This window comes from Poecilia mexicana, unplaced genomic scaffold, assembly GCF_051168715.1.
Source record: "Poecilia mexicana isolate PSO_F unplaced genomic scaffold, ASM5116871v1 scaffold_11, whole genome shotgun sequence".
NCBI lineage: Eukaryota > Metazoa > Chordata > Actinopteri > Cyprinodontiformes > Poeciliidae > Poecilia > Poecilia mexicana.
Genome location: NW_028263380.1, coordinates 13,907,005 through 14,025,690, shown reverse-complemented (window position 1 = coordinate 14,025,690; position 118,686 = coordinate 13,907,005). Strand labels below are relative to the sequence as shown.

The 118,686-nt window shown below is 40.2% G+C and overlaps 7 protein-coding genes and 1 long non-coding RNA gene across 10 annotated transcripts in view; 4 read left to right on the top strand and 4 right to left on the bottom strand.

Moving 5' to 3' along the window:
* The window catches only part of LOC106923981 (Y+L amino acid transporter 2), a 21,406-nt gene extending 4,767 nt beyond the window's left edge, over positions 1 to 16,639 (top strand). The window contains exons 4-12 of the mRNA XM_014997426.2: positions 443 to 585; positions 1,914 to 2,039; positions 2,911 to 3,055; positions 3,174 to 3,297; positions 4,249 to 4,352; positions 4,924 to 5,020; positions 5,115 to 5,264; positions 5,689 to 5,872; positions 15,083 to 16,639. Of these exons, the coding sequence (XP_014852912.1) occupies positions 443 to 585; positions 1,914 to 2,039; positions 2,911 to 3,055; positions 3,174 to 3,297; positions 4,249 to 4,352; positions 4,924 to 5,020; positions 5,115 to 5,264; positions 5,689 to 5,872; positions 15,083 to 15,177 (1,168 nt within the window). The 3' untranslated portion in view covers positions 15,178 to 16,639. The remainder of the gene's footprint in view (positions 1 to 442; positions 586 to 1,913; positions 2,040 to 2,910; positions 3,056 to 3,173; positions 3,298 to 4,248; positions 4,353 to 4,923; positions 5,021 to 5,114; positions 5,265 to 5,688; positions 5,873 to 15,082) is intronic.
* Positions 7,172 to 10,039, bottom strand: LOC148156429 (uncharacterized). Its single transcript, XM_088010250.1, has one exon. It carries the CDS (start codon positions 9,535 to 9,537, stop codon positions 7,963 to 7,965), a length of 1,575 nt encoding a protein of 524 aa, XP_087866376.1. The 5' UTR covers positions 9,538 to 10,039; the 3' UTR covers positions 7,172 to 7,962.
* A 13,674-nt stretch (positions 16,640 to 30,313) lies between the features above and the next one.
* LOC148156428 (uncharacterized) lies at positions 30,314 to 31,064 on the bottom strand. The gene is made up of 2 exons (XR_015764560.1): positions 30,873 to 31,064; positions 30,314 to 30,673 (listed from the first exon to the last, which is right to left on the bottom strand). It is a non-coding gene; the product is annotated as an uncharacterized LOC148156428 (long non-coding RNA).
* A 4,506-nt stretch (positions 31,065 to 35,570) lies between these two features.
* Positions 35,571 to 98,792, top strand: ripor2 (RHO family interacting cell polarization regulator 2). 3 transcript variants are annotated; one of them, XM_088010249.1, is made up of 23 exons: positions 35,571 to 35,928; positions 72,216 to 72,336; positions 77,427 to 77,582; positions 77,742 to 77,820; positions 77,941 to 77,964; positions 78,075 to 78,128; positions 85,051 to 85,200; positions 85,935 to 85,998; positions 86,154 to 86,197; positions 88,342 to 88,467; positions 88,570 to 88,718; positions 89,126 to 89,255; positions 89,440 to 89,586; positions 89,918 to 90,673; positions 91,598 to 91,782; positions 92,127 to 92,289; positions 92,374 to 92,506; positions 92,598 to 92,759; positions 93,992 to 94,165; positions 94,905 to 95,107; positions 95,189 to 95,272; positions 95,382 to 95,472; positions 96,111 to 98,792. In XM_088010249.1, the coding sequence occupies exons 1-23, from the start codon at positions 35,850 to 35,852 to the stop codon at positions 96,209 to 96,211; spliced, it is 3,375 nt and encodes a 1,124-aa protein (XP_087866375.1). In that variant the 5' UTR covers positions 35,571 to 35,849; the 3' UTR covers positions 96,212 to 98,792. The 3 variants fall into 3 exon arrangements, with proteins under 3 accessions (XP_087866375.1, XP_087866373.1, XP_087866374.1); XM_088010247.1 differs by lacking the exon at positions 89,440 to 89,586 and having other exon boundaries at positions 35,573 to 35,928; XM_088010248.1 differs by lacking the exons at positions 35,571 to 35,928; positions 89,440 to 89,586 and adding an exon at positions 50,453 to 51,138.
* A 617-nt stretch (positions 98,793 to 99,409) lies between these two features.
* Positions 99,410 to 102,805, bottom strand: gmnn (geminin DNA replication inhibitor). Its single transcript, XM_014968766.2, has 7 exons — positions 102,665 to 102,805; positions 102,294 to 102,359; positions 101,032 to 101,130; positions 100,803 to 100,956; positions 100,639 to 100,721; positions 100,291 to 100,401; positions 99,410 to 99,946 (listed from the first exon to the last, which is right to left on the bottom strand). Exons 2-7 carry the CDS (start codon positions 102,342 to 102,344, stop codon positions 99,794 to 99,796), a joined length of 651 nt encoding a protein of 216 aa, XP_014824252.2. The 5' UTR covers positions 102,345 to 102,359; positions 102,665 to 102,805; the 3' UTR covers positions 99,410 to 99,793.
* A 540-nt stretch (positions 102,806 to 103,345) lies between these two features.
* cunh6orf62 (chromosome unknown C6orf62 homolog) lies at positions 103,346 to 107,956 on the top strand. Its single transcript, XM_014968765.2, has 5 exons — positions 103,346 to 104,936; positions 105,492 to 105,668; positions 105,755 to 105,880; positions 106,487 to 106,621; positions 106,721 to 107,956. The coding sequence occupies exons 1-5, from the start codon at positions 104,808 to 104,810 to the stop codon at positions 106,844 to 106,846; spliced, it is 693 nt and encodes a 230-aa protein (XP_014824251.1). The 5' UTR covers positions 103,346 to 104,807; the 3' UTR covers positions 106,847 to 107,956.
* A 183-nt stretch (positions 107,957 to 108,139) lies between these two features.
* Positions 108,140 to 110,395, bottom strand: acot13 (acyl-CoA thioesterase 13). The gene is made up of 3 exons (XM_014968767.2): positions 110,236 to 110,395; positions 109,971 to 110,155; positions 108,140 to 108,500 (listed from the first exon to the last, which is right to left on the bottom strand). Exons 1-3 carry the CDS (start codon positions 110,317 to 110,319, stop codon positions 108,341 to 108,343), a joined length of 429 nt encoding a protein of 142 aa, XP_014824253.1. The 5' UTR covers positions 110,320 to 110,395; the 3' UTR covers positions 108,140 to 108,340.
* A 1,529-nt stretch (positions 110,396 to 111,924) lies between these two features.
* tdp2b (tyrosyl-DNA phosphodiesterase 2b) lies at positions 111,925 to 115,766 on the top strand. Its single transcript, XM_014968764.2, has 7 exons — positions 111,925 to 112,361; positions 112,539 to 112,660; positions 112,759 to 112,905; positions 113,126 to 113,217; positions 113,751 to 113,869; positions 114,874 to 115,044; positions 115,124 to 115,766. The coding sequence occupies exons 1-7, from the start codon at positions 112,215 to 112,217 to the stop codon at positions 115,403 to 115,405; spliced, it is 1,080 nt and encodes a 359-aa protein (XP_014824250.2). The 5' UTR covers positions 111,925 to 112,214; the 3' UTR covers positions 115,406 to 115,766.
* The last annotated feature ends 2,920 nt before the right edge of the window (positions 115,767 to 118,686 follow it).

The window sequence follows — 118,686 nt, the reverse complement described above, 5'->3', positions numbered from 1 at the left end:
ACATTCACGATCTTGATTTGGTCCACAACCTTTAGAGTTTAAAAGCTGTGATTTTTCCTTGTTGCATATGCTCTTTTCTTTCCATCACATTTTTTCCTTCCACTCAACTTTCCAACAAAATGCTGTGTACAGCGTGTTTCTGTGACTGTCCCTCCCTGTGAAGAATTTTACTGAAACCTGAACAAATACAAATTAAGGTCCATCATAAGATAATTAGATTTCTTAAATTGGGTTTTCTGTAATCAGATTTCCTTTGAAGCTAAATTTGCTGCTTATATGATCCGTAAGACACAATCATGAAAAGTAACAGAAAGCACATTTTGATTTGACTTAGACACACATTAATGTTGGTGTAGCTCATATTTTAAAACCCCGTTAGATCTAGCGACGTGCATGCTAAAAGTGTCCAACAACAGTAACTGGTCTTTCATCTCGACTGCAGACTCTGGACGTCCCTGCTGATCGTAGAGCCAGCCTCTCAGGCAGTGATAGCCTTGACCTTCTCCAACTATTTGGTCCAGCCTTTCTACCCCACCTGCTTCGCCCCGTACTACCCGGTCCGCCTCATTGCAGCTGCCATAATATGTAAGACTCTTCTCCTAAGCATGCTGCATGATTTTTGTTTTTTTTAATCTCTTGTATGTTTACCTACCTGTTTTTTTAAAGCACACATGAGGTAAGTTCAGATGGTATAGCTCACAGGTTTACACACACCACCACCAACCTTTTGGTAACTATAGTTCAAACAAGTGTACTGAAACACTTAAAGGCGGTAATTATTTGTCATACAAAATCTTTGGTGTTATGTGTGAATTCTTATTGTATGGCTATACTTGCCTGCAAGTAAGTAGGTATGGCCACTTCTGCATGGTTTGAATAAAAATAAAAAATAAGGTCTTAGAGTGGTCCTGACTTGAATCCGGTTTAGATGCTTTAAAAACACCAAAGACACCCGAAGAGTAGCTGACTAAAACAATTTTGTACTAAGAAAGCCAAAATGTCTCCACAGTAATGTAAAAGACTGACGGCCAGTCATAAAGACCATATGACTGTGGTCGTCAAGGAGACGCAGAAAGTTGTTGGGGTTAGAGGAAAATTGCTTGTTCCACATTGGCCTAAACTGTTACGGCTAGATTTTATTTTGGTTCCCCCCTCCACACATGAGATCATCGTTTTGGAAAAACTGCGTCTAGCGTTTACTCTGATTCTCTTTGATGCAAATATTTAATTGCTCTGTAATCCAGTCTCTCATAAACCTGTAGTACAATTACAGCTTTTCCAGCTATCAGCTGTTTCACTTGCTTGTGGAACTGAAAACTGTTAAGTTTACAATACACACAGTTCCTCAAACGCCGAGATCCATGCACATAAACTGCACATAGTCTTGGATTAGAGCTTCCTCTTATATGAAATGATTTCTGCAGGAGCCAGGTTCACAATTTGAACATGATTGCATCATATGTGCAGCATGAAAATGGAGGGGAACAAGCTTGAGTTTTAGAGCCTTTGGCATCTCGACATAATACCTTAATCCTGTCTTCGCTGTGAGATCATAAAGCTGTGTGTATTTACAGCTGCACTGGCGATTAACTCTTAATGCATCCTGAGTGCTAAAAGACAACAGCAGAGGCTTAGGGATGGTAAATTAAGGAGGACTTTGAAGAATGAAGACAATGCAAACACACTAGCTGATCCTTAAACCTGTTGGATTTATTTAAACAACCAGGTGTATTACCGTGACAGATCATAAGTGTCTTTAGGCAAAAGCTTCAAAAAGATCAGTGAAACCAGCTATAAACTTAAAAATGCAAATATTCTTGCAGGTTTTCAGATTTCTACTTTGAAGGATTTTGATCATACAATTTAAATGTTTAATATATCCATTTTAATTGTTTTTTTTGTTTTTTTTACAGGTTTGTTGACTGCTGTAAACTGCATGAAAGTAAAATGGGGAGCGATCCTCCAGGTCATCTCTACTGTAGCAAAGGTGCTGGCTCTCATCGTCATCATCATCGCCGGCTTGGTGAAGCTGGGTCAAGGTATCGTCCCGTTAACTCTGTCGCGTCTGCAGCAGCGCCGGTCGGTCCCAGCAGTTTGGAGTCGAGGCTCACGGAGGACGACTTGAACGCTGTTGCCTCTGTTCAGAGTCGCAGCTGGAAAGTTTTACTAGTTACTGATTAGCCTAAGAGGAGGTGGAACCAGATGGCTTAAAGCATGGGTTTTTAATACGTGCTAATCATTAATGGGTATTGATGGATTTTATGTATGAGTGAGGTGTTTGTAGTTTTGGATTTGAGTAAATTAGATTGCTTTATCACTATTCTAAACTGCAATGCGTTGACGTTAATGTTTTGGGAAGGTATGGCAAAGAGTTGCAAAATGTGAAATTAACTCGACTTTCTAAATCTCTCTTGTGAAAATAAATAAATAAAACCTACTAATCGTTGCATGTTGGGCCTCAGAGGTGAAGGCAGCATCATTTTCTAAATACAGGCATTGATTTTTAACCTCGGCTTCAGAGAACAAAGAATTTCTCACATAATTTTTCTGCATTGCTAACAAATGTGGTGCTAATAAAAATGTTGCCTTTAGAAATACAAAGATTGTTTTTTTTTCTTTCTTTTTAATGTCAAATGTTTGGATAATGTTGGCACTGCATTAATTTTGTCATAAATTATCATTTCACTTGGAGTGAAAGCCTCATTCACTTGAGTCCAACGGTTTAATCTAATCGGTTCTAAAATGATTGAAATATATTAATTTAATTTGGATGCTTTGGATTTTAATGTTAGAATTTATTGGCATTTGTTCACCAGTGCAATATCTAAATATATATATTGCATAATGACAGTGACAGTTTGAACAATTGAACATTTTTCTTTGTTTTTTTTATTGTTTTTTGTTGGGAAGGTTTTGACCAGAATTTTCAGGAGCCGTTCAAAGACTCCAAGCTGGAAATGGGCCACATGGCTTTGGCTCTTTATTCAGCTCTCTACTCCTACTCTGGCTGGGACACACTCAACTTCATCACAGAGGAGATCCAGAACCCGGAGAGGTGCGGTCTCCTGTTCTCCATGTGTTCCCGCCGTGTCCTTTACGTGAGCGCTCACTTTGAAACTAACAAAGATGCACTAAAACGTTTTTAAGCCATTTTCCCTTTACTTCCCTTGTAGGAATCTCCCTTTGTCCATTGCCATTTCCATGCCCATTGTCACAATAATCTACATCTTAACCAACGTAGCTTACTATGTGGTCATGGACGCAGACACTCTGCTCAACAGTGAAGCTGTTGCTGTGGTGAGTTTCTGTGCGGTTCTCAGAATTAAAAAGCAAAGGCGGCGATGTGGCGTTCACATGGTAACCTGTCAAACATGCTGATTTTATGAACAGGCTGATTAGCAACGGCTTGTAAATATATTCATGTCAATTGAGCCTGGGTTTTTTTTATTATTATTATTTGATGATCAAAACAAGGTGCAGAGAGAATTTTTGAAGAAAAAGCTGGAAAAAAAAAGAAGAAAAATTTGCATTTCTTCCCTCAAGAATCCATATTTAATAGAACCATTTTCTTTTAGTAAAGCATTTCTTCTTGCTACCCTTCCATGAACACCAGATTTGTGGAGCGTGACACAATTATGTACCAAAATCCTCCCAAAAAATACTTTGGTTGTCACATCAATGTGTTTGAAAATACAAGGATCTCCCTTTATGGTCATCATAGAAGCGCCTGGTTATGATCTGCACTTCCTGTCTTTGACCGTCATCATTTCCAGTCTGGTAGACGAGCACCGATGCATGCATCTGGCGATGGTGCGTCCCTTCGGTTATCTGCGACCGAGGGAGTAGAGACTGCAGCTAAAGACATTAGTGCTCTACGCAGGAGCAGCAGGGAGGTTCATGATCTGATTACAGCGCAGATGGAGGAACAATTGTTCTTAACGACCCTTGTCAGTGCCGTTTTATAATTTTTATTGCGGTCTGATGGCTTACTTATGATGCCAAGCTATGACCTGGGTCAGTGGACCGAGAATGAAGCGATTCCTTGAAAGCAAACATCTTCTGCTTCCATCTTACAACTCTTAGAAATTTAAACTTGGAGTCAGAGTAACCGAAACTAATTAATCCCGTTTTGATCTCAGCTGGTGTCGGTTTTAGTTATTAACCCAAAAATGATTCCTGTTTCGTCCCTAGGCTTTGTTACTGAATCTTTTCTGCATTAGTGATGATCTCTGTTTACTGTCCCGTCAGACATTTGCAGATGAAGTCCTGGGCTGGGCTCGATGGATGATCCCGTTCTCTGTGGCCGTTTCGTGTTACGGAGGCCTCAACTCATCCATCATTGCTGCCTCCAGGTGGGTGAAAAATGATGCCATTCGACATGGCATAAAATTATGGCGGTATCATAATTGTGTTATTTTGCATTTTCAAATTGCATAGGCGATTTGCTGCTTAATTGTTTTCTTCACCTTTTGACATGAACCGTTGCTGCCAGAGCCACCACTGTTCTGAAAGGACAATTAGGACAGACATGGAATTGACAGGAAATTACAAATTAACCTGTCACCATAATCGCTACAGTCATAGTCGGCTTTAATTGTCTTTGGAATCTGTTTTTAGATCGCAGGTGCTGAAATGTAATTCTAGCACGTACATTCATACTTGATTGCTCCACTTTTGCCACATAACACAAATAAGCTGTACTGATAAAGTTTTCATCTAATAGGATAACTGTGTCTCCACTGCTTTTAGTGGACTTGCACTGCAGGAACGAAACGATGGAAAATTTTAGAGGTTTCGAAACTGTAACCTTTCCGTAACCCTTGACTAAATCTAGCCCATTTTGAAGATTCCTCGAAGGACCGGTTTGCATTTGTTTCCTTTCTTTTTTTTTTGTCCTTTGCAACATTTGTTTTCGCCCCGCAGGTTGTTTTTTGTTGGCTCCAGAGAAGGCCACCTGCCCAACGTCCTGTGCATGATCCACATTAAACGTTACACCCCGATTCCAGCCCTGCTTTTCAATGTTGGTTTGTTTAATATTTTAGTAGCTCTCAAGCAAAACTCTGCACTCAGCCTCTGTCTGTGTCTCATGCACGTGTGTGCTTCTCTTCTTCAAGGGGATCATGTCGTTAATTTACCTCTCCGTGCCCGACGTCTTCCGGTTGATCAACTACTTCAGCTTTAATTACTGGCTGTTCATCGGCCTGTCGATAGCCAGTCAGATCTACCTTCGACTCAGGTTTCCTGATTTGCCGCGCCCCATTAAGGTAGGACACCTGTTGGCGGTCGCTTTAGCCGCGCATGTCGACATGCAACTCCCAAAACATTGGAAATACCTGCACTTGAAGGATTTGTATTTGATTTGCTTGGCAAATTTCCATTCTCACTTTTTGTCATGGTTGGTGATGGACTGAAGGTAAAATTATCAGACTGATATATCTTACCAAAGTATTGGCAGTCTTCTTTTTCTTTTTTTCTGTATTTGACAGCAAAAACCATTGTGTGCCTTATCAACATATTCATATTTTCAGGAATAACTCTGGTTAATTTTAACTTAATACTCCCATGGCAACTAAGTAACTTGGAGTAACAGAGAGTTTTTTTTTTTTTTTTTTTTTTAATAATGTCTTCCTTTTATATTTTCTTATGCATATATTAATTCATGTGTTCTTTATATATGTTTCTCCGCAGCTGTCTCTGTTCTTCCCGATAGTTTACTGCTTGTGCAGCATTTTCCTGGTGGTTGTTCCCCTTTACAGTGACACTATCAACTCTCTTGTTGGAATCGCTGTTGCTCTGTCCGGAGCTCCAGTCTACTATATTTGTGTCCATCTACCTCCCACGTCTAGACCGCCCTTCCTCCGGAAAATGCTCGGTAAGATCCTCCGTGTTGCATGGCACTGCAGTGTTGTTGTGTTTTTTTTCAGTTAAGCTTTTTTTTTCCATTAGAATAAATTATAAATGCCAAATGGTGCTTAAACGTATTTTTCATTTAGATTTTTCCATCAGCCTTAATAATGTTACAGAATCTGTAACGAATGGAGAAAAGTTGTCCAACTTTACAGTTTGGTTTGTCGTCCTCATTTTCAGTCCGAGTCTGAAAAAATGTTTTTAATTGTTCCTGAGTGCAGTTTGTAGGCCAGATTAGTGATTTCTATGGGGTTCATGAAGAAGTGGATTTATTAAGCAACAAACGTCACGTCCAAACCCAGACACATGATGTCCTTAAGGAAACCTCCTCTGATCTGGATTAACGAGATCAAACTCTCTCTGCCGAGGACCTGATCCAAACCAGATTTGCTGGCCAATCTGTCAAAGTTGCTGTTGTGTTTCTTGTTTTTTTACTTTCTCCAAGTATTTGAAGTGGTAACTGAAATACTCATTGTGTAGTATTTCCTAAAAAGCAGGTTCTTTAGATAATTATCTCCTTCCTTCTCTGCTCTGTATCTACATAGACATTTGATGTTTAACTTGCCATGGGATTCTCATGGTATGTTGACATCGCTGACAAAAAATACCACAATTTTCACCTTACTTACACAATCTCCTAAAAAGCAAAAGTACAGCATGATCTAATTGACTTTATTTCTCCTCCGATGTGAGCCTAGTCAAAACCTGACGAGTTTAGTATTATTTGAACTTCATTTTTAAATTGTAGTTAGTTGCCAGATTTACAAACAGCTGATGGTGTGCTAAGCTTATTTCAATCAATCAAATTTTATTTGTATAGCACATTTCAGCAGCAAGGCATTTCAAAGTGCTTTACATAATTAAAATAAAAACAGCATCTGACATTGAATAAACAATGAGAAAGAGAGATTTTAAGAAAAAGAAACGGTGAGAAAGAGAAATTAAAGTAAAAATAAAGAGATTTAAAAAAAATATTAACAGTGGCATTAAAAATATTAACAGAACAGAATTACTTAATTTTATGTTGTGTAATCACTTCTTTGCTCGTTGGCTTAAACAACCTCGTGTTCCTCTGAGTAACTTTCTGCAGTAAGAAGCTTTTCCTTGACTCGTTTTTCAAACAGAACAGTGTTGGGAGCTCAGACGGGACTCAGATTAGTGTTTCAAAGTTCAGTCCACTGGAAAGTCTGCATACGCTAAATAATGAAGAAGTGTGTTGGGTATTTTTCTTGAACCTATATAAAAAGACCACAGACAACGTATATGAATTTTATAGACAAAGCTTTTGCAAAAGGAGAACTTTCCGCCACGGCCTCTCCAGGCCGTTCCAGAGAATTCTGATCTGCTTTCACGTGAGCTCCTTCTTTTATTGTCAAAGAAAAACAGTCACAGGGGGCAGTCAGGAAAACAACAGAGGTCGTAAAACACCCAACCAAAACAAACCAGCAACTCAGTTCCAGGTGTGATATCTGATCTACGGTCTGAGCCCAGTTCAGCTCTAGGTCAAACTGTCAACAAAGAGGGAGGATAAACAAGAGACAAAATACGACTGCTCACAAGCAGTTAGGAGGTATTCTGGTTGATAAGAATTAAGATCTGGGAAACTCAGAGTTAACTGTCTCACATAAAGATAAACAGACAGTCGTAACCTCCAGGTCAGTTTATACACACATAAGCAAGAGAACACTTTAAACTAAAAATCACAATAATACTGATTAACATTAGACTGAATATGAACTAAAGTAATAATGATAATACCAAAAAATATCTAACATTCCCCCCTTTTTATCATTTTACTATGTGTGTAAACTTTATGCAAAAGCCAAGCATAGAAAATAAAAGAAAAGAAAAGAACCAATAAATGCAAGTTTTTTTTTTTGTTTTTTTTTCCTAAGCTAAACACAGAAAATACACAATGAATAAATGTAATATAATGAAATAAATGAAAATAAAAGAAACAGCAAAAATCAAATGCAGTTTTCTCATCACTACACCACTTGTTTCCACATTTTCGGTGCAGGAATCATTCAGCAAATGAATTCATCTGTTTATTGATTACAGAAATTCATCACTGTTCAGAAAACCATCAGAACTTGAAACATCTTCAGTTGTCTCATAAGATGCCTTTGCCAGCTGATAGTTGATAACAGTTGTGTTAACTGTTTTAAACATCATATGTCGTAGACAAGGAATAATGCAACTTGTGAAAAGACAGAACAGAACTAAAACAATCAGAACAGGTGTCACGAGCTTTAACAGCAAGGACCACCATGGTCCAGAAGTAAGCCATGAAAGCAAATCAAAAGAGGGTGAGCCGCGTGTTCCACTCTCCACATACTGTTTTAAATCTTCCAGCTCGTATAGAGCGTCAGAAATAGTTCCTCCAGTTCCTGCTTCATCTGGCACAAAAGTACAGCACGTCGGGCCAATAATTTTGCAGACCCCTCCCTGAGGGGCAGCGAGAAAGTCCAGGACAACACGGTTTTGCATAACCATGTTTCTCAGTTCAGTCAGTTCTTTCATGGTGCCATTGGCCAGCTGGTATGTGATGTTGATTAGTCGCAGTAATCCGTACCTGTTTATCTCAACGTGGTCCCGAATCTCTCCTAGACCAACCCATGGAAACAGGCTTTGCATGAATTTTTCTCCGCCGTTCCAAATCCTGAATTCCCATGGAACTCCGGTATGTGTTGTTAGGCCTCCCCATCTTTTGACCTCTGACATAACTGTTCGTTTGGAGCGGGTGTGTAGATCATTCTGTGCTTTCCTGATGAACGCAATCGGGTTGATTAGAGGTACCACAGCACACAGTCCTCCCCAATTTTTCGGCAAGAACATGTATGCTTCATTCCCGCATATGAAGTACCAGTCTGCCAACATCCGTGAGCCATAATCTCCTGGCACTATGGCGCTGCACAGTGTTGTCACTTGTCTCCTCTTTGTCTTATGCGTGATGTTGAAACTCCTCTCCTGAAGCAAGTTGTCACAGTCTGGGTTGTCCTTCCAGACTTTGCAGTGTGGAGTTGCCCTTTGACCCCTGCAAGCTGTGCAGTCGATGAAATCCTGTGTCGGTTCGCAGTAGGTGTAAACTCTGTTACACAAGTTCCAGGGCAATGTCCCTAGAACAACATGTCCATTATTATAAACACAGTTCCTCAGAGATCCTGCTTTGGCTCCTGCTAACGAAATGATCTCTGGTATTTTCCATATAGTTTGTTGAGATGACGGAAAAGGAAGTACATCGTCTGCAAGTGAACAATTTAAAGATTGAAACAGTCCTTGCACAGCCTCTCCCATCCGGAGGTCAGCTGAATAGTCCTTCTCACGTGGTCTGTCTCCCCTTAGGGGTGGGATGCGGCGCGGTCTGGTGCTTAGAACATAGAGACACATCTGTTTGTCGTCAGTAATGTTACCTGGTCGGAGACCTGAGTTGTGTATGGAAACCGGCAGCTGCGCACACACGTAGCAGTTCACAGCATGTCCCTCATAAGCGGTTCTGTTCATCAGTTTCCACCAAAGATTGGTACTGTAGTCGTGTGGGTGGAACTCAGGCTCGCTTCCTCCTCCAAACATCAAGCATACAGCAGTCACAGCGCAGTAGAAGATCCATCTGGCATATGGAGTCCCCATTGCTGCTGGGCGTGCAGAGATGTCAGAACCCCCAAACTAAAGGAGTGAGAATCTGTCGAGTTTCTTCACTGGCGTTGAGACAAACCGCCCTATTGGTCAGGAATCCCTGTGTAACCAGCCTTCCTCGCCACTCCGGATTAGGGATCCAACACTCTCTGCAGCTTGCAGTGACTGAGATGTATCCAGCTGGGTCTTTCAGCAATCTTTACAGCTGTTGGTGTGGTCATCAGCACCTGGAACGGTCCTTCCCACCGTGGACTCGCCCAGTTCTTTCGTTTGATGACCTTTATGTAGACCCAGTCACCTTGCTCGATTGGAGCGGTCTCCTGTGCAGGAAGAGAATCATAAGGCAGTAACTTTGCTCTGGACACTTCCTTCAGTTTAAGAGTCCTGATCATATAATCTGCTAATGTCTGATCTTCATCAGCTTTTTGTATTCTGGAGCAAACAGAGGCAATCTGTAAGCTCTCCCATGAATTATTTCAGAAGGTGTTTAGACCATCAGCTGTCGGGGTGATTCTCATATAAAGCTTCACTAAATCTAAACATTCTGTGGAATACCATGTGTTGGGGTATAGTTTTGCAGATAGCCTTAGCTACCATCAAAGCATCTGCATGCTTTGATGGAACTATTTCAACCCATTTAGAAAAAGCATCAATCATCATCTAACAGTATTTGTTAACTCAAAAGTACATAACAAAAAAATTTTTATGTGAGAATTTAGTAGTTATATAGTATGTAGTTACCTCACCATTTTCCTTTTCCCCCCTTTTTACACATGGCATTGCCCATGTGTCACAATCACTTAAGCTTTTATAAAGTCTTTGGGAGGATTAGTAGTTAATGCAGGTGAACTCATAGGTGTATAAAAGATATTTTAGCAGACACGTATTTCAATTGCAGGATTATATTTTGGTTTTTCTTTGTTAAACTCTAAATTAAAATTTTCAGTTAAATTCAATGAAATATTTCATAATATTTCAACACTGCAATATCAATTTTTTCAACACGTAAAGATGTTTAATTTAGTTCCAAACTAGTAAATAAAACATTTGAAAATCATTATTAGCTAAGAATCTCTAATACATTTTTTTTAATTGGTGTAATTTAGTTGCATAGCTCTATCAATTTTTTGTTTAACTTTTAATGATTATAATTTTTCTTCTTCATGGTTTCCCAACCTATGGCCCGTGGGCCCTAAGAGGATCACTGGTCCTTCTGTTAAGGACTGAGTTAACGGGTACAAAATGAACGATTGTATCTAACATTGTACCTAAAAACCTCTAAAATGTTCCTTTCTGGGTAGATTATTCCTATATGCAAACAGGATTAGTGAGCACATTCTTATATCACAGTGGTGTGTGTATAACTTATCTCGCATTTCTCCACTGTCTCACTTCTCGCTTCCCCCTCCTGCTGTTGGCGTCGCTGCAGCTGGTCCTCCCCCCGCCTCTCCTCCAGCTCCCTGTCAGTCCAACTGGCTCTGGTGTTGGATAAGTTGTCCAGACCGTCCCTTAGTGAATGTCCAGGTTGTCCACCAATGAATTTAGTTCCAGTCCAAACGTCCAGCAGGACTCCATACAGTAGTTTGCTGCATGGCAGTTCCCAGATGTCCAAGAATCAGGATCAGCGGACATCTTAGTGCCTTTAGGTGGCAGAAATCATTGTGTTCTTTTTCGCTTCTTTATCAATTGTCATTGGCTGGTGATGAAGGAGGGACATCATCTGATCTGGCAGGACAGGTTCGAGTTGAGGTCGGAGGTCAGACTCACCGCAGCAAGGCTCAGACAGAGGAAAAAGAAAGAAGCAAATAAGAATCCATTAGGGTTTGTTTGGCTTTCTGTGTCTTTTTTCTTTTTACAAACATTTCCATATAACTTTTCTCTTGTGATCGTATAGTGTTTAGCCCCTTATTACCCAACTTTTTAAGAACTCATAAATCCTTTTTTTATTCAAACACATATAAACATGAAACATGTTAAAAGCTGTAGTCTCTTTTAACCTGTACAATATTAACCTTTAAAATGTAGAATGTAAGTTTATGTTAACTTCATCTGAGTCACATCTCACCAGAGAACAATGGATTTCTCTAAATTTGTCGATCTTAGTGCTGCAGACTGTGAGGTCAGCGGGCAGCCCTCCTCTCAAAAAGGCCTAAGAGAGTCATGAGGCTGGATAATGTCCAGGTCGGTACCTTACTCTGACCTCTGACCCCTCCAGTTATACAGCCAAAGGATCATTTCACCAAGTTGGTGTTATAATCTGATTACGACACAATATATTAAACATTGTTCTCTAGGGAGAATTTTATTATTTAATTTTATTTTTCAGCTTCTCCTCCTTCAGGAAAGTCATAATTCCACTTTTAGCATACAAGGAAGTTGTTCCCATGTTTTTATTTCAGTGAGACGTCTCTCAACTAATTTTTCTTTGAAAGTGTAGGTACACTAAAAAACAAACCAAACAAACAAACAAAACAAACAAACAAAACAAACAAACAAAACAAACAAACACCAGTGTTTCCTAAAAGTAATTATTTCTGACTTGTGAGGCTTAAACCTAATTTTTAGTAACATTAAAAATTATTTTGCATGCACTGGTTTCATACCAAAATTCAATTTCTTTTATTTATTTATCTTTTACTTAAGTGTAACAAGCTGAACTTATGTCCACCATTTCATCAATTTAGTCTGGTGGTGTGACTTCTTGGGGTGTGGTAGAGTCTGATCATGCTGTGTATTTCTCCTGTTTGTGATCCCCTCACTCCACCATTCCTCTTGTTGCCCCATGCAGCATTCTTTGAAGGGCAGTTTCTTGACCAGTGGCCAGTGTTGCCACAAGTCCAACAGATATCGTTGTCCTTTGGTTTATGACTTAGGGGTCGCTGCCTAAGGTGACCTCTTCTGCCTCTGTTTCTCCCATGGCCTGTTGAGGAGCCGCGGAAAAAGACAGAGGTGTCTACTTCTCCAAAATCCTCCAGATGAAAAACTCTGATCCTGTTTTTTGATTTTTTGACTACTTTTTCTGCATGACGTGCCCACGTCATCAGCTGTGGGACTGAGGCAGCATCATATTCAACCAGGTGTTTTTTAATCCAGCCCTCAATTTCAGGGCGGAAACTAGACATTAAAGCGTTTTTTTTTTTTTAGTTGTTGTTGATATACGCTTTCAGGTCCTTCATCATAAGTGATCCCACTGTGAACTTTGAACTCCTTCTCAAATCGTAGACGAAAATCGTCCACGTCTTCTCCAATTTTTTGTTTCATCCCTGACAGATGACTATAATTTGCCTTTTTACGAAAATTTGCTCTAACTCTCTTACACAACGGGTCCCATTGTGCTTTAAAAGCATCAGAGAGAGCAGGGTTTGCTCCTTGAAGGTATGGAATTGGAGCTAAAATATTATTATCAATTGCTTTCCCTGTATAATTTCCTCTTACTTCTACCCAATCTTTTGTGTAACTTCCTCTAATGAGGGGTACAGTCGTGCTGCTGGGACTGGGGCAGACGGAGCTGCTGCAGGAGCTTGCACTCCCTGCACCTCTACAGCATTCCTTGTGCTTAGAATGATTTTATTATCTTTCGGTCTAACAAATAGGTTTTTTGCTTCTACGAATTTTTTGTCTTGAACCTTTTTAATTTGTTCTTTCCGGTCTATGGCTGCTTTTAACCATAATTTAGCACATCTCAGCTCATCCTCCTTTTTAGCCTTTATTATTCCCATTTTTCTTTCTTCACTATTCTCCAAAATTCCCACAATTGTTTGCCATTGATCAATTTTTAGCTTAGAAAATTTTTATTTATTTAAATTTAGTCCAGATTCGTTGACTCCTAGGGAGTCCTATGAACTGGAGATCTTTTCAGTAGGCCAGCAATTAAAAATACCTTGTTGTGGTATTCTCCACTTCAACTCTTATCGAGTGGGAGAATCTCGCCTTTGCATCCACAAGAGGTTTGCTGTTTAACCCCACTGTTTTTATATGAGGTAAAATATTGAGCAGTATTTAAACCTCCAATCACTCTTTCACGCACACACACATCAAAGCAGCAAACAAACAGCAATATCAGCACAATAATAATAGAACAGTAATATTAAGCTTCCTATCTACGTGAGGACTTACCCTTAAGAGGTGTCCTCTAAGTAAGGAGGCTCTCCAAGAGCCTTTCCTTTTGCCTTTAGTTGAAACTCTGTCAACTGGGACCCTTATAACTTCTTTAGTCAAGCTGGTATCTGACAAGGACTCAAACCCTTTTTTTTTTTTTTTTTTTTTTTTTTTTTTTTTTAATACAGATTTTTAGTCAAAACGCTGTTTAACAAGGATTCTTAAACCTCAGAGTTTTAGTTAAAACGCTGTTTAACAAGGATACTCAAACCCCAGAGTTTTAGTTAAAACGCTGTTTAACAAGGATTCTCCAACCCCAGAGTTTTAGTCAAAACGCTGTTTAACAAGGATTCTCCAACCCCAGAGTTTTAGTTAAAACGCTGTTTAACAAGGATTCTCCAACCCCAGAGTTTTAGTTAAAACGCTGTTTAACAAGGATTCTCCAACCCCAGAGTTTTAGTTAAAACGCTGTTTAACAAGGATACTCAAACCTCTAAAATAGTCATTATAAAATTCACCTACGTTTCTGTATTTTTCGGGTTGTCCAGTCGGATCTCGTCACTCCGCCGTTGGCAGACAAAGTCGGACATGTGTCGCTGGCCCAGCGAAGAATTTTGCTTCCTGGGTCTTTCTTTCCAGGTCCAGTTGACTCTGGCCGTGCACGGATTCAGCGCGTCTTCCTCTGCCTGTCAGCGGGCGGGGAGAGATCCGGGTCACGGCACCAATTAATGTTGGGTATTTTTCTTGAACCTATATAAAAAGACCACAGACAACGTATATGAATTTTATAGACAAAGCTTTTGCAAAAGGAGAACTTTCCGCCACGGCCTCTCCAGGCCGTTCCAGAGAATTCTGATCTGCTTTCACGTGAGCTCCTTCTTTTATTGTCAAAGAAAAACAGTCACAGGGGGCAGTCAGGAAAACAACAGAGGTCGTAAAACACCCAACCAAAACAAACCAGCAACTCAGTTCCAGGTGTGATATCTGATCTACGGTCTGAGCCCAGTTCAGCTCTAGGTCAAACTGTCAACAAAGAGGGAGGATAAACAAGAGACAAAATACGACTGCTCACAAGCAGTTAGGAGGTATTCTGGTTGATAAGAATTAAGATCTGGGAAACTCAGAGTTAACTGTCTCACATAAAGATAAACAGACAGTCGTAACCTCCAGGTCAGTTTATACACACATAAGCAAGAGAACACTTTAAACTAAAAATCACAATAATACTGATTAACATTAGACTGAATATGAACTAAAGTAATAATGATAATACCAAAAAATATCTAACAAAGTGTGTACATGTATTTATATCTCTGGAACACTCTGTCCCCGTCCTACTGCACAATTACCAGCACGCAGTGTTAGTTTAATGAAAATAAGTAGTTTGAGTTTGTCTTGATTTATTTTTCTCATGCTTTTCTTTTTTGTCCTCTCGCTGCAGATAAGATTTCCCTGTTCACCCAGAAACTGTGCTTCTGCTGCGTGGCCTCGCCCGATATTGATCTGGACAACATAGAACCAGAGAAGACAGAATGATGCAGCAACGAAGAACCCAGAGAGAAGCTCTGTCTGAATGGAGGATGATTTGGGTACACAGATGAAGAAAGCCGAGTTGTACATTACCAGGGATGAGATTAAAAAAAAAAAAAAGTAAATGAGCATGAGGGAACCTGAAGAGAGGAGCCGCACAAACTTCCTGCCCTCCTCTTCTCACATCTTTCAGCCGGCGAAGCGGCAGCAGGGTGTTTCACACATAAGCAGTTTACAGCATTTTGATTAAGAGTTTAAAGTTGTGTGTGTGTGTGCGTGTGCGTGCGTGCGTGTGTGTGTGGTAATGGCAGCAGCAGGGTGAGAGGGGAAACTCGCCGGCGCTCCTCAGATATCACAAAAACAGTTTTGCACATCTTCTATTGACTGTTCTGTGGGTTACAAATAGTTTTATTACGCATTCCTAAACCGAAGGACCAAATGCCGATTATTTTACGTTTTTTTTTTTTTTTTTTTCCAACAGTTGTTAGGTCAACATGTCCAGCTGTTTTTCACTCATTTCACATTTCATCTTTATTTAGAAAACCTTCTGCTCTAAGTAGTCTCCTCTTTGTAGGTGACCTTAACGTCCATCAGCAAGGTAGAAGTGGCTTCATTCGGCAAATTTTTGTTACAGTTGTGCCTTATTTTTGTCCTTGCCTTTTTTTCCCCACACGTGCAAACAGCTGAGGATGGAAACCTTTTCTTATATACTGTAACTGTTGCAGGATTAAATGCCCCGTTTAATGTTAAGAGGCAAACCTCAAGATCGGTCATGCTCTTTCTACTGATCCCTGCCAGCCTCAAAGGATTGTGAAACATTTAGGGCATTTAATGTTGCAGTGCTTCGTCATAGAGCTAATAAAATTCAGACTTTTGTGTTATTCAGCTGTGTGGAGTTTGAGCTGCATGTAGAAATGTGGTCCTTCTGAACTGTACGTGCCTTCCAAGTGTGGTGAAATTTTCCTCCCTGTTGTAATGTCTTGAGCACAATTGCTGAAACTTTATTGTAACGTAGCCAGATGTTCTTCTTGTCCAAAGCATTTGCTGCACCAAGCAGTCCTTAGCTTGATGAGTCGTATTTACATGAACACTTCCACAACATAAGTTAAAAACCAAGACGAATGCAGTTCATGTGCTCATTTGCTTTTGGATTCTAGTAGATGTTGAGACCAAACTATAGTGAGCTGTTTGTTTCAAAGAAAGTATCGACTGTACTATATTTAGTCCATTTCCAGCAGATATGAGCTTATATTTAACTACAGGCAGTGAATGTTGCAATATACATGAGTGTTTGCTGTTTCAGTGGATACCAAACGTTTGACATTTGTTGGGAAATAGAAGTGTTGAGTCTTTGTACCTTTCTGTGGATGTAGACCAACCAAATGCTGAAAACCGTTTAACTGTTTATTATTTCACCAGAAGGATGTATGTGCTGTGTGTTTTATTCAAATAAAGTTGAGATGATGTACGTTTTTTTTTTTTTCCGGACTTTATACTTTTTGCCACTAGAGGTCACTGTTTTTTAATCTGAGAAAATGAATGAAATGTTTTTTTTTTTTTTAAAGTTCAGCTCGATTTTTGTTTATGAAGATTACATTTTGAAAAAGCTTATTGCTTCAAAGAATGATGTGTAACAATTCAATATTTTAGGCAATGTTTAAATTATGAAATGTCTTTGAGAAAAATATTATGGGGTTTTGGGACCACACCTACCTAAATAGCTAAAATCCACAAATAGTTGAGACCCATTCTAAATAAGCTTGTCGCTGCCTATTTTAATAGTTCAAACACAAAGCGGACCTTAACATGCAGTGGAAACCATCTTGTACGCAAAAGCCAGAATTTAGTCCTGGAGTTATAGCCAGCAACAATGAAAATAAATTGCCCTTCCAGATTGGCTGCTTTGCAAATGGTGTGACATTTGGTTTTATGTCCTGTCATTTAGCTTCCGACATTTTCAAATATTTTAAATATGCCCTATGAGAAAATCTGCAAACATAAACAATTTCTACTGGGGGAAAAAATAGAAAAATACTGAAGCGCAAACATGCAGGGGTCTTCTGTATTAGCAATGCTGTTGGTGGGCAACTCTAGTAGATTTAATTATCTCATGTTCTAAATGTAATCATACTACAGGAGAAATTTGGCCCACACGCCAATTGCTATAAAAATATATCAAATATGACTTAAAGAAATGTTTACTTCCTGACTTAATTGGACCGCTGTCTCTTTAAAATCCTCTATTAAAGGATTTCTCAAATGTGTATGAAAAAAATCAAGGCAACATTCCAGGTATGTTTTTGATGAGGGAATAATATTAATGTATAGCTCATAATAAGTATAATTTACATAAGTGACACGGTGTGGATAGGTTTAAAACTAAAGAATGCATTGACAACTTTATATTGACTTTTTATCGCCTGTATTTCTTATGAGAGGTTAATAGTTCATTGTTTTACCAAATAATGGCAAAAAAAGTGTAGAAATTTGATTTAACTTTAAACCATTGTGTGGGAGATGGTGTGACAACAGCAACTCAACTAAAGTCCTCAGTTTAGTGTGGATTTCTTGAGTTCATATCTGTGTACACAGTTATTGGGTAATGGTAGTTTAATAAAACATTCTTAAATGAAACATTTTGACAGTAAATAATTGGTAACCCTTGCAGCCACCCATCCTTTCAATGAAAGGGTCAGGTGAGGAAGGGAGCCATGTCTAGTAATTTCATGTTGAAGGCCTGCTAGTACTTTGATGCATATTGACGTCTTGCATAAAAATCATGTTTGTTGCAGACTTTTGACTGAAAAGATCAGCCCTTACCTTACTGCTGTCTCAGTCGAAGTGAAGCTCTGTGTTAGTTACTGATCCAGTTACAGATCCCGACTGTCTGGTGTCACTGATCACATCAGTCCATAAAAACCTTTGAAAAACCTGTCCTCAGATGTTTCTTGGCTCATGATGTTTTACTCATCTTGTTCAGGGGTTGTCAAGTGTCATCCTTCCATATCTGGGACATGTCTCTGAACACCTGAGGAACCAGATGGTCAGTGCAGCACTTGGAGGAGATTGGGTCACTGGTGACTTCATGTTTGAATCCTCTCATGTATTTAGCACTTAAAACAACAAAACCTTTGACGGTTTTGTGATCACGTCCCAAAATCTTAGCAAATTCAAGAATGCTACATCTCTTTGAAAGGCTTTTTACGATGTTTTTGATCTTTCAAGGTTAAATCTAGATTTCTTTTTTGGCCTTTTTCCTTATTACCCAAATACATCCATCCATTTTCTGTACTCTCTTGTGCCTAGTGGGGTCGGGAGGGTTGCTGGTGCCTCTCCAGCGAATGTTTGGGCGAGAGGCTGGGTTACACCCTGGACAGGTTGCCAGTCTGTTGCAGGGCAACACAGAGACAGACAGGACAAGAAACAAACCATGCACACACACCAAAGGACAATTTAGAGAAACCAATTAACCTGACAGTCATGTTTTGGACTGTGGGAGGAAGCCGGAGAACCCGGAGAGAACCTATGCATGCAACTCCATGCAGAAAGACTCTGGGCCGGGAATCAAACCCAGGACCTTCTTGCTGCAAGTGCTACCAACTGCGCCACTGTGCAGTCCGCTAAATACACATCTGATGTTCAAATAATTGTACACAGTGTGTATTTACAATCTTATAATTCATACTGATTCATTGCAACATTTACAAATTGATGATAGGCCATTGTTAAACTGAATTTAAAGGGAGAGAGTAACAATGAACATCTACTTTAGAAAGGAACAGTAAAGCTTAGACCCGTAAAGGGTGTCTCTGTCCACCCGTCTACCTTCCAGCCTCCTCAGGTAACCGGCTCAGCCTCGCCGTCCAACCGGCTCCCCTCCTGGGAGGCTCAGCTCGGAGGCATCACGTTTCTCCTAGCTGTGCACTCTGCACTTCAGACGCTGCCTGTGGACAGGAGCCGTGATCCTCCCCAGAACCGAGGGAGTTGGGTTCCACTGGCTCATGCATAAAAGATAGAGCCAGTGGAAGGAAATGTAGCTGCTGTAGCTGTAGCTGCTCCATCCCTTCAGAAAGGCTAGCAGACAGAAGCAGAGGGGAGAAAAAGCTGTTTTTAGCTGTGAAAATCCAGGCTGATGAGGTGGTGCTTGGCACTGCAGCTTCTTTGGAGGAACTATCTGTCCTGGGGATGGGAAGGAGGAAAGGTGTGCTGTTTTTTAATGGGGTGATTAGATATTACACACTGACACCTGCTCGTCAAAATGGAGCTGTCTCGGCGTCTACACTGGATCCGAAGGCGACCCTGGAGGCCTCATGTGTGCCGCAGGAAGTTCAACCGTAAGCAGACTGACTGAATGAGCCAAACTTTACTTTTTTTACTTTAAGACAGGACAACTATTTATTGTGTTATTGGCTTCTTTGTTGTTTTTCTTTTTGTGCTCCTCTGGTTTCCTTACCTGGCCTTTGATTGCTTGCTGTGAACCAGAGAAACTTCTGGTGAAGTATTGTGTGTGAATCCATCAGGATGACTTAAAACCCCAATTCAGACTGGTGTTAAGGGTAAAATAATACCATAGTGGCAGGTATGCTAAGATTAGCAGAAAAGCAATCGAAACATTGTGATTCTGATAAATATCCCAAATAAAGAATCAGTCTGTATACTTATGATAGATTGTAGAGCTTTCACCCATTCTTTTAAAAACAGTCTAAACTCGTTCAGATTAGATGGAGAGCATCTCTGAACATCAACTTTAAATTTTCCCTGCAACAACTTCTAATTGGATTTACATCTGGACTTTAACTGGGCTGTTTTAACACACGACTATCCTTAAAAAAACAAACCACTCCATCGTATCTCTGGCTGCGTGTGTAGGGTTGTTATCCTGAAGGTGAACCTCTGCTCCAGTCTCAATTTGTAATTCTTCCTTAATTGTCTTGTATTTGCCGCCCCCACCGTGTTTCACTATGACTGGTTCTCTGATTAATTTCCTCTTTCCCGCACCAGATGCGTTTGGGTTGTTCATTTTCAGACGATGGATTGAATAGTGCTCCATAACATGTTCAAAGCTTGTTGTTTCAAAGTGTTACTGCTTCGAAGTTCTCCAGAGCTTTCTCCCTCGGCTGTCTGCTGTGTTTCATGATTTCGGATTGTTAAAAGCTTGATAAAACATATTGAGAGTCTTTTTGTGAACAGTCTTGGTTAAAGAGATCTCAGAAAAGCTTTGGATGTTTGTTCATACCAGTAAGCAAATGTTTGAGTTTTTGTTTTTGGGGGTGGGGGGGGTTGAATTGTGAGGAGAATATAGATGCCAGGTGTTTGTCTGTTCAGCATGTGAGCAACAATGTAGCTCATAAATACAAAAGTAAATGAAAACAAAACATATATGGAGTTTTCCGTTAAATAAAATGCTTATTTTAGATGGAAACACTGAGTTTCTTATTAGGCATTTGTTTTTTTCTTTTTCTGTAGAACGTCTATTTTAAAAAAAAAATGCATTCAAAGTTTGTTTACAGTTGCTTGACCACTCATTAGTTTATGATGAATTGTTGAGCTTTGTTTTGTTATAATGAAGATATTTCAGAGGAGAATATTAGGGTCTGCTCACTTTGATATCTTGTCAGATGGCAATTTTTAATTGTTGGTCATAGAAGCTGTTTCTAATCATGTGAAATAATAAGACAAGTTTTTAATTATGACATGGAACAGTATTTAATTTTCCTCTGCTACTCTTCAGAATAGGAAATACAAGAAAATATGTGGTTCCAGGAGGACAGATGTGTGCTAATATTTGGATGTCAGGAAATGAAAGAAAATAGCCACAGTCCTTAACTTAACTTAACTTAACTTAACTTAACTTAACTTAACTTAACTTGTTCACAGCTGGTCAGAGAAAAAAAAAACACTGGATGAGGACCCATTTATCTGTTCGTCACACATTAAGCAGAAAACAAATCTCCATGACAACCATTCAGTTCCAAAGAATCTCAGAAAAGTGTTTTTTTGTCCAACCATCCTTAGTTTGTAAGTGTGGAGGTTTCTAAAGCCTGCTGGGACTTTGATTACATCTCTGTGCTCCGATTAGGTGAGATTAAAATGAAAACGAAAGTCAGCATCGGCATATGAGAAATGGGATGGGGTTTTTTTTCTGGGTAATGGATTATTTACGGCGTTCCCAAAATAAGCTCTGGCTGTTTCCTCTGGTCTCACTACAAGCAACATGCATCAAGATATTCTTTGACAAATCTTTTTCCTTGGATTAGCAGAGGCATCGACCTTACACTGAAGATGCGTCATGTTTTTAAATGCTGTTTGTGAAAAGAAGATAAACTAATCCAGTCGGTCCATTAAAACTCCACAGTTCTTTTTCGGTAACATATTAGAGCCTCTTTAATCTGGACGCCATCAGCAGAGCTTTAAGGATGAAAACTCTCAGGTTATTGATTACTTCCATGTAGGGATCCTTTGATCAGCTTAGTACTGCTGATTAGTTCAGTGTTCATACATGAGTTCTTTACCACAGGATCACTATCCCCAACTCACTGTGGAGATTGAAGCTTTGTTGTATAACTTTACGTTGCATAATATGCCACCTTTATGCCATCAGATGGTATTGTGCAATAGTTTTAGATCTCCCCATATGTCACAAGTAATTTCGCATCAACTCGACTTTGCAAGCTTCTGATTGGTTGGTTTACAGCATTTGGTGGGAAAAGAGGCACACCTCTAATGCATTTCTTTTTTGTTTGACATTTTATATATATATATATATATATATATATATATATATATATATATATATATATATATATATATATATATATATATATATATATATATATATATATATATATATATATATTTATAATTGTGGACCTCTGCAAATGCAAGTATGGACCCTGTGTGAATGTGTTTTGGTGTGAAATGTGCTTTTTAATTGCTCAGAAATCTCCAGAAAGACATTCACTTGTTAAACTTACTCGCTTTCTTGTGTGCGAGAAGAACATTGAGCTATAATCAGAATGGACAGACGTTTTGATCTCATTCATACAATGCGAACATGTGACTAGAAAAATGTTACATTTGCCAACATTATTTTGAAGACTTTTGTTTTGAGGATGATAGGTGAAACTTTTGTTGTTTCTTGTAAAACTGTGTGTCCAGCAGCCACCAGCAGGGGGCCTCCACGGTCACACAATAACACCACCATACAAACACACGAGTCTTTGCTGAGCCTTTCACTCCAATCAGCAGTGTGTTTGAGACATGAAAGTGTTTTCTTCTTTCCCTGAGGATTTATTCTGTCTTCTGTCTGCTACCACACTGAGGGTACAGAGTCATTAGATGTTTTTTTGTTTCATCCAGTCATAGCACAGGCCCTCATTTGTTATCTGTCAGACTGGTGGGGTTTCTTTTATAGCAGGAAGCCGTGACGGAGGTGATAGAAATAAACCACTTTAGCAGATTGTATGATTGTGTTCCTCCTGACCTTTCTGACAACACTTTTCTCATTCTCTATTCCACCTCCCCTTCCTTTGCCTCCCCATCGCTCACCTCTGCCCTCCTCGCACTTACTTTATTGCTTCTCTTCTTTCTCATCTCTCTCCCTCTCCTTTATTCCTCCCGTCCCCTCCCCTCCTCCTGATCATCATTATCTCCCCGCTGCTCTCCTCTCCGTCTCTGCTCAGATCCGTAATGGTGGTCCACGCTCCGAACATCTTCCCACTCCATGGCAACGCGCCTCCTCACCGCCGCAGCCTCTGTTTCTGCCGATGCAGGAGGCTTTGTTGGAATGTTGAGGAAATTATACACCTTTTGTTATGTCTTTCACCCTGCCACCTTTTCTGCTTCAGTTTCTTCTTTCAGCACGTTTTTCCTTCTCCTTTTCACACCGAGGGAGATTCATTTCACAGGCATTCACGGTACATGTGAGCGAATAGTTCTGGCCCGTTTCTGCTGCGTGGGCTACTTATGAGGACAGAGAGACAGTCTAATGGAAAGAGAGCGAAAGTCATGGAGAAGTGAACAAAGGCCACATGCACTGTTCACACACGCATGCAGATGTGTCGTGGACAAAAAGCGCTGCTAATATTTTTTGCAAACTTTCCGCAGAGAGAACAAATAAAGTTGTTCTGCCTCCAAAGGTTTGCTCTTATAGCACAAAACTATTGAACTGTACTTAATTTTCTAGTCAATATTTCAGCTAATTTCATTTCACTACAGTCATAGGAGCCCAGATAGAAATTTGAAAAAGTGCAGGTGAAACTTAAGGCCTTAAAATGACTTTAAAACCAGAAAACTGCAATGAAAATACCTGCAAGAACCATTTCCAGAATATTTAGAGTTCACAGGTGGGGCACCCATCTTAAAATTAACCCACGATGAGGTTAATTTAAAACAAAGAACCAACTTAAGATCCAGAAAAAAAAAGAAAATTCTCCAGAAGTCCAAAAAGTTTTATTGCCCCCACTTTGCTGTCAATTTTACTTTAATGTTTCACAGAAATTGTAGTTTTTGACAGAAACAATCTGGGGAAGTACAGAATACTATTTTCAAATTCTGATTTACCAAGAGGAAAAAAATGTGATTCAAACTAACCAGGTCATAAGTGTAAAGGTAACTGCCTCCAAAACTCTAATAACTGGTTTTGCTCTGCTTGGAGGCTGCAGCTGTCATCAAGCCTCTGGAAAAACTGAAAATTAGCCTTCTGCGTCACCGTGGAGGGACTGTGGCTCTGTGTTCTTTGTAGATTTGTTTTTATTCAGCCACATTCACCAGGTCAAACTGGGTTTAGGCCCTGGTCTTTGACTAGGCCATTGAAAGGGCTACAATTTATTTATTTTTGTTGTTCAGCGGTGGACTTGCTGAAATACTTTCAGATTGGAAATTGATGACGGGTCATGTTCATGCAGGATTCTGTGCAGGAGAGCAAAATTCATGGTTTCATCCATTAGAGCAAGTTGTCTAGACCCCAAAGAAGCTAATTATTATTTTTCCAAAATGCTGTGTTGGTCATACACACACTGCAGTGAGATAAATGCCACAGAGATCCACTGTTGCCAGTAATCAGTCTATATTCTCAAAAGTCTGGGCCTTTGGTCAGGATTGGCTTTGACCTTTGAACTCTATCATCTTTTTCTCATGCCCAATCACAAACATTTACCTTAACTGAGGAAAGTAAAGTCTGCAGTGCTTTAGATGTTCCTCATTAAGGAGGTCTTTGGTGACCTCCTTAATGTGCCCACAGAGTAACTTTTGTTGGCCAGTGTCTCAGGATAAGAACATCGCTATTCAGTGTTTTTACAAATAATATTATTGTTCCAGATTGGCGGATGTTTGTGACTTTCCCAGTTGTTCTTGAATTTCTTTGAGACCTTTCAACCTGCTTCATGCTGTCAGACAGGTACAATTTAGGTGATTTATTATTATTTTTTTTTAATTCTCCAGCTCAGGCTGCCATGAACCCTCGGTCTGACTAGTGAAATAGAGCTTGTTATGTTTTCAGATACAGCTATATTCAATAATATGATTTTTTTTCTCCAAATTTTATATTAGCTTTTTGCATCCAGACACTTATGCTCACACGTATCTGCATTTGAGCAAGTTGCATGTAACCCTGACCTCTGGTTTCTCTTAATATTACCTGGAGCGAAGGGAATCAGTGAGGAATTGTTTTCTTGTGGCTGTTCTTGCTGTCCTGGAGCAGCGTGACCAGGGCTCAGGCTGACCTTGTCCTGAGCCCTGGTCGGTTTGTTTGTGATGACTCACAAGGCTTAGACCGGAAGGAAAGAGAGAGAGAGAGAGAGAGAGAGAGAGAGAGAGAGAGAGAGAGAGAGAGAGAGAGAGCTTATTTTCCGAAAGTTTCATTTTTAAAGAAACTAGAATATAAAACACATCATGCAGTGCCACAGTATTCACAGGCCTTGAATATATGAATATTTTGTCAGATTATAACCACAAACTCCTATTCTATTAGGGCTTTTATGTGATAGGCCAGCAAAGTGCTTCATAATGGTGAAGTGGAAGGAAAATGATACACCTATTCAACTGGTTTAACAAATAAGAATCTGATCATGGAAACATCAATATCAAAAAAATCTGAAAAATGTAGTGTGCATTAGTATTCTGCACATATGAGTGAATACTAGTGTTTTGGTATTTGCCCCTGTCTGTCAGGTCTTGCGTTGTTTTGAGTTGTGTTGATTATTTGATAGTAGTTCCATTATCATTGCGTTCCTTGGTTTTTTTTATTTTGATTAGATTCTGTTTTACATTAGTTCAGTCATTTAGTTACTTTAGTTTTATTGTATTCTTTATATCAAGTTATGTGCTACATTCATTTTTATTTTTGTTTACTCTCTCTCGCCTCCAGTGCCTCTTTCTCTCTCTCTCTCCTCACACCTCCAAGCTGTTCCTTGTCCAGTAATCAAGCTCTCCAGTATATATGCAACTTCTTCCCAGTCACTTCTTGCTGGTTTCTCACTTTAAATTCCCCATTTCAGTCTGGTGGCTTTTTTGCACCTGGTTCCTGTTTTTGTTCTTCTCTGGCTCCTTGCATTCCCCATGACTTTTATAAGTATTTTGATTGTCATTCTTATTGAACTTTAATCCTTTACTTGCTACCACTACCTCTCTACACTTGTTTCTATGTTGCTTTGCTTTATTCTACAAATAATAAAATAGCAAAACCTTGTATCCTTTTCAATCCACTTCACGATTTGGCATGAGTTTTTTTGGTTGATAACATAAAATTCTAATAACTTTGTAACTTATAAAAATATATGTGTGTATATATATATATATGTGTGTGTATATATAAAAGGCATAAATATGTTTGCAAGGTGATGTGAAACTGCAGGGATCTGAATTTTGTGCCTAAATTGCTTCCTTTTTCCTAAGTTGTCTAACACTGAACACAAGATGCAAAGTAACCCCCACCGCCTGTTACGTCAGTTTCATCGAGACATGAATAATAAGTACCTGATGAAAAGCACTGGGCTGATGGTCAAACATGAAAAGCTGGCATCCCCTTCCCAGCAGCGACTCATGAGCTCATGGTTCCCATGTCTCTGGGTTCGGACCGAGCTGCCAGTTTCTTCTTTGTGCTTCTCAGTGGAGCTCTCGGATTTTCATGGTGGCCAGGATGTGGCTTTATTGAGTGTCCATTACTCTCAGAGAGATGCCAGTTTAACATAATCGTGTGTGTGTGTGTGTGTGTGTGTGTGTGTGTGTGTGTGTGTGCGTGTGTGTGTGTGTGTGTGTGTGTGTTTGCAAGATGCTGGCTGTGAAAGCAGATCCGGCTTTTCTGATGAGAACAAACATTCAAATGCTGATGAGCCAGGAAAGAATGTGGATTTAACTCTGTGTTGCCAAGTTTCTTCTCCTAAAGTCTCTTTTTGAGGTTGTGTTTCAGGTACTTTCTTTTCTTTCACTTTCAAAACAAATGAATTTTGGGCTGAAGCATAAAAACTGCAAACCTATCTACAATTTCGATGAGCATCGTTGAGGTTAATTATTAAAGACAAATGATTTTTTAATGGCAAAATTTGCTGAAATCGCCAAAGCGCTGTCTCATACCACATTTGATAAGTGACACAATGTCAGGGGCATGTAAAGCAGGCCTGCCAGACTGTCTGGTAAGAAGGTTACAGTGTGAGAGCTTTAACATTTATTTCTTAGCTTTTAACTACACGCCCATGCAGCAGAGCCAGTGTTTCCTCATCTGCATTAAAAAGACATCAGCTTCCAGCACAGATACCAGGTTTACTCGATCTAAATAGTCAGACGTTATCATGCAGCAAGTCAAAAACAAAAGCACTGCTAGCAGGTAGAGGCAGTTTGTTGCTATTGCTTAACACATAATACTCTTCTTCAGACTTTTTAAAGCCATCTAAAAAAAAATCTTTTGTCCTTTTCTTTCCACGTTCCTTCTGGTAACTACAATATGCTGTCATAGTCAGAGATTAAACTGAAAATGGGGAAAACGGAGCAAAAAAAAAAAAGCATCCAAAATTCAGGCAGATCCCCGAGGTTCTTGAGTGTAAAGCTATTAACGTAGGAACAGATGGAGCTGAAACCGCATTTAAAACGCTGGTCTGACGTTTAGAATAATTTGCTAAATGAGAAAAATGTAGGTTTGTGCAGCATAAATCACATGTAGGTCACGTAACTGTGGCGAAACTCATTTTTATTCACCGGGGAAATGGACAGCTGTGTAGCGACTGCTGATCTCATTGTGTTTTCTCAAGTGAGTTAATACGAAGTCATGCACTCCTTTAGACATATTTAAATGTCTTTTCCCATAATGACAACGTAACTAAGGAGTGTTTCGAGTTCTGCTCTTCCTGTCCGTTATCTTTGGACGGTAAAACGGAGGTCTCTCCACTCATGATAGAATAAAACTGACCTCTTTACACAATTTCATCTGGGTGTTACAAGCAAAGCTGCAATCAGTACTTGATGTTTTTTTACACACCATTGCCCAACCTTTGCCTCTGTGTCTCCACCCGGTTTCTGAGAAACTGTGCTGTGAGAACCACCCTGCAGATCCGCTTGGCAGAATCTGTGTAAACTTTAAAGAAATACCTCCCATTTCTGTGGCTAACGCTGTCCGTTTAAAAATATGGGTTGTCTGTATTTATCTGGTTTTGAAACTTGCCTCCCCCCCTTTGTGTAACCAGCAGGTGCAAGCCGTGGATTGTAAGCGATGGGCAGCGTGGGAGAGGAAATGAGGGGCTTTTTTTAGAGCTATCGCCACCTTGCTGCCCCACCCTGCTGCAAAACTGTCTCATCTCCCTGTCAAAAATAAACCTGGATTACACTATATGCTGTATGCGCTCATTTGCCCAATATATGGTGTTATTTGACACTCGTAGCACATGAAAATGTTTTACTTGCAGACAAGCTATAACGTTTTTAAAAAAAATATTCCCATGAAAGTGAACGTTCTGAAAAGAGGATGAAACAATAAAACTAAACACCTTCTCCAAATCATAGATAAAAAGTTACCTGCTGACTACTTAGCTTAGACTGAATTATTAAGATTTTATGTGCTTTACACAAAGTAGAGCAAACTTTCAAACTGGGTGGAAAAGAATACATGATTATCATATTTTTTGCAGGTAAAATCTGATAAGTATGGCTTTCATTTGTATTCAGCCCCTTTTACTCTGATGCCAGTGCATAAAGAAGAGAGCAGAGAAGCAGTCATGAGGCCATGCTGACTCTGGAGGAGCTGCAGAGATCCACAATTCTGGTATGTTAAGACCAAAATGTAGCGTTTTGATCCACATGTAAAATGCTACCGGAAGAGTACGCTGCATCACCATGAACATCCATATTTTTAAACTGGGTGGTGGCAGCATCATGCTGTGGGGATGCTCAACTTGCAGTGCAACAGGGAAACCAGTCAGAGTTGATGGGGAAAACCAGCTAGGCTGCAAAAGACTTGACACTAGGCTAAAGGTTCACATTCACAGCCTAGTGAAAGTCCAGATCTAAATCTAATTGAGATTTTGTGACTTGAGTATGCATGTCATACTCATGACATTCCAGATACTCTCCATCCATCAGAGCTGTGGTTGTTTACAAAGAAAAACTACAGGAAGTTTTTGCCATAGATGTCCAAACATGGATTTACACTAAAAGACTTTCAACTGTAAATGCAGCAAATTTGGATCTTATAAAGCAGAAACGTTCAGATTTTTCAATTCGTGGTGGTCTATCACATAAAATCTAAAAAAGAAAACACACTGAGGCTTGTGGCTGCGACCTAACAAAAGCCCAGGAAACCGCTGTGCCGAAACGGCACTGTAGGACATATGTATAAATATGGAGTTGCGGAGACATGCCGTGGTCTACTGATTCATTCGGTTCAGTGTGTCAGCGGCGCGTTATCGCCTCCCTCCAGGTGTAGCCGGCAGGCTGGGAGCAGGGCCGCATACGTCGCTTTCGCCATCTGTGCGGTGCCAGTCTGCACAGCTGGAGAGAAGCGGCTGCATTGTTGTCATTGTCTGATGCCCTCTGTGCACTCTGAGACAGCGACGGAGCGAAAGGACAGGAGAAAATGAGCCAATTGTGAAACAAGGACAGACAAAGTACAATGGCGGCAGGGAGAGACAGGGAGAGAGCCCAGAAATAAAAGCTGGGGGGAAAGGCACTAGAAGGAGCAGTTTCTGAGGGGACTCGCAGTCGGGGGAGTTTAGTGAAATGCATCGCAGAGTCAGGACTTTCCACCATGTGAGGATGAAAAGATACCGATATGAGTACAGTAGGTATTTGCCTTTCGTTCTCTCGTAAAGTTACTCTTCATCTGCACAAATTTGCCTGATTTCAAATAACTCCCTCTGGTCTGAATGTTCTCAGACTTTACTGGTTTGTTAAAGTAGAACATCATGTGTTGTTCTTTCCAGCATCAGGCTTTATTAAAGTCTTTCTGTCTGCAGTCTGCACCGATTGATGTTTTTAGTGCAATTTTTCTCATAAAGTTGCCCGAGGAACTGATAGACATGTGCGTAGCATCGTTCTAAGTTATTCATTTAGCTGCAGAACGTTTTAGTTTGAAGTGGTCACCATCAGCAGCCTGGATCATACGTGCATCAGTGAGCATCGCAGCTAACTCTATTTGCCATGCTCTGTGCTTCCTCATTGTTACTCGGGCAACCAGTCGTCCCTTCGCAATCATCCCGTTTTTGTAATTTGTGAGGGAACACAGAGAGAATATTAAAGTTTTGTCCTCTTTCTCTGTCGTTCACATCCATCTTTTTGGAAATTGTTAAACAGGAAATGACTAATGAGGAGTATTCTAGAAATATCTGCCACGTTGAAGCAAAAGAAGACACTCTGGTCTTGTTAAATGTACTTCTCTTTTTTTTCCAACCTCTCCGTCCCCCTCCATCACACCAGCGATCTGCTGCTGCAAAACCCTGCTCACGTTCTCTGGACTTGGGCATCTATTTTCCACATGATTATTTGGATGGTCTGTGTTGCGCTTTAAGTACCCTGCATCGTTTGGACGTTCTGTTCCATGTAGCTGTAACCGGTGTATATTACTAGTGTTCTTTTACCACTAATTTAGTCTTATACAGACGGTTAACCTCGATGTATTCTGCGTTGTGTTCAGACCAAGAAGGGACTCAGACCACTGGAGTTGCTGGTTGTTGTTTAATGCAGGTTGCTGGCAGAGGCCTGCACAAATAGAAATACAGAAAGCCCTTTAGCATGCAGCTCTTCCACACACAGAAGTCGGAATTCCCCTCTCCTCAGGCAGCCTAGCGCCAACTCAGGGTACCACAGTATTGTTCCCAGAAATAAATTCACAATAATACAAAAATACAAAAATAAAAATAAAGGAAACTGAGATAATTACATAACCCAGATGTTTTGTGTACTTAATACAACCAGCTTAAACATTGTAGAACAAAAGAACCAAATACACATACCTGCACAAATAGAAATACAGAAAGCCCTTTAGCATGCAGCTCTTCCACACACAGAAGTCGGAATTCCCCTAGCAGATAAGCACATGGAGAAACCCTGTGACTAACTAATAACAATATAAGCTCTAATATTTACAACAAAATTTTCTTAACTTGTCAAAAGAAATGTATGTATTAAAACATAAACATTCACAGCTGCATGTGCTTTCAATTATTTTACAAATATCAAAAAAAACATGAACTTAACCAAGAGCAAAGAAACTTTCCTACCTCTCCTCAGGCAGCCTAGCGCCAACTGAGGGTAGTACAGTAATGTCATAGAACACTCTCTTAAAGCAACAGTACAGGTAGTAGTGTTTACCAAAATAAATAAAATAATACAATCCTTAAAATATAACACAAAAATAGGATTCTTCAGTATTAATCAGGATTTGGTGAAATTTCAAACATTATAAAAATAAATAAAAGCACATTTTCTAAACTTGTTACATAGCCATGCTTGAAACTCTCTTCTGAAGCGAGAAAGGGTGTAAGTAAACATTAGGATAATGAAATGTAATTGATTTTGTACTGAAAATAAACAGTGAACTGAAATTGCAGCACATTTCCTTTCACTTAAGCAGCAGAATGGTTTTCCAATACCCTCACACCTTCACCTTCTTATGCATTTGACTGCATGCACAGTTTGATCTCCAAGTAAGCTAGCGCCCATGGAGTCTATCGCCATGGCAGTAAGGTAAATAATTATGGCTCTCCATCCTTTAGGGCCTTACACATGGAGCACAGGTGGCAACTAACGGATGGGTAACACTTTATTTGACAGGGTGTGCATGATATTGGCATGACACAGTCATAAACACGACATAACAACTGTAGATGAAGATGAAGAAGTCCTTATGAATGTTTATGACTGTTTTCATGAAGTGTCATTCGATACAAAGACACTTAATGCAAAGTTGATCATTTTAATGGACTTTTAGTACAAGTTTTAATTAATATCTGCATTAAAAGCATCATTATTGACTGACTAATGCACAGTTGACACTTTTAATACACTTTTAATGTAATTCTGCATTAAAAGTGTGATTATTTTATTGAGTTTAAAAACAATAAACAATGTTAAAGATGATTGTTAAATCATCTTTAACAATCATAATCTCGGATACAATCCATGACCTTAACAAAGGTCGTAGAAAGTGCAATAAAAAAAAAAAAAAACGAGATGGCCATCATGGGGAAAACAATCACAGATGTGAGGTGGTTGCAAGATTTAGCACATATATAAAACTTAACTGTAAGAATGCTAAACATTTTTTATTTATTTCCCTTCTCACGGGAACAGAAGGGAAGAGGCTGCATGTCTTTGAGTTAGCGCGACACCATTAGCCTGCATGCAACAGCGCGTTGCATCTGCAGTTCTAATAACTGATATTTTAGTAAACAGTAACAGGCGTTCTGATGCATATATTCAGGGCCAGAGGAGGCACTGTGTAGGAGGCTGAAGCTGCCTATTCATTCCTGGGACACTCATCATCTGGCGGGATGCAGATGCCAAAGAGCTGCATTGTTTGACCGCATTCAAACAACGCTATTGTACCGAGCGGATCTGATTGTGCTTTTCTCTGCACTGAGAGAGAAATAAATACATGTGTATGTGCTTAGCGGGTGTCTGAACTTTTGACTGTGTTTTAGTGTCGTTGCCGTCTGACTGCGCGTCTCAGTCCGGCTGCACTTGCAAACACGGTTTTCTCTGTGCCGACAGTGTTTCCAGTCACTGAGACACAGAGGACTAAATGTTATTCAACTGTGACCTCACTGAAGTCTACCAGAAACGTTAATGGATATCATGAAAACATGAAATATGAATGATGTAATCTGTGTGGCGGTTGTACCAGTCCTGTTAATGATGTAGCTCTGGGTTTGATTGCAAGATGAGTCATGATTTAATCACCAGGACATGAGCTGGTTTTAGGAGTGAACAGATGGAAGTGGGATGAAGCTGCAGAAGACAGCAGGCTGTGCTGTGCATGTGTCATTGTGTGTGTGTGTGTGTGTGTGTGTGTGTGTGTGTGTGTGTGTGTGTGTGTGTGTGTGTTTTCTGCTAGTTTCTGTGGCATCGGGTTCATGCTGTCAGCAGGTGATGTTTTGGTGCTGTCCTTCCTTTACAGTCCAGCAGACCTTCAGCATGTGTGCGTGTTATTAAGGTTGATCGTTCCTGCAGCCCCTCTGTCCTGCATGTTTTAGGTATTTCCCTTCAGCCACACACCTGAATTGTATCTCTGGGTGATTAACAGGCTTCTGCAGCACTTGATGGTCATGCAATCATTTGAATCAGCTGTTCTGGAATAGAGGCACATCTAAAACATGCAGAGCAGGGGGGCAGTGAGGACCAGGGTTGAGAAACACTGCTCTATTCAGTTATTTGTTCTCATTTTTGTTTGCCAAATCAGTTTATTCTTTTGTGTTTGGTTGTTGTTTGCTCTAGTGCTTTGTTTATTTGTGCAATTGGACTTAGTTCCGTTAGATGAGTGTTTATCTTCCCCCCCTTGCTTTGCAGTTTCTTTGAGTTCAGCTCCGTTTGTGTTAATTAGTCTCTTTCCCTCAGCTTCCATGCTCCCATTGTATCACAGCTGTACCACATGACTTCTGATTAGTTCATCTGCTTGCTGTGTCACTTCCACCCTGGCCTCGGCATATAAGCTCAGTGGGTTTTTTTATTGTTCGTTGCTGGGTTTTTCCATTTCTCCGACTGTTACTCTACCTGTGTTCGTGTCCTGTGCCCCTCAAGCACCCGGTGGGAGTTTTGTTATCCTATTTTTCAAATTTCACAAGATCCTCCCAGGCTCCTGTGTACATTTTGGCCGAGGTTCAGCCTTACAAAACATGACACCAACTCTGCTGTGAACTCTCCACTGCTTTCTCCCTGAACTTTTATGCTGTTCATTTGACTTCATGATGCAGTTTGTTGACAGATGCAAAAAATAACTAATAAAACCTTTGAGATCTTCACAGAATGGCTGAATATGAAAATTAAACTACACATGCAGGACTCTGTCCTGGTGATCTGTTATATAAAATTATGATAAAATAGAGTAGAGCTTGTGGTTGTATTGTGACAAAGTCTAGAGGAAATCCTTTTGCGTGGCAGAGTACATCACCTGTAGCCTGTGCAAAAACACACCTTTAAATATGAACCTGGAATCAATTTATTAAAGGAGAACATATGTAAATCTGTATCTTGGTGTTGATTTCTCAGCGTATGAGGCTGTTGGAAGATTTACAATGGTGCCTGCAGGAACAAAGTTTCCCATGAAGACCATATGCATAGACAATAGGGCCGTTCCAAAAATACGTCAATTATTAGTGATATAATTAAAGGTAAACTGTGTGTTTTAAACTGGTACCCATTTGAATTACTCAGTAGCCGTTACTGCAAAAAGGTTGGACCCATGATTTACACAAACTGATATCGATAGATTTGTTTTAAAATGCTGAAGACGAGGAGTTGTGGTTTAGCTTATTTAAAACATGCAAAGCTGAAATCTGCGAAACAGTTTCCTGAGTTTGTTTCTCAAGCTTTAAACTGAACAAACCAATGTTCTCTGCCGCAACACAAATTTAAAATCCTTGAATTATTGACCAGCAGTTTCACATGAATTAGAGGAGGTAGCTTGTGCCAGCTGCTGCTGAGATTAAAATCTTTGCGATGGAATTAAAAACTAATTTAGAAAACTGTTTTGGGTGGCTGAGATGGTCGACTCCACTTTCGGTAACTAGCACTGTCTCGTCCCCTTTCTTCTCAACGTTACACACAATATTCACAATATTAGCTCTGTCCACAAGATCGTCACGTTCATTTTTGGATCTGGTCAGCATCTGACGACGGTTTTGACGTGCAGACGTTGTCTGAACTCGCTCTGCGGAAAATGAGTTTGCTGCCAGGCTTGTTCCCATGAGCTTCAGCTTTAAAGGGAAGTGACAGAGGAGGGCAGGTCTGAGGGAAATGTGATAATGAACTGACTTGAGGCCTACTTTCTATTTTGGTTTCAAATTGGTTTGTCTAAATCGGGTGAGTCGGGGAAACGGCATGGAGAGTAAAGGGAGAAAGAGACGGGTTTTGCAAAAAGGAGGAAGAGAATTCAGGGAAGCTGGGGCGATGGAAATCCTATTTCCTTCTTTACCTTTAAACTTTTCACCACACCTCTCTCCCTTTCTTTTTCACTTCCGTACCCAGTCCAATTTAAATAAACCAAAAGCCTTTTCTATATCAAACGCTCCTCTTGTGAAAGTTGGGCTATACTTGGCACTTGGACAACAATCCTGAGCGCTGCGCTGCTGGACAGGACAAGAAAATGTCCCAGGAGTTATCCAAACCTTTCCTTTTTTGTGGTTTTAGTTGCAGAGTTCAAAGGTCAAGGGGTACAAACTCTGTGACTAATAGAAGGATCTTTCTGCTAACGTTACTCGATAAATATTCTGCCTGGTTTAAATTGCTTTCTGCTCAGAGCAGGTGAGAGTGTTTACTTGCAGCCTGCGCCACTCTGGGGAAGCTTTCAGAAACGGCAGATGACGCCAGACTTTATCGGCACTGCCAAAGCCCCCTCGAAGTGGGCCAAATGAAAAAATAGAGAGAGCAGTCAGTGTTGTCCCACGAGTCCTGGTGGGCTGTGAAAGGACGGCCAGCAGAGACGCTTCACATCCAGGCTAAACTCTCACTTTCACGCCTTCTTTGCATGTTTGTGCCGGCTCAAAACATGCCATCGATTTATTCCTGTTGATCGCCAAGCGCTCGAGCTGACTCATTGTGGAGAGCTGTACAGTGGATATGGACACCCATGCACACACACACACACACACACACACACACCACTGACGCTCCTCTTACGGCACACTCTCATAAACACACACATGCGCACACTTACTCGTACAAGTGCTCTCCAAACGGCACACTCTCACTTCAGCTTTTGCACAGGATGTTATGAAATCGGCACTCTTGCTGAAACTTGGTGAAGGTCGCTGGGTGTCCTCTCTTGCATCCACCCACCCACTCTTCACCTGACACACACACACACACGCACACACACGCACACACATTGCTGTGCAGACAGCTGAAGCACGCTCAGCTCAGTCCCAGTCCTCTCCCTTCTCGTGTGAGGAGCCTGCCGGTGGATCGGAGCGAAGAGGCCCCGGGCCGGAGTCGATTCCTTCTCGCAGCCCAGACGTTTTCTCAGACGGGGAGGGATACCGATGGCCGTGACCGACATTCCAGAGGACGACCTGGATGAGATGATGCGTGAAGAAGCGGAGGATGTCTTCTATGAAGACGGTAGGCTTGCCAAAGGGTCAGCTGGGGAGTGTTGGGAAGCAAGCGTGGGTTTACTGGTGGGCAGCTGCAGCCGCTCGCGTGGTTCGCTGTGGTCACACTGGTTTGGTTTGTGACTCGGGAGTTGTTGTCCGGGTGAAGAAAAGGGCAAAAGTGATGGTTGAACGCCGACCCAGAGGGATCTCCTCGGCTGTGTAGGTGGGGTTCACTGCTACACGCTCGAATAGACTTGCCAAAATTAGAAATTCACTTTTGACAGCGAGATGAGAAATATGAGTTACTGGATGAGCTGCTGGTGGGATTTATATTAACCAATCTATGCATGAAATGAGTCTAATTATTTCTGCCGTAATGAATTCTGCTTGCTGCTTGTTTCCTGTTCCTCTTCTTAGGAGTGTTTTTTATTTAAATTAGACTTCTGTTTTTTTGTTTTTTTTGTTTTAGAAAGCAGAGAGTAGCTGTGCCCTCTGCAGTGTGGGCGTTCTTGTGTAACAGGCATTTTAAACCACAGAAAAATCTACTTTCCTTGAGAGTTTATAAGCCTTCAGAAATGCAGCATGACAAAAGGCGGTGTTTTTTAGTGATTTGATGCATGATTCCTTTAACATCAACACCACAGTTCTGCAAAAATATTCTTTCAATCAATTAACGAAGAATTCAGTGGAATAACTAGAAGATCTTTAGCGTTGTTGCATCAGAAAACCTGAACAATGTTGGTTTTGTCTTTCATTTTTCCTGCGTTGGAAACTAAAATAATGACCTTTTATGAACTATCAAAGTTCAGACATTAAAAAACAAAACAACAAAAATACATGTAGGGCATGCAGAAATGTTTTCTAATGTGTGGTTAAAACTCTATAAGGGAGACAACCGCATTTAACTTTTCTTATTTGCAGAAATAGTTTGATCTTCTGTTAGCTTTCACTGTCATGACTGACAATGTTCCCAGGGACTTTGTAATGGAAACATCCACAGCATGACAAACACTCAACCATACTTTGGAAAGTGAACATAATATGCATTTTCCACAAATTTATATTTTGTTTTTGGGTCAATCTTTGTTTCATCTGACTGGAAGTCAACACTTCCGGTTCAAGTGCTTGTAATGTGCGTTAATATACCACATGTTTATGTTTCTGATGGTAGAAAAGAAAATACTTCTAAAGTAGAGATTGATACTTTGTGCACTAGCTACTTGCAAAGTGCAGTACTGACGTAAAAGGGTTCATTAAACTAATTTAAACACATTTTACTTGCTCCTCCTTGGAGTGAATAATTCCTCCCAAATTAATATGTATTTTCATTTAAGCTCAACCACATTTAAGCGACAAGGGCTGTGCAGATGGTGCAGCATGTTTACATTTCATACAAACACAGTTTAGCTTCACATGTTTATACCTTTTATATTTAAGGTTTATTCAAAGGCTCTTAAATCTCAGATGGCCAGTTCTTGAGGATGCTCTCTGATATTGCATCACTGGATGTGATCTGCGTGACGATGCCTCCTCTGACCCAGTTTTGACTGATTTTGCTCTTTTCCTCTGCTGGTAATGTGACGTTGGCTTTGAACAGCTCAGCCAGGATGCGCTCCGCCAGATGACTCTCTGCGGCAAACCAGCCAATCACGGCACACGGATTCCTGTAAAGTTGGCCAGTGGGCATCAGAGTGTTTATTCATAGACGCATCTGAAGGTTGCAGAATGTGGATCACTTTTGTTTTCTGTTCTAATTAGCTCTCTGGATTAGCGATGGAAATTATTCAGCGTTGCTTTGCGTTTGACTAATCGGGAGTTTCATTTTTGGTGAAATGTATCACGGCTGTCCTATTTTCTTCATATAAATTAGCTGTATTATTAACGGCCAAAGCAAATCTTCTCCATCCGCTGCGGTTTTAATTGGTTGTTGGGCAACAGCAGAAGATTAGATCCAACTGTGGCCTGTTGACTGTCAAAGACCCAGAAATTTACATTTTACAGGCCTTGAAAATAACAAATTGGAAATGACGTCTTAATCTACGAGTTTATCTTATTCTGATGCATTTATTTCTGTCTTACCTTGAGATTCAGGTAAATATGCACTGCACAAACGTTAAATCCCTGCAGTTGAAACCTTTCGAAGGTTAAAATTGAAAGGTGAATATTTTCTTGCTTAGTTCTATGTATTTATTTTGAACCGAGCAAAAACATGGACGAAATTTGTATCGACAGGTACCTCTCTGCTTCATGGCATTTTAAGAGTAACTTAATAAATCCATGAGTGAAAGGAATTTTAGATCCATTATAGATTTTTAAGAAAGTAAATCAAGCATTTTGCTTTTATTTGCACAACCAAACAGCTGCATTATATAAAATGCGAATAAACAAATGAACGCAAAGCGGACAACTTCTTAGGGTATTGTAATTTCAATAAGATGATAGAAGTGGCTTTGACAGTCCTTAAATTGCAATGTTTGATCAGGATGGATGGATTCTCCATACAGTTATCAACATTCCTTGTAAAGATATGAAAAAACCCTAAAATATAATTGTATTCATTTTTATTGCAGTAGAATAGTCTCATTTTAAATAATTTAATCAGTCTGTGGTTAATTGTTTTTTGTAACCTCTCTTCTCACTCATCGACCTTACTCTAGAGGCATGTCCTTTTGTCTTTCCCATTTTGAAGAGTGATTTGGAAAACTGGGCCACTGTGATTTTCTTTATATTTATGCGCTCAACAAATGCATAATTAGACATTACTAAAAGTGAAGTGGAAATCAATGAAACGCATCAGTTCCATGTTATAGGAGTCATTACGGGTGCTAGTGATGTAAAAAAAAAAAACCCATTAAAAATCTCACTTGAGTCATTAAATGGACTCAAGCTAAAGGGTTGAACAGAGGATTTTAATGCATCTTAACCAGGCGCTTTAGTGCAAAGAAAGCATTTGAAAAGATTGCAGGAATAACCTTGTTTGGCCTTGACCTCAGAGCCACCTTCAGTAGCAGGCGTGTGTGTGTGCATGTGTGTGTGTGTGTGATATATGTTTGCTGTCACTGCTACGCTCTCAGAGACAATTGGCTGGGTAAGGCATGGTTAGCCTTGCTTGTAACACTGAGCTGAATTATGACTACCCTGACCTGAACAGGAGGGCTTCGCTTCGTCCTTTTCACTCGGTGATTCAACTCCGAAAGTGTGAATGAGCAAAACGGCGTAGTGCGCTTTTATGCAGACCGAGTAAAGCTTTTTGAGTTCAGTCTGTCAAAGCAGCGACATGAAGATGGGGTGAAGGCCACAAGCCGCGCAAATCGTTTTATCTGTATGTAGGAATGTGATTCCAGCCTGACTGTTCATTTGATCCTGGCTGCTGCTGCTTTACATCAGGTCGCTGTGTTTACCTCTGGTGGAATCCAGCTAAGCTAAACCACATCAAATCTGATTCGTGTAAGCAGGATTCAGAGCAAATTCACGTTATATTTTACTGCGAGGCGTTTCGGTCTGGACGTTTTGCTCAAATCAGACTTTAGTGTCTTGTTTGTCACGGCCAGCACAATGTGGGACATCAAATCCAGCGTGCTGGCAGCGCCGAGCAGAATAAAGCTTCCCAACTGGGAGGCTTTTATGGGGAACAAAGAGGAAGAACAAAAGTTTAAGGATGAAACAAATATTCTGCACATAAACTGGAATGTTTCTGCATTTGTAATCTGGACCAACAGACGGAAAAAAACTTTTACTACTCGAGGCATGATTCAGATAAATGTGGGCGATTGTCATTTACTCGGTACATATTTATTTATTTTCTTTTCCCCACCCTGCTGCAAGGAAAATGTTTCTTCGGGAACAGTAGTAAATTGGTACTGAAAAGTAACCAGCAACACTTCATAGTTACTTACTACGCCTTCCCCGGTTGGCACCGATGGAAGGGATCTGTAAAAATTCAACTTTTATTGCCCAAAATGGATATTTTGAAGAACACACCCTTTAAGCTGACCGCATTGTTTTTACTATTTGTGCGTTAACACGCTTCCCTTCTTACCCCGTTCGTCTCTTCCACCCTTCCCACAGGATTTCTACTGGATTTGTCCGGGACCTGAGACGATCAATGATGCAATGATGGCAATGATTATGGAAATTATTATTAATATTTATTTCAACCAATCATGACGTTTCTCCTGATGAATGCTGCAAAACCAACCAGAGACATTTGATGAAAGCTTTTGGGATGCAGAGGACAATGCAAAGATACAGAAAGGATTTTTTTTTTTGTATTATTTTCTAAATTTTGCACTGAAAATGGCTCCTAAAAGTAGCTGCTATAATGCATCTCTTATTATTTTGTATTTTCTAATAAAATATACCCCACCACCCCTCCATGAACCCTCAAGTTGCACTAAAGCCACTCAGAAACAACTTCCAAACTGCTGTCACACACAAGTTAACACAAACACAGCTCTGCTGTGTATCATACATTTATCACACATCCACACATGGTAAATATCCCCTTCAGAAACTCTGTTAAAATTACTCTATCAGTTGGTGGAAAAGTGCACAGAAGCTGCATTGAGACCAAAAATAATCACAACAGTCTCTTTAAACGCCCACTTTCTCCTCAGCGCAAACTCAGAGACTTTGAGTTCGGTCTAATTTTACGCTTGTGTGCCGAAGAACTCGAGAGTAAAGTGTCCCCGAGGAAAGAGTCAGTCAAAGGACTTTAATGACGGCGAAAAAAGCACAAAAAAAAATGGCTGAGCATGAGATCGATGGCGCCGCAGTTGAACGTGGCGTGTTGGTGTTTTGTGTCTAAATAAGCCAGTGTTTGACTAACTGGGTCAGGTCAGAAGGCATGAAGAGCTGCTTTCAGTCACGAGTGAGAAACGCTGCTGGAAACACTACTGGACTATTAAGATGCCTCGAAGCAGGATGAACTTCAGATAAAGTTCAAAGAAGCACAAAGGAAACAGATTCCACTTCAAAACGCCCCGTTTAGTTGAGAAATACAGATCGTCCTGCTGCTGCTGCTGGAACAGTTTAACCTCCTTTAATGTATCGTTCAGGGTTTAGGGTTTGAAACCCCTCTGTTGGTTTTAAAGCATTCAGTTTAGGTTTAATGATTTCGTCTTTCTCCAGGATTCCCATTTAACAAGTTTCCTTTCCCTGCTGAAGAAAAGCATCCCAACAGCATCATGCCTCCACCGCCATGTTTTGAGATGTGGATGGTGTGTTCAGGGGAATCTGGTGCTCATTTTCCTTCATGCATCTAATTTTCCATGCAGGCCAAAATGCTACATTTCAGATGCTTAAATAACCTCCAAAGACGTTTGGCTTGCTTCCGTTTCACAATCACATTAAGCAGAATTGGGGAGTAAATAGTTACATTTACTCAGTTGCATTTAATTGAGTACCTTTTTTGGGAAAAAAATGTATCTTGAGGAATATTTTTACTGCTTTTTACTCTTACTTGAGTAAAACTTCTGGATACTCGACTCACTTCGAGGAACGTCACTGAATGAACAGCAAGCTTGTTTTCAACCAAACACCCACCAAGGAAGTTTTATATTGAAAGAAATTGATTAGGAAACATGTCTCTTTTGCCTGATTTTGTTATTTTGTAATTATGAATTATTTTCACCTTTGATCTTCCACATTATATTTTGGCTTGTCTGATTATGTAATTTTAAATAATTGATGTTTTGATCAGTTACCTTGTACTTCATTAGTCTTTTTTATAACCAATGGATGGCTACTTTTTACTTTTACTTGAGTAAAAATATCTTGAAGTATTTCTACTCTTACTTGAGTTTTAGCCTCTCTTCTCACCTCTGCCATTAAGTCTCACAGTTTCCAAGCTTCACCTTTTCTTTTCGACTGTGGAGATTTTCTTTCTTCCTGTCTCCAAACCTTTTCTGAATCATTTTTGATGTTCACTTGTGACGACGTGTGCTACAAATGGTTTTCTTTGTGATCCCAGAAGCTTTTGGATCTTTAAGAAGACTCTTCCAAGTCGCTGTGTACCGATCCTCCTGGATCAGCTCAGGGTAACTTTCCGTCTAAATTGGGTAAACCTGGACTCACTTAGGTAATGTTGAAACGTTATGACGTAATAGAGTTGAAAGACGAGGCAGCAGGTTTAAGGAAATGACACGTAGCTGTGCTGGAATGAGATGCTAACATAGCTAATGGTGTAAGAAACTGGCTTAGGAAACTTTATTTATTCAGTAATATCACTTTGTATTTAATTGCTCCTTGTTGATGTCTTTTTTTGCTCCTTCCAGCCTCGTACTGATCTTCTGTCTTGTCTTTGCTGTTTTTTAAGAGCTCCAGGAGGATTCTGTGGACGGGTGTGGTTTATGTGCATAACAAACTCAGGCTAGGATGACCTGTAATTGAAAAGTTAATTGTGTGTCACATCAGCAAATAACCAATCACAAGAATGCTGGAGCCACTGTTCTGTAAGAGTTGAAAGGGACAAAATATTTATTTGACTCGACTGCGTGCAAATCAATATTTATCTTTTATATAACACTTTTTTTTTTTTCCTGCTTGACATTTCTAAACTTACACAGTTGCAAGTTGAGAAGCTGCTGTAAAGCTCTGAAGTAACTCCACACCTTAACAGAGAAACACTTTTTATGATCTCAGCTTTCAATCTCTGCTTTGCTTGAGGGCTTTTCTTTAAAGTTTGTCACCAGAAGCAGCAGAGACTTAAAGAATAAATCAGAGCATGACGAGACATGCAGGCTGCTCTTTGCCGGGCCAGATGCCAAACCTGAAGGTCTCATTTCCCACCGTTCAGGAATTCTCCTCCTATCAAGCGATCGCAGTGGAAGAGCGGCATTCCTTCAGTAATGAGGTCACAGAAGAAAGGGCATTTAAAAGCTCAAACTGACCCACTTTCATGTCGCCTGCAGACCTCGCTGGATTTCTAATTTGAGTTTGTTTGTTATGGAAACCCGATGACATCCGTCGAGCTGTGCCACTCCGATGGGATCATGTGTCATCCTTATGGCAACAGAGAGTTCATCTCACTCGCTTTAGCCTGGGGGCGTTGATTATTTCACAAACCTTTTTAAACGAGGAAGTGACCTGGTGTGCAGAGCTTGTCCGGGCAGAGAGACTTATAGATGGTCTGAATTTCACAAATCCATTTCTCCTTCAGACTCTAGTCTGTACTTGCCTTGCGGAGCGAAGGAAACAGTATCCTCCTCCGAGCCGCCAGCCAGAGCGCCGGATCAGAGTGGATCCGTGCTCTTTGGACTGGAAACCTGGGAGGTCGGCTTCATTTAAAGGATACTTTATAGCATTTATATATAAAACTGCTAGCAGCTGTAAAGGAGGTGATGTAGTGATAATGGTTTTTACCACAGATCTGAAATCACTCTCACTGTGCATTCGTGTGTGTGTGTGTGTGTGTGTGTGTGTGTGTGTGTGTGTGTGTGGGGGTGTGTGTGTGTGTGTGTGTGTGTGAGTGAGTGAGTGAGTGAGTGTGTGTGTGTGAGTGAGTGAGTGTGTGTGTGTGTGTGTGTGAGTGAGTGAGTGTGTGTGTGCTGTAATCCAAGCTGTTCTGCTCAGCGTAATGGGGACCAGATTTAGTTGAGCTTGCATGTTTGAGAGTCTCTGTGACTCGTTCACCTTCAGGAGACCTTCCAGACTTGCTTCAAGTGTATAAATCAAACACCTTGGAGTTAAGAGGCTCTCGGACGAGGAGAGGAAGAAAAGCCGAGTGAAGAAAAGCAGGTGCGTTACTCTGCAATAAACCGATCCAGTTTTACAGATGAAATGACGAGGAGCCTAATTTCAGCTCTTGCCTCTGCAAATAGGACTTATCATGAAATTTTCCACACAGGATTGACCTGATTGGTTTGTGTCATAGCAGGGAAAGCATGGTTGTAGGGATTAAAAGCTGAAAATAAAATAAGTTATTTTCAAGGGAAAGGCAACCAGTCATCAGGTCAGTAGCACTTCAACCTGTGATGCGGTTGCTTTACTGTATTTAAATTTGACCTGCAAAAGTTGAGTAAGGGGTGTTTTTAACCAAATTAAGGACTTTTTTTGTGAAATAGTGTGTTTATTTGTGTTAAGTGTTGCTCAGTGGTAAGAAATATTCATATTTCTGGGATAACTGCAATTTAGACTATTGGGCTTTCTTGTAGAGAAAACAGTTTTTTTTTTCTCTTTATCAATGAAGCAGCTTCTCCTGCGTATTCTGCAGGTTTATTATGTGATTTCTTTTCCAGTGGGTGACCTCTATATCTGTAAGCATGCCTCAATTTACTGCCAAGCTGTGGCTTCAATGTGCACCGCGACTGTAACAACCCTAGAAGAGCTCTCCCTGCAGCAGGTTCATAAATCGGTCAATTTTTATTGCTGTCTGTCAGCCTGACCTTAACTTTTATTTGGCACTTACCAAGCAGCCCCACACTCCCCTTAATGCCAAACTAAAGCCATTTTGTCAGTAGAAAAATGGTCCTAAAGCCCCTCCAGTTTGACCTTTTCATCTCCAAACTCGTATCATCTTTTATCATGAACACAGGAACACTGACAGTCCACCCACACATACACCTCCACTGTCTGGAGGCAGCTTTCATCTGTGTGTGTCCACAGCAACACAACACACACACACACATACACACACACCCCCCCCACACACACACACACACGGGCGCAGAGCATGCAGACTAATATGATGGAGATCTAGTTTGTGCGTCACTGCAGTGGGGAAAAGCTCTGACCTGAGGGGACCTACTGCAGCCAGCATCTTACTGCCCTGCTTCTCCCTCTTTCTACTTCTGACAGTTAGCTCCACTGACCTACTTTAGCCCCAACACACTCCAGCAATCATTATTTTTCTGCAGCTTTGCCTGAAAGAGGGGAGAGGGCATACAGAGAGAGAGAGAGAGAACTTGACTACTTTGCATGATGCCTTTTTAAGTACATTTTAATGGTGCAACATTCAGCAAGAAAGGTGATGCAACGGCAGAAATTTGCCTGATTGTCTTCAAATTAAAGATTGTCTTGTTTTGTTTTGTTTTTTTTTTTGGTTAACGATGCTTGCATGAAGTTTCCACCTTCTCCTAGCCTTTTCTGCTCAGATCTCTCATGGTTCCCATGGCGTTGCGCTGAGGGCAGCACAGGGTGTGTGAGGTTCACATTTAGTGGTTTGGATCTTCCTTTGCGATGAGGTAACTGTTCCCAGTAAGAAATGTGGCGGACCACCTGGAAATCTTTACAAGGCAGAAACATTTTGGAGAAGTCTGGAGATGAGATGTTTCGTCGCTGGTCACAAGTTCAAATAAATGAGCGCCGGCGTTGGTTAATGAAATGTTGTTATTCTTACCAGCATGATGTTCACGTGTAATTTAACTTTATTTCTTTAGTTATGTGTTGGTTGAATAAAAAGGCCATTGCTAGATCTAAATTACTCCCAAAACTGCCAAGTACCTCGGGACGGTGCAGACATCCGTCCATCCAGCGTCCAGCACTTTAGTCTATCAAAAACGAACATTTATTGTGTTTTTTCAGTTCTTGCCATGAGCGATTCAAGAGGATTTCAATACCAAGTTTCCCAAATGCTGTTGTGTGTAGTTAAATATTTTAAAAGCATGACAGCCTCAGTGTAGGTGTGCTTTAAAGTGAAATGCAACTGAGGATAATTTGCCTCTCCAAAAGTAATTACAGCACATTTAGCAAAAAATCACTCCTTTCCTTTCTTGCTAGCACAGTGGACAAGTGGTGAGTACCGTTACCTCACAGAAAGACGGTTCTGGCCCCAGTGAGCAGAATTAAGGTAATTTAGAAAGAGGATCACTAAATCCTCTTGTTATTAATAGAACAATAATCAAGCTAATAATCCATAAAATGTTTTAACCCAATTACATTTTTTTTCTTTTGTATTGGGGCTTGTGCAAATGTGAAAGCATTTTCACCAGTTGGTTTGTGGTAAATCTCTTTTAAAAGAAAAATGTTAAACCAATATAAACCATCTGAAAAGACTTGCCTTTTCTTTCTTTCTTTTTTTTTTTTTTTTTTTAAAAAGGTCACACTTAAAACTAAAATATGCAGAATTTTCCAAAAGCGAGGGCAGCTAAAAGTGGTGCTGGATCACTGGTCATTCATTGCCTTAAAACAAGGTTTTAGGGGGCAGATATTTTTATATTACTGAAGGCAGTTCACTAATACTTTCTGCTAGTGGCATCAGCCATTGTGTTTGGACTCTGCAGCTACAGTATACTGCCAAAAGTCAGCAGCATCTGAGCACTGGAACACACTGCAAAAAGCAAAAACTCATTTTATTTCCAGTTGCTACATGCAGGAGCATGAAGGATGTTCTTAAAATGTTGTGAGGAAACAGGGTAAAATGTCTCATTTGCTCATTTTGAGAGATTTCTGTGACTGTGTGTGTGTGTGTGTGTGTGTTGCTGTTGTTGATGTTCTCCTCTGTGTTGCCTCCGAGGCAGAGAGATTCCACCTGCTATATGCCAGCTGTCGTTAAAGTCCAAAGCAGTCAAAGCACGCAGCATGCAACTGAGTCATGTCTGTGTTTCACACTCAAAGACGTGACAGGAGATGCATGAATAAGTACATCTAGATAAAATGGTAGATAACATAAATACAGCATTGCTTTTGTTTGTTTTAGTGCAGCAAAGACAGAGCAGAGCTTTTAGTGTGTCTGACAATAAATCAGCCCGCACATCATCTGCAACCTGAGCAGAGGTGACAGCGAGCGTCTCCCTTATTTCAGTGTCACACGTTCACCATCAGCTGATCCTCTGCCCTGAAGTTGGCTTTCCTTCCTGACTCCTGCAGAAAAAAGTTTCTAAAAATAAAGTAAAATAAAAGTTCTGGATAGTGAAAAATATGCATGCAGCTGCAACACGGAATATTGAAATAAGCGGGTGAAAACGGAAATGCACATTTTTCCAGCGTAACACGAGCAATCTGCAAAAGATGCAGTCTGTAAGCAGTTGTTACTCAGCTTTATCCCTCAATAGAAAGCTCCAAAATTGAAAAACATAATATTAACTTAAAATTTCTTTAACATACAAACCTAACAGTGCAATATTAATGCATTAGTGTAGGGTTAGTGAAATTTAAAATGACAAATACTTTGAAAACATATAAAAGGAGCCCTCATTTAAAAAGTAGACTTTAAATCTGTCCAAATGTAACACACTGAAGTGACTGTAGTATGGTAGACCAAAAGTGTCACAATCCAAAAAAAGAAAAAGCTTATTTAACAACAACAACAATAATAATAATAATAATAATAATAATAATAATAAATATTAATAATCCAGATAGATTACACTTCAGCAGTCTGTCCTCTTGTTCTAAAATGTTACATTTTAATATCTTTTCATATTTTCATGCATCATCACATGCTCTGACTGCTTCAGAAAAAAGTGATTTGTATTTAAAAATTAATTCAAATCAGTCTTTTTTGCTCCAGTTTCAACTACAACATTTACTCTGATACGGACAGTCGTTTGTTGGCATGTTTCTCCCAGCGGCCCGCTTTCAATTTGCAAAACATGCAATGACAAGGCAAGTTTTACTCTTCTTAATATCAGTCTGTCTTACTTTAAGCATTTAACTCGCAATGTAGATGTCAAATGTTATTCTCGGGACATCTAACCTCAGAATAAGGTGAAATTAAACTCTAAAAAGAAGTTTAGAGTCTATGACAAACATAGTTTGTCTATGTTTGTCATAGACAAACATGTTTGTCTATGACACATGTTATTTGCCCTCAAAGTCCCTTCAAGCTATCCAACACATGTGGTGGATATAAGGGAAGTTACATTTCTGTAAGTGCAGTTAGAAATTTTGTTCATGTTCATCTTAGTTTTTTAATTCATAAATTTTCTTTGTTTAGAAACTTTATGCTCACAAACAATACCTGTTGACTCCCTTATTGAGTTATTGGTCATAGCTGAATTGTTTTCTTTTTCCACTGCTTTCTGGTTTTTCATTTCATTAAATTCAGGATTCCAGCTGTAAACAGTGTGTCCAAAGGAAAGACTGTTTCTGAAAGGTGACAAAAAAAAAATCATCTTTTCCCCTCCTGATTAGTTCAATTTGCACTGTTGTAAAGATTCAAGACGCTCCCTTTATTTGTTGTTCATCTCTTGCAGATGGTGCAAAATTGTACGATTTATTTAGCGAGTGTTCCTGCAAACATTTTCTTGAGAAAGTTAATATCATGAATCTCAATTCAGACGTGTCCACAAGAACCTGCCGCTTGTTTCTCATTGACGGACTCTGGTTAAAGATCAACCTGCAGCTGTTCTTCTTTGGTTTACTGACTGCATGTGTGCATGGTGTTCTCTCTGCAGTGTGTCTGAACATGCTGGCTCCCCCCATAAATATAGCTGCTGGTCAGTGGCTGCTGATGACAGCCATAATTACAGGATGAGCTGTCCAACAGCTGAAGAAGAGAGAAAGAGGGGGTGTGTTTGTGCAAGTGTGGATACTGGTGTTCAAACTGAAGTGCTGACAAAAAAAAAAACCTGCAGAGCTCCCGGGAGGTTTGCACTGGGGATAGAGCAAATTGGGAAACAATGGTATAAAATCTATAAAACATGTTCTCCTTGTCATTAGATCTGTTTCAGTTGGCTTGTATTTCTCTTACTAATTTCTAATCAGGTTCCTGGAGCTTTTGTACTTTTATTTTTCAATTATGAAGGTAATGCATTCTCACTTTTGCACTTTACAAACACTTTTTGGTCCCAAAGTAAAGTTAATTTTCAAACAATTTAACCGAACGCCTGAGCACCTCTGATCCTTCCTATTAAGGTTATTTCAAAGTCTCGTCTGCTCCTAATGATGGATTAAAAAGGACAAGTCATTTTCTGCTCCCGTCGCTTTGTGGAAGGGTGAGGTGAATCGGATTTGTATGGACTCAGCGGAACAACATATCCACTTATGGAGTCCAATTATGCTGGCAGGAGCACTCTGAGATGAGTCACTCCTCAAAATCCAGCTGCAGGAAGGAAATTTTTCCCTCCACCTTAAACGGCGGTACCTGTGCTTTACGCTGTTTGTGGCTTTTTAAAGATGGAGATGTTTGTCTTTTTTTAGATTCCTTTCATGTAATTTACTTTGTTTGGTCCTCACTTCCCAGGAAAAATCCCTCTGCCTGAGATAAATGGATTAAGATAAATAGAAAAAACACCTTACTGGTAAACTGTAATGCCAGATAATGAACCCACTGGGTAGGAAAAGGAGCAAAGTGCACTACTTCAGATCTATTACCTTGTTTAAGATGCACTATCCCAAATTAGATAATAAAGTTTTAGCAATAAAAAGCTAAAGTCAGAGTAGAGCATTGGTTTCCACTTCCAGATCCTCGAGGGTCTGTTACCTGAATGCTTTAAATGTGTCCCTGTACCAATTAAGCTTAAGGTTGAACCACATCAGTATTTCTTCAGTTTTTGTAGCTACATGAAAAAGACCCATTCTTTGAAATGTGGTGTTTAGAACCAGGGAAACGTCTAAAACGTGTTGGACCAGAACTGGGCATCACGGGTTTAAAGAGAACCTGTGCTGCATGTCATTTCCCTCTGAAGACACACCTAACCTAACCTCTGGGAAGTAATAGAAGTACTGAGGTTTACTAGTGTTGGTGCAACGTCTGGGGTAGATTTGTTATAATAGTCCAGCAATTTATAGCAGTTAAACGCCACAGCTGTGTATTTTTATGGCTTTCGTTCATCCACACTTCTTCACAAAGGGAGGTTGTATACAAGACTATTAGTGGAACTAGATTAGTCAAATATAAAACATCTGTTGTGCAAACACACTGATTATTAATGCTTCTGTTCTGCTGCAGAATTCAGTTACTAGGGGATTTTTTAAAAAATGTGCAAATCTAGAATTCAACTGTTTAAGTACAATTCTTTCCGCAATGATAACTGTTAGTCTGTTGGTTATAGAGCTTTAGAAAATATAACCACCTAAAATGGCAGCTGCAGGACAACAACGCTACCAGCCTCAAAATGCCCCAACACGTCAATAAAGGTTTCCAGTTTACAACAATCAGAGCAACGCAAGTCAGAACGGCATGGCCAATATTCTGGAGTCTGACCGGATCACAGAATATGCTCTGCGAGCCATTTAACGACTCTGTGATATTATGACACTTCTTCATTCTCTGGATGTGAACAAATTAAAGTCCCGAAGGGTTTTTCTCTTATTGCAAGACGTCAAAAGTCCGACTAAATCAAAGTTAAAGCTGATGAATGGAAATATGCACTAAAAAGAAATGAAGCCAAATAAATACTTGGAGCATACTGCAGCTGTGACATGACCAGTGTTGCTGATTGCTGAAATATTGCGCAGAACAATTTAGTCTGCGTTCATCTCGTGCTTATTTTACCATTCGCTAAAATTTAAACGATGATATGAAATTTCATATCATCGTTTAATATGAAATTTCATATTAAACGATGAAATTTCGTTTAATATGAAATTTTAAACGTTCAAACGTTCTTTGAACATGAACGTTTGCATGTTCAAAGAGATTTACCTGATCTCTTTGAACATGCAAACGTAAAATAAAGTGATATATTGCAAATACTGTATTAATTACCTAAAATAAAATCAGTCTGAAATTGGAAGCCTTTTTTATTTTACTACATGCATTGTTTTTATTTAAATTTTGGGCTTTAAAAAGAGCTGATTCAGTCTGATTTACATTGGATGAGAAATAACAAAAGGACAAACACGTATCATGATGTTCAACCCCCACCGCCTTCACCACATGATGGAGTCTCGGGGTTATTCTTCTCAGAGCTGAAAACCGGCTGGTCCCACCCACTCGGTAACATCTCTGGCCTCTGATTGGTCCGCCGTTGTTGAGGAGGAGCGCCTCAAACACAAACTGGAATGTGTGCGGGTCGGCTCGGTGTTTGCCGTGTGTGGACGTCTGGCTGCGGCGTCTGATTATCAGCGACGAAACGACGATAATCTACTCGCCGCTGCATGCTTCTTCTGGGGTAAAGCTTTGTGTTATTTGTTTTAAAGCTGCGCCGGAAAAAAATCCTGCAAGAAAAATCAAGCCTCAGCGCTGAAAGCGAAGACGCACTTTCTCCTGTGTTGTTTTTTTATTTTTATTTTTTTGTTATTTTTTGTTTTGTTCGTTTTTTTTTTTTTTTTGGTAACGGACGGATGGACAGGCTCAGGTAGACGGGCAGAGACGCAGTTGAGGAGCCGCTCTTACTGGTGAAGTTTTGCAGAGGTGAGTTGAAGCATCCGGGAGTGCAGATCCATGCAGAGCGTGTTGGATGAGAAGCGTCTCTGAGGATCAGAGAGGGAAATCTCTCCCCCCCCATTCTCACACACAGCTGTGGAGGGGGAAGATCTTCCATTCTCTGGGGCAATGGGTTAGTAGATCAAGGCGATGCATGAACTGGCTGATGTAAACGGACAACAGCCCGGCAGTAATTTAATTCATAATTCTGGTTTTGCAGATTGTAAATATTTAGTACTCGATCAGTTTCCTAAATCAGTGTTTTGTTTGGTTTTCTCCCCTGTTCCATCTATGAACCATTACAACTAAAAATAAGCCAAACAAAAATAATTTAACATGGATGCTTTGATCCTGAGATTCACTGATTGTGACCAATTTCCAAACAATTATGTGAAGCAATACTGATTTTAGTTAATTTAATATATATATATATATATATATATATATATATATATATATATATATATATATATATATATATATATATATATATATATATATAGTGTATGTAAATCTTATAATGCATAGCTATAGTATACCATGCTATTCTGTCACAAGCAATCATATATTTAAATTGGGACCAGAGAAGATGTCACACTGTGTGAAAGGGAGGGCAATTGGTGTTACACTTCACTTCAGCAGCATTTCGTTCAAAACATGATTAGAGTTTATTATAAATTACCTTCAACATTTTATAGTAGTGATTAGACTAGTTAGCACATTTAGCACAGCTAGCTTTGCTGAATGTAAACATCAGTCTCTGAGGGTCCCCTCCAGATTTATTCTGTCAGATTCCCAGAACGTTGCCTACATGTCCTAGTCTAACATGACCTTTGATCCAGACTTTGAAAAGGTGCAAAGGAGAGCCATTATGTTCAGCTTCCTGTTATGCAGCAGCCTGAAGGAAAAGCGAGGATGCCATTCGCTTCCATTCTTCAAGCTTCCAACACTTGGCTTATTCTAAGAAAAACTTATTCAGCTCTCCTTAGTAGAAACTTCCACACGCAAGAGTGTTGCTTTCAGAAATGGGTCATTCACTGACTGGTGTGCAACATCGTTTCTCCTTGGCGAGGCTGAAACATGAGGTCCATCCTGATGGTTTTAGGAAATTCCTTTGCCGATTTTTTTTATTTTTTTTTTGCTTGTCATGAAGGTCAAAGGTTATCATTGCCACCCACAGTGGACCTGTCGGTTAAACCAGAGTAAACAAACAAAGGATCAGGTCCATTGTCTTTAAAGTGTCCCACCAGTTCTCTATCTGCCAGGACGCCTTTTAGCTGTCAGCTGGCATTGCATTTCCAGCTGCATCTCCTTCACGGTGATCAAAGGCTTTCCCTGCATCCACAATGCTCTAACATATTCGCAGTTTTATCCAGATAACTGATCAGCATGCCGTGCAGTTTTTGTTTTCCCCCCCAGGCTGGCTGTGTAGCTTCTGGGGTAAAAGTTTTTCTTTATTTTCTTTAACTGCAGCACCAGTCTGACTTTGATATGGTTAAGTGGAAGCGCTTTGCTTCGCTGCCAGGCTGTTTGGGCCATGCCTAAGCTGAAAAAAGGGGGTTGGTGAGTGTGTGCCTTTTTTGTGCCAAGCTGAGAGAGGCTGCAGGGATGCAAGACCGGCGTCTGTTCCCACAAGCTTTCCCATCACCTTCTCTCCACTTTACCACAGCCGGCTTTTCATTCCCTGCATCTGCTGCCCTCGGTCTCAGCCCACTTTCTTTCTCTTCCTTTTCTTTTCCTCCCCGACTCTCACTTTCTTTGCCACACACATGCAAGGACAAGAGCACATGCACGCACACACACACACGCACACACACACACATGAACTCATTTCCTTTTTGTTTCCCTCCAAAGCCTCATTAAAGAAATTATGACTGTGTGGTTTGGAGGAAAATCAAATGCTCTGTCATTTTTGTTGGGTTTTCCCCTTGACTTTAAAAACAAAACAGCCGTGTTGATGCGAGCAGAGGAAACCAACAACACCTGAAAGCTAACTTTTTTTTCTCTCTCTCTCTCTCTTTCCCTTTCTCTCTCTCTCTCTCTCTCTCTCTCAGTTTCTTAAAGCTCAGGGTGATTCCTGTGGGGTTCTTGTTCTGTCAAAACTCAAACATGTCCACTTAAGACAATAGAGGATTGGTGAATCAGGCATGCCGCTGTTAGCTTGCTAACTTTAGTTTTAATTATTCTAAGCATCGCTTTTGTTTTCACTGTAAATCTACAATATCCACCAAATTGTTGAATTCAGATGTTCCACCCCCTGCCATGGCTGCAGACTGGCTTACATCCTGCTTCTTCAAGCATTTATGAGAGCGAGGTCAATGGATGCTGAGGTTCATGACTGAAAACTTTATCCAGACTCTGTAGCTACAGATCTCTGGTCTTTATGTGGACCACAGATTAGCCCAAGATCAGTGTACAGAGATCTTAGAGGAACGGGGCCCTCGACTGAAAAGCCACATTCATGCTTATCTCAACAAGAGCAATGCAAAGCGTTGATGCAGTGGTGTAACCCATGCCACCACTGGGCCTTGAAGTGAAAATCTATGCCTCTCTATCTGGAAATCCAGTTGATGGGTCTCTGTTTGGTAGTTGCTAGAGTAATTGAACCTTGTCGAGAGTAAAGTTTGGTGGATTGTCTGAACTTGAGCCCTTAGTTCCAGTGGGGACAGCTTGGGATGGTCCCTTCCTAATCCAACATGATTGTTCACCAACACACAAGGAAAAGTCCAGAAAGACATGGATGGAAAAGTTTGGTGTCCTCAATCTGTAAGTCAGGCTGTCTCATCCATCGTCATAAACATGAGGTCATACATTGACCTCCCAAAAGATTTGACTCTGTTAAAGCAGGATAGTGTGGCTACGTTTTAACCCTAAGAATTAAGAATGATTAAGAATACTCTTGGCAACACCGTGCAATTACGAACTTCTTCCATCTGTTTTTAGGATAAGAAAAGCTTCCTGGCAGCTGGTCAGCAGTGTGCAGCAGCACTGCCACTCTATGCTCTCTAATTATCATACCATTTGCTACAATCTGAAAGCAACTCTTGCTTTCAGATTGTAAAATCAAGGGTTGTGTAACTCTCAGTGCTGTAGGTGATATCCAGCATGCAAGTCTTGCTTTGTGGTTTGCCCAAACACTTGACAGAGTCTTGCTTGATTTCCATCTTCGTCACGCTTGTTTGGTTGGTAGAAAGGGGGACTGTAACGCACAGGAAGTGGCAGGTTTGGATTTGAAACGGTGGTATGTAAAATATGTGCTAGTGGCATGTTTGTACCCAGAGTCTCCATCCAGTTAGTCGGTGTTGCTGAGAAACTAAATATCACAGGCAGTAATACTGACAAGTCGCCACAGTATGCAAGACGGCCACAGGGCGGCTTTAAAATGACAGGCCAGCCGCTGGGCGATGAAACATTACTTTTGTCTATGTTTTGTTCTTTCTGCTGTCAACGATTTGGAAGACAAACATATTTTAGAGGAAGCTTTGCTACTTTTCTTTGGTTTTATCCAAATGAAAACATTTCGGTAGACTCATCCTTCAACCCCATGTGACATAAATTACTGTCTACGTTAGAGCTTGATTATAATATTGTGGACCGCTTGTTCGTCCTCTTGATGTTGCTTTTCTGTCCATGTCTGTCTTCAGTCGTGCCAGTAAGGGAAGGGAAAGGGAACATTCTTACAGCGGGAGAGTCTGCTTTGTTTCCTCGCTTTATTGATGGTGTGAACTGTTGAAATATTAACTGTTCTTGAGAATGCAGTTTACACAGGAAGCTTTTACTGTTAATATTTCACTGAGATTAGGTTTTAGGATACCTTAAACCAGTGGTCCCCAAACTTTTTCCTGTGACGGCCACATAACTTTTCCCTTCTCTGGTGGGGGGCCGGAAATTGCTAAAGGGGGGTTTCTCGATTGATTTTTACCCAGAAAGCACATGGGCAAAAACCATGAGTGAAACAGTTACTGGGACTAACTAGTATATATTCCATTGAGGGAAAGTAACTTTAACTTATTAATTACTCATATGTTAACATAAAGGCTCGTTTTGAAGTATAAGTTGCTACTTACAGGCATCGCTTCGAAGAATTCAACCTGGAATGCGGCGTTCATAACAGACACAGTGTTCATCTGCTCTACCGCTAGCAAACAACCGTACTGATTAAATAACATAAAAGTCAAGCAGTTCCCTAAAAGTCCAACAGATGGCAGCAATGCGCCATGCAAAACAAAACACCCACAGTTCACAGGACACACTTCCTGCTAAAGAGCCCCCTGGTGGTTGAAGAAAAATCCACATATAAACTGGAAAATACAATAAATGAAAAAAAAATAATAAAAATCTTAATGCTCTCTGGTATTGTTCAGGGGGCCGGACCAAATGTGGAGGCGGGCCAGATCTGGCCCGCGGGCCATAGTTTGGGGACCCCTGCCTTAAACGATTTAAACTATAAACATTTTGTTGGTGCCACTTGGTGCACAGGAATGTCAAATTTGCCTTTTGTTACGACTGAACCATGAAAAAGCAAGACTCTTAATTTGGAAAGCGGCAATGAGCTTTATTTTGAAAGCTTTGGTTCACTGGTACTCTGGAAACTCCACGTAATACATAGGATTTTATTTTGAAATGCCAAACCAACTCATATTTCCATTTCACTGGCTCAATTAAAATGGTTAAAAAAAAAAGTTAGGCTTTTATTGTGAAATGTTGGCATTAGTTCTGTTTATAATGTGGAACTTAAATTTGCAACGATCTAACCAGTCAAATATGGAGTCTTTTACTTTGAAGATCATCTGCAAAAAAATTTGTGTTAAACTTCCAGCATGATTACTTTTACCGTCGCTGGTTTAGTTCTATCTGCAAACTTTATTTTGGAAGTCTTTAATTACTCATTAAGTTAATTGCTGGTTTTGGCCCATTAGGAATTTAGATCCTTCTTTACTTTTAATAAAATTTTTGAATAGCGTGACACTTATACCAAGGAGTATCTTTGAGCTTTACACATAAGACATGGAGTCTCCGTGTTACCTGGATGATTCCTGTCTTTTCTTGGGCGAGTGTGAAGAATCTCCCTGCAAAGCAAAATCAACAAGGATGCGAAAGGTCTGAATAGACGGCCACTAGGCTGAATACTCACTTTGCGTTTCGGAATCTGACAACTCTAAAGATAAACAGGAAATCGGGACAGCCTATTTAAAAACATAGAATAAAGTTATTTTTAATGTCTGACAAGGTGCTTTCAAACTTATTTTTAGCAACAGTCTTTCAAATTGTTGCACAAGGATTTCACAAAAAAAAAACTTCCTGTGCTCGTTGATCATATGCAGATCGGACGGAGACAAACGTCCCATCAGGTCAGATAAGGTGAGTTTCTGCTTTGAGTCAGAGGTTATCTGGCCTCTGGTGCGCCTGCAGGGTCTTATCATCCTGACCTGACAGGTCCAGTCCTGCTATCACTGGATCCTCACAGGGTGTAGGAGGTGATTCTCCCTCAGTTTGGGAGTTTCTGGTGTCAAGAAGGCTGTTTGGCTGTTACCGTTGTCGGTATGTGGAGGGAAGGGTAGAGTTTGGGAGTGGACGGACGATTGGGACTGAGGAAGCTGGAAGGAATGATTTGTGGATGTGGGCGACGGTATTCTCTGGGGCCGGTCGGCAGGACGGGAAAGGAGAACGGTGATTGTGGCCACACAGGTTGTTGTGTCTGGGAATGGAAACCTAAACGCTGATTTTACCGAAACTGGCTGACAAAATTGTGCAGTCATTATCCTTAGTTAGATCCAAGATAGTTTGTTTTTTTTGTCCACCCACAATGAAATAGTCAATATTATTCTATATGATTGTTAGAAAATGTAGTTCAGTCCATGTGTGCTTCTCTAAATTACTGAAAATGTTTCTGTTTATTAAAGCTTAAAATATCCACATTTCTTCCTCTTTATGTGACTGTTTTGTGTTTTTGTGCTGTTATGCAATGTTTTGTTTTTGTAGCATTTTTTTATTCATTTATTTTTTCAATTTCGCTACTTCCTGTTTTATGAATGTTGCAACCTGGATGAACTTTCCTTACCGTAGATGTATTGAAAAGCTGCAGATAAAGGAGACTTTCTTGGAGGCTCTGCAGCCTTTTGGACTAGTGCTGATTAAGCAGAGCCCGCTCTCCAAGCTGCAAATAAGAAAAAAGAAGAAAGTATGCATTTTGTGCTTCCAGTGACATCACATCCAAGTCATTGCACTTATACACAATAAACACAGAAACCATCCGTTTGCTTGGATTTGTGGGCGTTGAATAAGTAAGAAGCAGTGCTTTATGAGGAATGATGAACAGTAGAGTTAACGTCCTGCTAGCGGGCGAATGAGAGTTTCTGAGGGACATCTACTGCTACGAGCACTTGCTCATTTCTCTCGTGGGTTTTCCATCTTTCTCGCTTTACTTTTCTGTCCCACTCCACAATTCTCACTCTCCATCCCTCTCCCTGGATCTTTCTCTATTCCCTTCCCATCTGTTTTCCTCCCTGCCTTCCCCTCCCCGCCCCGTCTCCAAACTCCTCCATAGATACAGGCGAAGAATTTATGGAAGGGAGAGTTTGAACCTATCCTCACCCTTCCTCTCGCTGTCTCCGAGCAGATCGGCACGACATTCCTTGTTTGCGCACAAATGTGAAAACGCTTTCCCCTTAATCATCAGCTCCGACTGTGCCACACAGATGAACTTGATATCATGAGTGAGCTGCGATGTTTGACGTACTGCCAGGGAGTAGCGGCTGCGTTATGGCTGCCATAAGCGTTTCGGGGTCATAAGCTCATAATCTGTTTTGGTATGTGGTGCTCTGTCTCTGCAGAGTCCAGCAGATAGAGGATTCGCTGTTGGTCCCCATCTGTGTGTCATGATCTCTTTATGTCTGCTGCTTTGTTTTTGGTGGCAGGGCGGCAGATTGGTGACACATCCAGCTGCAGCCGTCTGGATGGCTTTCCCCATGGTTGCTGGCAATAAGTGGGACATGAGCCGTCAACTTTTCTCTCTCGGCTCCAGCCTCCTGCCATCATGATGCTCGTGTAAAATAAAGTGCACGAGCGTCCTGGATGACGGATGTGTTTTCATGGCATTGTGCAATAGTAGGGTGGGGTTAGAATGGCTGTTCCTGCTGTTATTATAGTAGCTTTAAAGTTTGGGTTTCTCAACAAAATCGTCGTTATCTAAAGATGCTGATAAGAGCGCCACTACTAAACGAGCTTTGAAACCAATAAGGATATTTCTGAAGGTGTTGGAAATACCTTCAGAATAAATGTCTTTATTTCTGCACTCTTAAAATGTTGCATAAAAAAATGTGTTTTAATGGTTGACGTCCTGCTGGAAGGTGAACCTCAGTTTCAAGGTTTTTGTTGCCTCTGTATTTCACTTAATGCACCTTTTCATCAAATTTGACCAGATTTTCTGCTTTTGCTGAAGAAAATAATCCCACATCATGGGATGTTTTTTTCACAGGAATAATATATTTGCAGTAATTCACTCTATATGTCTTACAGCATATTTCTTTCAAAAATGCTTTTGTTTTCATTCTTCCATAAAGGCCAAAATTGTGGAGTGTATCATAATGTTTTGTCATCAGATTTTCCCACCTGAGCTATGGTTCTCTGCAGCTCCTCCAACGTTACTATAGGCCTCTTGGCTGATTACAATCTCCTTGTCTAACCTGTCAGTTTGGGCGTGTTGATCGGTGTCCAGTTGTGTGAAACTCTTTCCATGTTCAGATTATGGATCTCACAGCTCTGAGATGTTAACAGCTCGGTATAATCCACTTTAAATTTCTCCCTAATCCAATGTTTTTAATAATGTCTCCACAATGTTTCTGTTCTTAAACTTTTACAGAACAGCTGAGATTAAATTACTAATCAGGAGACTTTCTGGGTTTTATTTGGGGGTGTCAAAGTAAAGTGAACATATTTTTCAGATTTTTAATCTGTAAAAACTTTAGAAAACTTCATGGTGCTGTTATGTTGCTCGATTGCACACAATCCAAATGAAATACACTGAAGTTTGTGATTGTTAAAAGGGACAAAATGTGGAAACGGTTTAAGCCGTATGGCTACTTTTGCAAGATGATCAACAGTTAAAATATAACGTGTCTGGATTTTAAATTGAGGCAACGGAATGACGTGATTAGAAGAGAGATAAAGTAGGTCCCGTTTGACAAAGATTTCATTCGTTTCAGTCGTCTTGTCTCCGGTTTTCATCTGAACAGTGGGTTTGTCTCGTAGGGTGAGCAGATGTGTGGAGAGACAGATGGTAATGATATAGCATGGAAAACCTTTTACATTTTTTATCTTTATCATTATTCACTGACTCAGTTTCCTCCCTCCAGTGTAAGTTCTTTTCTTTTTTTTAATATTTAGCTTCACATTAAAAAAACAAAACAGAAAAATGCTTCCTCTGCTGGTATCAGACAGCCGCTGCACTTCTCAGGCCCCTCACTCTCAAGTGTACTTTAGTTGTTAAATGTTTAATTTCTAGTGCTTCATAAGTGGCTGTATTAGAAGAGCTTCAAGACATATTTCATGGCTCTTCTCCCTGCTGAGTCTTTGCTCCGAGCCGCCTAATGGTCTCCAGCTGAAACATGTAACAGTGAAACTGGAGTTGATGCAGAGGGGCGCAGCTGTATCCTCCAGTGGATTTCTCTGCTAGGGAGAGATGGTTTTTAGTTTTATCGCGATTTTATTTTTATTTTATTTTTTTCGGCATTCAGAAGCTTTGTAAATTGTTGTTGTGCTGTTAGGATTATGGTAATGGCTTCGTCAAGGCTACAGGAGGAATGAGCAGAACATTAATCCACCATGACCAGTTTGGAAATTACACCCAGAGTGATGATGCTGCTGCTGGGCTGTGCATCACTCCTATGAAATAAATATAACTGGAGAGCGTGAGCTTGCGGGTTGGTACGTTTGACCGAGAAACATCAGAAATGCTCAAATTGATCAGTAGGGTTTTCGTAGCTGTGCCTCGTTTTGTTGTTTAAAAGCTACGAAAACATAAAATCAGAAACATGACGTCATTTTCAAACCATCCATTTATGGATTTTTTTTTTTTTGGCTTTCACTTCATGCTCAGTTTGCTGTGAAAGCCGCCGCGATCACAGTAGCTGCTGCCAGCGAGGAGAATGTTATCTTTTACCTCTAAAAATCACAAATGAAGCCGAAACAACCGGCGCAGGCCTGTTTGCGTGGCGCCTGCATTCCGGCGCTGCAGCATAGGTGGTCATTTTTCCATCCGTCACATAAAACGAACCGAACAAAACGGCTCAGCGAGCTGGTTCTCATGCTTACCGGACGATTTACTGACGAATTCAGTAAATTAATAACGGGATCGCTGTAGATAAGGGAAAATTCATGTCCAGATGAAACAAAGTTATTGCAGCATCACATGTTGTTTAGATATTAAGTAAAGATAAGTTTTGTTTTTTTTATATATCATTTAAAGAAACAGCAGCAACATTTGCTTATAAATCTTGACCAAACTATAAGCCGACTTCTAAAATGTTACAAACACAAATTGCCTGAAATGTCATCTTCATACACAATTTAGTTTTATGTAATCTGTGAATACTTTGCAGGCTTGGGGGCGGGGAAGCAAAAGCGACTGCTTCCGTCTTAGTTTTTTGTTTGCAAAGATATCCGGACATTGCATCATTTGTTTCAGCTTTTAATTTGTGTTAGTAGAAAAAAAAAAATTATATTCACGTATCCATGTAACCCAAACCTTCCTCTGTTGCTGCTAAAGCAGGAATGTGATTTAAAGAGAAATCTCTTATTGGGTAGACGGCCTTGATGATGGTACGGGTTACAGTTCTCAAAAGGCATTACACGCTGCTCTCTGCCTCTGAAATGTCAACGACAGCTGCCTGAATGTAACTTCAGTCCAGGCACGCCTGACTTAATCCGGTCATCTGTCCATTTAAATACCACTCTGTATCCCGACCCTAATTTTTTTTTTTCCCTCTCTCTGCCCCACGAGGATCCAGATGACCTATAATTAGAACAGAGTGACTATAATCACATCTCGATGACAAGAGAGGAAGTCTGACCACTCTTACGCTCCCGACGGGGACAGGAGGAGCTTCAGAGGCCTTTGAACTGCTGGAAACGTCTCTGGAGTGGCGAGGAATACGATTTGGCTTTTGTTAGGCGATGACTGCAGAGGAGAATGTGAGAATATGCGACAGAGGTGATGAGGAGATGAAGCGGGGTTAAATCAGGACGCTGCCAGCACGCTCTTTCCTCCCTCCCCTCACCCCCCCTTCATTTTTAGAAAATTCGATTTTATCTCAGACTTCATGTGATGGAGCTGATTTCTCCTCGGACGTGCAGACGCTCACAGAAGGAAGATTGTTTTTACGACATTCCCACCGCAGCACATTCGGCTCCCCGGTTTGTGTTTAAGTAAAGCGACAGTCAGATGATTCCTCTTGTTTTTTAATTCGGTCCGGCCTGTTTTCAGCGTTGACGTGATAAAGCTCTGCTTGTTTAGGATCGCCAGGGAGGAACCAGAGATCAGAGCGGGCTATCTGGGTCAGGATTCTAGGATTATTTCTGGTCCAAGAAGATACTCACTGTAAAAAAGAAAAAAAGTAAGCTGGAGTCATTAGTTTATGTCATTAAAATCACTTTTTTTATTCATATCACAACACCTTGTTTAAAAGTCAGCCAAAGCAAAACGCCTGATTTTCAGTTTGTTGTAGAAACTTTACACTCGATCATGTTTTAGAAGGTTCTGGTCTAAAATCAGACACAAACAGACGCGTTTACATCTCATCACTCCTGTCATTCAGATTCTGCAACGCCACTTTTAAAACAACACACACCTCGTTTAATTTCCTCCTTAGCTGAATTATTGAACAAAATCAATTCTCGGTGTAAAACGTGTTTATTGTAGGAAGGACGTAAATGCCGTTCAAATCAATGTTCAGAGCTTTGTGGGAACTCGTTACCGTCACTGGGTTGGGTTTACAACACCTCTTTAACCAAGGCGACGCATTTTACACACTGATAGCTAGAGGAAGATCAGATTTCAGTGGCTGGAGTTCATAGACTCATAATCTGCCATGTTGTCACTTTTACATGGCAGACAGATGCTGGTTTGGACTCGGTATTCGAAAGGTGTGCCACAATGTATCGAATCGTAATTGTCTAGAATATTTGGTTAATGTTATGTATTTGACCAGTTGGAGGGACTGTGAGGTGCCTTTAATTCCCACAGCTGATATTTAGTGACTGTGACGCACATTATTTAATGTTTGTCAAAGAAAAAAAAAACGCTAGAAAAGGTGAGCTGCTCGTCTTTATCGTCACAGTTTCCAGCAGCAGAACGGCAGTTATGTGTCGTGTTAATATTGTGCAACCCCAAATTAGGAACCTGCTATTTGACAGGCTACCGTTAGGATTTTAAAACGTTAAGATCCTGTATAGACAGGTTTGTGTTTTATTACCATCTTTACTACCTGAAGCAAATTCATCAATCAGTCCTTTGTTATAAAATCTGTCAAGCTTTGTCTTGTCGTCCACTTAGAAACTGTGTTTTATGAGCTCTGATGTCATCATTCATTTCCGTCATTAGTAACAGTTCTTGCCAGAAAGAAAAATCACTGATTGTAAGTTGGGGGTTGTCATCCACAACCAGTCTGAAGTCTGACCGGTGGTGACGTGGATTTGAGGTTCAGTCATTTTTGCATTTCTCATGTAAAAATATGATTTGAACAATTTCTATTAATCCAGTAGGCTGAGAGTTTTTTTTTTCCTTTTAACAAATGTGACGCATTATGAATGGTTAGTATAAGTCTATTCGCAAAACCGGGTGATTTTTCATAAAGTATGAAATAAACTAGTCGGTATTGTAAAAACCAAAGACTAATTATTTTAGTTTCTTTTTTCAGTCATCTGAAATAAAACATTCTTCTCGCTGTAATTAAATTTATCGTTAACTAATGAAAAAAAGGACTTGGAACTAAAACAATTCTGCTTTCCTCACAGCTGCACTAAGCTGAGACATTGGAGCATAAGTCATTAATATTACTTCCTCGAAGGCGGGGGGAAAAACTTAATTTTGATGGATTAAGCAAATATGAAATTCACTAATCAAATCTTTAGAACCTTAAAATTAGAAATTTTATTGGGCTTTTTGCCACATTTTTCTTTTACAAAATCAAACGAGTGAAAATAATAAGTTAAAGCTTTTAGTGGCCAACATTATGAACCTTGTTATTGTAACTTTTGTATTTTTTACTCTTTTGTTTTTTGGCCAGCTGGTTTGAAACATCCTTGCTAAAGAAATATGCTGATGGTTGTCCCACAGCAACAGAATAGCGCTTCCTATACCTTTGTTACGTCATTGGCTTGTTGCAGAAACTGGAATAAGACTCGTCTGACTTCCTCTCAGTTGGGTGCATGTTCGCTGTTTGCTCGCTGTGAAAGCTGAACTCTATTATTAAAGGTGTTTCATCTTCGCTTCACACATTTTTCCCTCCACACTGTCGTCTTAAAGCATTTTCCTTCCTGTCTTTTTGCCATTTATGAGAAACCTTTCAAGAAAGGATGAATAAAAGCGCTGTCCACGGGAGGGACGCATGCTTTCACCCCGGCACTAGAACGTAGCGAGGCTCTCTGTTCTGAAAATCATTTTGCTCCGCAAAAGTAGCTCTAAATGAGCAAATCTCAAATTTGATTAAGAATCAATATCATGAGCCTTCTGCCCTGTAGGATAGTCAATTCCCATTTGCATTGCGCCTCTGTCGTCTCTTTGCTCTGGTGGTTCCCCATAAGCAGAAATGTGCTTGTGTTTCTGGATGCTCTGCAGATTTATCAGCGTCATGTGCTTTACCTGCAGGCGATCTGAATTCAAAACATGTTCTCTCCAAGACTGTATGAAGGTTAATGTGATGAAAGGAGGATTAAAGCTGAGTGACTGTTGTGGCTGTACGAGTTTGAGTCTGTATCTTGGCAATGCAGAGAATTTAAATGTGTCCAAGTGATGATTTTTCCTTATAAAAGAAGGAAAACTATCCTTATCAACTCTGCCATATGTGAAAATATGCCTGCCCTCCTTAAGTCATGAATTAACCATAAAGCTTTGGTTCAGTTTCAATATCCACACAATGTTTTCATTATTGCCTGATGTGTAGAATCAAGAAATCACTTAAAGGTAACAGGAAATGGGTTAAAAAATCTGAAACCGTTCAGTTATCGGCTTGTGACCTTCAACTTAATTGCATTTAAGTTATGCAGCAGGACAATGATCCAAAGCACAGCAGGAGCAACAGAATGTGTAGTTTTGGAGTGGCCTAGTCAAAGTATGGACTTAAATAAGTGAACCTAATTAAGATTCTGTCCTCCAATGGGACAAATAAAGATAATTCTGCAAATAAGTGTGGAATAAAGCTCCTTCAGTGCGATTCTAAAAGATTAATTGCCTGGATAGCAAAACCTGTTATTAGCCTTGGGGGTAATAACTCTGTCAATTTTGAGATGGTTGTTTTGGATAGTTTGTCTTCCCTCAGTAAAGGAAATCATAATTTGAAAACTACCTTTGTATGTAGTTGGTTATATTTCCCTGATATCGAAATTACTGTGATTCGAAACTTTTAAGTGTGACAAAAAAAGAAAAACAAACTTGTAAGGTTGGAAATACTTTTTCAAAGCGCGTGCAGGTATTGTGAGAGCGACCTCAAGGCGCTCTCCCAGGCGTCGCAGACCTTTCATTTCATGAAGCCGATCAGAGGAAATGAAAATCAGAAAGAGGCAGCGGCAGCATTGCACATTTTGGCTCTGGGCTGGTAGACGGTTTCAGCTTCTATTCAGATCCAGTTCACATAAACATGTAATTAGTTATAGCTTCACTTGTGCGCGTACCCTGGCGGCTTTTCCGTCTTCGCTGGAATGCATTATCTCATTTTGAGTGGTACCTGGATACGTATCATCGCCTCAATCACTCGGATTTGTTCGGTTGCAAACTGCTTGATTATCTCCCCCAGTGCTGCTGCTGCTGCATATTCATACTCGGCCTCTTCTCTTTTGCATAAGACCTTTAATTATCTACTCCCTGCTTTAATCTCTAATATTTTCTCACTTGTACGATCACATCATTTCATGGCAAGTGCACAAAGTTGAGGGGGAAAAAAAAAGAAAGAAAATAATTTACCATAAGCTTGTTGTGACTTTGTAGAGATTCAGCTGAGCATCTGTAAACTTTAGAATATTGCAAAAAATATACATATTTTTTTTATTTTTTGCACAAGTCAATATTTGCCACTTAAAACACCCCAGCCTTGTAACACAAGTGTGTGTGTGTCCTACTTCTCTGGAGTTGGCTCATGAGGGATGCCTTACGTAACTCACTTCATCCCATTTTGTCTGCTGTTGCCATGGTGAGTTTAATTTATACAGACGTTAAGAATTAGCCTCCTCTTGTTAACATGGGCTGTGGGCTGACGCTGTTTTTGTTTTGTTTTGGAACAGCTCACACTTTGAAATGCACACTGTGGGAATTTTTTACAGGAGTTATAATTGTGCGTTGAGCTGTGCGCAGTTGTTTGAGTTTGAATGAGGAGGGTGAACAGGGGTGGGGGGCTGTCAGCCAAATGTAAGGGTTTGTTTAGCGCGCTAACGTTCGGCGGCAGAGGAAAACGTACAATGATTAATGGGATCATTAGAGGGAATCATTTAGGAGAGCAGCAGGGTTTGTTTACATGCAGGGATTATACACAATGATACTGAAACTGAGCTGCCGCCTGTTTTGCAAATTTGCAGAACTTCTTCTATAACTCATGAGATTCATATCTCTCTGAAAGCGGAAGACTGGAAGCTTGTTTCATGTCAGAGTTTCTCTCTGAAGGAAACTTTCAGCCCAGTCTCAGGTCTTTTGCAGGTTTTCTTCCAGGATTGCTCTGTGTTTATCATCCCATCAACTCTGACCAGCTTCCATGCTGCAGCTGCCGAAAAGCAACGCCGTAGCATGATGTTGCCACAACCATCTTGTTTTATCTGCAGATTCTCCCACCCGAGCTGTGCATCTCTGCAGTTCTTCCAGAGTTACTGTGCACATCTTGGTTGCTCCTCTGATCAATGATTTCCTTTCCCAGGTTGTCAGTTTAGGTGGATGGCCATATTCTGGTCAGTTTGCAGCTTTTCCTCTTATTTTCCAGTGATGGATTGAACCTCTGATGGTCAAAGTTTGAGATATTGTTTTGTAACTTAACTTTTCTTTAAACGTCTCCACAACTTCCTCCCTGACCTTTCTGCTGTGATATTTGGTCTTTGTTAGTAATGTTCGCTAACAAATCTCTGAGGTCTTCATAGAACAGCTGGATTTATACAAACGGATGTTCTCCATTTAATGGATTTTATTTTGGGCCATCAAAATAAGGGGGTGGATACAAATAGGGTGCAATTTTTGTAACTTTTCACAAGCATCCACCACTTTGTGCTACTCTGCCATCTAAAATCTCAACACGTTCAATGAAACTTGTGGTTGTGTTTGATTTTAATATCGAACGCTCCAACGGATTGGAAAACAAAAACAACTTTTGCTCTGTGGCTCAACATCTTTTAGGAGTGTTGCCTACATGCATCGACTCTGGTGACAGAATTAAACAAGCCTCACGTGACTTGAGCAAAAAGCCCCGAGCTTGAATTTAACTGCTAAGCCAGGAACGGTGCATAAAGCTGAAAGCATTTTACAGCTGTTCATGCTAGGGTGCAAATAATCAGACAAATTATTTGAAGAGCCTGAAGTCTGCGGTTGTTTTTGTGGTGATGCATAATAGCAGAAAGTCTGCATTGCTCTCACTGTCACCCGTCAGGAAATGACACAATGTGATGCTGAGCAGGGTGATGAGGGAAATAAGGAGATGAAGAATAATTTAATAAAGTCCAAGAGGAAGAAGTGAGTCACACTGTGTCTAGGAGAATTTAGGACTAATATCTGAGTCGCCTCCATGCTTCTTAAAAAACATGAATGGAGTGTCGTTTTTATAGCCGTCTACAGAATTTAAAAACTCTGCTTGTTGTTGATTAAAGGCGATCCTGGCTACTCTGTAATTAATCAAAACACTTCAAATAAATTATGTTTATGTAGCATAACTTAGTTATAGGTGTTATTTGAAGGCACTTTACAAGAAAAACCGATCCAGATGTAAAGCGCATGCAATCCAAATATATACTAAACGCTTAACGATTAAACAGATTTATAAGATCAATGGCTTCCCATTCATCTCCTCATACCCGCAGGCTCTTTATTGACTCTAATATACTTATCCTGCATGTTCGTCACCCTCTGAGCTCAGCGTCCGCAAGTACTGACACAGCTAAGTAACGGTCAAGGGTAAGACTAATACATTACTACTTATTGGTCCTGCAACAGATTCCCTGCTCTGCGCCGCCTCTTCCCATTTACTAATTGCGTATTTGTCATATGGTGACCCCCGCCAAGTGGAGCTCAGCATACTGATCAGTTTACTGCTTAGATATAGAAAGAAAGCCTTAAAAAGCCTGAAAAGCAAATGTATATGTTGAAAGGCGGCTGCATTTAGCATTGTTGATAAACCCCAATACGGTCCATCTGGCTTTTAAAGATGAAAACAAAGTGTAAGGGTTTTTACTGACTCAAAATGAGGTAATGAGTGAAAAAAAAATCTTTATTCATCCTGAAACATTGATTAGAAATGTGGTGTTTCCTTTGGTCACAGTTTGAACGTGTAACTTTAGAAGCTTGTAGGTGATTTGGTGTATAGTCACATGATTTATCAAGTGAATGAGTCGGTCAGGAGAGCTGAATGACTCAAATTTTTTTATATTCTGCCAATAAACTAATAATAACAAGGGAATTATGAATATTAAAAGATCAAAAGTGTATAATTGGTCACAAACTAAATCCACCAGTTCCTTATTTGCAGCCTCTTGATACCAAACATTTCTCCCTGGTCCCGAGATGCAAACATTCGTTTTGTCTGCTTGTTTGCCCCTTGTATAAACTTCCTTTGCTTTTATAGATGTGGGAAATGTGCTTAAACCACAGACACAGTGAGCATATTTAAAGAACAGATGTTATCCCTGCTTCTGAGGGGAAAGATGATTATCTTTTTATAAAGTGGGCGAGTTCCTGGAAATGCACGTAGGCCAAACAAAGCCTCCACCTTACACTTAGACGCAGGTTTTTCCTGTGGAAAAAAACAAATCTTCCTCAAGTGTAAGGTGTGTGAGGAAGCATTGCTTTTTTATACATGTATATGTATATATATCCTCCCCAAAAAATAAGAAACTCAAACACATCGCGCGTACCATTTGGGAACATCAGTATTTATAAAATACCACCTTGCTTCCTATAAACACAGGAAATGGAAAGGAAACAAGGAGAGTGTTCTGAAGAGTGTCCATCATGTTCTGCTGTTAGCCAGAGAGCATTAGGTAACAAGATGAGCTATCATTTCCCACTCGCTGCTCTTATTTTAGACTGTACTGAGTCAGAAAGTCAGGGAAATAAACGCAGAGCGCAGAAAAACACTGAAATGGGCCCAAATGGTGGTTTGGGCCTGGTGTTATTGCAATATTAGGGGTTAAGCAGTTTGTGGAAAAGTATTTGCCCCCTTTACAGATTTCTGCAGTTTTTGCTTTTTCATCACACTTGAACGTGTCAGTTCATCAAAAAAAAAATAAATAAATAAATACATAAAGCTATCCAAGCTAACCTGGCCTTATGTGAAAAAAATTAATGGCTAACTTTTGGTAAGTCAGCTTTGGGTTCAGCTTAAAAACCTGGAACAGGAGTGAATCTTCCTGACCAGCCTACCAAATTACCCAGAGCTCGTAGCACAACATCTAAAGCACTGTGGACCCGAGTTAAGGTCGGTGTTTATGTTTCAACAAGAATCAAAAATGGCGTCCATTAGAGAGATCAAAGTTGAAAAACATTTGTAAATAAACCACGATATTCACCAAGACTTTTGGTTGAATATTTTGTGGACTGCAGACACTAAAGTAGAACTTTTGACAAGTATTATCTGACTTAAAAAAAAAAAAAAAAAAAAAAAGAACATCTCACTGACGTAGAAACATTGTGGTAGTGTTAAGTGTCATGGGTCGTCTTATTGTTTCAGCTTTTGGACCCTTGATGGAACCTTGAATTATACAATCAAGCAAAAAGTCCTGAAGAATGTTTGTGACCATTGAGCTCAAGAAAATATGGGTTTCCTGTAGGACAATGGTCCAAATCAGAACAGCAAGTCCAGCTTTTAATGCCTTAAAAGGGCAAAAGAATCGAGGTTTGGAGCGGTCTGGTTTTAAATCCACCATGTCTTAAATAGTCACCTCATTCACCGAGACTGAATTTCTACGAAGAAGAAGAGGTTAAGATTTCTACACAAGAGATGTTACTTTTTGTCATTGGTTTCCTCATTAATTGAAATCATTTCAATGAAATTGCAAAAGCAGAAAATCTGAAAGGGGGAAGATACTTTACTAAAAGTCCTTTGAATATGATATTGATGTGCAAAGTGTAGTTTTTAATTAATCCCTAACAAAACAGGATGTGATTGATATTAAATTTTGCACAACGGTACCGTGATAATGGTTTATCCCAAACCTTGCGACTAAAAATATCAAATTATTTGTCTGCCAAACTGAATAAAATCCACTATTGGGTAAAACTCTTCCTACAGTCATTGGTTCACAACGGTTGAACTGAAGCGTCACGGCCGCTGAGGTCCTCTGTGTTTCAGGAGATCCTGCTGCTATTATTGGCCATTGTTAGCTTTTTGTCCTACAACTTCAAATCGGCTCGTGTTTCTTTGGTGTCCAGTCTTTGTGTTTCACTCTGTCTGGCGCTCAGACTCAATGTGACGATATCAGGTGGACGGCTCAATCAGTTATAGTGCCAATAGGATGGTGTGCCAATAGTGTGTGTGTGTGTGTGTTTGCTTGCATTTGCATGATAACGCAGGCCTCACCCTGCCCCCCACATGGCTCTTGTCTGTCTTGTCTGGGACATAAAGAGAAGCAGGAGAAAGCAGGGTTTGTTTTTTCAGGCTGGGGTGATACAACCAGCCTGAAAAAAAAAATCCAGTGTTTTTCCTGCTGCCTCCATGTTTGCAAAGTTGTTTAACTGGAAACTCTGGGATGATTTATGTAGTCTGTGTCAGGACAAAGAGCTGACTCAGGATTCTTTGGTATGGTTATAGGGTCTAATCAGATTTGACGAATTTCTCTCTTTCTCTTGCTCTCTCTCTCTCTCTCTGCGACTCTTATCTCCCAGCTCTGGACTGAAATGACTCACGCAAAATGTTTGCAGCTCTCACCCCATCGACACTGGAATCATTACGTATTATTTGGTGGTTAGATTTACTCTCACTTTGTGACTTGCTGAGTTTTCTTTCTGGAGATTTAAGTGTTTTTTTTTTTTCACTCTCAATAAATCTAAACATTCGAACTGCTCTAATTTACGTCATGAACTTAAATAAACCCCCTCGTAGCACAGTTATAATGATCGTTTTGCAGATTATCTCGCCACGGTCTGGTAGTCATGTGCTTCCTCTTTCCAAAGCAAAGTGCCTTGTCGTTACGTTTGAACTGAAATATTGCTGTCATTGAACCAGGCTATCTTGGGGCACGGTTTCAAACATGTGACAGCTTTGGTCTTGCTTTACTTTCTCAGAAGCAGAAGAACCATCTGAAGCTGCTCTTATGCCTCTGCTGACGTTTAAGTTTTAAATAAAGACTGTAAAATGTCAGCATCTAGGAAAAGTATGCACAGAATATGTTTAGATTTCATTATGTTACAACAAAATTGCTGTGCAATTAGAGATGCAAACATGCATAAGAACATGGCTGCATTTTGTCTCGGCTCGTTGGAGCAGGGATGCATCTAAAAGTTTCAGGACAAGACAGTGGTGTGAAATAACACAATATAAAAATACTCAAGGGGTGTGAACACTCTTGAAAGGCTCTGCAGTCGTCATTGTTTCTGTTTCTTGGAGTTGTTTTTGTGCCCATAGCAAACCAGAGAAGTTGACCTGCTCCCATTCTGGACTTCATCTGGATTTTACAACATCCACCTGCGCAACAGTTTAGACGTTAAACGTCATTTCTCTCCAGCTGAAGCTGTGATCTGGTTGTCTCAGCAGACCCATAGTCTCTCTGGGCACCTGATCTTTGCCACATCATTATCTGACGGCTATATTTGGATGCTTCGCCGTCTATTTTCAGCTCGCTCTCCGAGAGCCCACGTCAGTCACGCTGCTTTCTTCTCCCTTACGGGAAAAAAAAGGAAAACAATTGAAATCTGCTGCTGGTAAATATAGACACAGTGATAAAAGGTGCTTCAACTCCAAAAAGGTACTGATTAGATAATCTTCTTGCAGAGATGATTGGACTGTCTAACCAAAGGAAAAAATGTCTTTAGAAATACTTTGTGAACAAATGTCGGTCTGGTGAGCTGCATATTGTCTTTTAGCTCAGATATAAACTACCTGCACAGCTGATGAAAAGCAACTGGAGGTTTTAGGCTGTGAAACCTGCCTGGGGCGCAACAGTAACAGCTGACGTTTGTTTGCATCAACGTGGTGACGGAGATCTAAAGAAGGCCGAGGCGTGTTGGGACAGGCGCTGAATGCTGCTCGTCCACATGGAGAGCATCACCGACGGCACCTGATCCGGTGCTGCGCTGCACAATGCTCACTTCACTCTGGTTATCTTCAGGATTCCTCCTTAGTCTGGACAAATATGGAAAAGCACAGAATACCGTTTCACTATTTTCCAGGTCGGGGAAAGTTTGGAATCAAATAAGAATGAGGAGAAATGTTTGCATTTCCAGCCAGACTTGTCCTTCTTTCTTTGCGTCCTGCTTCCTGCCCTGTGTCCTTCCTTTCCTCTCTCCATCCCTTGTATCCTTCCATCCTTACAAGTTTTTTGGTTTTTGAAGCCTGTCAGCCTACAAATATCGCCATAAAATTCAAAATTGGCATTTCATACTTGACAGGAAAGTTGATTCTGGAAAAGTCTGGATTTCTTTTTAAACTCCGTGTCTTTGTCTGCCGCAGGAGTGTCTTCGCGCGTCCCGGAGATCATGGCGGCCGGCACCCACTCCCCTGGAGGGCCCAACGGGATCATACGGAGCCAGTCGTTCGCTGGATTCAGCACGTTGCAGGAGCGGCGCTCTCGGTAAGTAAACACCCACGAAAACCCACCATATGAGCATTTAAAATAAAAAATAAAAAATTGAAATAAACTAATATGCATGTCAGGGGTTAGCTAGTTTAGATACATTTGCAGTGCTAGATTTACATCCATTTAATTGTATTTCTTTTTTTTTTGCTCAGAAAATATCTCTTTTTGGACACAAACCTAATTTAAATAGGTTCTTATTATTTTAATCTGCCTTTGAGCATTAGCCTCTTCTTTACTAAACTCTATATTAGATAGAACAGGGAATGATAATGCATTCAGATTTTAAATATATGGCAATTAAACTATTTTAATCTTAAGATAGAAATATTGTCACCAAGTCATTTCTGATTGCAGTTTTGAACACGTTAAAACTAATAGAAAAATACATATGCTGTGTAGTTCTATGTGACTCTAAAGGTTGCCGTCTAAAATTTTGTTGATGTTATTTTTGCCCATTATGTTTAAAAGGTAATTACGTGTTTGGTCAACTTTAGCTGTTTTAAATATGCATGCAAACATAAATATAGCCAAGATAATCATGGACAGCAGAGAAAACCTTATTTTTTAGCACGACTGATGATGATTATTGCTACTTTACCAAAGTGTAAGATTTTATTAATTGTTAATGAAAAAGATTAGAACAAGAAATGCTATAAGTGAATGTTAAAAATGATTTTTGGAGTCACAAGGTTTTCCTGCATGCTGCATTTTTTAAATATTGTGTGTATTGCGAGGAAAACTCCTGGCTTTACTACTAATATCAATAATTCTAACTGTCTTACAAACAACTTAAAGTGCTGTTTTTCAAGGATGTACTTCCTGGACTACTAATTACTGGTTTACCCCAGCCAAACCTGACGTACTGCTCCCACTCATGCTATTTTCAGCTTGCTGCGTGTTTCTTAAGCCTTGTAACGTGTGCAGATGCAAAAAGGGGGTAAATCTAAGGGCACAAGTCTGTTTGCAATTCTGTGTCTAAGTGCATCACCAAGGCTCATTAGAGGAGAAGAATAGCGCTCAAGAATAGCATCAAACCTGCCAAGGGAGACGGCTGCCACAGTGGGAGAAGATGAGAAGTGTCAGTAATCTGTATAAAACAGTCATTTCGCTGCGCTGACATCACTTCTGAATGATCGCTGCGTTGAGAAGTCACAGAGCTGCTTCTGTCATTAATGCTTTTCAAATGGGGAAATATTATTACTTTGGGTTTGTGATCCTGATTTAAATGCAAAGACAATTCAAGCTGCTACTTCACAGAAGTGGATATTAAGGCCAAGTTAATATGCTGTTTTTATTTTTTGTAGCTTGGAAACAGATGTTTGGAGACGTTAAGAGGGCTTTTGCTGCTGTCAGTTTTTTGTGTGTTAAAGGCTTTTAGAGTTTTGCAGCACTGACCATGACAGATCACCGACTGTCTGGACAGCGTGGAACATGGTGGAAAAACAAACACGACAGACTTTCACTGATGCTTCTCTTCAGCCTGAAGCTTGAAGTTTAATCAATGGTCACATGTCCATCCTAAAACATTTCCTGTAAACAGAGCTAACGAGATTAGATCATTAAAAAAAAGGAAGAAAACCACACCTCAGGAAGATGCTTCTCTAAAAATGATGCTTATTTCAGAATATGTCTCTCAAACTAAACTGCTCTCATGTTGTCACCTTCCTAAAATAATGGTTTAAAAATATTTCCACAAAATGATTCTTTTTCTTAAATCATTTTCTGGAAAAAAAATAGTTTGTGACTTTGTTTTTTTTTTTTGTTGTTGTTGTTTTTTTTGCTAAATTTACTTTCGGGGGAAAAAAATGACATTGTCATTATTTTAGGAAGGTGATGATATATTAACTACAGTTTTACAGGAAACTCTTTAAGTTTCCTGAAATTAGGCTCAAAATGTCCCGGAGCTTTTTATTTGTTACGGAAAAGTTTAAAAGGTCGTATAATTACAGTGAAGGACTTAAAAAAAAAAGTGGTATCTGAAAAAATATTACGTCCCCTATCCAGTTGCATTAAAGTTGTATTTGTCCATCCTTCCTTCCAAATATGAGACGGGAAAAGTGTCATTTTTGTTCATTCCTGACATCTTTGCAAAACATTCAAGCGACCCACAGGGTTGCTACAGTTTTCACATCAATAGGCTTTTAAGGATGATGTTTTTGACTCCTCCTTCTAGAGATAAAGCACATTCACACTTCCATCCCGGATTTCTCTTTAACAATCTTCTTTTTCGGTGCTTACTTGTCTTCAGCTGTCCTGGTCCTGCTGAGAGAACCCATTTAGAAATGCCCCTGCTCTCTTTTCTCTCTGCTCAGACAGTGAATGGTATGGTATTTGTTGGAATGACTCAAGTGTGTGGGCGACTTGCAGCGACAGACGAGTTACACTCTGATAACGAGGGACGTGGAAGGCTGCAGAGATACGGCCTCTGATGCCGCTGCTGCGCGTCACAGTCTGTACGAGTGGCTCTGTTGCTGCTAACGGACTTCTCATGCGTGATACGTGATCACGCTTCGCAGGCATTCACGCATGCTTGCATCCTACAGACGTTGCACTTTTTGTGCAGGGGCGCAAAATCAAATGTATTAGTTGGCATAGAAATTGTGGCATATGCGTGCTCCTAAGCGTGTCTCCGTCAAGAAGCATTTTTGCACTGCAGCTCATCTGACCCCAAGGCTAAACAGCAGTTTGATTCAGTGTTGCCCTACATTTGTGGCAGTGCCATGTGAACTTCCACTCGCACGTTTCAACTCGCCCGGCTCTGGAATCGGTTGCTTTCGTGTCCCTAAGACGATCGTTTGGTCGAAGGAAAGAATGCAGCTTGCAAAATCTGAGATGCTTTTAAAAACCACGAATGGGGCAAAAATGAGAGTGACGTAAAATTAATTATTGGGAGAACAGAGAAAAAATATTTGTGGCAGCTCTTTGGTCTCTTTTACCCCAAAATAATTTGGGGTAAAAGGAGATTGAGTTCAGTCTACAGTGTTTTTTTTTTTGTTTTTGTTATGGGAACTTTTGGAACTATAAAAAACATCAAACAAAACTGTGGAATGACGTTTCCACTTTATTAAATAACAGAATTGTTTGACTGTTTTGTTATTATTGTTATTATTTTTAAATGAACCTGAATTGGCTATTTTTAAAAGCGGCGCGATGGATTAAATCACAAGATTTGCTAAAAACAAAATGACACAAAAGATGGAAGGATGTGGAACTTTCTTTAATTTGAAATACTTGATTATCACGTTGCATTGAACAATGGGCGTTGCTCAAGTGAGAATAAGGCTGAGCTGCAAGTGGGTCAATTTTATTACAGCAGATGAAGATACAGAAGATGCGTGGAGAAATGCCTGCTGTTTAGTGTGGCAGGAGATTTGTAATGCTGTGGGCCATGGAAACCTTATTGGATGTCACCATAAACTACTTTAAATGTCAGGAGATTTTATGTAGAAATAGAATGGGTCTAAATGCTCTTATTATACTTTTTTTTAAAAATATAAATATCTAATTCCTTAAATAAATTCACAAGTATCCCAGTAATTTGTAATGATATAATTTAAATGACTATTTTTTTCATTTCCTTCAACACCCAACTTGTGCTTAGCTGTACCAGATGTGTTGTCTTCCTCTTCTTTTTGAATCAGTTGTTGGTTTCTTTGTGAGCCGCCGCCCGGGAGGAGGCGGATGAACAGTCTCACAGATTGCTCTGAGCTTTATTGGCTCCGTTTTGTAACTTTGCTCTGGAGCAAGATAAACGACGGCCTTTCTGAGGTCAGTTAAAAGTAGCGGGGGCTCAGCTAGGCCGTGTCCGCATGACTTCCCAGATAGGCACACATACGTGCCGTTTCACACACGCTTCCTGGGAGGTGGTCCGGGCTCCTTAGATGAAGATGTGATTTGTTAACGTGTTTAACAAGAGAGTCGCAGTGTTATGTATTCTTTTTCTGCAAAAAGGAAAAGGTTTCAGATTACCAAACAGACTTTAGTACCAGATGGAGATCATCAATACAGAATATGTTTGGAATGATTATTTAATTTATTGATAAAAAAAACAAAACAAAACCTTGACATATGACGAAAACTGTCAACCTCTTTAAATCATTAACTTATGATAACTTTTCAAATGTTTGGTAAAAATTAGTTTAATTTCCATAGCCACTCCCAGGCATATTAAAATCCATAAAAAAATAAAATAAAATACAAGAAAAGATGAGAAACCTTCTCCTTATGGGTCCCACCTGCCAAACTGGATCAAATAATGCCCCACCACAACATCCAGGAGGTCAAAAGGAACCGAGAACAATATCTAAAGCAGGACAGGCATCTCTAAAGGTTAAGGTCAGAGTTCAAATTCAAAAAGAAGGAAAGAGACTTGGCAAAAAATGCTTGTTGGGAGAGTTTTAAGGTGAAAACCAGTACTGACCAATAAAAGAGATAATCAAATCTCCACGTCAAGACCCAATTCACATGAGACAAAAGAACATCTTAATGATGACTGGACTGATGAGACAAAAAGTTTTGAACTCTGACACCTCTACCATGAAGACTGTCCGGCCATCAGCTCGTGGCAGCCATGATCCAAGGCCATACCTGCATGTCTTTCTCTGAAGGGCACCGAAAGGGGCCCTGCAGAGTTTGAACTGGATTGAGACGCTGTGACACGACTATAAATAGACTGTTCATGCTTTAAACCCTCCAGTGTGGCTGGATTAAAACGATTCTTCCAAGAAAAGTGGACCAATTACCTTTTATAGAGATGTAAAAGACTCGCGGCCAGCCACCACAAACACTACATGACAACTGTTGACGCCAAGGGTGGCACAACCAGCATTAAAGTTTGCTGTTGTTGTTTTTTTCACGTAGGTAAAGTCATGTTTGGATTGTTTCTCTAAATAAGTGAAACCATCATTTGTAAACTGTTTTTGTTGTATTTACTCAGGTTATCCTCAGTAAATGGTAAGAAATATGCAAGTGTCTAATCCGAATGCCTTTTCTCGACACTATTCACACCAGTTCTGGTTTGGAGTTTGTCAAAGTCATTGACCCGGTGGAATATAAAATTCTCATCCGTCTTTCTGCATCTGCAGCTGTAACTCGTTCATTGGGAACTCCGCGGTGCCGAAGAAGCCTCAGTCGAAGCCCAAGAAGACCCACCTATCTGGCCAAAAAGGCGGCAGCAGCTCCAGGGAGCCGCAGCCCAAACGACTGGAGGAGGTCTACACGGCTCTCAAACAAGGCTTGGAGTGAGTAACTCACACTCTCGTGTTCATCCAGTCATCGTCGATAACATTCCCACCTGGGAGCGAGTTTAGACTGATCTCATAAATGTTTAAGAGATTTGCTATTTCCTTTGAGTGATCCGTGAAGATTTTTATCAAACGTTTTCTTTACCTGCTGCTCAGTGAATATCTTGAAGTTCATCAGACGGAGCTGGATAAACTCACATCTCTGATGAAAGACATGAAGAGGAACTCTCGCCTGGTGAGATGCATGAGAACACGTCGATGTGGTTTAACACTGCGCATGCAAATATTAGGTTTAAGCAACATAAACATTTATATTTTATTACTTTTCCTAACTTTCTGTGTTGTTATTCTCCAGGGAGTGCTGTATGATCTCGACAAGGTAAGCCAATGGAGGTTGCGTTGAAAAACACCGAGACGTTTTTGCATCAAAATGCCATGCGCTGCCGCATTGTTGTTGTAGTGAAGCTGGCTTTCTGTGTCTTCCTGCAGCAAATCAAAAGCATTGAGAGGTACATGAGGCGCCTCGAGTTTCACATCAGCAAGGTAAGGATTGCTGAGGTCCCAGTGGGTTCTTATTATTTTAGGGCTCTTTGTACCTTAAAAATGTTTTAACAGTTCTGACCTGAATCTTTCATACAAGCTTTTTTTTCCCCTTGTTGTTTTTTCCCCCTTGTACCCAGATATTCATAAAAACAGAAAATGTAAAAGGAGTAGAGGTTTCATGCCTTTTGCATATTACAGGCATTTCAATCTCTCCAAATAATGTAGCTAACATAATTCTTCAGGTTTGCTTCTTATTTGTGTAAAGGATATGTTTTATTTAAGTGCAGCTATTTCTGTATGTTATCCGCCAAGAACTTTGGTCAAAATCTGTTGTTTTTATAGGGGGTTATTATGTAAAATCGACTTTCTGTGTGTTATATTGCCATTTTATAGTACAATCAAGTAACCATGTTACATTCAGCAGTTATAAAAAAAGCTTAAAATGTTTGGTATATACATTTTAAGCTATTAAGAAGCTCCTGCTATTTCTGACACTTTTTAAAGATTGGGCAGAAAATTTCGATCAGTGCACCCTACTGACCAAAGTGAACGTCCCATGGGTTCTGCCCTTGAGTTCTCGTGAAGCATGTACAAATTTGTTCCTGTTTTTGCCACCTGTGTCATTTCTCTGATTTTACAAGAGCAGCTTCCAATGACAAACGAAAAAGACAAACTCTACTTTCCATATTTTCTAAAATGTGAAAGTGTTTATTAGGTATTGTGATATGTCTGCCCTTTAATACCGTATTTTTCAGCCGCTACTTTTTCCCCACGTTTTGAACCATGCGGCTTACAGCCCGGTGCGGTTTTTCTGTGGATTTTTCGTCAACCACCAGGGGGCGCTTTAGCAGGAAGTGAATCATTGGAAGTCAAAATTGGAAATCAAAGAAGAAAGTGCTAATTTTCATTTAGAACAAGCACATGCTAGCAGCAGGCACGACGGAGAAATGTTTTCAAACTCATATCCCCTCATCATGGAAACAACACGAAGAAGTTCATATGATGCAGCTTTTAATTTGAAGGCCATCGATCTGACAGTACAGATCGGTAGCCGCTACTTGGCGTGAACGAATCCATGGTTCAGCGTTGGAGATGGAGGACTGCGTCCTTAATAGCTGATTTATTAAGGCTTAATATGTACGTTTCCAGGTTTTCTTTTGTTTTGTTTTGTTTTTTGTTTTTTTGTCATTTGTAGGAGGGGATTAGAGTGAGGTGCGCTCAATAGTCAGGAAAATACGGTAGCTTAAATGTATTCTTTTTTCTTTTTAATTAGACCAATAGCCATGAGAGCTCTCTTTTTATATTATTTATTTATTTTTGTTCCTGTTTGGATAATAAGTTTAGGTTCCCTGCTGTTCTAATGCTTACGACAAGAAAAAGAAAACGTTTTTCCCCTTTTATACCTTTTGTTGTAGTCTCCTCACAGGCTCCCAGTTGGGGTCCGTAATCTCCAGCATTTTTTTTGTATGTCCTACAAGCTTGCAAGTCTCTTTGACTGTTCTTCCACATCCTCTGTTGTAGTCCAACATAGCTTGCTGGGCATCAAATCAGACCTGACAGCAGGTTATCAGAGCACACACGTCAAAACAACTGCACAGATCCGACTGTAACTATGGTTACCTTCAAGACGGCCTTTGAAGTCAAATTGGGAATTCAAAGAAGCCATCTACCTGGAATGTTAACCCTCTGTAGCCATACGCAAGATTTAGGACAATGAAAACTTCAGCTTTGTCCACAATCAAGCGTGTGTAACGGGACTAAAGCAGTGAAAGAGATTGTGTTTTGAACTGATTTGTAATGCAAAGCTTTTCCTTTTTTACGAGGGCAGGAAGGAGTAATGAATTTGGATTAGGTGTGACTGAGGAGGTTTTTAAATGCGGGAAAAGGAACATGAAAAAAATATCAGTCACATCATACTAGGCCACGTCTCTGAAGTCATAAAGTATTTCTGCACTGAGCTTTTCTTTGACACCGGTGACAAACAAAACGTAGCGATGTTTCCTCCGCGTTATGAAGATGTCATGGGATGGTGTTGAGCAACCAAAGACTCAGACTTTCAGCTTGAAATCCAGCTTCATTTTGATGCCCTCTCTGTTCTTGCTGACTCAGAACAGAAATAGATTTAAGCGTAGCTGCAAATATTTGGAGAAGCAAAGGATTGTCTGATTTACCTTGTCATGCAGGTTTGAAGCCTCCAGTCTCTCTCTATCAGGTTAAATTTAGCTCCGACTGTTTTTCTGTTTTAATATTAGCATCATGTTCACTGATGTTTTCTGCAGTCTCATTACTGACTCTGGATTGTTTGTAAAAGCTTCACAAACTTTTCTTCCTTTCCTTGAAATTACTTTTCTGTGGTTCCTATTTTCTGGAACAGAAATCACTATTAAAAAAATTAAAATAAAATACACAGTTTATATTCTGTCAAGGAAGTGTATATAAAATACAGTTTTGGCAAGGATATGTAAAGCAGAGCTATACAAAGACCTGCTTAGCTGACTATCTGAAAGAAAGTGCTTCAGCTGGTCTTGAATGGAAGATTTGTGATACATTTTTAAGATGAAATACTGAAAAACAAGGGGCATATGTTTTTTGTTTTTTTTAGCACACATTAAATTTTTTCTTCCATTTTGTACTTGCACAGGGTGACGTGTACCGCAGAGATAACGACAGCAGCATCAGAGATGCCGTTAGATTTATGTTGCTTTTGGATAATCGCTGGATTTACGATTCAAAATGAGACGCGAGCTCCAGAGCACCGGCATGTGCCATTTTCTCTCGTCTCCGAAAAACATATCTGTTCATCTCTGCGGCAGCTGGGAGCTCAGGTGTGAACGTGTTTAAGCCCAGACTCGGCCGCGTCTCTTTGTGCCGAACAGCTGCCACGAGGGACAACTTAACAATCGTCGATCAGCGGGGTTGTTAGTTTGCGAGTCACATCAGCCCGCGCTTTTGTTCCCCGCGTCACCTGCAGATGTCTGCGCTGTAATTGGCACGCATGGAGGAGGCAGGTGGCACAACACAACCTCTATGATGTCCTGCATGGGACGAAGCCTGTAGCCACTGGTTGGGTTAGTGTGTGTGTGGGGAGCGGTATCAGCAGGGCATCATTAAAAAGATGAGTGACGCAGACTGAAGGTGAGCAGAGCAGCTGCCAGGCACCATCTCCCTTTCTGAGGGCGGGCGTGTTTCGGTACTAACCACATGCCAAATTCAACCCAGGATGAGTGTGAATACTTTGCATGTGATTATTTTTAATAAAGGGCATTTTCTGCTGCCTCCTCTACCGCCATCTTGATTGTTAGTCTGTAAACACACACACACACACAGCTCCCCAGAGAGGGTCCGGGTGTTTGGTGGGGCCTGCAGCTTTTTAATCTGCTTATAATCACTTGCTCCTGGGCATGAAATGTAGGTGGGTGTGCGCCATTATCCAGCAATTCTCGATAATGTCCACGTCTTAAGAGGATTTTTAACAAAATCCCGTAGATTCTGTTAAAATTACACAGTCTATTTGGATATTATTAGGCTCAAATACAATCCTGTAAAATTCCCAGTTAAACTTAATTGGTCGACAGCATAAGAACACTGCTTAACAAATATTTAGTCTGCTTCTCGCAAGGACCAAAATTGATTCCCTAGTAAAGATGTTCCCAAAACTCTCAGCTGGTTCTCCAAGCTCGCTGGGTTTTTTTTCCCTCCAGCACTCTGAGCTGTAATTAAAACACTTCAAAAGAGAACTGATTTTAGCATATATTTAGATTTAATCTATCTTAATAACCACTTACCAGATGTGCTGGCCAAGAGCCAAAACAGAAAGGATTTTTTTTTTTTTCATTGAATGACCCTTTAAGGTTGTACAACTACTGAGCCTTGCAGATGTATTTGTATTACATGAACTTGTTCTACATTTTGGCATGTCATAATTGAAAACTTATTTGATAGGCCAACACAAAGTAGTATATAGCTGCTCAACTGATGGCTGTTCTTATGGCAGATTCTCCCACCTGAGCGGTGGATCTCTGCAGCTCATCCAGAGCTACCGTGGGTCTCTTGGCTGCTTCTCTGATTAATGCTCTCCGATATCTGGCCTGTCAGTTTAGGTGAATATCTATGTAGGTTTCCAGTTATGTCACTCTTTATATTTTATCCACGATTTATCTCTAAAAAAAAAAATAATCCCTGAGCTCTTCACAGCACCTCGGTACTTGAGTTGATATTGCGGTTTTTTCTCTGTTTGCCAAGTAGATGTCTGAAGTTGTTGCGCTGAAATTTATTTAAGGACATCGGCGTAAAGGAGCCCCTTTAATGCATGACACACTTTTCCGATTCAAGGGTTCTTACATTTTGAAGAACCATATTTCATTTTTCACTCGTTCGTCTCACTTCACCATTATTTACCACTTTTTGTTGGTTTACCACATAAAATCCCAATAAAATGCATTATGGTTTGTTGCAACAAAAGCACTGTATTTAACTGTTTTTTTTTCTTATTGCTTCACTTTAATGATTCTGGGTAAATCTAATCAATCCTAATGTTTTCTGTTAATGCAAAGCCCTGTACGACTAATGAGACCAAATCTTGAATGCCTCTTCAGGACCCTCCTTATAAGCGAGCGAGGTGCATCTGATCCTGTGTGCCTGTGTTTGTCTTGTTTGGAGAGGAGAATCTGTCAGAATGGGCTGGAAACGAGACATGTTGGATTTTGAGCCATCTGTCTGTGTCGCGGTTCTCGCTCCGTTTGTATTTTTTCCTTTCATGTTTCCTCTTTCTCTGGGGTCCAATGTGCCCAAGGCAGAGCAATATGCTGATGGACGGCCTCTGGAAGAAGGCTTGGCTGACCTTCACAAGTGCATGTCCTCGAAGGCAGCGAGCGGCCGCTGTAATTGGGGACAAAAATTAGCTTCGTTATCCAACAATGATAGGATAATGGCTATTCATCAGCTCTGGTTTGTTAGAGCCCATTTTTCCCAGTTTTCCTCCAAAGAAGCATCACTTTCTCTCAATGAGTAGGAACCTTTTGGTTCCTACACAGGCTGGAAAAGTTTTGAATTTCACTGAAGCATTTTCAAGTTCCAGGTTTTATTTTTACAAAAGTGGAAAAAGAATATGTGTATGAAGATATTTCCCTTCCATCCATCTGGGTGCCAGTTTGTCTGTCCACCTGCCACTTCACCCCTCCATCTATTCATATGTTAATCATGCTCACAACTCAAATATCCACCTTAACTTTATTGTAAAACTTTCTATTCACACTGCATTAATGACTTTAAAAAGGATTGAAATCATTTGTGGTTTGAAAATTCCGCCTATATGTCGGATTCCTGTGTAATTGGGCATTTATCTTGTTTTCTCATTTCTAATCAGGATGAGAATTTTGATTCATCTTTTTCACGACAAATTCCAATTAAGGGTGTTTTTTGTTTTTTTTAACTGTATTGTAGGAATTACCTTCTTTTTTTTTACCATTTTCTCCACTGTTCAGTAAATATCAGTAAAATTGAAAATGTGATTAAATGCACATGTACTGTGTGTAGTGTTTTCTCCAAAAGCACAGAACGTTTCTCAAGAGAGATATTTGTGTGTGCTACAATGCAGCCACAGAAGTCATAAATAGTTCTTATCGACTCTTGTATAATTATCGCATTAACTCCACAAAATATTGTGAAAAACGTAATTCCGTATCGTATCTCCCACCCATGAGGCGCAGCATGACACGCTGAAACATTTCAGATCAACTCCAGCCTCTGGATTTCCTTTATGACGAGTAAACACAGCGTGTGAGGTTAGATGTTGTTCTGAGGCCGGTTCCAGCTGCTGCCGCTTCGCCACATACCACAGACAGACAGGCAGACGGGCTGGGCCCCTGCTCCGGGGCAGGCTGGTGGGCCGCTCGGTTTGAGGTGGAGCTGCTGGGATCGCCGTGGGTGTGAGATTTAAATCTGACATCATCTGACTTGATTTTCAAACCCCATCGAACAGAAACTTTCCAGCGTGAACCTCCGATTGCGTCCCCATCTTAAAAGTCTCTCCGACACACGGTGTTTCGTAAATAAATGGCAGCTATTAGGAGCCAGACTGGCCCGTTCGCTCCAGTGTCTCCCTAATGAGTGCCATAAAAAGCACTCAGCATCAATATTTCAGCGCTGGCACCAGTCAGGCAGCTGTATCCCCCTTTGATGAGGTTCACCAGAGGTGTTTTGTTTTGCCGGGCTGCCACTTTGATCATATGTGACTTCAGGAAGGTCAAAAAACAGAAATTAGAAGTCCAGAAACTGCTTTCAGAGTTTGTTTACTCGGCACTACTTCAACCTTTGAGTATCTGCTTTTTTTCAATATTTTTAGGTTAGTTGGATTGAGATAACCAGTTAAACTTGCTTCTTTATGTACTTAGCTCAATTTCAACCTTGCATATAAATTGCATTTAATGTTTTGGGGAAATAATGTGAGATTTAGATTTATTATGTGGAAATTGAAGTAAGGGGAAAAAAAATTATGTTGAGATGACAGAAGATGCTGCGGTATCTAATCTGCATCTCTTCTGAACCCTCGTCATTTTTACCTCGCAGTAAATTATCCGGACGTTGATAGAGATGTTCCTCGTTGCTGTGCTGTTCTGTAGAGCATGAACTCAGGCTGCTTTTGAAACCTGAAATCCTCTCCAGCTGAGCTCTAAGCCCAGTCTGACGGTACCTCAGAAGGGAAGCATCCCACTGTGTCACAGACTGGGGTCCTTAAAGCCTGCGGCTACACATATTCATACCAGCTGCAGACAGTTTACCTTAAGACTCTTCTGGTTTGTGTGTCCTGTCATTTATGGTTTTTGCGTACATTTTCCATCCTTCTCTTTGTGTATTTTCCTCCTCCTGTTTAAAATAGAAACTGTATACGACCGTCCGCTTTCTCCTAAATGTTTGTCCTCAGGTGGATGAGCTGTACGAAGCTTTCTGTATCCAGAGCCGCCTGAGGGATGGTGCCATCAGGATGAAGCAGGCCTTCTCCTCCTCTCCCTCCACCAAAGGCACCAAAGAGAGCATCGCAGAGGTCAACCGCCGGTACAAGGAGTACACCGAGGTACTGCAGGAAAACTCTGCAAATATTAGACTTGTAGATAAACACGGTGGTTTTAGTTCCATTAACCTCAAAGCATCCTCTTTTTTTGCCAACTTTTTATTACATTACAACAACAAATATTAACGTATTTTAATGGGATGGACCAAAGCTTTAAGTAGAAAATACTTGCGAGATCAACTCCAGCTGTTCGGTAAAGCTTGTTGGAGAACTTTAGCGATCGACATCATCTTGAAGAAACCAGGAGTCAGGTCAAGGAGAAAGTTGTGCAGATGTTTAAAGTAGAATTGGGTTATAAAGCAACACCTCAAGCTCTGAACATTTCAGGCAGAACTGTCCAGGTGATTGGGAAAGTGAGTGCAACAAAATAAGTCTTAAAAACAACCACAGAAATCTTTGAATGACGCCCAGAAAACACAGAAAAAGACCACTTTAAAAGACTAAGTGACTATCTGGGTTCTTTGAAGCAAAGAGTAGTTGAACCTCTTCACAGATCTGTATTACTGTTTACATCGCACTAGACAACACCTACAACATATTACAGGGACAACCATTTACTCTCATTTGTAAACACCTCTGCCTTTAAATCCCCCTCAAACACTCACACCTGTGTCCTCACCTGTCCATAAATGCTCAGAGGAGTCCTCCACCGCACTTTGGTGTTGAATCAGTAGATAACTCTTTCCTCTTTCTGTGAATCCTTTTTGTTTGACCTTATTTTATTTTATTTTGTCTAGAACATGAGTGCTTTTGAGAGCGAACTGGAGAATCTGCTTGGGGAGTTTCACATCAAAATGAAAGGTGAGTTCACTCAAAAGAAAAGTACCGTGATAATTTGGATTTCTCTTTTTAATCCTATAGAAATGTTTACTAATTTGGCCTGAATTTGAAATTTGTAGTTACATGGATATTTTGGTTACAATTTACCAATTGTCCCATTTTTTCTGTTTTGATAGGATTGGCAGGCTTTGCTAGGCTCTGTCCTGGAGACCAATATGAGGTAAGCATGTTTTCATTTTCTTCTTAATAAAAACCAACCTACTAACATAAGACATTTGAAAATTCACCAAGTTTAGTTCATGTTCTTAAATTCTTCGGTAATAAGTAAAATACTGCGGCTGAAATATTCTGCTGATTCTGACCAGATCGACTTTATGCTCACAAACGACACCCAGTGAATTTAAAGCTTAAGCCGTCACACTGTGCCCTTTCCCCTCAGCTTTGGGTTGTTCCTTTCCCTAAAGTAATAAAGCAGTTGTTTCAAGACCCCGAGGCGAAACATGCTTATGTTTTTGAGGATGAGGAGAAATCCAGTTTTTAAACCTGTTTAGTTCGAGTGATTGTTGCCCAAGATTATCTTTCTTGCAAAAGTTGACCCAATTTTGTTTGTCTCATTAGATTCCATGCCATCATCCATATATGGAGCCGCTTCCTGTTTTTGACTCTGTTGTGTTTTAAGCTTACTTTGAAAGCCATTTTTCCATCTTCTCTGATATTAGCTGTACTGTGCATGAAATCGGTATTTAAGGGTTTAGCTTTATTCACATGCCAGTGTCAAATCTGCAAAGTCAGATGCTGGTCTGTTTTTGTAGTTTTGATATGTCTTATTTATGTAGCGTCTACTTTTTTAGTGATTCATAAAATTAAACTTTTACAAGGAGCAGTTATAACTTAGCTCTGAGAGCATATAATATTTATTTCTCACTTTGTTTCTGGGGACAGTCAGATGGCTGTTGCTTATTAACTTAATCTCTTGTATGCTTTACTGCATTCTGCACATGCTTATTATCCCACATTTCCCACAAAAACTCGACGAAACACGATCCCAAAACAAATGAGCGCCCTCTTGTTTTGTCTGACTCCGGCTCTACACATTACACATCAGGTAACGTCTCAGGGTTGAAATTTATTCTAGAAATGCAGGCTTGCTGTCGGATGGGGGTAAAGGAGAGGAATCACTTTCAACCTAAGTGAAGCGAATGAAGGCGCTTGAAAAGGTCATTCAAAAGGTTGACCTTTAAATGTGATGGAGTGTGGCGGTTTACTTTTTGACACAAAACACTGACAACCCGCAATCAGCATTTATATAAATATGTTTCGAGAAGCCATTTGAACTTGTCATCTGCTTCCTTAATCCCTGCTGCTATTGGGGGAAATTACCACTGTGAAGAAAACGGATGTCGCAAGATGAGCAGTTTCTTAAGAAGACAGTCGAAATTTCAATCAAAGTGGGCGCAAAAAAAAAAAAGAAAATCCCAATCATAAGCAAATAAAAAAGCCAAAGTGAAGAATTAGATTATAGAAGCAATAAAGTGACGAAGATGGCCTGTCTAAGAAAATAGTTTGATTAATACTGCATGAAGTATATGTTTCTAAAAAGATCAGAGGAAAAACAGGAAAGTTCAGAGGCCTTTCAAAGTTTGTGCAATGTCCACACCCTTTGTTGAGTAAAAATGACTAAATTCACCTTACTTGGATTTACTATTCAAACAACTTTACATAATAGTTTCAGAGGAAGCCTTTATGTGCCAAAATAATCCAGCTTGTTATACAATATAATGTCACAGTGATTGCCAGTGTTGAATAGAAGGATGCTAATAAATATGGACTGAATATCACCACAATGTGGCCTGACGTATTATACACTGACATGTAGTGAATCCTTGGAGGATGAATTTCTAACACTTTTTATTAAATTACATTAATTAGAGCTGTTTTTGTTTTCTGACAGTTTCAGTCAGATTTAAAGTTAATTGTATCTTATTTATGCCACATGCTATCATTTTTCAACGTATATTAACAAGTTTTTGATGTTTTTCATGTGAAAGCCTGCCAAAGTGTACAAAAGTGGCTGCATAAAACAGCTCCCACAGTTTATACCCCTGTTTTCACTTTGGTTATATTCATAAGGGAATGAAACTTCTCTGTTCTCTAAGTCCTTAAACTTCATTATAGCTGCCAGTAAGAAGTCAGCTAAAGAAGACAATTAAATATTTAGCAGCTACATTGTTGAATATTACATTGAGAAGCTGATAGAGGATTACATTTTGTATTAAGAGAAGATAATATACTGCATCTGAATAGTACTCGGTAATTAGAATAATTTTACGTTAAAGTCTCGCTTCTTTTTGTCCCGTCCGTCAGATTTTCATGCGGTACGGTCGGCAGCGCTGGAAGCTGAAGGGGAGAATCGAAGTGAACTCCAGGCAAAGCTGGGACGGAGACGAGATGGTCTTCATGCCCCTCATCTCCGATCTCATCAACATCAAGGTGCCGCAGAGAAAACACGGTTACAAAACGCCGAGCGGCTGCAGTCGAGTCGACTCTCCCGCCCTGAGGTCGGGGATTGAAACGTGTGTTTGCCTTCGACAGGTGACCGAGCTGAAGGGTTTGGCCACTCACATGCTGGTGGGCAGCGTCATCTGTGAAACCAAGGAGCTGTTCACAGCCATGCCCCAGGTGGTGGCTGTGGATGTCAATGACCTGGGAACAATCAAGCTCAACCTGGAGGTGACGTGGTAGTAAGTAGACGTTTGTAAGAATTAACAACCTCAAAGTCACATTTTGTGATAAAATAAAAAAGCGTTCCTCCAACGTCGTTTCGTCATTTTAAGTTTTAAGTCAATCTTGGTAGAGTAAGTTGTTTATCCCCAGCATATGGAAGACATTGCTGCATAGCAGAGCTGTGGGATGCAGCCAATGTCTATTTTGATCCGTTTAGAGTCTATTACTGGACTTGCCATATGTTCACTTCATATTCAGAACGCCCACAACTGTTAGGAGCTGCAAACACAGTGCTGGTGTGTAGCTTGTGGTGTCCTGCCACCTAGTGGGGAAACATTAACTTTGAAGAAGAAAAATGAGCAGTTCAATGAGTTTCTTCTTGGAACCTACACATAATTCATATAATTTTCTTTCACTCTTTCAGCCCCTTCGATGTTGAGGACTTGACTCTGTCATCGGGCAACTTGAGCAAAGCTGCAGCCCTCCAGAGACGAGTATCGGTCTACAGCCAGGGTACTCCAGAGACCCCCACCTTCCAGGACAGCTCCTTCTTTGTAAGTCCAAGCACTACCTGTGCTGCATGACAAAACAAACCAAATCATTTTTGTACATCATCAGTTTTGCACTAACCCTCGTCCATCCGGTTCCACGTCATAATGCCCTTCGGTGTCTCATAATCCTGCTCTTGCTCATACCCCAAACGCCCCTCTCCCTCATCCCTCTGTGCTCTGGGTAAAGAAGTGGCCGCCGTATCCCGTCGAGCGCCAGCGCCTCTCCTTCCTCCAAATGCTGCGAGAAACGCTGCTGGAGAAGCTAAGGCGCAGCCGCTCTTTTGGTGACCTGGCCTCGCTCCGGCCCAGGCCCAGATCCAGTCTGGAGGTCTATGTGAGTGTGTTGTGTGCCCCCTCATCAGCCCACCGCCGCCCCCTCTCTGGAACCCTAACTGTGTTACATCTGCCTCACTGAAACAACCAAGCTGGGTTTGTCCGGCTTCACTCTAAAATCCTCAGAATTGCATGTGTGGTAGTTTGCTTGTGGATGTGCATGACTTGCTTCTAGCCATTCATGCTATGCATGAATCATTTTAGTCCTAAGTCTTAAAAGAGAAGAGCTAAAGCTGTCGTTTCTGATCGTTCCTGTCTAAGACGCTCAGATTTGAAATTGCCTCGCTGTCTTCGATGTTTTTAAAGTCTGACTCCTTTCTTTGCCTTTCCAGTCGACTTTACCGGACGACATCTTTGAGAATGGTGGCTGCGGTGTGGCCGAGTGCAAACGTCTGTCCTTCACCTTCTCTGACACATCGGGGTCTTCGCCCAGCCCCGCCCAGAGCTCCTTCTCCCAGAGCCAGTCCAACCCCGAGATCACCGTCACTCCTCCAGACACAGATTCGTTACCCACCCCCATCCTGCAGACCAGGGAGGACTCCATTGCAGAGGAGCATCTAGAGGAGGAAGAGGAAGAGGAGGACGAGGAGGAGGAAGTGTACGAGGAGGACGGGGAAACGGGAAGCAGAGGGAGCAGGAACAGTGCCAGCCTTGCCAGCGACGAAGCCGACGTCGCCGACTCGGAGTGGGAGCGCACCGAGTCCCAGCGCAACTCCATCTCCAACTGCGGCTCAGCCGCGCCGTCGCTGTGCTCTGATGGACACCTGTCCACCGTGGCGCCCGAGGACGTCTTCCTGGACCACGCCGACGAACTGAAGCCAGTGGAGCTGGACACAGAGGAGCCGGGCAACCTGACCAGGCAGCTTGTGAAGAGGCTGACGTCGTCAGAAATCGTCTCACCTGCCGGAAGCTCGACTGAAGGCGGGGGGAGTCTGGGCTGGGCGGGGGAGGGGAGCAGGGCTTTCCTGGAGAGCAGCCTGGAGGAAGCCATCCACAGCCTGCTGACCAAGCTGGAGTCACTGACCCATCGCTGCAGGGAGCTACAAGACCTGGAGCAGGAAGTGATGCGCCTGGAGGACCTGCTCAAGGTGATGATCACATCAAGGACCGCTATCTATGATGATAAGTGTCTGAGAGAGGCAGCAAATGATAATCACACTCACTGTTAGCTTAAAATTATTATTACTGCCCCAGTTCCTAAACATTAAAAACATAATCTTTATTTTATTTTATTTTATTTTTTTGTTTTTCTGCAAGAACAATACAAAATAATACAAAATTGTGAAGTGGCAGGAAATTATGCATGTTTGGATTGCTATGTGAATGCTAGGGGTTGCTAGGTAACAGCACTGTCCTGTCGATCATGACTTATCAGTCAGTACATTTTTGAAATGACTCACTTTTCCAGACACCCAAAAACATTAACTTATTTCCAAAAATGTTCTGGTGTTTTATGTTTTGTTTTGTTGTTTTTTTTGCTTTGGCTGTTTTTATAAAAAGTTGTAAACCCAATGGAAGTATAAAAACTTGCAAAATGTGAATTTTGCATAATCAGTCCTCTATAATTAATTCAAACCCTGCATGGACATTAGATTGACCTTCCAGCTGGAAAAACAGCACTAAACGCACAACCAGAAGTACAGCTAAAAGGTTTAGATCAAGGTGTATGCATGTATTAATATGAGCCAGTCAAAGTTCAGACCTAAATCCAAATTATAATCTGTGGCACGACTTGAAAATCAAAGTTTGCAGATGCTTTCCATCCAATCTGGCTGAGCTCGAACTATTTTTTTCAGACAAGCCCACCAGAGGTTCTGTACAGTTTAGATTTTTTTTTATGTAAAATATGTTGAAAAGTCCTTACATTCCCACTTCCAAAATTTGTTTTGGTTTATCAGAAAACTCCTAATAAAACAGTACAGTGAGGTTTGTGGCTCTAACCTCCTTACTTTTCTCATCTTTGGTAGCGTTTAATGTCCTATTTTCCATGTGGTGCTCCTGTTTTTCCACAGTGTCGCCTGCCGGGTCACAGAAGCCGGTCGTCCAGCCTCAGCCTGACGGTGGAGAGCGCCCTGGAGAGCTTCGACTTCCTCAACACGTCTGACTTTGATGACGACGACACCGGAGACGACAACACGGGCATCTGCAGTCTCCCGCAGAAATCTCCACCTTTAGATGCAGATCCAGAAAGGATCGAGTGAGTTCTTTGAAGGAACTATAGAAGATATGATGTTTTACTTCAGTTTCATTTTTGTAACTTTCTTTCACTTATTAAGACCAAAAAGCACTTGGTGGGGTTTTTGTGTTTTTGCTTGGAAAGAGATTATTTTGTCCAGATCGCAACAAAGAACTAAAATATTCCTTTAAGTGCTGTAGAACTTTAGAAGAGTTTTGTTATTGAAACATACAGACAGTTGAACACAACCGAGTCGACATTTTCTACTCTGATGTTCAGATTGTTAGAAAACCTGAATTTGAACACGTCTTTGGACGTTTTAAAACGCTGCCACCCTGTGGCCGCTGTTGGTGTGTGCTGCTCAGGAGCCAGCATCCGGAGGCCAGAGGTCACCTGAGTGAAGCCCTGACAGAGGACACCGGGGTTGGAAACAGCGTGGCAGGAAGTCCGATGCCGCTCACCACTGGAAATGAAAACCTGGATGTAGCCATCGTCATCCACCTCCAGTACTGCATTCACCTCATCCAGGTAGTTTTCCACACCGCAGTCTTCTGCCATCAGAAACTGGAGTGTGACGTATTTATTGAAGCGTAACACTAAATCTTCTGGTAGATGCTGACCAGCGGGATGGGTGTGTGGCAGCGACGCGGTGTTCTCCTCAAACTATCGGGACAGACGCAGCTGCTGGAGGAGCTGGCAGAGATCAGCGTTGACAGGCTCGGAGGCGTCACCTCGGCTGCCGACGGTACCAGCTGACAACTTAAAATCCAGAGTTTGACGTTTATTTTAAAAATCTAAACACCTGCTCTTGCGCTGCACGACGTTTCTCCTTCCAGTTCTCCCGAGCCTTGCGGAGCGCCCGCAGCTGATGACTCTGTGGTCAGAGTGCAGCGGCTCTGCGGGGCTTTTCCACACTACGCTGGACCGGGTTTTCAAACACATGAACCAGCGCTACTCGGCAGTGCTGCAGGAGAGACACCCACACAGCGCTGACGCAGGTTGGCACTTGACCTGTGAACCAACAGCAGTTTTAATTTTGTTCCTGAGACGGAGCCTCTTACACAGGATCCATGTGTAGAAATACGCTAGAAATTAGACAAATTCCTTCTCAGAAGTAAGCTGTTTAAAACGCATGACTATGTTTGTCCACACATTCAATTAATTCATCTGTAAAATGCCCTTTCTCATTTAGATTAAATGAATGTAGCTTGTAAGTTAGTTATTTTTAACTGAGTTCCTTTTTTAACTTTGCAAAAATACAAAATCTTTAATTTCTAGTGCAAAAATCTTAATACACTAGATATAATACAAAACTAACTTACAAGTAACTTTTCAGCGTGATCTAGGAGCTTGTTTTAAAACCATGATTCCTCATTACTGATTGTAAAAAAAAGTTCTTGCTCTACTGCCAGACTCTCTTCACTTATGACATGGGAAACGAGGCTGGTTACAAGTTGAAAAAAAAATCTTCCAGTGGAACTAATGCTTTTTTAAAAATCAATATTAAGGAGTTATTGATGTGAAATTAGCTCTTGTATCTTGCTGAAAAGTTACTTGTTAGGTTTGTCTTATTTCCATTTAATTAAAAATAATTGCACCAGAAGCTAGACAAAAAAATAAAAAATTAAATACTTGGTAAGATTTTGTACGTTTGCAGTGAATATTTTTATTGGAATGATTTAAGATCATTCCAATAATGATCTTAAATCACTAAGATCATTAATGATGATCTTATTAATGATCATCATTAATAAGAGAGTGTTATTTCAGTTTACTTGCTAAAAATCTACATTTTGTTTGGGGGTAAAAAAAAGAGAACAGTAAATATAAATTTCAATATAAAAACCTCCTAAAATGTAGAAAAAATAAGGACAAAATTTGAGGTGACAAAGCAAAAATGTTACTTGTTGATCCTAGTATTAGCACTGCAGCACAGCAATCTGCTACAGGAAGTTAGAAAAGTTGCATTTACTTCAAATGTTCATAAAAGAGCTTAAAATTTGACTAGTTTGTACTCAAGTCCAGATTTAGACTGAACTGCAGTTCAAACTGGACCCAATTCAGGCCTTGTTTTCAGATCATGCTCAGTTATTACCTCCAACCACTTATTTAATTTATTACATTTTATATGCAAGCTTATTTAAGACTGAAACTGTTGCAACCAACAAAATATATATATATATATACATATATATATATATATATTTTTTTTTTTTTTCCTTTCCTTCAGTGATTGGCATGGTTGTAGGTGAGATGGTGGACAGGAGCGACCTGGCTGCGGCACACGGCCCTCCTGCTGCGGCGCTGTCCCGGGACGTCCTGACTGTGTTTCAGTTCCACAACTACATCCTGCAGCACGACGTTCAGGACATGGAGACTCACCTGTTGCACCTGGCCAGAGAAGGTGAGAAGTAGCAGGCAAAGCCCTTCTTTTTTTAAAGATCACTTTATGCTTTTCCTCAAATAATTATTGAACTTAAACCAAACACCATTTGTTTTTTTGTTTTGTTTTTTTTTTTCCAGTTATTAATAAATGTAATTTGATGACTTTTCAGGCTTCTGAGTTTTTGTTTAAGGTTTTTGCTGTAAATTGACACTGATGGAAATTAAATGTAGAACCTAACAACTAAATATAAGGATCCTTAGCTGTGTTGAAAGAAGAGAACATAATTTGAAATTCACATCTTTCAGATCACTTTGCAAAAGAAAAACCTTTGTAAAGATTTGAGTATGACAAGAGTTCATTTCTTCTTCTGTTCATATGGGATATTTATCTTCCAAGTTACCCCAAATCATTAATATATTCTGTACAAAACTATTCATACCCAGTAATTTAAATGTATTTACTTTTTTTAGATTTGTTTTTTAACTGGAATTACAAACATCGGTGTGTTTGCTGGGGTTGCTACGCATTTCTAAAGATTCCCCTTTGTCCCTCTGATTGCCCCTAAATAAAATCTAAATTAATTGTTGCGCAATACAGTCCTACAGAATATCAAATACCGGGATTTGAATACAAATGCATGCCGCACTTGTTAGAAAAAAAAAACATACAAATTGAAATGTTATCCTTTTCTTTCTGTTTTTATATGGCTTAAAAGTGCAACAAAGCTTGAACGTTTTCCGCTTGTCTTCGTTCGCAGAGGGCTTTGCGGAGACCCTGTGCGGTGATGATTTCTCTCGGCGTCTGGCACAACTGGAGGAGGTGCCTTTGTCGACTCTCTGGCCTCGAAACGGCACCCTGAGGGCCCTGGCCTCCCTGCTGACGGCAGAAGACCCCCAGGTCAACAAGGCAGCAGCCGACTACCTCTCCTCTGGAGCGTCAGACAGACACTTCAGGGCCAGGGTGAGCAGCGGCGACCGGAGCCCAGGTTTGCGTTGGAGTCTTAAGCGGAAGCAGCGTCTGACTGTTGTCTTGTTTTTGCAGGCCGTAGAGTACTACACCCAGGCGCTGTCGGAGGCTGGAGTTCAGAGCCAGAGGGCGGCCTGCTCGGCTCTCAGCTGTCTGCAGGTCAGAGTCGCATCCCACTGTTGTCTGAAAGCAGTTTCACACTTCTAAAGATAGGAGAATATGACTTGCTTGTAGGATTCACAAAGCCGTTGTTTTTCTGCGTCTGAAGGCAGTGGAGAGCCTGAAAGCGGTCGTAGCGCTGTGTGATTCAGCTGATGAGGAGCTGCGCCATGTCGCCATAGAGACGCTGCTCACATTTGGTGAGTGCCGTTTTGAATCCTTGGAAATCTCTAAAACTCTAAAACCTACATTTGATGTTGACCGATACTACGCCTCCTACTGGCCAACCAGTGTAACTTAATATTACTTGGATTTTATAAGTGACTCATTTTATTTTGTGACTATATTAAGTGGGGAAGGATAAACATAAAATAATAAGTTTTTAAGCTGCTGCTCAGGATGTTGCCACACTCTACAAATAATTATTTTAAAATTGTCTTTACACAAAATATCCTTACCTGGTAAAAAAAAAAAAATATTCATGAATAAGAACAAAAGAATACAAATAAAATCCATTCTTGTTGCATGTGAGCCTGACGTCGATCGCTTGCGTATTTTATGACCAGCGACATGCAGGTAAGCATGCGTTGCTTGCATGAAATGAGGTTCGTAGCCAAATTTTAGGTTCACTTCTTTGATAGATTTTATTATTTTAAACATGACAAAGAATAAATCCAACCTATTTTAACTTTCTCCTCCACTGTTTTTGACCAGATCAGAAAAATTACCTTCATAGTTAAGCAGAAAAACAAACTGGCAAAAGATGCTTGAGCCTTGATAATTGATCTATCAAGAAAGATCATTATATAAAAAACCTCCTGTGTTTCTGTTGTTGCAGGCGAGGAGGGCCGGCTGGCGTACGAGCAGCTGGACACTGTGGTCGGGGATATGATCCGTCTGGGGACGCGGAGAGGAAACGCCGTCACCACCGCCTTCTGAACTATCGAGCCGCTTGAAACCTAACAAACTGCCGAGGGACGACGTCGAGCTCCCCGAGCCGCTCTGCTTCTACGTCTGACAGCAAGAAAAACCGATTTATGTTCGTAGCTGCCTCTTGAGAAGAACTAACACCAAACAGATGGTCGTAACACACAACCTACACCCCTCCTGGATCCGGACTTGGACTCTTTACTTTAATATGAGACGACCCCCCCCTCGCACTCCTCCTTTCTTAACTTGCTTTCTGAGCCAGGCAGGCCAAGTCTCGGGCTGAACTGGAAGCGAAGCTGGAACTTGACTGGACCCAAAGCTGCTGCTGCTGCTGCACAGACTGTGGATATTCCTGGAAAGCATCCTCTCCTTGGAAACAAGCACACACCAACCACATCACTTACTGTTAAGGAATCTGTTCACATCTACAGACCGACGTGTCGCTTAAATTTTTCTGTGATTTTTAAGTAAATATTGCAGCATGTTTCAGTTGCGTTGCTTTTTAGGTGCTTTCAGAAGACGGCACTAGTAAGCTTGTAAATGCAGCATCTTTTACACGGCTGGAAAATACACCTGGTTGTGTTCGCAGTGTAACTTGATTTGTGTTTTCTGGTACGTTCCATTTGATTTTCAGGGATTTTGCAGAGGCTGAAAGACATGTTGGTGGAAGATGTTTTTTTTTTTTTGTTTTGTTTTTTTTGTGTTTTTTTAGCAGTAAGTGAAGTCAGAAAGCAGTTTACAGCCTTCTTTGTGACGAGATGAACCAGGGGCCCACTGTTCCACTCGCTCAGCAGTTTTATGTCTGAGCCTTTTCACGCTTGCGGTTTAACAAGTGCAATCTTTGTTTTGTACATATGATTGTTTTCTTTTTCTTTCATTTTCGTGCACCTCGTCGATACGAGGAGCCCGCTGGATGACGTCGGCTTCGACCACCTGAGCCTTGATGAGGTCGAGGCGGCAGATTCCACAGAAGCTCTTTTTGTAAATGTTTTTTTTTTTCTTCTTCTTCTTCCTGCCGGGCCAGGAGCCGCTGCAGGGTATTAAATCCGGCTCGGGATTTCTAGAGAAGGCATGTTTTAACATCTGAAAAAAAAAAGAAAAAATTGTATAGGAACTGAGTGGTATTGTAGCCTTGTTTTTAGGCTAACTGCACATTTACATATTGAAAGGCTTTGTTTTTCCACATCTCTAAAACGCTGTGTGGAAAAACATAAAATAAAATGACCGGAGGTAAGGATCTACAGGTGCATCTCAATAAATTACATAATACGTTAAGGTTAGATCAAAGTCATGGAGTTCACAAAGCAAAAATTGCACATAGATTTATTAGACAGTGGTATTTCAGTCATTTATTTTGGTTCATTTTTGAAAGTTCACCAGTTGACAAAATTTAGCTCCTTACTTGTACGCAATAATTGTCAAAATATTTTAGGCATCTGTGACACAAGGTCACTTTTTGAATTAAATCGAGATAAGCTTTTGAATGATATTTTGATTTATTGAGCTGCACTTGAAATGTCTGCTTGTATCATGCTACCTGTACTACTGAGTCGAGTGCTAACGCACCAAGACAAACATTCACATAAAAACCTGTTTCCTATTTATTGTTTACTCCTTGTAACTCTACTATTCTTTCGGAGTTAAACTGCGAGTAGTGCAGAATAACCATGTTCTGTGAATGATTTTCATATTTATGTTGTATTTTCAGGTCTAACGTGAACTGTTGACCTTGGTAGTTTTATCATGATCTTGTAAACTGATGGTTAATTTTAATTGGAGTTTATTTTAATAGAAATATATTAGATTATCATTTTTTTTGGAGGAGATTTGATATGTTTTCTTCATTGAAGTATCATTAAAAAAAAATTGAGACTTCTATATATTTATAAATGTTACTTTATCAACTAGAAGACTTACTGTAACCAAAGGAAATTTAATTATAATTTTGACCTTTTTTTTTTTTTAACAAAAAAGAGCTAATTCAAGAGAATGTATTTTCAATAAAACATTTGCATTAAGGCCAGAACTCAGATCTAAAAGGAAAAGCACAACTTAAAGAATTAAACCCACAATAGATGGATCTTGTTACATTTAGATGTAACTTCTGAATCCAGTTCAAAGCCATATTAAATATTCTTATACATTGTATTATTTTCCTGTATTATCTGTAAATGTATGAACAGTTACTAAAATGTTGTCATTTGTTTTTCTATACACCCCTTTTTTTTTTTTTGCAAAATATGGTCCAAATCTGAAGCAATTTTCATTTCATGATGTGCATATAGCAGTACAGTATTTTTAGCCTAGCATCTAAATTAACCCAGTCTGTATATAGCATTCTCCCTTTTATGAACTTGCAGTTGACCAGTGTTTATAATTGGTGGGCCATGTGAATCCTAAGCACTGTCGAGTACAAGCAGGCAAAAGTGTGCACATGTGGAGTCATTTACAGTTTTAACACTTTGCTGAAATTGAAATTAATCTGTGGTCCATAGCTTCAGCACTGATCCATCTACTACTCATCTGTTGTGGTCAGCAGTATTTCTTGTGCTCCAATATTGCAATAAAGTATATTTTTGCATATTTAAAATTACCGTTTTGATTTTCTGCAAGCATTTGCTGTAAACAATGCACCTGGAAATGTTGATCCAACAAGAGAAAAAGCTGTCCAGCCATTTTGTCACCTTAATTTGAAACAATCTACAGGTATATGGGATGATGAAGGCTCAGCTATGCTGAAAAGAAATTGAAACAAATTAGATTAGGCCAAAAATTGCCAGGTAATGCAGACACTCAAGGTACTCCCACATACCCAGCAAAATGTTTCTCATTTTTAAGAGTACTTGCTGCCACCAATTGAACTGCATATTAAATTAATCCAAAGAATCAGCTCAGTGTTCAAGTTCTTTAAAAAGTTTTTCCTCATTCTGTATTGCCTGTTTGACTTGTGTTACAAGCTAAATGAGGGCAACAAGCTACACATTTATTTTAACCGTAAACAAAACAGGAAGCCTTCAAACTATAAAAGGCAGAATGTGTCAACATGACCCATTTCTATAAAATAATTTTATCCACTTTTCAAAAAAAATAATTTGAACTTGAAAAGTTGTCAATACCAAAATGTACAAAGTGCAATAAAGGAGTTGCTTGATAAATTTAGCAGTTTTGTCACATACACCCTTAAAGTGAAGAATAGCCAACAGGAACTCAGTTTCTTTCAATTTTATTGTATAGACTATGTACAAAATCAGATAAAAAGCAGTTTCACATTTTAAACTGAGACAAGGGTCTGCCAACAGCTAGATTTATTATCATACGAGACCCTGCGAAACAAGGCTGAAGTCTGGAAAACATTTCAGTTTTAAACTACATGGCTCCTCTATAAAAAGAAAAGGTGCCCAGTAGTCAGTGAGGGCTTAATACCAGTCAATTACCAGACGAAAGTCTTTTGGATTGAAAGATCGAGACAAACCGTCCAATGCGTTTAAATTTAAACTCAAATGATAAAAAGCTGCCAACAACTCAACAAAAATTACAAGTTTATTAACAAAAGAGGGCATATCTCCTTCAAAAGGAGGTCTTTCTCTAAAGTCAGTTTAATCCTGAGGGTCCCGCTTCGTCATGATCTGACGTCTCTTCATCGCTGTAGTCTGCCTCCTCTTGCTCAGCTGGACCCGCCTCTTCTGAATCAAATGCAATGTCCTTCATTTCTTCCAGGCTCTCTGGGCATTTTCCAGTCAGTCTCTGTAAACACATTATACAAGTTGTTAATTAGTACCAAGAGAGATCATGCCTTTACAATGAACTTTATTTTACTCTGGGGGAAAAAACACTTCAACCCATAGTGAACACAAAGGAGGCATTTAAACTATTGGATTAAGTGTACCAGCTCCAGTTACAGACCTGTATGCCACTGCCAAAACTGCTGCACTTTTGGATAAAAAGCGGTATCAAGTTCAGAAACATAATATGTCAAAGCCTAATTATGCCCTTTACTGCAATCTAAGATCAGGTTGAGTTTTAAGACAAAGGCAGACAGCACAAAGAAAATCCATGCCAGGTGTTTGGTAGATACTCAGAGTACAAACCTCAATCATGTCAGCCATGTACTGCACGTGTTGCGCCAGCTCCTGCAGCTCTTCGTTCTCAGACTGGAGCTTGCTGATCTGTTCATCTCTGGCTTCGATGTCTTTGTGCAACTGGTTTGAAAGAAATTAGTTGGTCAGAGCTCAAAGTACAAGGTCACCAAACTGAAGAACCCTAAAAGCACTGAAGACAGTTTTGACAGGCCTGACTGAACAGAAGTAGACAAAAGCCAACTAATGATTGAATACATTTTCTGCAGTCTGGACTGGCTCCTTCCCAGGGTCAAGGGAGTTGGAGCGTGGGAACGTTCAGAAAGTTAAACATTATCTGAGCCCTAGTGATTAACTCACCTTTTCGTTTTCCTGTAGGACGCTGTACAAAGCCTTTCGTCGTTCTTCTGCTACTTCTTTCCAGTAAGAGGAAGGAGGAGTTTCTAGAAAAGTGCAAGATAAAGATGTCATTTCTAGAAGGTGAAGGAGATTTTCACCAGTTACAGAACCGATCACAAGTTTACCTTTGACCATAAGTTCATATGCTTCTTTGGACAGGCCATCTGGTACACAGTCAACTTCTTCTGTTTGTGTGGCTTTGACTTCTACTTTAACCCTCTTCTGACCTCTTGACTGGTCCAGTATCCACTGTTTCCTCTTCGGAATAACCTTTCCCGTCTAAAATAGAAGAATCGGGATTAGGAATGGACGAACCCTCAGCTGTACAATCAAGACTTTTGCTGCAGGCCATACCTGAGCCGATTTCAAACTTGTGTTGACTGCTGACGCCTGGAGGATCTGCAGGCTGTCTCTTTGTTTTCCCACTGCCTTTTGAGGCGATGCAAAGAAGTTCTGAAAGACAAATATACCTTCAGAGATCAGGAAAGGCAATTTTCCCCTTTACAGCAATTCTTTGAACACATAGAATTGGAGACTCCTTAAATGGTATACGAGTGCAAACATATACATAATGTTTAATGCAGAGATTGCATCTTGAAATCAATTTCAAACATTACATTCAACTTAATCATGTACATTATAATAATGGAAAGAATATTAAACATGTGCTTCAGAGAGAAAAGCATTGTGATAACAGAAGACTTCAGTGAAAATCAGAACTTTGCACAAGTCAGAAAATGCCCAATTAGTGCACCGTGACAGGAAAGTACTCAGTTATGATTTTCCGAGCTTGGCATCACCTGACACAGAAGGCTTTAGTTACAATGTCACTAAAGTAGAGAAGGCTCCTTTTACTGCCCAAGCTCAAGGGTAGGGCACAAAGTTGTTGCGGTCATGGGAAAGTTCCTCTTGAGTGCTCATTAAGGAGCAGGACAAAGCCTAGTTAATGTTTGGCTAGACCTCAACAGCTCCATTGGTTTGGGGCTGATTAAATCATCTTTCAGAGATTTGGACTATTTGAGAGCCCAACAAGAATTTCAGTTCTTTAAAAGGCAACATTACTAATGCAATCAATTTCAGAGTGAAGGGCCGTTAGGATGCAATGAGTTATTCCTCAAGTAAATCAATTTAAAATTTTAGTTTCCCCTTTAAGCAGTGTTTTTTTTTTTAACTGAAGGGCATTTTGAAATGCCATTAGAATATTGTTGAGTTTGGTTAGGTTGAAAAGACCACAGCTACAAGTTCTTGAAACTGAAGAAAATATTTTATAAACTTGCAAGAGCTTGAATTTTCAGCTACACTAAAGAGGATCCACATTATTTTAAGGCAACACAGCCACATTTTACATCTAAATGCAGTTTATATTCCACTTGAGATAAAGTTAGAGTTTAAGTAAGTTTTAAAATCTTCGATGAACTTTTCACACACAAAGAAAACGAAAAAAAAAAAAAAAGAGTGATGGCTTGTACAATCAACCCTCTCTAAATACAGAGAACCTTCTTTACTTAACCATCTGTTGAGTTTAGAAATAGAGTGGCCCCGGTCAGTCCCGTGTACAATTCAGCAACAAAAAAAGAAACGTACTTAAAACCCAAGAAGAAATACTTCAGATTTACCTTCATGTTCTCATTGGATCTCTGCTGTTTCACGTTGCCAACGGAATTCATTTTCTTTCCGGAGATCTGATAAGTAGGGTTAGGGACAAATTAAAGCAGATACTGCACAAGATAAAATCAAAGCAAAATATGCATCTAGATATGGGTCGATTATGATTCTAGTTGACTAGGCGGTCAAAAATAACAGGATACAAACGTCTTCACGTGCTAAAAACAAGCTAATTCAAATATTATGCTAACTGTAGCGCCATCCAAGTCTAATTATGTACAAATTTGACTTAAATATAAGCCCCCGTACGCCACACTCTCTAGTCAATGTGTTAATTACAAGAATATTTCAAACAGCCCAACATTAAGAGAAGTAAACTCACCTTTCACAAACTCAACCGAACCTCTTTAAAACTCTTGTTTTCCTCAACTAAAAGATCTCGCGCCAGGGGCTTAAATACGCGCACCGAGTCACGTGTGAAGCCACCAATCACCACGAAGAATTTTTATTTTCTTCTCCTCCGCCTCCTTCTTCCACCAATAGAGAAGGAGAAAAGACACATCATGAATGCATCGTACGGCAACGGTACCGCCATATTGTAAGTGGCAATTTCTATCTATCTACCTATAGGTTAATCATTGCAATGATTAAGATGAGACGCATGAGGGTGTTCAATGCACTTAAAGGATTAAAATCTTTGACAAAATATGAATCTTTTTCTATTTATGTTAACAGTGGTAGTTTTATAAGTTGAAAGAATGCGTTTACTAAAAGTATTGTAATTTTCAGTATAACTACCATAACATTGCAAGGTTCGAATAACTAACAAGGCCTAATGCAACTTACTTTAGTTACAGTGTATTTGTATTGATGCAAAAATGATACATCCAGAAGAGCTCCAATGTTCCAGATAACTAGATTTTTAGTTTTTTCCAACACAGTTGCATAGCTATGCAAGGCAAACACGCCACACAAAATATGGCGGACGTATTCTCACGTATCGTTTTTTGTTTTTTTTTTACCAGGTAACGAAGCCGCTCCGTCGGGTCACGTGTCTTATTACGTCCAGTTATTGTAACTGCCTGCGCAGCCATTTTGAGGGGGAAGGCAGAGAACCCGTCGAGCGCTAATGTACTGTTATTAGCCTCCCTGAAAAACACACACAGACACACACAAAGAAATCGAACGGGACACACGTTGGACGGCACGTCGTTAAATATGGGCCCACCAGGAGACAGAACACGCCACACATCGACTGATAGAACGGGGGATCTCCGCTGGATGGTCGATTTATCTTGACATGGCATGCGGCGGGGCGAGCCGGAGGTTGTGACGACTGAAGAAAAGAGAAAGAACTAGCTCGCAGCGTCAGACGTTGGAAGAGGAGGGAGATTTTTGTTTAGCTAACGCTTGTTTCGCAGTTCAGCGTTTATTTTAATCGATTACCAACTGATTTGTGTCGAAAGTTGTTGACAACAGTTTAATATGGAGCTGAAATAGTAACCAGAAACAGTTACAACGTTAGTCTTCCGACTTTTAATAACAGCACTGACAGTCTCGTTGAGCCAGAAAATGTAATAAAAGGCGTGGTAAGATGACTGACCACACTTAAAAAGCCTCAGTTAAGCCAGTCTGTCTTAAAATAAGATGTAGCTTTATCACTGATTCACTACTAGTTAGTGTCAGAAATGAATACCTAGGTTGGCTTGCTAGCTAGCTAGCAGACCTTAGCTAGTGTGCTAAAAATACGCCCACATCATGACTATCAGCTGTGGCAGCAGCACGGGCCCAGGGCCAGATGAGTGACGGAAAAAGTTCAGGAAATGTCGGTTTACTTTCGCTGAAGTCTTCGATGTTACCGGGTGCCTGTATCTGTTGGCATCTGTGTCTCCCTGCCATGTTCGTCTGTATCCCCAGTCCGCCTGTAACACGCTCATAACACAGTCTGTGTTCAGAGAAACAAAACAAAACCGCAGCCATGGACCAGGGACTTTGAGATGACCCAGTTAATAGAATATCGGTCTGCTCGCTGTAGTTCACAATCTCACTAGCAAACAAACAAACAAACAAAGAAAAAAAATGTCACCAATATGTGTTTTGTTTTGTAGCAGCCTTTTCTATTAGTTTCAGTTATCATTTCTAAAAGAGAGCCACATTTGAGTTGTTGTTTTCTTGAAATCTGTTGTACTCGTTTCAGTGGCAGTTGGAAAAAAAAAAGTTAATTTGGCTTCGAGGCCATGTCTTAAAACATGGGTTTTTGATCAGGTATAAAGGCAATGGAGTCTTAGCCTGTTGAGCATTCCCCTTCTCAAAACTGCCTTTTTACAACAACCAAATATTGAAATGACTTAGTTTAAAATCTGATTTGTTGGTCTTTTAAGTTCATAGTGGTTAGAGGACCTAGTTTTAGAGATTTTTTTTATTGCATTGTCAGCTCCATCCTTTCTTAAAAGTATAGAATAAATAGACAGTGTCGCTAAAGTACATCACACGAGAGGAAGAGACACTACCAACAAAATCTAACCATGGGGGACCCAACTTCACGAAGAAACCAAACAAGAAACCGGCTTCGAGCTCAGCTTCGGAAGAAAAGGGAATCTTTGGCTGATCAGTTTGACTTCAAGATCTATATAGCCTTTGTTTTCAAGGAAAAGGTTTGTTAACATGACAGCTATATTCCATTATATTTATACTGGAGATGCAACAGATAATGGACCATAAATGTAAATCGGCCAATTTTCCATTTTGCTATTGTCAAGTCAAATGCTAAAAACTGATGGAAATGTACAACTTTTACTTTCAGCGTTTTCCAGGTCTAGACATGTATGGAGGGGGGGATATGGACATTTAGTTGTTTTTCCCTTGTGTTACATGTTCTCTTTTTTCTGTCTTTCCATCCTTTCTTTTGTCCTTCACCTTTTTAAACTTTATTCTAAATATAGCATTGTCTTCTTTTTTTATAACATCTCTTCACCATTTCGGGTCATTTAAACTTTTTAGTTAATTGAAAACATTCTTGACTTTTTTCATAATTTTTACTTTAATTTTGGAATGGATAAACAACAACAACAACAAAAAAAAACGTAATGTTTTTCCACCAGTGACCCTAACACCCTCTCTTAGAATAGGCAGGTCAGACCTCAAAGAAAACCAGAAAAATATGCATTGACCTGTGAAACCCTCATAATCGCTTGCTTTATTTTTAACAGAAGAAGAAGTCTGCACTTTTTGAGGTAGCTGAAGTGTTGCCTGTGATGACCAACAACTACGAAGAAAACATCCTAAGAGGTGTGCGCGATTCAAGCTATTCTCTGGAGAGTTCGATAGAGCTCCTTCAAAAAGATGTGGTGCAACTACACGCCCCCCGATACCAGTCGATGCGAAGGGTAAGACTTGACTATATGAACGAAGTCCCCAGTCATGGCTTAAAAAAAATGCTTAGTTACTCTAATTATTTGTCTTGTTTCTTTAGGATGTGATAGGCTGCACACAGGAAATGGATTTTATCCTTTGGCCACGCAACGATATTGAGAAGATTGTCTGTCTGCTGTTCTCCAGATGGAAAGGGGCCGATGATGAGCCCTTCAGGCCTGTGCAGGTCAGACCTTTGCTCCTATCATCACTTTGGAGTGACTACTCCATGTGCTATGTATCAGATTAATGTAAAATCTGTCTTGTACACATTGAGCAAAAATAAATGACGTGAAGCCAAATTGTACTGTACAGTCAGGGAAGAGTACCTGTACAGCTTGGTCAGTCAGTTATCCTTCAAAACTAAACGTTTGATAAAAACAGTGATTTCGGTGAAAATATCCTGTTTCTTAACATTCTTGTTGTCATCTTTGCCAAACGGCTCGATCGCTGACCCGTAGGACTTTCCTACAGAAAACATTTGACTTGTCCACACACGTGGAGCTTCATAGTTTCCATTTGAGGGAGCTGCTTCTTTCTTTGTCCGAACTGCAGACAAAATTGCACACAGGTTAACATCAGGCTTCTAGAATGGCCTACCCAAATCCTTAACCTCCGCTCTATTGAACCTTTTCAGTATGCGTAAATGTCATTCTTCTAAGTCTGCCAAATATAACACGGTCAAATAGCAGTTCGTAGTTGAGCCTGAAGTTTGTTTTTTTTAACAGGTTACTACATGAAATTTAGCCAGCAGCCCAGACTTTGCATACAGACTCTTTCCTCTTCTTCTCAGGCCAAGTTTGAATTTCATCATGGAGACTACGAGAAGCAATGCTTGCATGCTTTGGGTCGTAAAGACAAAGCTGGAATGGTGATGAACAACCCAACCCAGTCTGTATTTCTCTTTATGGACAGACAACACCTGCAGGTACATCTGTTGAAACGTTTAAAAAAAACCCAACTGGTTTATCAAGTTTAAAAACCCTGTCCTCTTTAACGACGCCATTATACTTTTTGGTCGTTTCAGACTCCTAAAACCAAGGCCACGGTTTTCAAGTTGTGCAGCCTGTGCCTGTATTTGCCCCAGGACCAGCTGACCTGCTGGGGCGTGGGAGACATCGAGGATCACCTCCGCCCATACATGCCTGATTAAGGCTTCTTGCTTCACCCAGCCACACAGAGACAAGCCTTTACCTCTCCTTCCCTCCCTAAGCCTTCAGAAGCAAATTGATGTACTCATCTCCTCCCTGTCCCTTTTAAAAGATTTGAACTTGTGCTTGGATCTCCTTTTTGTTCCCCCACTCATTTTCTCCCTCTAACTTGAAGCCCATTTGCTTCCCATCCTGTTTTTTTTTTATATACCCCATTCTTCCCATGTTTGTCCCAATACTTTCTCCCATTTTTTTTTGGATTGGCTCTGACATTTTTATTTTACTTCATTCCCTTTTCCTTACTCACCCTTTCTTTCATTTTGCTTTTGTTTTGTTTTGTTTTTTTTTGTTTGTTTTGTTTTTTTAATTTGAACCTGCACGGACATTGATTTTTTGAGTGGTTGGTTGTTCTCTTGGAGCCACACAGTCAACAGCATCGGTCACTGAATGAACTCTTTATGTTGCATCTAAACCGGAACAAACGATACACAAGTCTTCATGGTGGTTACGATGGACATGTCTTATATCCTTGATGTGATAAGAAAGGATTGTTAAAGCTTGTTTTGTAATGTTACTAGGGCTTCTAAAACAAGTTTAGACAATTTTTTTTGCCCAGGATAGGCATGAGCAGGTATCAGAACACCTGTACAGGCAAAGATAACAAGAGGAAGAGTGTTTGTCAAATCATATGGTGTAGGAATTGCTTCTTATAAACTGCCTTAGTTTTATTTGCTGGACTTAAAAGATGTTTTTGTGTCATTTGCTTTTCTCAGAAACATACTAAACAGGCCTTTGTTTAAAATCGCGAGTATCTCAAAAGGCATTGTGCAGAGTTAAGACATGTTGGTATGTTGAAGTTGATTTTTCACAGTTCAATCCGTTCATGCACTATTTCATTTAAGCTACTGAAATCTGATGTTTTGCGCTTTGTTTTTCGGAGGGACATGGGTCGGTGATGATTTGCAATGATGACAGATTTAACAATAATAATAATAATATACCTAACAAAAAAAGGGTTTTGCTTAAAGCTAACTGATTTCTGTTTAATTTGATCTGTTAAAGTTGCGAATCTGCTGCCAAGCTTCTTTAAATTAAAATTGAGTTTTGAAGGGTTTGCTTTTTCAAAGACTATGAAGTACAGTAGTACGTAAAGTTTCGCTCCTTGCTGATTCAATGTGTTTTAGCTGAAAAAAAAAAAGGGTGTAAGGCATGTAACTTCTGGGTTTTGATTTTCTGTTCTCTAATCTTTACTGCTGAGCATATCTCAATACAGTGCAAAGTCTGAAAAAAAAGACTCTTTGTCCAGCTGGCTTTATTGCATGTACAAGAAACATTTGCTTGCTGATATTCACAAGAACACAAACACATAAGTTGGGGGGGAAAAAAACCACAGAACTTTGTTCTGCGAACTTATGTACTTACAAAAAGAACAGTCTACATATTCAGAATCCCAAGTTTTAGCAGTAAATTATACAATTTCAATTAGAAGAGACGGTTTAGCTGCTGCCGAGGTGTTTAGTGTGTCGTCCTTGAGCGATGAGTTTCCCTGAGGCTTTGCTGGAGAGATCTACAGTAGCAAATGCCAGCGTTTTCCCCTGCTTCAGGACTTGTGCAGTGATGAGGACGTCTTCCCCTATCTTGGCAGCATTCATGTACCTGCAGCATAGTAACATTCCCCCCGCCCCCACACACACACACACACATTACTTGCTTATGGAGTTCATCTTCAAAATGGCAACAAAAATCCACTGAAGTTTAAGAGGGGAAAGTGAGAGATGGCCAACAATCTTAAAGGGATTGTTTTTATACTTTCGTTTGGGTCTTTACTGTTTCTAAAAACAGCATCTGTTCGGATTATGGCAATAACTTGATGTTTTTGGAGTATGGAAAACAAGCTGTTTCAAAAAACCGCCGCTGCCTTTACACCTAGCAACCCAAGCGGAGCTCTGCCCACTTAGATGAGGATGCTTGGTCAGCTGGTTTTACCGCTGTATGCACTGTACAATGGCTGCTGGAAAGCACGAGTTTTGTTGTTGACTTGTCACTCAGAAATGACTTGCTGCATTCTTGTTGGTTGTGCAGGAGGCTCTACTTCTGCTTTTCAAAGATGTACAGTTGTATAATTACACATCTATTTGCAGCCAATTTTACGTGAGGGTAAAAGTCGAGTTCCCAACCAGTACATTCAGCTTGTATCAGCAAGCTGAATGTACATCACAACATGATGCTGCTACTAGCATGCTTCATTGTGACTACAGTGTGTTCAGAGTGATGTGCAGTATTAGTTTTCAGTTGTTTCAGTGTTTAAGCAGGACATTTATTTTTATAGCTTTCCTTTAACAATGGCTTTCTACTTAACGCTCTTCCTTAAAGGCTAAATTTGTGAAAATCATGATGATTAATTCTGTCAACAGATTCCTACATCTGTGCTGTGGATCTCTGCAGCTCCTTCAGAGTAACTGTGAGCCTGTTGGCTGCTCCTCGGATGCTTTGTTTTATTAAAGGTAGCAAAGTAAAAGGGGCTGAATACATTTCTTAAAAAAATGCTGAAAGCCACGTATTTGTCTGCATGTGTTGGTGTGACCCAGGAGTCTGCAGTCCTTTTGACTCCCAGTCCAGCTAAATGAAACTTATGTAGAGACCAAAATGTTACCTAAGCTTTTTTATCTACTAAAAATAGGTAATTTTTAAAGAATCACCACTTTATTTCTGGTTTTAGATGTGAACTTAAAGAAAAGAGAAAAGTTGACATTTGTGGAAAATGATTGAAAAATGTTATTTAAGCTGAAGTTTATATATGTATGCTGCCTGCACAGAGTTTAAATGCTTGAAAGCAGACAAACTCCTTGTTTCCGTACAGAGTTCTTGCTAATTAAGATGATTCTGAATCTGAAAAGCGAAATCTATTTTATATATATATATTAGCAAGTTCTTTATCACTTTTGACAAAATTACTAGGAGTCACTGGATGGCCCAAAGAGCCACAGGGTGCAGACTCTTGGTCTAATCCACAATTTCTCTGTGACATTCAGTGAAGTTTGTTGCTGCAACTGGAAAAACTTAGTAGCAGAGAATACATTTGCAATGCACTGTCTTGATGCATGATTGGGGTATTTCTAAACTCACGTTATATTCATGTCCACGCTGACCCCCGGGGCTCCTCTCTCGGTGTACATAATGGCCATGGTAGAGATCACGTCCACCAGGGTGGCTGTCAGCCCGCCGTGCAGCGTCCCTCCCCGGTTTGTGTGCTCCTCTTCCACCCGCATCTCACACACCACCTTCCCGGGGCTCGCAGACACAACGTCCACCTATGGACAACATCTGGGGTTGCAGTTTGAAAACGCAAAAACCCTGGGTTTAGCTTCAAAAATATCTGTTCACAATTTACCTTGCTTATGACTCTGTCGAAGCCCGAGTGGTCGACCATCGCTCTCATTATTTGTCTCAGTGAGTTTAAAGTCAGGGTGCTCATGTTTGACGGACATCAACGCAGCCAATGTCAAAGTTGTGTTTATTTCCAACAGGAAGTTGCTGCGTTTCATAAATCGTCCGGGCGGAACTTGAGTAGATTTACGGGAGTGCACCAAAAGTAGTGGAGAAGCATAAAAACAAGAGCACTATATATACTTATATATACTGATGGACATAATCTGTTGTATGTTTAATATTTTTATTTTATTTCTTATCAATTCTTTATTTCCCAGAAGGTTGCGCATCTACACTGTGATTTATGGCCACATTTAAACATTGCGCATTTAAGTCAAATTTTACATCTGAAAGAATTACAAGGTAATTATTTAATTTTACCTTCAAAAATTAAGGTAAAATTATTTTTTACCTTAAAAAAAACTAAGGTATTTTTTTTTTACCTAACTTCTTATTCATAAGGTCCCAAAAGACAGATTTGACCATTCTCAAGTGCTTTTACTGGATTACTGTGAGTTTTATTATCAAATAAAATGTCATCAAAGTTCCAAAGAGTTTTTATACTGTCCATTTTCTGAAATTCTGCAACATATTAAAATGAACCTGATCAAACCATGGCAAAATCTAAAATTAATGATCACTACATGCAATGTACAAAAAGAAAAAGTATTTACCTCTAAAAGATTTATTTTTTTTATTGTCATACACTTGAATGTTTAGATAAAATGAATGGTAATATCAGGAACAAATAGTGTGTGCACCAAAGGTAATTTTAAATTATGATTTCATTTATGAAGGAAAAAACCTAAGCAATCCAGTCTGGTTCTCTGTGAGAAACACTGGGATTAAATGGCACCTCTCCCATGGACTATCATTGGAGATAGTGTTTTAGTGTTATGGCCTCATGGCCTTATGGCAACCAAATTATTGAGCTGATCTAAAAGCAGAAAATAAATAGTTCTCCAATAGAGTTCATAAACCAAATTATTGTTTTGAAGAATCTAGAATAATTCACTACAGTTTTGACCTATATTTTCATTGTGGTTAACTTCTCGTCTCAACGTAAAAGATCGCCAAAAACACATGAAATAATTTATTTGTGTTTTCATTAAAAGATAAAATATTTAATTAGTTTTAAACTTCATAAATAATCTGTTTTCAGGGAGGCAGTTTCTAGCTGTTGATAATCAAATCCAATAAATTAATTGTAAGTTTTTATGTTGAATGGTGTTGCTCTTTGTTATCTCGTCTCCCCAGGTCCATTGATGTCGTGTGTAAAAGTGAAACCACAAAGAATGCAATGGAACATTTTATAATGTACCCCTCACTCCTCTTATGCTTTAGATTGTCTCTGATGATGAGATCATTGTGCCTGCATGATCTTATCATCTAATCCAGGACACAATCTGGGTGTTACTTCTGAGACTGCATTTCATGCATTAAGTAAACCCCCCCTTTGCTAAACAATAGACAAATGGCAAGGCCATCGGGGTTGGGCCCCACAGAATCCTTGGTGCATAACAATCAATGATTCACACCTTTGATCCAATCAAGTCTCTTGTCTCTCTGTTGGGAAACACCCAGAGACAGTGACAGAATCTGACTTTAATCTCAGAAATTTCTGAGATTAAAGTCTCTGTGTGTGTGTGTGTGTGTGTGTGTGTGTGTGTTTGTTTGTTTTTTTTGTTGTTGTTTTTTTTCCAGTGGCCCTAATCCTAGTCTAGTTTACTAGGTGAATTTGAAGGGCGCTTGTTTGACTACCGTTGCCTTAAAGCCCCATAAAGAAGCGCAACGACTAGAACCTGCACAACACCGGAAGTCTTTCAATGTTACACACATCCCGGTTACTTTGTAAAGATGGAGCCAAAAATGAAGTAAACATGCTCTGAAATCCTTTTCTTGTGTGTCATTCCGCTTGTAAAAATAGTTCCTACGACAAAAATGGCTTCTACATCAAACTCGGAGTCGCCGTCTGTGTCTGACGTGGAGAAAAGCAGGAGTGGACTTTGCGAGGAGTTTGCTACTATAACGGGAACTGATAGCGCCGTGGCTCAATGCTACCTGGCTGAAAATGACTGGGAGATGGAGGTACCGTAATTAGTGGTTACAATAATACTAATGCGCCAGAGATAATGCTGCTATGTCCACACAACTGATGTCCGTTTTATTGATTTGTTAATTGTGTTTACATGGGGAAAACATTATCTCCCTAAGATACAGCCAGACAGATTTTATTTACTCTTAAAAAGATTCTGTTTCCCGCAGAGAGCTATAAACTCATTCTTTGAGGCAGACATGGAGAGAATATTTGAGGAAGACTTTCAGGAGAGTGACTGCATCCCTCCGAAAAAAAAGCAAAAAGTCGAGGAAGAACCTTCAAAGGAGTGGTGAGTCAATTCTTTAAATCGTACAAGTTAACATGACAAAGTCTCTCTGACGTTATAAAGTCAAGTACATTTATAATAGTCTCTGAAAACATGTCCAGCATCGATTTGACCGGAGACAGCCCGGTTGCACGAAAACCACCGGATGAAGATGACGGCAAACTGTCCCTGATCTCCTGGAACGTGGATGGACTGGATACGGACAACCTGGCAGAGCGAGCCAGAGGCCTCTGTTCCTACTTGGTGCTGTAAGTAAAACTACAGGCCTACAGAAACAAGTCACTGGCTGGATTTAAGTAATTACAATTAATAAAGCGAGACAAAATGAGGTTACCTGGAGGACAAGTAGCATGTTTCACCAGAACTCTCTCCATATTTCTGAAATTTAAAGTGGTCAGTAATCGCATGAAAAGCATCTAAGAGTTTTCTTTTAACTTTTTTTTAATTGTAATACTTCTCGTTGCATAGATACACCCCTGATGTGGTATTCCTGCAGGAACTCATTCCACCTTATGTTCAATACTTGAAGAAACGGGCTGTCAGCTACCTCATCATTGAAGGTAGAGTGTGGCTCAAAGAGGCTTTTTCTCTGAAATAAACTCATGCTACAGTAAAAATATCTAAATACAAATATCAATAATATATGATGTGTGTGGTGTATGTTTCTGGTGTGTGTAGCTTGCACACATATGCTTTCCACTGATTATGACAGCTTTGTGTTAAAAACACTGATGAGATCCTCTGTAGTTGCTGATTAGTAACATATTGGTCTCATTTCCAGCCTATGGGAACCCTGTAAACAAATCGACTGGAAAACAATTTAAACGTGTATTGTTTTTGAAGTAAAACATGTGTGGAAAGGTTGAAATTTGCACTTGTTTAACTCGTGTTACTTCTGAACTTGGCTCCTTGATGAAAGTTCCTCCATTTTTCTTCGAACTGGGTTTCCACGGTCTGCTGTTCCCTGCAGTAATGATGCAGACTACTCACAAGTCATCCATACTACCCCAGTTATACAATGATGATGCTGATGATGAATAAATACATGAGGTATCCTTTAAAGCTCTTGCTCTCTTCTGAACTCTGATTGAAGGTGGTGAGGAAGCTTACTTCACAGGAATGATGCTGAAGAAATCCAGAGTAAAATTTTTGGAGAGCGAGATCGTAACTTATCCCACCACACAGATGATGAGGAATCTACTTGTCGCTCAGGTATTTCCACCTTTACTTGAGCTTTTTATCTGTGTCTGGACTATGTGCAGTGTGGGGTTTTTTCCTCTACCGTGGAGTTTTAAATGAAGGGCAGAAGTTTTAGTTGTAGTTTCATGTGAATGGAGCATCTTCTTCCACTTGTTTGCCATGTTTATGTCCAATGTTGTTATTTTCTTGCCATCTTTCACAAAGTAAATATTTGTGTACGATTAATAGTTGGATTATTTTTGGGATACTTTAGTTAAATTAGCTAAACACAAAAGGACACAATGCTTTTTAGATTAAGGTTTGTAAATTATTAAGAATATTGTATTTTCATTAGCTTATACTTTAAAACAAAGCCCCATTTTATGTTGATCTATCAAATAAAATCCCAATTAAATATAGTGACTTGTTGTTATACGACAAAGACTGAAACAATTAATCAGATTAATCGTGATAAACTGATTATTAGTATAATCGTTAACTAGTTTAGTAATCAATTAATCATTATCTGGAGCATACAAACTAAAAAAAAGAAGCTAATTTGCTGGAAGAATATACTCAGAGCCAAGACTGTTAATTTTTTTAAAGTATACATTTTCTTTTTAAGATAAAGAAAAACTTTGTTTGTAATTATGTTCTACCCAGAGTCAAATTCTGAGATTTTCAAATGTTATTAGAAGTATTTATTTATTTATTTATTTATTTATTATTTGCATCCTTTACTACAAATAATCTTGCATACACTAAGGGAATGCTAGGTTATTGCATTTTAGGCGATAGAATGTTTGTTTTCTCATGTAAAACAGGAGTAGAATTGTTGATTTGCATCTTCTAATGCATTTCTAATCTTATATTAAAAGGTTTAAGTTGTTCAATGAAACATTTCCAGAATGTAACAAGGATTTTCTCTGATTAGTTGTCTGAATAATTATTAGTTGCAGCCCTGAACGTGTCACAATGTGAAAAGGCTGAAGGAGTGTGAATATAAGTGACTCTAAATGCTGCACGTCTAAAATCAGGTGACGTTCAAAGGTCAGAAGTTATGCCTGATGACCTCCCACCTTGAAAGCTGTAAAGGCCACGCGCAGGAGCGGATGAAGCAGCTGCACACGGTGATGCAGAGGATGAAAGACGCTCCTGATGATGTCACCGTCCTGTTTGGAGGGGACACGAATCTGAGGGACACCGAGGTCGGCGTTTCCCCGCAGCACCGAGCCGACTTCTGCTTCAACGCACGTTATAAATTCCTCTTTGTTCTGGGCTCGCCAGGTAGCCAAAGTGGGCCTGCCGTCTGGCGTCTGCGACGTGTGGGAGCGACTGGGCAAGCAGGAGCACTGCCGCTACACGTGGGACACCAAGGCCAACAACAACAAGACCGTTCCCTTCGTCAGCCGCTGCCGCTTCGACCGCGTCTACCTCCGGCCAGCCTCCAAGGAAGGAGTACCACGTCTGGCCCCGGATCACATGGCCCTAATCGGACTGGAGAAGCTGGACTGTGGCCGCTACACGAGCGATCACTGGGGCATTTACTGCAGCTTCACCGCAGGGTAGAAACACTCGAAACAGCTGGAAGCATTTTAGCGAACATCTGCTGCTCCGTTTTTTTTTGTTTTTTTTATCTGCCAAACTCTCACTGAAAATAAGCCTGAGCTGACATGTGTTGCTTGTTAACGTCAGGTCTTGATTCGTTTTATCTCCACGCAGTTTTAAGATGAGTTAATAAAAACATCCGTCTTGTTTGGAAACCACAGCTGAGGTTGAAATTTCATGCCTTCCATCCGACTCCCATAAAACTGCTGACAGAAAAATACCACTGTGAGGCTCCTCTTTTAATGATGAAGGTGACTGCAACAAGATTTTTCTCTTTACGCAACAAAAAACTAATAAATGTACATTTTGTTCTTGTCAAACACATTGTGTAAGTTTCCAGGCATATTTGGTGTTTTGCGTGTTGCCACTAGAGGGCAGTGTTAGGTTAAAGTGCTTTTTTTTAAAGCAGCGCTGCTGTCCTGGAAAACCTGAAACACGGATGGACCCATAGCTTAAATACTAAACATCTGAACTCAAACTGGGAAATAAAATATTTAGTCAGAAAGAAAGTTTGGAAATATCAAAGGTAACCTGGATAAATGCTTAAATTAGGTTTCTTTTTCTTTTTTTTTTTAGGGAACATTAATCTGACAAAATGATCTGTATCCTTGTTAAAATAACTTCTGTCATATTCCACAATTTTCAGACAGCTGAATGCAGTATCACTGGCTACACCCAGGTCTCTACTGGAAACACCTGGAGAATTAAGAAAACTATTCAGTAGAACCTGTCTGACAAAAAAAAAAAAAAATCAAAGAGCAACATGTAAATGCCTCAATGCAAATGCATTAAACAAAAACAAAACATAGTTGTTGACGTCAACAAACATTTCTAGGGTTTTTTGGAGTTGACGCAAAGTGAGAGCTTCCAACTACAAATGTAAACATCAAAGAGATCTGGTCTGCCAGAATTACGCCAACAGCGAATCGATGACTCATTCTGGTGGCAATGACATCTTAAACACTCACTTGCCTCAGTTAACGTCAGAGTTCATGACTCAGGAATAAGAAATTGACCAAAAAATGTCATCAGGCTGCACGAGAGTTAAAAGGACAAAACCACTGATGACCAAAAACAACTTGATCCTCAAGAAAAATACTCTGTGGACTTACGAGACGAAGGTGAGGAATGTCTCCTTAGATCTGTTGTGTAATAAATTAATCCATTCATCACAGCACTGGGCTAGCGTCCACCTCCAGTGGTCATTAGGTAAAACCCGGCTGCACTACGGACAGGTTTCCACCCCAAAGAAACACTTAAAACAAACTCAGCATTCAGAAACAGGACATTAGTGGGATAGTTGAGGGTTGCTTTGCTGCTGTTGCACTTTAATGACTTGCTGTAATTGATGGAAATTGTCTCTAGCACATGAAACTGAAGGAGAATGTCCCATCATTAGTTCACGACCTTGAGCTCAAACACATTAGTGTTATGCTGCATTAAAATGATCTAAAACACAACGAAAATGAAGGTTTTTGGATTGGCCTAGTCAAAGACTCAGCTTAAATGTGCACATTGACAATAACCTTACAATGCAAAAACACTAAATCTTACCAAGTATTTTTTTAGTCTGGTTTCTGATGCAAATATCTTGGTACACTTGAAATAAGACAAACCTAGCAAGTAGCTTTTCAGCATGATATAGGAGCTTGTTTTAAGTCAATAGTTCCTTAGTACTGATAAAGAAAGTACTAGTTAAAAGTGAAATAATTTGTCAGCCCAATTAAACATTATTTCATATTATTTTCCAAACTATGGGGAGAAGATGTCCTGTTCCTCTGGAAGATAATTTCACTTAAAACTAGCACTTTTTCGTCAATATTAAAGATTTACTGACTCAAAACAATCCCCTTTATCATGCTTAAAAGTTGCTGATATTTGCACTATAAACTAGACTGAAAATGCTTGTTACTATTGCATGATTTTGAAGTGTAAAAGGGCTGCAAATGCTCCAAAAAGAGCCTCCAATGATTCTGAATTATTAAAACAATTCTGCACGGAGGAGTAGACGAAAATCCTCCACAGCTGCCGCCCGAACTACGACAGTCACTTTTTCACATACAGTCAGGTTGATCTGGTTTGTTTTTGTCCCATAATAATCTATAATCTGAAACAGGGGCGTCACAAAAAACAGGTACAGCAGGAGGCATCTGAGAGGAGCAGATATTTTTTCAGACTGTGTTATTATTTTAGATCAGATCCATCTTGGCAATCTGTGCCAGGTTTTTATGACGTCCTCTCCATCCGGTCTAAATGTTGATCAGATTATTCTCTGCTGACATTAGGAGAAGTCACACACTGAAGTGACTCCTCCCTGGGAGCCTCATGCCCTCCTCTCTTGTTTGTCTTTCTGGTTTCCTTTGCAAGGACATCAGGATAAAACCCCTTAACAGTCTGTACACACGAAAACATAAGTATCTGCTTTTCTTGTTGGAGATGTTTTTCTATTAAGCATGAACAATTCATGTTTTTCCATGCGTATCTATCTCTCTTTCTTTTATTTAAAAGAAAAAAAAAAACACAGCAACCAGCTGCAGACCAGAAGGATTTTTTAAGGTAAAAAAAAAAAAAAAATCAATAAAATAAAAAGTCCCCTCATACTGTAAAGCTCACAGAGATCAGGAGCAGCTCATATAAGATCCAGCAGCTGCCTGAGCCAAGACACCAGTCATGTGATTTATCCCTCTGCCCAGAGCAGCGTCTTCCTGCCACAGGCCCGTCTTCCTCCTCCACAAATCCACAGCCGCTCGTCTCGCAACCATAAGTTTTTTCGCCCGCGAGGCAGCGTGGATGTGCTCCAGCATCATCTCGCTTTCTCCCCTCGGCCTCTTTTATCATTTCACTCCTCGCCCCGTCCAGAGCCATCAGTCTCACACATGTTTTTCAGGAGCAGAGCCCTCAGTGATGGCTGCAGCTCCTCGCTGGGGCTCCGTCACTGTGAATATCCTTGGAATTGCCCCCGACGTGTCCATGTGCCTGACTGGGAGCCTCTGGGACGAGCTTGTCCTTCGGCGTGATGTTGCAGGATGATGATGATGATGATGATGATGATGGATCTGACTCAGATCTGACCTCAGTCCAGAGAAGATCAGCAGATCGTGTGATCTGCTGAGCCGCAACGACTCGCACAAGGAGGGGAAGCTTTGTTTCTTTGTAAATGTTGGACTCTGACTGGGATTTCTCTGGAAAGATCCACAATATGAGGCTCAAATCCCGTCAATCAGAACCCTTCAAAAAAAATA

Coding starts and splice junctions, on each gene's coding strand:
- ripor2 (XM_088010249.1), top strand. CDS start 35,850: ATGGCCGTGACCGACATTCCAGAGGACGACCTGGATGAGATGATGCGT. Junction 85,999..86,153: donor GTTTCACATCAAAATGAAAG/GTGAGTTCACTC, acceptor CTGTTTTGATAG/GATTGGCAGGCTTTGCTAGG. Junction 95,473..96,110: donor AGAGACGCTGCTCACATTTG/GTGAGTGCCGTT, acceptor CTGTTGTTGCAG/GCGAGGAGGGCCGGCTGGCG.
- LOC148156429 (XM_088010250.1), bottom strand. CDS start 9,537: ATGGGGACTCCATATGCCAGATGGATCTTCTACTGCGCTGTGACTGCT.
- gmnn (XM_014968766.2), bottom strand. CDS start 102,344: ATGAATTCCGTTGGCAACGTGAAACAGCAGAGATCCAATGAGAACATG. Junction 100,402..100,638: donor TCCTACAGGAAAACGAAAAG/GTGAGTTAATCA, acceptor CTTTCAAACCAG/TTGCACAAAGACATCGAAGC. Junction 99,947..100,290: donor ACATGGCTGACATGATTGAG/GTTTGTACTCTG, acceptor ATGTGTTTACAG/AGACTGACTGGAAAATGCCC.
- tdp2b (XM_014968764.2), top strand. CDS start 112,215: ATGGCTTCTACATCAAACTCGGAGTCGCCGTCTGTGTCTGACGTGGAG. Junction 112,661..112,758: donor GAAGAACCTTCAAAGGAGTG/GTGAGTCAATTC, acceptor AAACATGTCCAG/CATCGATTTGACCGGAGACA. Junction 113,218..113,750: donor CAGCTACCTCATCATTGAAG/GTAGAGTGTGGC, acceptor CTCTGATTGAAG/GTGGTGAGGAAGCTTACTTC.
- acot13 (XM_014968767.2), bottom strand. CDS start 110,319: ATGAGCACCCTGACTTTAAACTCACTGAGACAAATAATGAGAGCGATG. Junction 110,156..110,235: donor TCGACAGAGTCATAAGCAAG/GTAAATTGTGAA, acceptor TGTTGTCCATAG/GTGGACGTTGTGTCTGCGAG. Junction 108,501..109,970: donor AGCGTGGACATGAATATAAC/GTGAGTTTAGAA, acceptor ACTATGCTGCAG/GTACATGAATGCTGCCAAGA.
- cunh6orf62 (XM_014968765.2), top strand. CDS start 104,808: ATGGGGGACCCAACTTCACGAAGAAACCAAACAAGAAACCGGCTTCGA. Junction 104,937..105,491: donor CCTTTGTTTTCAAGGAAAAG/GTTTGTTAACAT, acceptor TATTTTTAACAG/AAGAAGAAGTCTGCACTTTT. Junction 106,622..106,720: donor TGGACAGACAACACCTGCAG/GTACATCTGTTG, acceptor TGGTCGTTTCAG/ACTCCTAAAACCAAGGCCAC.